We start from the raw sequence: 144,179 nt of genomic DNA, 5'->3' as shown, positions 1-144,179 counted from the left end.
TCTAGGCAGCAGGATAGCTAATGGTGTGGGGGACTAAGTTTGACCCACTTGTAAATAACTCGGTCACCCAGATATTCTATTTAGCTCAGACAGACTAGCAGTGACTCTGGTCTCCCACAACAGAGGAATGTTTAGAAGTCCAAGCCCATGACATCTTTGGGACTTCTCAGGGAAGTGGTGGTCACTCAGGTCCTACACATTTCTATCTTTTCCGGTATGTTCCCATACACAAATGACACAGACAGTATTTGTTTGATATGAAGTTTCATTGTACAACTGACTTGTAGGAATTTAGGTGTGAGCCCCAATAACCAAAACAATACACACAGTTAGAACTGAAATAGTCTGCAGGAGAGTAATACATTGGTACACAGCTATCATGGTGCCTAACAGTTTCTACTCTCCCTCTGCTTGTTCTATATATAGCACTGCATGTTAAGTTTGGAGCTTGGCTGTCTGAATCACAGGGGAGACATCATCCCTCATATCAGAGGAATGGGCTGGGATCTGGTTGTGCATCAGCAGCAAGGCAGGCAGCATCTAGATGTGATTTTCTGTTTGTAAACTCCCCCATGCGTGTCTTGGGACAAGGAAGTGAATTTAAAAGACATATGTCATTGTGATGACAAAGTTTCCCTACGCAGGAATGGCAAACCTTAACCCCTACCACATCTATCATCAACGAACCAGACGGTATCCTTGACTGGGCCACAGAGTGAATATGTTCTGGAAAACTCCAGTGCAGAAGTAGGCAAAACAGGGTGATTTGACTAATTGCCAACACCTTAGGACTGACTATTTGCTACATTAACTGATAGGAAGGGCAATGAGATTCATTTAGTGCAAAGTGCTCTGAGGCACTTAGATGTGAGCAAATGAGTATAAGTACATTCAGGGTAGGATGCACAAAGGCCTCCAGCCTGAGGCTATTGCGCAAAGTATACGTTTCACTTGCCACGCTACACTTTGACTGACTGTGGGTGTTGTGACTGCCCTGCCAGCACACTTGCCTCACAGGCCCTGCACCATACACTTTTTATTCACATTGCATGATCTGTACATGTTAGGTGGCATGACCTATGTATGTCAATGTTAGGATGTGGTATGGATGTAAACATTGTTGATGTTTGTATCTGATGGGGTCTCATGTGTGTCTTACTGGATTGGCCTGTTTAGCGTATGAATGTCCTATTTTTTGGTTAGACTGTGCAGATGTGTTTCATTGACCAGTTGCCTGTGTCCCCTCGTCAATGTTGTTGTCTGAGCAGTTTGACATTTGTGATGTAGCATTGTTAGGCAGGCACGTGAGGGACCCTGACGTATGCAGCATGTGTGTGTCGTTAGTGCTGTGTGGCTCCTATTGCTGTTTACTTAGGCTTATGTATGTGTCAGTTATGGACATTCGGCATTTAAGTGTACTGGTACCTTTGTCTTATTTCTAGGAGTAGTTGCAGATGTCATCCTCACCCCCTAATTTAGGAATGTATGTTCCAGGGTGGGGTTCCTGCCATTTGGTACTATAGCTGCCCAGAGATGAGAGGTGTTATTGTCAACTGTGGTGGCAGTTAAGTTGCAGTTGTTGTATTTGCTACTGCATTACAGGTAGGGACCTAGTTGATGGGGAATAGTTTGTGCAAAACAAGTGCCTGGATGTGGATTCAGGGTAGTGTCCTTCCCACCTGTCACTGGTTTCCCTTGGCTCTCTTGTTGTAATTACAGGATGTCCCCGTGGGACTGTAGTGGTGGCAGTATTTTGTCGTGCCCCGGCTATGGTCAGTACTGGCCATTCCCCCCTGCCGTGCCCCTTTCCCCATGCCACTTCCTATATGTGCTAAGTTACATGCATTGTGTAGTAGGTATCCCCCCCCTGCTTACAGTCCCCATTATTGCATTGTAATTCCCCATGCGACTTACCCTGCATGTGCGTAGTGTCGTGGTAGTCTGCGCTGTCCAGTCCTTGTATCCCTGTGACGATCTCCTCCGGGATGACGGCTGCGACCATCTCCTCCATGTGGTCCAGAGCCTCCTGTTGTGCTGGACTCCCCCCTCCAGTCTGCATTGCTGCCTTCCTGTTCCTGGCCATTTTCTCTTTGGTCCTACGTTTACAGTCATGCCAGCGTTTCTTACACTCGGTGACTGTCCTGCGTTCTTCAGCCACACTGTTTATCTTGTCCACAATTTCTTTCCAGATGGCCTCTCTCCTACTGAGTGGCAATTTTGAGGATATGAAAAGTTGGTGCTGGTGTTCCGTCACCTCTTTCACCAGGATTTCCTGCTCCTCTGCACTGAAGCGACACTTTCTTTTTTTCTTTAACATGTCCTGGTTCCTGTATGCTTCCTCCTGGCTGGGTCCTGGTCTGCTCTCATCCTCCTGGGGTCTGTTGGGGCATCTGGGATCCATTTTGGGTCTCCTCTCCTGTAAGTGCAGTTTTCGCGTTAAAATGTCACTCAATAGCGTGAAAAAAAACGGCGTTTTCACGATTGCGCTGTCGTAAATCGACCCACAGTGATTAGCGTCCCTTTTACGTGGGTTTCCCTTACGACAGACCGACGCTGTTTGCGTCACGAAATAATGACTCCCACCTGTTGGTTGCGCCGCCGTACGTCAAAGTATAAATTTGACGCCCGAATGGCGCATCCAAATGGCGTTAGACGGCGCAAATTTTTTTGACGCAAAACTGCGATAGCGCAGTTTTGCGTCAAAAAGTATAAATATGGGCCCTAGTCTGTTGACAGTTCTTCACTGGGAGACCAGCGGTCCCCGTGGAGTCAGTGGTGTAACAATAGTCCCCACAGCCCCTGCGGTGTGGAGGGGACCAAGCTACCTCTGGTACTGTGCATGGGTGGCGGGTCCGTGGCCTGAGAGCTCCTGAATGGATCCGGAGCATAGGGGGTGGGTGGGGCCCTCTATGTATTTTGCAGAGAAGGCCCCCAAGTTTTGTTACGGCACTGCGTGCAGTGGCATGGAGCACTGATTTCAATAGAGCCTACTTGGAGCCCTGGTGATGTGCTGACAATGGTCTCCCAGTATCTACACGGATTAGGAATAGGGCTTGTACTGCGATTTGGATTTGCGGTGTATCTATATATAGCTGTAATTTTTGCAGCAAACAAGATTATTTACCATGCCATCTGGCATATTGAAATAAGTGAAAATATAAAAATAAAACCAAGGAAAAATCGAAACAAAATCGGAAGAGCGGATATTAGAAGGAGTTTAAAAAGCTGGCTTCAGCTTCGAAAAATAATTGCGTTAGAGATGTAATGTGTATTTCATTTACAAATCAGTACTATAGTGATGTTTTATAAGGTGCTTTTGCGTACAATTAGCAAGAATTGATTTGTTAAAATGTACCTTAAACTGATGGCAAGTCATACTGAATAGGGCTGTACACTGCACAGTTACAAGCAGGGACACAGTAAACACAGTGTGCGTCCAGATACTGGCCTGTGGAAATGGTGCAAGGGACGCGGGCCCACGAGGAGCGTCACCTGGAGGCAGGGAACTCAGGCACATAACTATAATGAGGTCCTGCATCTAGACTGCTAAAGTCCAGTCACAGGCTAACGGTGTCCAGTGTTCTTAGGGAATGGATTGGGGATGGAGTCATAAGTAAGTGCTACACAGAGAGCAGCAGTGATTTTTATATTCAGCTTCAGTTGATAGGGGTGATTTAAAGGACAATAATGGGAATTCTGCCAAAGAACAACAGGATTAAAGCAGGATTGCTATCCACTCCTCCGCTTCTTCCACCTCCCATTTAAAGTGTATTCGATGCTAAATGTCGCTGTGGCGGGGACTACAACACCTGTAGCACGCGAATGTGTCGACACTGAAAGAGACAAAGTAGTCGACCAACTACCAATCACTGGGTGACCAGAAGACCACAATTGTTGTCAGTGCTTGTACTGAGAATACCATAACAGAATAGGTGCAATCTGTCACCAAAATGTACCACATCACCCTAATATGATCGAAAATTAATCATAGGTCATTGTAGGTAGACAAACTTTGTGGATACTGACAGTTTTGGAGCTTTGTTCCCATTGCATGTGTATGGAGGCCAAAATCCAACCATCAGCCCCGGGGATGGTGGAACTGCTGTCATACTTTTCTCCCCAGAAGTAGTTTATACCATGACAGAAACATGGCAAAAAACATTAAATTTGCCAGATTTCCATCCACCGGTCGGTGTACGTGGTGTCTCCACTACAATAGCAGATTTTACATCTATCAATGGAGCCCTCAGTCTGGCCCACAGATGTTGAATAAGTGCTGAACCATATCCCGGCTGAGCCCTGCACTCATAGGAAAGGTTTGTGGCACTGATAGCCAAACTAGCCATGCGACTTGCATGCTCACCTGCCATAGATTAAACCCAAGGACATAAGAAGTTTAGAAGTTTTCTGTAGCTGTACGTGTTACAGATATGTAAAATACGTTGGTCTCCTGCTGATATATCACTCTGAAATCAGAGCCATCATTTAATACTGCTCTAGTGATCCTTCTTGATTTATAGTGCACCCAAGAGGATCTTATCAAAAAGTGTATAAAAGCCATTAACCGTCTTAACTCACCTGCATGTTGCTGGGTCTGCGCGAAATAATGCTCCCCATGTAACGCAATCACTACATTTTAGTTCTTATTATCTGCAAAATGGCAGCTTTGTAGGATATGTTTCTTAGGAATATGACACCATGAATCCATTTCAGACCCTTTCCCCTCGCTAGGGAAGAATTGGCAATTGTTCACCTACAACCGAGCAGTCATGCCAATGGTTGGCACCATGGTCTGCTACATTCATTCTCTCACTGCTCACCGTGCCAGCTTGGTCCCAGGGGAAGAGGTGGCATCAGGCGACTGCAGCAGTGGGGCAGAGCCCAATGGAGACAGTAGTCATCGTGTAGAGAGCAGTTCACGCAGAAGTCCACACCAGTACCATGCAGGATGCTTGGAGCCGCTGGCAAGCAAAGTCTGCCTTCATAGTACAGTTACTCTGATGGGGCCCTGCCTTGTCTCACACAGACCAGAGCCATCACACCTGAGACCAATTATCAATCAACTGAATGCCTATAAAAATGCACAGCCACCGAAGGGCAGTGTCTCACCAGCTATCTCAGTACAGCATATCCCTCACTAGACTGTTCCTGTTGCCCTGAATAGATCCGACATTCCTCCTTTGTCTATTTTGTTGAGACATTTACTGTGTTCCAGTTCCTGCCTTATTCACCTTCCTCTGTGAGGACAATTCCCTTGATTGCTATTCCACCCTATTCCATACCCTTTCCTGCCCCATCCTGTTTTGACTAATTTCTCCTGATCCATGGAATCCATCCTTGGAGAGTCCCACCTGGCTATATCCACTCTGTTCTATTTGTGTCAAGTGATATCTTTATTCACAGGAGGAATTGGTCATAACTTGGCAGACGTTACTGCTAGGGATAGCTGTTAGATATTATTGCTGGGGACATAGGTTATCAGCAGCGGTGCATTCTGAATTCCGAGGCAGGTGGTGTGACAGTGTAGGTGAGGAATTACCAAAAAGACAGACTTCAAACTGTGCCATAAGGACTTCTACCAATTATGGAATATTCAGCTCCTTTGGTGCCACTGGTATCTGCTGCCCTACACCGGAGGAGCCCCTTACTGTCCAGTCGGATATACTAGTGACCTCTTATCCCTTAATGGAGTAGGAAGCCGACTCTTCAGATGCACTCTTGAGGGTACTTATGTCTCAACCCGGGGGCTGGGTCGCATGGGGGCAGAAAATAGGCCCGGTCAAAAAACATAAAAGTGTCTCTCCTTCATGAATCAGATAGCAACAAAAGTGGCACACATTGGCGAAGTTGCAGTTTTGAAGTTGTAAAAACATGCTGTATAAGTGCTTTGTAAAGTACAGGAGACTGCATGGATTTGTGACTGTTGCAGGCAATGTTTGTCATAGTATCAGAGAAATCAAAACTAAAACAACAGCTTAACAGACCATACAACAGGCCCCCAAACAGCCAAAACAGCCCATTGGGTATTGTCATATTGCCCTATAGGCCAGTCCATCCCTTAAAGGGGGTGTGCCATCCAACAGTGAATGCACCATTGAGACATCTGAAACCTTTTTATGTCAATGTAAGACCCTCTTGAAACAACGTTTCTGTGAGGATGGTACTTTTCCCAGCATCCAACACTTTGCCATATACTGAGTTGATCCCCCCAAGATCCAGCCTTAGCACATTTAGGGCTTCCATACAAAGTTTTCAAGAACTCTGTTCACTGCCACAGATATTCATTGGTCCAAAGAGGAAGCCTTAAATTTAAAACCTAAATGCGAGTTGACTATATCTGTTGTGGTATGATCATTTTTAACTCTTCTTTGACATTTTAACTGTAACTGTAACTAGTCAGTACATTCTCAATATTTTGGAGTATCTTTTGTTATGGTAATATTGTCTGTTCTTTCTTAACTGTTTTACATGGTGCTTTTAATTTTTAGGCCTTGCCAGAACTTACAGGGTTTAAGTCAGTGGAATTCTGTGGAGTTACATACTAAACTCCACAAGATTCCACCGAGGTCCGCAAGCTGGAAGAATTTAGCCATGTCGCACTGCTCACACTGATTCTTAGCACTGGGAAATTGTCACGCATTGTAAAATCAGCACAAACTCCACCATGCAGTGCACCAGAGGGTGCTGCTTCTGTTTGCCATTTGATTAGATTTTCTACTCGAGCAGCAGATTTTGCAACACAAACATTTGTGACCTGCTGTGACCGTCCATGTTGAGAAATCTCACCCAGAGGAGTTCTTGCGCCTAAAAATCATGCTAGGGGGTGCAAATTCTTGCTTGCACTTGCCAACTTAACGTTAGTGAGCTGCACATGAGAAAAAAGCTCTGCCATGAAGCGGTTGGTGGAGTTTTACTCGAACTCTATGCTCCAAGCGGAATGTGGAGTGAGAAAAAGTCTGAAAACTCTGCTGGTGGACCAGAATTTTTTGCCCACCCCTCATAATTTTCTGCATTACCAGCACCTCTTGCAAACCTTATCCTTGAGGCAAAGCTAGCAAATGTGGAGCAAAGGATGCCTCAGAGAATCTTTGTTTCACCTCTTTGGTTTCACTGATTTGCTGGATTTCAGTGTTTTGAAAGATTCTGTAAAGTTGACTGAGCCTTTATGTTTTCTTTTCTGCTTCAATCCTGACAGCACATTCCTCAGATATATTTATCAAAATAAAAAAAAGAAACCTGCAGAATACAGAATAGAAGCCAAACGGGTCTTCCTGAGTCTTTCACTCTTCCAGGGTCAATAGAAAATGAGTACTTTGTATCTGGGCAATAGTAATATTGGGTCATTCTCCTGTAAGATTGCAATCACTGCCCCCTTGGAATATCCTATCCTTCTGGCCCCATTGTGGTCAAGAATATTGGGCTCGCCACAAGACCCTCTTCCCCAGCTAAGTTGAGTACCTTGATCCCACACCTGATACAATTTCTGGTTGGACTCCTGAACTCGTCTCTACAGGAGAGATGCATACCGAGAGCATGGAAGCATGCTATGGTCCTGCCCTTATTAAAAAACAAACAAAAATACACCTGAATCCTTCTAAACGGTCCAACTTAAGACCTATCTCAATGTTGCCTACTCTCTCCAATGTCTTAGAGAAACATGTCAGTACTCAACTTACCACATTCGTGGAGCCCCAAGTCACTCCACATTCTTCACAGTCAGGCTTTAGAGCAGGATATAGTACGCAATCTGCCCTTCTAGGAGTCACAGAAAATCTGAGACGGCTCCTAGATACCGGTGGCATAGCAGTGCTGAATTTACTAAACCTCATTTGAAACTGTGTCACACACCATTCACATAGAAAAACTGACTCAACTGGGCCTCTAAGGGACGGCTTTTGCTTGGCTAGCCTCCTTCCTGGCAAATTGCGCCCTCCAGATCATCTTGGCTAATGCGGTGTCTAGCCCACATGCCCTGACCTCAAGAGTCCCACAGGGATCGGCACTCAGCCCCATGTTATTTAACATATACGTCTGCCCTTTAGCGAACCTGGTGGAGAGTTGCGGCCTTACCCTGTTCTCCTACGCAGACAACACACAGATCACCTTTTCCTTGTTGTCTGATCAGGCATACAACTCTCGGGATCTAAACACCTGCTTCGGTCTTCCCACTACTTGAATGAACTCCAAATCTCTTAAATTAAATGATGAAAAGACCCAGATAATGGTACTGGGTGAGAATCCCCGGTTAGGGGCTCCCAGCTCTGGCCTGCAACTTTAGGGGCTCTCTCTGAACCTACTCACAAGATGAAGAGCCTAGGCTTCTGGCTGGACTCCACCCTGTCAATCAAACCGCAAGTGGCCAAGGTAGACTCAACATGCTTTGCTGCCATGAAATGGTTTAAAAAGATCTTGTGGATACTCCCTTTCTCAGCTCAAATGACGGTTAGTCAGGCCTTTATCCTTTCAGGGATTATGGAAACATTTTGTTTCTGGGGGCAGTTAAGGCTGTTATAAGATGCTTTCAAGTGGTTCAGAACTCTGCTGCCAGGCTTCTGTTCCAATTTCAAAAACACACCTCTGCCTGGACTTCTAGGCAAGCTTCATTGGCTCCTAGTGGACAAGCAACTCCAGTTTAAGAAACTATGCTTCATGCACAAAATCAACTGGCACACTTGTCTACAGTGCCTGCAGGAGCTGGCGTTTCCCTACCAGCCCTCCTGTGCGTGGTGCTCGAGCAATCAGTCTCTCTACACCATTCCCAGAATCAAATGAACCTCAGCTGGGTGGCCGATCCTTCTCCTATCTGGGCCCCAAGCTATGGAATACTTGTCTCGAACACCTGAGAAGCAGCACATCTCTTACCACTTTACGTAAGAACCTGAAAACCTAGTTATTTTAAGGCCTCTCTTACGCTGCCCTATCTGTCGCCCAAGCACTGGGAAAACCTTTTGGGTAGACATGCGCTTTACAAGATTCTTAATAATAATTAATCATAATAATCATTACAATGCTGCTACACTGACAGCAAGCACTACACAAAAAACTGAACAGTGACAACTATGTGTGATACGTTCATGAACGAAGAGACCCATTTCTACAAATAGCATCTTCAAGAACAATGAATTAAAGGGATTTTGGGTAGGTTAGGTAGGGTTAGGTTAGATTAAATTACATTGATTATGTTAGGTTAAATTGGTTATGTTAGATTGATTAGATTATTTTACTTTGGTTTGGCAAGGTTAGATTGGGTATGTTAGGTAATACTGGTTAGTGTAAAATAGCTTGGTTTGGTAAGATTAGAAGGGTTGGCTTGGTCTGGTTTGATTGGTTGTATTGGTTAAGTTATATTAGTTTAAGTATTAGACAGGTTACTTTAGTTTGGTTTGGTCTATGTGGGTTAGATTGGATTTTATTTTACAGTATTTAAGCCACTAGGTGTTTCTTGTTACTAAAACATACAAACTTCTGCACAGGAAGGATCAAGGTATGAAAGCTGGCACGGAAGCCACAGACCTACAATGGAAAAAAGGGTGACCTGATTCAAAGTTCTTCCCATTTACTCCATAAAACACTATGGAATTGTAAAAAAAAATGGCTGGTATTTCCCCAGGGATTAACTGTTGAACAGGTTCTCGTTGCTGTATAGATTGCCTTTGTATTCAGCAAGAGTGTTCACAATGAGTGATCTCTGTTGCTCAATTTTTGGCAAATGCTCACCTGGTGATTGGCCTGCCTCTGGGGCAGGATTGAAGTGGGTGGCATTTAAAGGATTTGATTTATGTTAACTGGCATTCCTCTTAGATGCCGCTTCCCGAGTATGTCTACTTGTTCCTGGCATTGCAGATATTGCAATAATCAGTTCTCACTGAACAGTCCTTTCAACACTCTTCAGTGGGGAGGGATGTGTGGAATAAATAAAACCAAATGGCAGCAGCTCGGAGCTAACACTGTCCACAACATCAGCGCCTTTGCTGAACCTCTTCAGGTCGGATTACGTAACTAGGAGAGGATGTTTTCAAACTAGACCCTCGCCAAACAGGGTTAAATAAATGTATTTAGGATCGTTGTCTTTTGTTCTAAGATTGCATCCATAGGAAAAGTAACAAGCGTGAATGTGAAATTAACAATATTCAGACAAATGTCTTTATAGATCAGTTACTAACTTCAGAACATTCAGAGACAATGCCTTCCTGATGGAATAAAGGATGCGGATGGGCTAATCCATACTCCCTTCACGAAATGCTCCAGAGCAAGTACAGTTTTGGATCGAACCTGCACCAGTAGTTCGATTAATTAGCTGATTTGTTTATTCATACACATAAATACGGCGATCAGGTCTCTTGTTCGGCTGATTTTTTTCCTCTGAATTCAGTTTTATTAAGCATGCCCCTGATGGATTGGCTCTTGCCAGTTTTTTTGCGAATTCTCTCACAGTCAACTCGGGACACCCCAAAATTATTTCCTTCATTTTAAAAATTGTACAGATATTCCTTTTTGTGACACTTTGTCCTGATGATGGCACTGGTTAAGTTAACCTTGGGCTGAAACGTCGGCCTTTACTCATGCAATATGGACTGTTTCAGGCCTCTTTCATTGTGTAATTCATTCTGATTTACTGTCAGATCCAATTAATTGTGTTTTGTTGTTAAAGCAATGGCAGCCTATTCCTCTGTATATTTAATATCTGTATTTTTGTGTTGCTCTAATTTGTTGTATCTATTTAAAACAAAACAAAAACATTTTTGATCAATATTTATTTATGTATAGTATAACAGTTTTTCCTGTTTTTTGTTTGGTGGGCTTACTGTTTGAATTCACATGTATTTTAAATTAGTTATATAGCATCACTCTTGGTGGTTGATGCTATCCCGAGCGAACCATAGTTATTTGATCAATATCACTGCCCTGGTTCTTAGGGTTATTGCGTTGACCCCGTACATTGGCTTTATTTGTTTTTTCATAGGGTGCCAAATTATAAATGAATTAGGCTAGAGGTGTCATTGCAGGTGTCTGTAGGAGAGTAAGACTGACAAATTGCACCTACAAAATGTTTGTAATTAATAAAAAGACGTGAAGAAGAAGGTTCCAAAGTCAGTGGAACCCAGAGCATTCTGTATAGCTTAGAGCAAGACTCGGTTCCCAGCGGCGCATGGGTCAGGTGGGTTGTCTCGCTGCTCGGTTGGTGGCGGGTACACCTCGGGAGTAGCTACTGGGAGAGGTTCCTCTCTGATGCAGGCTTCAGAATAGGGAATCTTATTTTGTCTAGCTGTGAATGGAGATGGATCTGGAAGTACATGGGTACAAGTAAAGCAGTAGACACTAGGCAATGCCATGGGCAAAGGTTTTTATCTAATATGCCTTCTGACAACATGAGGAGTCTCCAATATCAGATAGGTGTCTCCGTCTCATTGGGGCACATCGTGGGTAAAAGTCCCAATATTAAACTTTTCAACACCATGAAGTCCTTTAATGAGAGAGCCAAGAGGCAGTGGCGTAACACTAGCCCCCGCGGTGCAGGGGGCCCCTCACCAGCACGCAGTCATGCACTGGCCAGCACTGTGCATTGGCGGCGAGCCCCTGGCCTGGGAGCTCCTGACTGGGTCAGAGATTGGCAGGGGGCCCTCCTCCATGTACTTAGCAAGAGGCCCCCTCGAGGTTTGTTATGCCACTGCCAAGATGGTGGTACTATATGTATCAAAAATAAAGTCTGGCCTTTAGTACTCCTGCTATCCCCAATTTGGTGGAAGCACAAGGAATAATTATGACTCCAGAGTCATCCTGTGAAAGGCCAAAGATGAACAGCTCCGCGCCCCAGGGCTTTCTTTGATACATGCAATCGCTGTATGTTTCCTGGCATGGCCTTCTTCTTAATTAAATTTCCACCCAGTGAGCTCAAGAAAAAGACCAGAATTTTTGATTTGCATTCAGGATAAACTGCTAACCGGACACAACCTTTCCGTCAGTGCAGCGCGCTTTCCAGTGTTGTACGTTGTGAACCATCAGTTGGTGGAATGGAGGCCTACCATGCTGGAGCCACACCTCAGGACTGGGTAAATTCAAGAGCTATTAGTCTGTCATTGGTAGTCGTCTCTTCACCTTGAAAATATCTGCTCAGGGGAAATGTGCATCACGGGCAATGAGCCGCTGAGCAGTTTCGGCAGTCACTGAAAGGAGAGTGAACACGCTGTGATGTATACCATTTGTTTGCATCCTCCTCCTCTTCACCTTCAAGACTGACTGGAGGAAATATTATCATGGTCACCAGAGTATGATGTTACACTGTGCAGTCCATGTCAACTCCACTTGGTATCAGGAATTATTATCCTCAATGTAGGCACTGGGCCGGGCTATCAGTCATTATTACTGAAGCATTGGGGCTTTAGCAGGGCCTGGACAAGACTTATACAATCCTCCTTCATGTCAGAGCTCCAGGTATCTATTTGCAGTAGCAGGACCACCCCAAGCACCTTTATGCTAGGAAAATAGGAGGCTGCAGAATCACTGCCAACTAACTCTGGTACTTATGTACCACATTTACAATGGAGAATGTGCTAAAGCCACAGTAATGCACTAAATAGCAGAGTGTGAGATGTATGTGTCCTTTCTGTCAAAGCAAGAGGGGGCTGTGCACGCACCCTATCTGACCGTCTTTGGCATTCAAGGTCCAAATTTAAAGATGTCACTTTGAGAGACATCTCGTCACTGCTCATCTATTTTCCTTCCCCTTAGTACCAGAGTGGCAGAAGAAAAGGAGGACCCAGAACTACAAGTTCAAATTTAGAAGGGGTTGACAAAAATTGTCACTTTCCTTATGGCGGGGCTCGGAAGGGACAATAAACATGGAATGGGCTATTACTAGAAGGACTGGAAGAAGAATACATCAACGCTACTTACAGTAAGTAGGTCTGACGCAAAACACTACAGGAGACGGTAGGGATGTTCAGAATACCACGCTGTGGGATGTGAAAGATACACACCCGAATCCCAGTGTATACCTTACAGTGGCGCACTCCATCAGAAGCTGCCAGGAAGAGCCTCCTCCCCCCTTAGGGCCTTTCGCAAGGGCACAGCAATTGGCTCACAAACACCCTTCCCAGGTCCCACCTTTACCATGTGTGGACTCACTCTCGCTCTTCCAGTGCCCTGCTAGAGAGAAGAACAAAAGGCAGGGGAGAAGAAGATCAGAAAATGGAGAGACGGGTGGCGAGAGAAATGGAAAGACGGATAAGAGAGAAGACAGAGTTCAGCGTGAAAGGAGATGGGAGAAAACTACTACATTTATTCAAGGCTCTGTGGCAACTAGTTATTTGTGGCAGAACTAGATGAAGCTATGAGACACAAAGAGATCCTATGCAGGAGCCAAATAGGCTACTTTTCAAACATATGGTAACCAAACATCACACTTTTAGTTCTAATTAATACATATGTTCACAGAGTACACTAATAGGAAATACTTGAAGGTTTGGTGACATTTCTGAGATAATTTAACTCAATCTTTCACAAAGATTTCTTCCTAAACTACTTCAAAGTGGTAAGAGGAAAGGTACATGATGCAATGAAAATAATGTATTCTCAGCATAAAAATAAACAACAGAAAGTGAGGTAGCTTCTAAATGGGACAAAGGCACAGGCATCGAAGCACCCTTAGGGCAACTCCATTGAACATCTACCTGCCTAGATGTCCCTTTAGAATAATTACCAACCACGACTGTACCACCAAAAGGCGCAACGATTAGCTACCTGCTCTGCATGGATCATCTGCTCCTTCTCTCATCAACATAACAAGGTCTGAAACAAAGCCCTGATCGATAGTGCTTCAAAATATATGAAAAAACAGAAATATCAAGGATCCTACAGAATAAATCCAAAGTATGAAGCAGCCAAACCATGTTAATGATAAACAAGGGGACCATCGAACACAGAAAAAATACCTCTGTTTCGGAGCCTAATTGAACTGATCTGGAAACATCACCCAAGCTATAAACAGCTTTGACAGTGACTACACATGTCTGACACTAGGAAATAGGACATCAGGTCTCCTGATAGCAGAAGAGAAGACACTCATATTACAATATGAGACACACTTCCCAAATAAACAGGGAAAACTCCAAACGACAGTCTCCAAATCTGCTAATGAAACAAAACAAAGCAAAAGATGCAAACCAATGAAAAAGCCAAACAGAGAACAGAATTAACTGCAACAAACTACTAAACAACTTTCATCCTGCAAAATATGTGCTCACTAAAGAATCCCAGAATATACAACAGGGGCTGTGAAACTGTAGGAGACTGGATATATCTACAGTGTGGACAGCACCTCATTGGAAATTAGATGAACTTTCTCATAGAGTGTCCCAGACATGAGGAAAGAGGAAACTACTACAATGGGGAATTGTTTTCACACAGCTGTTCTGCAGCGCTTATAAATCTGAAGATCTTTGATATAACAGTAAACCAAGAAATCATCCAAGGGATTAGTGAATGAATTGAGTGGAAAGAGAACACGCACTGCCAAACCCAGTAGGTTTGGCCTTGGCAAGCACGAATTTTGTTATTTGCAGACATGTGCAATATACAAAGAATAGAAAAAAATGATTTTTGAAAAATGCTGTGCATATATGATCAGGCAAAATGCAGTCACTCACAGTGCAAGGGAGAAAGAGGCTAAAGTGTGCTGATCTGTCCTCCAAGTTGTATTCTATAGTGGAAAGACAGCTGAACAGATCACAGCACGAGGAGGGATGACCTAAAGCACCTCTATCCATGTATATATTTATGCATTTTTTTTATTTATGTAATTTTATTACATGAAGCTAGTGAACAAATCGAGACCTGTCTCAAGCCCAGACCTAAAATAGGGCCCCGTGAATAGCTGCACACAGCCCAGTCTATTTACGGGAGCTCTCGGACCGGAAGTAGACAGCCTGATAGGGGATAGGTTGCTTGTTGGGCAGGGGTGGGACTATAGGGAGCCCACAAAATGGGTGGGGTTGGGGGTATCGGCCTATTCCGCGCCAGCAAGTCACGCTGCGCGGAAGTTGGCCGATCCGGTCGGTTGTTAGCTGGGGTGAGATTGACGTGCGGAGTTGCAGGCAAGTGCGCTCAGGCCCCCGCTGCTGCCTACTCGACAGCGGTGGGCTTGTGGAAGATTTATTTTTTATTTTTATGATGGGCTCGCATTTTTAATTTCACACGTGCGCCCAAGTAGTTGTGACGCGTGTCATGGGCGCGGGCCATGACATTGAGGCCATAAGGGCCGCCATGCACGTTTTAGGTGAGGCGGGGCACAGCGACCTCTTGCAGCCAGGCGTCTTGGAGGAGGCCTGGGTTGGGATGACGGGCGCCGTGGGGCAGCAGCAACTGCCACTTGCCTTTCCCCGGCGAAAGGCAGTAAAAAGAAGGGAAAGAAAGGACGGGGCGCGGTGCGCCCGCCCCCACTCCTTTGTTGTTGAACCAAGAGCCCCAGGGGAAGCCCCCACTGGATTTAGACACATCGGGGGTGTCCATGGCTGGGGAGGGACAGCAGGAGGCTGTGGCAGGCCCTTCAGGGCTGGTGGAAGTGGGTCAGGGGTTTTCACAGCAGGCAGTGCAGGTGACAGTGGGGCAGAACAGCCTCTTGACCTTACCCTGGCTGGGGTCACAGCAAGGTGGGTCAGATTGGGCACAGCAGATGAGAGTGGGGGCATTGCAGGACAGGACCAGGTGGGCGGCACTGCAGCAGCAGCCCTGGGGGATGCAGTTTTTTGCGCTGGAGTCAAAGATACCCGCCAGCTCACACTGTGCCACCGTGTGTCACACGAAATTGGCTCCATTCACACGGTCAACCGCTGAGGAGCGGAGAACACATGGCGGCAGGGAAAACGAGCTGGAAACTGGGCAGAGTGGATTTACAGCTTGTATATTTCTTTTGGAAGCTTTTAAAAGCTGACGTCCATTATGGGGTGTGAAAACAGCCCAGGTCTTCGGCACCAGCCTCAGCAGGTTTGTTTTTAGTAGGAGGAGGGCGCAGAAGTGCATCCTAGGTAGTTCTGGGCACAAGGCTGCGCCCTCCTCCTCACACAGTGATTTTTTTACGAAGGTTGGCGGGTCTGTGATGGGACCAGGGGAGTGAAAGATGGGACAAGGAGGGTCGGGGGGGAAGATGAGGTAAAATGAAATGTGCAAGGTGAGGGAGGGGCAAGGATTGAGTGACACTGAGGAGTGCGCAAGAGAGACAGAGAGGGGCGTGGCCTATTAGGGCCATGGACTCAAGCACAGTCATGCGAAGGTCCAAAGGAAACTGATGCAAACTGGCTGCAAGCAACTCTTTAAAGACTGCCAGAAGAGAGAAGGGCACCCCATTAGCAAACTACTAAAATAAATAAATACGCATGATCAGTGCTAGCTTATTACTAAATCCTTTTCTGTGTGTACAAATGTGCAAGGGTGTAGTTTCAGTGGGGAGTTTGGGGTGTTACACTCCCCCAAGAAATGAGTTATTTTACAACCCACATTCCACTCCCATTCCACTGACCCCAATGCCTCTCTTATGTGCCCTGCTTGTCCTATAATGTATTTTAACATTATGTGCCAGCGTACTTGTTGGAACATCTGACACTCACACCCCTCCCCCGCACCCAATCTTACTGACCAAGCTACAACCCTGCACATTTGCATCAGAGGACGGAAATGGGAGAAGAGGTCTTACAAATGGGTGGCTGTGTATAAAAGCTAGAACCTAGGAGCTTTCACAAAGGGATTTTTCTTGATGTTTCCTTTGAAGTGGAGAGGAGTCACTTGGTCAGCCAGGAAGTGGGTCTCCATGTAAAATCATGGTAGAAAGACAGATCGGGAACACTGGGTAGCAGGCGCAGAGATCACTGAGAAGGACTGAAGATGTAGTGAAGCCAGAGGGTGGCTAGGTATCCACCATGAACCACTATTGTACTTTTGTTTTCAGATGATAGGAGTAGCTTCAGAATAAAAAACACCACTGCTTTCATTGCGTGGAACTTCTCAGGTGTGTTGGGTCTGTCAAAAGCTGCAGTCATTCTTGACCTTGGGCTCATGTTTGCAGTATGCCAGAGTGAGCAGGAAAACAGATATTCTCTTACATGTATGTTCTTGTTTTCTAATTTGTTTGCCTCATTCAATGGTACTTCCCGTGTTCTTAGCTTGAAGACCTGTGAATTCTTTGCTTGCTTAACATGGCGCTTGTCCTTACCAAAATCTGGTATCCTGGTGCCTCTTGCCTTTTACCCCCTATTCCTGGGGTCTGCTCCCGGTATCATGTTCTCTCACTTCTGTAGCACAGCACAGAGAAAGACCAAGATGAGCATTGGGTAATTTGCCATGTCATCCGTGGACCCTGACATTTGCACCCTGATAGCAAATGGAAATGTCCTTCTGTCAGTGGCATGAGTAACTGCTGCTGGAAAGTGAACGCAACACCCTTGACACCAGAAAGTGCAAGGGTAAGTCACGATGTAATGGATTCCACTGATATACACTGAGGGCCTTGAACTCCACCCTGGTGCAGATATGACATGTTTCATCCCTGTTCTGAAAGGAGCTGAAGACCCATCGTTTTAAGCAACACCTTGTTGCCGGACTCTGGGATTCCCAACAACACTGGTTTTGGTCCTTATAATTACCCCATCCTTCCATTCTTTTCTTTAGCAATTCAGTAACCATTTACCCTGCTTTTTTCTCACCCCTCCCCCGTGTAACCCTCCCCTTTCCCTCTTTTGTTTTAGCCCTCACCTAGTTGTACCCAATTAGTTTTAACTCACAGTCCTTCATACTCTGTTGCTGGGTTTGCTCTACATACGTGAGATACATCTGTACAATAAGCAATAAGTAATTTAGCCTATGGGGATAACATTGATAGTGAATTTACTTAATAGTCTTTGTCCATGGCAGGTTTCTGTAATCTCACAGCAGTCCACAGTCACAGATCTCGACCTACATGATAGCTTGACTACCTGTTGTCTACAATATATTTCACAAAGCACTGGCTGTGGATTGCCCCTTGATCATGCTTGTATGGTATCTCGCTTTTCTCACTTCTCTGCTTATGCAATGGCTATTCTATTGTTGTGTTTTTTCACCACTGGAGCATTTCTGTTGTACCACGTTTCTTGACTGATTGACTTGTTTCCTTCCACCTCTGATGTGTGGGGACTACTTTTTTATTTTGCTTGCAGCACTTCATGAGAGTGCATCACCTTTCTTACTGACTTCCTATCCAATTTTAATCTTCTTATTTATTAACCCATTTTTGACAGGGCGCCAAGTGAGATTTGATAATGTGTTTGTGACAGGTCTCCCTCCAGGTAAGATGTGTTTGTGACGGTTCTTTTGAGATTTCATCATGTGTTTGCAGCAGGTGTCCATATATGATTTAATTTTGTATTTTATATTGTGCTGCATGATAAAACATAAAACATCCACATCTCTTTGTTTACAGCCTGCTCTGGCTTTTGGCCCCCCTTTTAGTCCCTTGCCTCTTTGGTTCCCACTAACTGGACTGGACCCCAACCTCCCCTTCAGTTACTGGTTTAAACTTTGTCAACTCTTTGCTTCTTGGATGCCAAGAAACTGTGCTAATGTAACTAGTCTCATGAAAGGGGCTGGCATGAATGCAATCAGCAGCCTAGACCGGATGCAGCTGAAGCTGCATTACTAGATTACACGGATGTCTTTAAGAAGGCTGTGCTTCACCCCAACAGGTGCATAACTCAGGTAAAAAACTTTTGTCTATTTGTGTCGGTAAAGCATTACTGTCTTGCATTGTAATGTATGTTCCGAGGTAGCGCCTGGTTTAGGTTAGAAGAAGGAAAGACGCTGTGCGCATGCAGTAGTTCGGCCTTTATCGGAACCAATTATCTTGCACGCCTTTAGCAATGGACATAATTAACACTACTAAGAAAGCTTGACCAATGGAATCACAAGAGATGAAGTACAACCTGAGCATCACCTGCATCAAGATGGTGATGCACACTTCATTCGAGTACCGCCAGAGCTGGCGGGAACCATAACCGAGTTAATAACAATGGAGAGATGGCACATCCTTATGTGGAAGCTGCCTTTGTTTCACTGGCCTCTATCTGCTCGAAAATAATCACCACATCAGGGGAGAGCCTGAGGTGCCCATTAGCTGGCTAGGACAGGCCACCTCCCACTCCCCAGAAGATGCTATTGGCCAGCCTCGAGAGGCATTCCACGACATGGGACATCCTGTTTGTGTGATCACTGTGCCCAGAGGCTGCTTAAGAAATGTAGTCTGTTTTGTCCAGAATAGTTAAACTGTGGAGGATGCTATTATGTCTGTCATTGCTAACAGTACCAAAACCATTTTATGAAAAGTGTTTTTATTTTTGTTTGAGTTTTATGCCAAAAACGATCTTTTTGGCAGTCACTAAATATGTTAAATATGTATTACAGGTCAGAGAAAAATGTTAGATTGGTGGTATGCTAGCACACTACTGTAGCACAAGCAACACAATGTATTCAGAGCCAACTATTCGTTAACTCTGCTTTTACAGTTTAACTTGTGAAATGATTGGAATATTTTCATGAATTGCTAACAATAAACTGAAACGGAGGCTGTATCGTCTCAGTTAATGATGTTATTGTTTCTTGTGATCTCAAGCGTGGTAGCTTTTTTACCCTTACTGAAGCATCTAAATCTTAACAATGTTTGTAATCTGTCATGACGTGTTCTTGTTTCTATCTAAATTCTTGAGCTTATTGGCAGGAGAAGCAATCAGTTAAACATACCCCTGAGTCCTGCACGTCTATGTTATCCTTGAATTCTGTTTTGTTGCTATGACAAGTTTGATGTTTTGTGCTTTTTCCTACCTTAAGGTACCATTATTCCATGGCTGTCGTTTTTCAAGATTGTTTTGATGCCTTCCCTAGCATCTCCCCTTTGTCCCATCAAGGAAACTGGATGACGATGGTGCGACAGCTAGGGAAGGTCACCCTTATCATCCTTCCTACAAGAAGGTAAAGCCAAGAAAAGCGCAACCTAAAATTAACAGATTAGCTCCATAGTGCCTACAATAAAGTGCATCAGGAAATATTCTCCCAAGCGCACATTGCACTTGGTTGATCTATTCCCAACAACAGAAGGACAACCACTCTCTGGCACTCCTTTCCTCCTTCTGATTGGAAGATTCAGAATCTTCTACTTGTCTGCAAATGGAATAAAACATGGACATTCTCTAAATATCTATTGAAATACTGTGGTTTGAAGCCTACAACTGTTCCTTTATTTCTCTTGGTGAGTTTTGCAGATCACCAGTTAAGCAATGTTCCTCCATCTCACTGTACTTAGGGCCAGATTTAATGGTTTACGGCTAGAGTACAGTCAGTCAGGGTGGCTTAATAAATATGGTCCACCACCCTTACTGGCTACCACCTCTCAAATTTAGAGATCACCGTTGGGCCTGCATTGCTCTGTACACCTTGACAGGAACCGCCGTCATGGAAGTTCCTGTCAAGGTACAAAAAGTTTGGTTTACGACCGCCAGTGGCTTTGACTGCTGTCCACCAAACTTTAACAAAGTTTTTTGTTTTCCACAAACAAACTCACAAAGTGGGAATTAGTTACTAAAAACAAATAATAATGATACCCATTCCCAGGGAGTTTTTTCCCTGGATGAGGAGGGCATTAATTGTTTTTCATAAAACCTGGTAGTGACAGATAGAAAAAAAGGAGCTCACACCTTCCACCTATGCGGGTGGTATAATGTCCTTCTTCCGACTGCCCCTAATCCATGAAGGAAACTTTCCATCAAATGAGCCAAAGGGACTCCATCAACAGAAATGTTGTAGTCCGCCTGACTGTAAATGGGGCAGGCAGACCATCAGTTTGGCAGACAAGGTAGTCCACTCCACTTGTGGTGGAGTACTCTGTCTTCTAAACTCTAAATCAAACCCGTAATCTTTCATGTGAAATCTGGGTTCAAATACTCCATGAGTGTGCTGAGGCCATGGTTATTGATTCACTAAACAACCAGGCGTAGCAGAAGTGACATCAAGCACGCTTTGAATCATAATGACATCTCAGGATTGACATATTCCACCCATTGCCACTCAGCTACATCCTCAATAGAAGACTACAATCCCTGAACAAATATCTTTCTCCACCTCAAAATGATGTTTGTTTTTATAATGTATTTGCTAGCCCAGATATTTTTTTTTGTAGTGCTGTGACTATGAGGTGGTATCCAGGTAAATGGGATTTATTTAAACCTTGAAAAGGAGGAAAAATAAGACAGAACCTGTGAAATGCATGCGTCAAGTGATCTTAGACACAAATATCACCACCTCCATAAACCCGTTTGCACATGGGTCAGAATTAAGAGTGGTGAGGCCTTTATCAAACCTGGCAACTACTGGACACGAAGTCTATAGCCCTTTTTAAAATTTGGCAGGTCTAACCTTCTAAAATTAAACAGGAGAAAAAGGTCTGGTAATTAACTGACTATGAAGATTTTGGTTTGGTAAGGACCAAAAAAGAGACACTGTATCAGGGACAAATTGACATGAGGACATGGAGACACTACCACTGGCAAAGGAGACCCCGACACTGGGACTTGGACAGTAGGACCAGGACAGGGGAAATGGGGGCACCAGAAAAGGGAGAAAATGACATTATTATTACTATTATAGTTATTATTATTATTGTCAGACTCTATTTGGGGCATGCATGGGCTAATCAACCTCAAATGTGGGGACCGAGGCTGTTTACCTCTGAAGTCCCCGGGTCCATCCTACTGTGGCTCTGCAAACTGAGCTATGTACATCTCTTTCAGCACTTGACTGTCTGTGGTAGTGTGGTGAGCAATCACAAGCCTCTCAGGGAGGTAGTGTGGGAATACTTCAAATCAAGACTAAACACTCACACAGCAGTGCAATAAATGGGTGTTTAACCCAGTGCTTTACCTTCAAGAAAAGTACTTTAATTCAGACTAGAACTAAATACTATGCATACATTATTAGCAAGAAGCAACTTAGGGGGTCATTACAACATTGGCGGTAAAAGCCGCTTACCGCCGTGCAGAAGACCGCCAAAACACCGCCGCGGAAATCCGCCACGGTCATTATGACCCAAAGGCCGGAATCCGCCAAAATTTAGACACCCACACAAGTCCGCCACACCAAAGGTCAGTGATAAACTGGCGATAACAAAACCAACACCGTCACGCCAACAGGAATACGCCCACACTAACACGACCCATGAAAATACACACACACTTACAAAACACAACCACATTGGACAATTCAAAATAAACACACCTGATACACATACACACACCACTCCCACACACTCACACCACTATAAAACACACACGCACATCACCCACAAACCCCTACGACCACAATTGTGACTGAAGGCCAGAGAGAGACACCACCATCAACAACACTAGCATCCACAGGTACTCAACATTATCACTCACATAACATTCACGCACCTCACACAACACACCTCTAAATATCACCTCACACATCACAACAAACACCACCCCACACATCACCCACACCACCCCATGGCCCCGCAAAGACACCCCAGGTTCTCTGAGAAGAAGCTCAGGGTCATGGTGGAGGAAATCATCCGGGTAGAGCCACAGCTATTCGGATCACAGGTGCAGCACACCTCCATTGCTAGGAAGATGGAGCTATGGCGCAGAATCGTAGACAGGGTCAACGGGTCCAGACATGTCCACTCCACCCACAGAAGAGGCCCACAGTGATGACAGCAGCTCTGTCCAATTGGATCTAGACGACCAGCCCGGCCCATCTGGGACCTCGGGACAGTCGGTCCCCCTCACACTGGCACAAGCCACTACAGACCTTCCCCCCTCTGGAAACACCAGCACAGCACCCACCCAGCGGGCCCATACCTCTGTCCCCAGGACACGTCAATCAGCAGTGTGTCCACCACTACAGGGAACCCAGGCTAACCTACCACCCCAACAACAACAGGGACCTAGGGGCAGTGGGCACACGGTACAGGGGACAGAGGCACAGGAACACAGGGGAACTGGGAGGGCTGCTGTGCGACAGGGGGAGGACAGGCCCAGGGAACCCACTCTCCACGAGGCCCTCTCCAACATCATGGGAGCCTACCACCATTCCCAGGAGACGATGGCAACGGTACTGGCCAAGTTTCAGGAGACCCAGCGGCTGCAGGAGGAACAGTATTTGGGATTCAGGGAGAACTCAAATCCATCAATTCCACTCTGGGCACCACTGTAGGGGTGCTGTAGGAACTCGTCAACACCAGGAGGGACACTGTGGCACAACAAGGGGCCCCTGACACTAGCCTGGATGATGAACTGCCCACCACCTCGGCCGGCGCTAGTGGACAGGAGGCACCGCCACAGGACCACCACACCAGCACCTCACCCCCTGCAGAGGGAGAACCACCCCACAAACGGTCCCTGAGATCCAGGACGAAGATAGAGAACAATGCCAAGACCCCCGCCAAGAAATGAGACCGCCCTGATTGTCATCCATTTGTCCCACCTTGTCACCCTGTCCATCCTTAAACTGCCCCAGCTCCACTTCCTATGCCCCTTTGGACAATGCACCTGTGAGACTAATAGACTGGACTCTGCCATGGACATTCCTCCACCATCACCCCTCACCATTTTACAACCCCCTCCAATATTGAGCACTTAAATAAACACCCTTAAAGCACAAAACAATCAGGAGTCTGTCTGTGATTTCAAAATAGTGTATTAGCAATTACAGTGGCAAAATGCTCTTTCAAATGTAATGTCAACCTACCTATGTCACACAGCTCAAGTCCATGAGGAAACAAAGCAGATGTCACACAGTGGGACCCACATCTGTGAAATCGTAAGGGAAAGTGACAACTCAGTGACCATAAACTGGGTGAACATGACAGACAGTAGAGAGGTAGTAGTTTTAAATTAGATGTAGCAGGCAGTGTTGTCTTCTTACCTGTGTCTCACTGGAAGTATTGCAGGATCACCGTGTTCCTGTTGTCGATGTCCTCTTCTTCTGCTTCCTCGTCTTCACTGTCCACAGGCTCCACAGCTGCCACAACACCTCCATCTGGACCATCCTCCTGCAGAAAAGGGACCTCTCGTCGCAAAGCCAAGTTGTGAAGCATACAGCAGGCCACGATGATCTGGCATACCTTCTTTGGTGAGTAGAATAGGGAACCACCAGTCATTTGCAGGCACCGGAACCTAGCCTTCAGGAGGCCGAAGGTCCGCTCTATAATCCTCCTAGTTCGCCCATGGGCCTCATTGTAGCGTTCCTCTGCCCTTGTCCTGGGATTCCTCACTGGGGTCAGTAGCCATGACAGGTTGGGTAACCAGAGTCACCTGCAAATGTCGAGGGACAACTGTTAGACACACACTAACTCATAGGGACATCCACAGACCCAGACAACTATTCCCACTGTATTGGGTCCATGTGCTCACCTAATAGCCACACCCGGTGCCTCTGGAGTTGCCCCATCACATAAAGGATGCTGCTATTCCGCAGGATGTAAGCATCATGCACTGACCAGGGAATTTTGCATTAACATGGGAGATGTACTGGTCTGCCAAACACACCATCTGCACATTCATGGAATGGTAACTCTTCCGGTTTCTGTACACCTGTTCACTCCTGCGGGGGGTACCAAGGCCACATGTGTACCATCAATGGCGCCTATGATGTTGGGGATATATCCCAGGGCATAGAAATCACCTTTCACTGTAGGCAAATCCTCCACCTGAGGGAAAACGATGTAGCTCCGCATGTGTTTCAGCAGGGCAGACAACACTCTGGACAACACGTTGGAAAACATAGGCTGGGACATCCCTGATGCTATGGCCACTGTAGTTTGAAAAGACCCACTTGCTAGGAAATGGAGTACTGACAGCACCTGCACTTGAGAGGGGATTCTTGTGGGATGGCGGATAGCTGACATCAGGTCTGGCTCCAACAGGGCACACAGTTCTAGGATTGATGCACGATCAAGCCTGTAGGTGATGATCACATGTCGCTCCTCCATTGTCGACAGGTCCACCAGCGGTCTGTACACCGGAGGATGCTGCCATCTCCTCACATGCCCCAGCGGACGGTGCCTATGGAGGAGAACAGCGAGCAGAGAGTCAACCAACTCTGAGGTACGTAAACACAGCTTACTCTGAAAATATTAGCAATTCGACATTTGCCTGTATGAGTGTTTAGGCAAGGCCTAGGTATGTTTGACGCAGTCAAAAATAATGCCATGTGGGCCCATGAAATGGCGGCTGCCTGACCTGTAAGGTGGGACAATGGAATATGAGGTAACTGCGCTGGCGTTGTACACTGTCGCGGTAGGCGGTCGAAGACCGCGGCGCAATTCTGCATTGGTTAACATTGGACCTTATGGGTCCCAGGAGCCAATGACGATGTACGCAGACGGTGACGGTACGCACCGCCGCGGACATGACTGCCATTTTCTATCTGTTCTATCACTCGATACCTGATCTTCGACAGGAGAGGACCTACACTGCACGTGCTGCTGTGACCTCAGTCTGGAAGAGACAATGGCTCGTGTGTCTGGGGAAAGGGCCCCTGCCTTCAGCACGGAGGAGTTGGAGAAACTCGTGGATGGGATCCTCCCCCAGTACACGCTACTCTACGGTCCTCCAGAAACAGGTAAGTACACTGTGAGCATGCTGTATGGGCAATGCCTGTGTGGAGTGGGGTGGATGAAAGATAGGGGGGGTGAGAATGAGGCATGCATGAAACAACGGTGAGTGCATGTGCGTCATGCCAAGGGTAGGGATGCGGGCCAATGACTGTGATGGTGCAGTTGGTAATTACTTCTCTTTTTCCCCTGTACAATTCCTGTAGGTCAGCGCCCACCAGAAGAAGGACATTTGGCGTGCCTTCGCCAAGGAAGTCCGGACCCTGGGGGTCTACCACAAACGGAGCACCCACTGCCGGAAAAGATGGGAGGACATTCGCCGCTGGAGCAAGAAGACGGCGGAGGCCCAGCTGGGGATGGCCTCCCAACGTGGGAGGGGTGCCCGTTGCACCATGACCCCCTGATGTTTAGGATCCTGGCGGTGGCGTACCCGGAGTTGGATGGGTGCTTGAGGGTATCACAGCAGCAACAAGGGGGTGAGTACACTCTCATTCTGCTGATTCAGCACGCATTGGAGGTGTCTGGGTGGGGAGGTGGGCTGTGGGTTCCCCTAGGCCAGGGCGAGTTTAGTAGTTCAGCTTCCTTCTTCAGGCAGGCCCTGTGGCACTCCACCCCACCTGTGTACAGTGCCAACTACACCTAGTCAGGCTCCTGTGACATCCATGTGTGCAGAAATTGGCCATAGCCTTGTAGGCCATGTCCCAGGTATTGAATAGTGGACTCCAAGTGTGCGGCGTAGTGCAGGGGGCTTCTGTGTCTGTCGTGTCCGCCAACGGTAGCGGTATTGCATGCACTCAACAAGTCTTTCTTCTGTCCCCCCCCCCCTTTTTGTGGTCTCCCTGTTCTTATGTGCATTAGCATCATCAGGTGGAGGAGCAGTGGCACCGGAGCAGGAGGGAGCTGCATCCCACATGGCCCTGGAGGGCGACACTACGGAGTCTGAAGTCACCAGTGGAACGGAGGGCGAGGGGAGCTCCACGACAGGGACAGGAGCTGACACCAGCAATACGGACTCCTCCTCTGATGGGATCTCCCTTGCGGTGGCGGCCCCATCTGTGCCCCCCGCATCTACAGGTACAGCCGCCACCCCTCCTACCAGCACCGCCCTCCCAGCAGCCCCTCAGCGTTTGCCCTGTGCCCGCTCACCCAGGAGGGTGGGCATCACCTTCGCCTCAGGCACCTCAGGCCCTGCCCCAGTCACCCCTGCTGCCCTCAATGAGGAGGCCATTGACCTGCTCAGGTCCCTCACTGTTGGGCAGTCTACCATCTTGAATGCCATCCAGGGTGTAGAGAGGCAGTTGCAACAGACCAATGCATACCTGGAGGGCATTCACTCTGGTCAGGCAGCCTTTCAGCAAGCTTTTTAGACTCTGGCCTCAGCACTGATGGCAGCCATTGTCCCTCTCTCTAGCCTCCCCCCTCCAACTTCCTCCACCCAGACCCACACCCCTGTACCTCAGCCTATCCCAAGCACACCATCAGACCAGCATGCACACAACTCAACACACAAGGGAAGCTCTGGCAAACATAAGCACCATACATCCCACAGGTACGCATGCAAGCATCACACACATGCAGACACACCAACATCCACTGCCTCCACTGTGTCCCCCTCCTCCTCATCTGTCTCCTCCCTCCCTGTCCCGTCTCCACTCACACCTGCATGCACTACATCCTCAGCCACTACGTCCATCACCAGCACACCCACCGCCACACCCCGCTCACGTGCAGTCACCACCCCCACTACCATTCACACATCCCCTGTGTACTCTCCCAGTGTGTCTGTGAGGCCACCTCCCAAGGTACACAAACGCAGCCACACACCCACCCAACAGCCATCCACCTCACGACAGCCTACAGCCCATGCACCTTCACCCAAAGTCACCAAACGTACACCTCCTACAACCACAACCTCTTCTTCCACTCCCAAACCCCCTCCAGCTACCCGTCCCAGTGTTCCTAAGAAACTTTTCCTGGCCAGCCTTGACCTCTTTCCCTCACCTCCCACATCCCTTCAGTCTCCAAGGGCCCGACTCTCCAGGTCCCAACCTAGCACCTCAGCCACAACATCGGCGGGACCAGCGGTGCCAGTAGTCACCGGATTATGGAGTGCACCACGCAGCAGGGCAGCCAGTGTGGCAAGGAGCCACAGCACGGACAGTCCCCCACCTGTCAACCATACAAAAGTTGGACAGTGCCCGGCGGGAGAGGTGAACAGCTGGGAGTGTGAAGACAGCTGCGACACCATCCAAGGTGGGGAAGGGGCACATTAAAACCGGCAAGTCTGGGAAGTCAGCACGGCGGACAAGACCGCCAGCAGCCCCGCTGCCCAGGAGAAGACCGCCAGCAGCAGCCCCGCTGCCCAAGACAGGACCGCCAGCAGCAGCCCCGCTGCCCAAGACAGGACTGCCAGCAGCAGCCCCGCTGCCCAAGACAGGACCGCCAGCAGCAGCCCCGCTGCCCAAGACAGGACCGCCAGCAGCAGCCCCCCTGCACAGGAGAAGACCGCCAGCAGCAGCCCCCTGCCCAAGGCAGGACCGTCAGCAGCAGCCCTGCTGCTCAAGACAGGACCGCTAGCAGCACCGCAGGCCAGGAAAAGACCGCCACCAGCTGAACCACTGCCCAAGACAGGACCGCCAGCAGCACCGCAGGCCAGGACAAGACCGCCATCAGCAGAACCGCTGCCCAGGACACCGCCGCCAGCAGCACCGCAGGCCAGGACAAGACCGCCACCAGCAGAACCGCTGCCCAGGACACTGCCACTAGCAGCACCGCAGGCCAGGACAAGACCGCCACCAGCAGAACCGCTGCCCAGGATACCGCCGCCAGCAGCACCGCAGGCCAGTGAGCACCAATGATTCCGACGCTACTGAGGCCGCCACCGGCAGGATGAAGCACTCTGGGCACAAAGCCCCCTCCAGAACCAGTGGAGAGTTACATCCACTACCTCAGTCCTTGGCAGGATGAAGCACTCTGGGCACAATGCCCCCTCCAGAACCAGTGGAGTGTTACATCCACTACCTCTGTCCTTTGCAGGATGAAGCACTCTGGGCACAAAGCCCCCTCCAGAACCAGTGGAGAGTTACATCCACTACCTCAGTCCTTGGCAGGAAGAAGCACTCTGGGCACAAAGCCCCCTCCAGAACCAGTGGAGAAAGGCATCCACTACCTCAGTCCTTGGCAGGATGAAGCACTCTGGGCACAAAGCCCCCTCCAGAACCAGTGGAGAGTTACATACACTCGAGAGACTGTGGCTTTGCAGTCCCCAGGATTGATCAGTGGGCAAACCACCCACTGTAGAGACTTGAGAGACCGTGGCTTTGCACTCCCCAGGATTGATCAGTGGGCAACCCACCCACTGTATAGACTTGAGAGACTGTGGCTTTGCACTCCCCAGGATTGAACAGTGGGCAAACCACCCACTGTATAGACTTGAGAGACTGTGGCTTTGCACTCCCCAGGATTGATCAGTGGGCAACCCACCCACTGTATAGACTTGAGAGACTGTGGCTTTGCACTCCCCAGGATTGATCAGTGGGCAAACCACCCACCGTACAGACTTGAGAGACTGTGGCTTTGCACTCCCCAGGATTGAAAAGTGGGCATGGAGCCCCCTCGTGGATCTGGCGTCGTGCACTCAACCGGCTGAGCTGCCCCCCCCCCCCCCCCCCTTCACCCTGAGGTGCCTGTTTTATTTCTATCTGATGACCCTGCAGTGTTCTCTCCGTCTTGTTCGGGTATTGAGTGTGGGCCTTGCCCATGCCTTTTGGGCCCAGTGATCCACAGACTGTGATGGTGGAATCCCTTGGACCTGTGTTCTTGGTGTATATAATTGTATATAGTATAAATGTATGTATTTGTAAATATTGTTGATTTATGTAATTGAATATATCACAATTATTCAACTCATTTCCTTTTGTTCTTGCATTCTTCCGGGGGGAGAGGGGGTTGGGGTGTGTGACTGTAATGTATCAACATGTATTAGTGTGTGTGTTGTAGTGGGTGAGGGTGGGGGTGGGGGTGGGGATGTTGCATGTGTGTGTCACAGTTTTTTCCCTCCCCCCTCCCCTGTGTCGTAGGTGCAGTACTCACCGTGGTCTTCGCCGCCGGCGTTCGTGCTCCTGGTAAAGGAGCAGGAAGATAAAGGCTGGGAGTATCTGAAGTTCCGGTTCCATGGCGTCCTGGTTCCTCGTGGGTTGTGTAGAGGTGAGCGTTTTCCCTTCGAAGTCCTGTTTCTGACGTGTTTTTGTTCGCGGTGAATCCGCCCCGGAAAAGGTGGCGGATTGGTGGGTTGTAATAGTGTGGGCGGTACATTGTCCTCTGCCTGTCTGTTGGCGGTTACCACCGCGGTGTTTGTTTGTACCGCCGTGGCGGTCGGAGTGTTAAAGTGGCTGTCTATGTTGGCGGTCGTGATTCGATTTTTTTTACCGCTGGCCTGTTGGCGGTTTTACCGCCGCTTTAACACCGACCGCCAGGGTTGTAATGACCTCCATAGTGTCTTAGGTGCTGTGGTTGGCTCCACTTCTACCTGTCCCCACATCCCCCTATTGGTCCAGGTGGCTCCCCATCTACAAATAAAGCCATAGCATGATTAGGCTCAGGTGCAGATTGTCCCCGTTGTGTCCAAATGTGCTAAATCTCTCACAGTTCAGGCTTAGCCTCAATAAGTGAGGCTTGGCAGTTCAGTCTGCAGTGTCTCTGTCATGATCAGGCAGCTGCCCTACTTGATTTACCACTTCTGCGGAGGTGTGCAAACAGAGACTCTGGCGAGGCTACTCTAAGGCTCTGGGCACCAGTGCTGCAGCAGCATCTTCAACGAGGTTCCTGTAGATAGGTGGCAGTTCTGCTAGTACGAATGGCAGTCCCTGCAAACATTGGCTCACACTTGGAACAGGTGGACAAGTGTTCTAGGTCTGTGGCAGCCCACAATGGCTGATCTTGGTGTAGTCATGCAATGTCAACATTCAGTAAGGCCACCCAAAGGCCTAATGTGACTTGGGCTGACCACACTTTTCAATGGCACAACAGCATAAGTCAAGCTGCGATCTTTTTATGAGTCAGAGAGGCAAGGTGGCACAAGTCAAGCCATGTTTTCATTTTGGTCACAGGTCAAGCTGCTCTTCTACACTTTCCACCGTGAGCCACAAATCGGACAGTCTGATACCCACCGACACTGAGGGCACAAAATTGCTCTTCTCATCCTTCTCTGGCAGATCCAATCAGCACTAGGGTCATACTGCACCCGGCTCTTCTTAGACAGTCATTCCTCCTGCAGGGCCGGCATGCTCCTGCCCTCCCTCAGCAGACAGGATGGCTTTTAGGTGCTTCTAGTCAGGTGATCAGATTCTCACAGCAAGGGAAAGGTTCAGATGATGTCCCCTCACCTCTGAGAAGCTGGTTGTCAGAGTGACATCTGCTCTGATTGCACAGCTGTCCTCTGAGTGCTCTGAAAAAAGCACTTCCTTTCTTGGTCATAGATAGTAAAAGACCTAACCGAGTTTCTAAAGGATCTTGTCTCCTCTCTCAGCCTTCAGAAATGCCAACTATACACTTCCCCTGCCTGGTCAGACAACTTCACCTCCATCGTGCACAAGGACAGGCCATTGGCACCACAAAATGGATTCTACAGGCTTCAATTACTCTGGTTCACTCAAACATACAATGCATGTACCATGAGTCTACAAACAAAAAAACAACATACACTTGGGATGTTAGTGATAGGATCTGTGAAAGAAAACAAGTCTTTCAAGTACATTTGAAGTCTTAAACGTGTACTATGGAAAATAAGCAAAAACTGCAGTATTGAAGCTCAGGGAAAGCCTCCAAAAGCTAAGGAACATGTAATGTTAGCCCCTCCCAACAGCCTCCCCACATGTATACACATTGATCACATAGACAACAGAAAGAAAGTTAATGTGAAAGAAACCAAAACTCAAGGAAGTGAGAGTTTTGCAGCTTTCTCATGACATTTAGGCAAAAAGATGTTGACACTATGATAAAGTGAGTGAGGTAAGAGAGTTCTGAATTCTCGCTAGTGAGTGCCAGTAATGAAAACAAGCTGTTCATGTCCAAAGCAAGAAGGCCTAAACACCAGTGTTCACAGGCACACAAACCTGCTGCAACCAAAAGAACATGGATGTCGATAAGGCATCAAATGAATACTAAATATCAAACATTTTACAAATCTGGGTTAGTGCACAGTCACTTTTACACAGTCATCATAGTCATCTTTACAAGAGAGGGGCAGTAGACTGCCACTCCAGTGACATAGATAGAAAAGGTATGGTCACAACTATGGATTCTCAAAACAAGGTAGGCTACCACCACAACTCTATGTACTAAACCAGGACAGGGACAATAGTCCACTTTCAGTGCAATGAGAGCACGCTTGGTGTGCCCCTCCAGCAAAGGTACAGGAACCCACTCATGTCACGGGACAGGCCTAGGTCTCCACGCATATACTAGATCACTATGAGGCTATGAAATTAGTATGAGGATAGGGCCAAAATGAAAAACTAGAATAGCAGATAAACACAGCTGGCCAGTCAGAGCAGTGAAACACACATGCATACCTTGCAGGGCACATTCCCTCCCCACAATGGTACGAGGACAGGAAGACAGGGCACTGGGACAAAGCGAAATTAACATGATGGTACAGGGCAAGCAATGAGGCATGGAAATACTGGAAAAGGCATTGAAAAAGGAGACACTGCCAGAGGCTCTGGGACAGAGAAGCACTGACAGACACTGGGATGGGGCGACACTTACAAAGGCAGCTAAACTAGGGGACACTAAGGAGGAGACAATGACCAACATAATACAGAGACTTATATTTAGTCCTCTGGATTAAATAATATCTTTTAAGCAATGGAGATACAATGGGCTTATTCAATGTATTAATGTAGTTCAAGCTCAATACAATAAAGTTATCATCCTTTGCTAAGGATTGCATGATCTTCTTTCAACATGTAATAAGAACAGCCAAAGCTAATGTTGCTGAAGGATTAGTAAAGCCTGTGCAGGGGGATGCACAGACTTCTGGATTTTAGATAAAGGCACCTGATTTAGAGTTTGGCTGATGGGTAACTGTCAAAAACGTAACGGATATCCCGTCCACCCTATTACGAGTTCCTTAGGGCAAAATGGAATCGTAATATGGCAGGCGGGATATCCGCCACTTTTGTGACGGGGTAACTCCATCCGCCAAACTCTAAATCAGGCCCTTAATTTGGTACTTTGATTTTTTTTCAAGAAGGAGGGCTCCTTACAAGGTACTTAGTAAGTCATCTATTCCTGGTGAATGTACTGTGCATAAAACACAATTTTTTTAACATTCGTATTCACTTCAGACAGTGGAAGGTGGTAACCTTGCTTTAGTTCACCTGCGGCACACTGCATTAAACAAGACAACAGTGGCGGCTTGTGGAAGGGAAAAGGGGCGGGGCGGTGCGACGCGGGGGCATAAAATAAAAGACTGGGAGCCTCTGCAGGCTCTCTTCAGCCCTATAGCACAGTCCCGGGCTGGAGAGAGCCCTGTGCGCATGTGTGTTTGGCCGGCCCAAGACGGCCGGCCAAACATACATGTGCACTGAGTGGATTTTTCTGTGCACCCCCTCTGTGCTCGTCACCCCCAGTGCCCCGCCCCTTTTAATACTTTTTAATATTAAAAGGTTTGCAGCTGCTGCTGTTGGTGGGGAGGGGGGCATAGTCCTCTGCCCTAGCGGAGGAGCCGCGCCTGTCTGACAAATGTGTCGCTTGTAGAACAGAGCAGGTCTGACTGTCAGACGAGTGATGCAAGGGGGAAGTGAAGGGACTTATATAGCCTGGATCTTATTGAGCGTTAACACATAACTTTCACATTCTCCATATATAAGACTGTTGGAAACACATGCTTACGTATACATATACATTGTTTAAATTTGGAACGGAAAAGACAAGCAGTGAGATAATTAGGTCACTCAAAAATACTCAGGTACAGACAAACTCTAGCTTAAAAGGGGCGGTGGTAGGATCCCTTTAGTATAATTGAAATAAGGACCCTGTTTCTGATTGGGTTACATTTAAAACCATGTTTTTTTAAGCTGGTGGAAAATGCATTTTTGACAACAGAAAATGTCTACCAAAGCTCGTATGTGTGCCCTGACGTAGAACAGTGCTGCGTAACACAGATGATTAACTTAAAACATACTCATCTGGGTTTCAATGACCAAAAGGGAGAACAGAAAACCATAACATGTCAACTCCAGTGCTAGGGGCGCGAGTGGAAAAAAGTTAAAAGATTCACTTATTAGGTAACTGGTATTCCCCTGCCTTCGTAGAGGAGGGCTGTAAAATATTAACTGAGATGTCACTCAGAAATAAATTAATTCACAGGGATGCAATTCAAGACTCGACAGAAGCTAAGCAACTTAGCATAGTATTAATGTATACAGGATAAAATTGTTAAACAATATTTTATGGGTAAGATGCATGAACCTTCCAAGGCGCATTACTTTATTGCAAACGTTGTAGGGATTGCTAACAAGCAAGAATCTGAAGTTATGTGAAAGTCTACTTGGGCATTTCAGACCTAATTATGACACACAAATTAATGTATTGAATTTAAAAGCACAAAATGCTTCTATTATTCTAAGACACTTGAAAGTGGTTAAAGACATCAGGCTATGTGAGTGGTAGAAGGTTAACACGAGGGGCTCACTCACTTCCATCTATTTTGGGAGGCAGGAGTACTCCAAAGAGAGGCAGCCCGAGGACTGATTATCAATCCTAATTTTACAGTGGTACCAACGAGTACCAGGGACATCGCACTTGGCAAGGGATGGACAAAACGTAGCGTCAGGCCAACAGTCCGGAGAGAGGTATTGCCATCACCTAATCACGGTTAATCGACTATGAATGGAGCTGCTCATTAAGAGGAGGATGCTATCGAACAATTTACCAGCAGACATCTCGGGTGCTGTGTGCTCCATTCTCACGCTGGACTAGACTCTCTCCTCCCAATCATGGTCCCCCTGCTTCAGGCGCTGCATGTTCATTACTCTGTTTTGTTTTTGCAGATGCTGAGTAGCTTACACAGGCCAATAACATGCGGGGTCTGTGCAGTGGGTTATTTTCTCGATTCTTGTGCCTGAAGGTGAAAGAAAAGGATTATATTCGCGGAAAAGACATGCAGTGTTGTCTATTTCCAGTTGTTGAGATTTACACGGACTCGGGCTGCGGCGTCAAGGAAGGTCGCCGTTCACTTAGGCACAGAAAACCTCCTGGACAGGGGGTAAAAGCACCCACTTCTCCTTTCTATGGATGTACTATTTCTGGCTGCTCTGTGGAAGGGAGAATATAGGAATCCACCTACAAATCAACACGTGGGCGCTGCACAAACATGTACGGTCCTTTCACATTCGTCCCACCTCCTAGTTTACACGAAAATGAAGAGCATATTTTTTCTGTCCAATATTTCTCTGTTACTGACCTGTTTCCCCCCAAAATTGGCCAAAAGTGCCAATGCAACTACCTGTGTTCCATCACTTGCTTGACGTAAATTCACTTTTCGGTGTAACATTTTTCCTGACCTTTAAAAGCCCCGGATCTGATACCACTGTCCCAAGCCACAACATATTAAAACCGTTTCTAATTAAAACGCGCTGGGATGCTTTAGCGGATTTTCCTTGCATTTTGTTTCCAGCTTTACTTATTAAATGTGTTTTTGCTGTGCTATTCTGTGATCTATGATATTCTTAATGTTGCGTCTAATTATCCAGTCTAATGCTTTACAAAATCAGAACTTGCAAGTAAATATTTTTGTGCAACCTACCGTTAGTGCATTTGAGATTGATTAGATGTTGCCTCACTTTTATTTTTCAATACTAAAAAGGTTCCAAAAACCATCGTTATTAGAGTTTTTTCTTTCATATCTAGGACAGACTGCAGACTTAATTTCAAATATTTGAAAATGATAGGATTCATCGTAACCCACTAATGTATGTTGTCTACTGATGTTGTCTGTCACTTATGTTTCTACCTGGTTGTTCTTGCTATGAACCTTCCAAGCATCGCCGAGGCTGTGCTTCGAGACAATGTGAGACAACCCCGCAAGAAATCTCTTTTTTTAAAGAGATATTTGATTAAACAGCCACAAAGGCATCCTGGATCCTAACAAGCTTAGGCACTGTAAGCGGAGAAGAGCTTGTGACTAATCTGGGTCACTAGAACGGGTCCTGATGTTTAGCTTCTGTCACAGCACAATTTAGAAACTGTCAATGCAATTCAAATTAACCCAATCACACATTAATAACTAAAAACAAACATTAAAGTGACGTCATTATTACTCACTGTAGACAGGCTAGGCCATGGAACACTTTCTCCAGTCACACTTAGTATAACCCCTCAAATAACATTAATGGCTTCGGTCAAAAGCTTAAAATATGCTCCCTCCGGATTACCTCATCGTTTGCAGCAAAGTTCAGACAGGTACAAGCTGTAGCAACAATCCCAGAAGTACACCAGGAAACCTGGGGCTGTCACCGGTTTCTAGGAGTATTCACATGCATAAAATGTTGCGAAATTGCCACCCGGTGTGATGCAAAAGGCCATTTACACACTTCACTTTTATTCTCCACATGTCAATTATTTTTATTCACATAAAGGACCTTTCTTTGCACCCTTTTCAGTACAGGTTGTTCCCTGTCCATTTATACCCCAGAAATGCACCTGCATTTGCACTTAGACTAAATTCATATGCTTTTCTAAAGGGGGTGACACGTGCATGAGATTGTGGGTTCTCGCCTTTTGCAACCCGCCTTTCCTAGAACCTACCCAAATTCCTGCCTTTTAAACTCCTTCTAAAGAAATAAGATGCTCCAAGCAGGTGGTTTTCTGTGTTCGTGATTTTGCATCTCAACAATAACATTCCACCAGTCCTGGTTCTGTGTATCAGGACTGGTCATTTATCTCTGGCAAGTGCATTTCAAGTGAACTTTAGTGACACTTTGAGGTGCAAAAACGCCTGTGAACGAAATACATTTTCTAAATATGGTGAAAAGAAGTCCTTTTCACTCTCTCGCCTCAAATCGTGAAATGATTTTCATCCTGAAAATATGAGCCACATTTCACCACTTGAACTAATGATGGTTTATTACAAATGGCATTGGGACAGTTCAAGTAAAAAACACAGGTTAGAAGAAACCAACATACAACATCATGAACACCAGGAGGTTTGGTTTGTTGCAATAAAGACTGTTTCCATGGATCAACTATATGAATATCCGGAAAATAAAAACACAGACTCATAAACGTACAATGTGAAATTAAAGAAACCTAACAATATGCCTGATTCTCTTCAGCAGCAAATATCGTGTCTAGTCACAGATACTTACATATGTAAATAGCAATATTTTCTGGGATTCATTTCTAGGAGCTCTACATGGTATGGATGTATCCATATCTCAGACCTTGCAATGTGATGGAGCAAAGGGCTGGTGTGGCTTGGAGGGCAAAGGGGCAGGGGTGCATGATAAACAAATAACACAAGGAGGCTGTAAAAGGTGACAATAGAAAAGAGAGAGCAGGGCAAAAGAACGGCTCCAGGAATTGAGAACTGAACAAGTAAACGTTGAGACAGTCATACCTTTCTCAATAAATGGCCATTAAGGCCAGTTCAAACGGGGAAAATTCCTGGTACAGCGACTGCTGGGTACTTAGTGGTTACACAGGCCTGTGAGGTTACCAGATGTGTGTATGTTATTAGAAATACCAGAATCCACTCTAGGCATTGTCTTTTACAAACCATTGTTTTCTGGTGTGTTAGTCCAATTGGTCGGATTGAAATGAACCAAAAATACAATTTCCCCAGTGCCTATGTTTGTTAAAGGGAAAGGCAGGGCATGAAATGATTTCCCTGATGAAACAGAGTAACCTGGTAACCGTATCTGAGTCAACTGAAGAGCAGATGGAAAAATGAATATTTATATTAACAAAAGGCATGATAAATCGTCTTTATGACACAATGCTCTCTCAATGTTTCAATGCCGGTGAAGTAATTTAGAATTTATTTTCCACCAAATTTTAAAACTAAAAGTTGCAAGGTTCATAATGTGGTCTGTAGTAAGGATTGCAGTTTGGAAAGCCATGGGTTGTAAAAGAATGGAGAGATGTTTTGATATGGACGCAATAGGTCATTTGAACAACTCAAAAAAGACTATGACTTTCCAAAGGTGCAATGTACAAATTTCCAGGTTAGGCATCTCAGCCCTCCATTATTCAAACCAACCACACTCCAGTCAGACCCAGACACAACTTGAAGAATGTATCTTTACGTAAGATAGAGGTAAGCTTCTGAGCCTCAGGGCTACATCGATTCTGTGTGGGGGAGAACAGGACACCAGGGCAGAGAAGATGGGAGAAAGAACCTAGCAGAATATTTACAGAAAGAGCGTGTGCAGCGATATACCACCGGGCCTGCAGTACAGCAGGAGATGCAATGAGTAGGAAAGCAGTGTTGATCCGACTCGTACATCGCTACTGGCATGGATGTGAGGAAGCAGGATCCCTAGTACACCAACTGTGGGAGGATCCAAAAATTAAGTCATAATGGCAGGTGGCCCTGAATGCACTAGGTATATGTTCACCAATGAAATACCCGGATTCCCACCAGCTGTAGTTCTGGGGCTGTCAAACACACAAACATATTCTCTGTATTCTCCCGCATGAAAACATGAGCATTAAGTACAGCGAGGCAAACCTTGACAGCATTATGATGAAAGGCCAGGCGGCCTTTTCAGAGAGATGGTTTATATAGGCTGTGGGACTTCCTGGGTACGGAGAACATTTCAATGTCACAAGAGCAGAATATGTGTGTTACATTCTTACACTTTCTATCAAATGAATTACGGAATTACCATGCGTCAGATATCTCTGGGTTTTGCGAATCCTGTAACGCAGGGGAACGGAAGGTGAATAGCAAGGCCTGAGGGAGGAATGCAGTGATGAAGCATCTTATCCCACCTTTCATGCTGTCCTCAGCACCATTCATAGTAAACTAGAGACCTGATGGCGAATGAAGTTGGGGGGATGAAATTCTGTTACATTGTGACTATGTTAGGTCACGTGAAGCCGTCCGCCAAGAAGTGGAGGTAAGCGGGTGTGTGCGTTGTTACCAAAATTCTGTAAAAACATTTAATCCATAAAGTCAGCGCTACAATTCATATTTGAGTAGACACTTGTGGTTACAACTACAAACCAACCTGAGGATTTTTTTTTCTGTTCCATAAAATAGGTAATCATAGTTAGTTCAATGCTTTGCTTTCATTCTCTCTGGCCAGAAAAAAAGCAAAGAATGACATCCCCACATTCACGAGGTTTTGCTGTAAATCATTTATGAGCACAGTCCATTAATAAATCATGCCGGAAGTAAACGGACACTCGGCATTAAATGACTTCATTCTTCTTTAATAGGACGCCGAAGTTAGCTCACTTTGCCGAAGCGCCGTGCAAAATCCGGCAGCGAGTACACGGTGCCCCAGCCCACCAGGGGGCTCATGCCGATGAAGTCATTCAGGTTCATCTTCGAGGCTGAAACATAAGGCAGAGAGCTCTTGGAAATAAGAGGGTGTGTCAAAACGGTAAATGGCGCCTTGTTCACAAAAGGTACATGTCATACATTGCATCAGTAAAGGCACACCGTTTCACAGCTGTCTTGTTTTCAACAGACACAATTTAAAGTTGGCGGTTGTAAAAATTAAGTCGCAGGATAAGGTAGGACCTGCTCAGCTTCTGCTGTACCTTTACTCAAGCCACACCTAATATGCTTTTTATTGTTAAGTGCATTATTATAGAAGTACTCAGTTCATCATCATACAAAGCTTTATTCGTTCATCAGAAAACCATCAAAGCATACAAAACAAGAAGCTCCACATACATTTACATTAATAAATACAAAAAGATTTTAAAAAACTGCATAAAATGATAGCAACAATAAAATCAATCAATCCCCGAGCCCTGGCCACTGAGCATACGTAATTTCAATTATTAAACATGATTAATTGACATTCTTTTTTAAAAGAAACGAGCACGTGTGTGCCATGCATGCGTAGTTAGCACAAATTATTAAACATGATTCATTGACAGTCTTTTTAAAACACGGGTGCGTATGTACTATGCAGCCACAAGGAACTTTCATCTGCCTGCACCACAACAGCAGAAGTATTACTTTTTAAAATCCTGAGGGCGGTAACATATTGTTGGGTACCCAGGTTCCGGCAGATAGAACGTATTCACTTACGCCGGGGAATAACGTAAGCTGTACAGAAAAACAAGAAATGTTCAACCCTCTCAGGAACTGCACCACAGACCGGGCAAATGTTCAATACAGATGGTGCCCTCCAGCTACTTTTCAAAGACATTAGTGGCAAACACCCAAAACGAAAATGAGTATACAACCTCTCAGCAAGGGGTTCAGGGATAATATCTAAAAAAAAAAAAGACTCATAACGGGGGTACCACTTAAAATCAAGAAATTAATTGGTCAACCGCCTGCGAGTTGTAGCAACAGGTGGTTGCTCCTGACATAGGCCCAAACAAGCTGATTTCTGGGATTGCATCTGGGCTCTCCTTAAACCCTGGGGATTCTCACAGAAACTCCAAAGTCCCAGGATACAGAACCAGTTTAGCACATGCTTAAACCATGGGATAGAGGCTACATTAGGTCTTTTTAAAAAAAATCAAGAAGTGAAGTTCTGTAAGTACTGAGTTCTGGAGCGGTCCATATCATTACCCAGTATAACAGAGGTTTTAAAACTTGCATCCCTAAAATCCAATTAAGATCAAGGTCAAGATAAATGGGAACCAGAGGGGTACTGCCTGCACAAGCACGTAGTGCTCTATCAAAGCTATTTTCTCTCACAGACAGTTTATAAACTTTCCAATAGCCCCACACCTCGGCACCATAGGGAGCAGCATTTTGTGCTTTTGCCAAGTAAATCTTTAGGGCAGGAGATACAGCTCTCGCACCAGTAATCTTATACAAGCACAGGATAGCACCTGACCTGTGTTGTAAAAGAAGCAAACTCCTATTTATCTGATCTTCCCACTTAAAATTGTTTGAGATCCTGACACCAAGATAATCTATGGAGCCAACCCTGTCTAAGGGAACACCGTCTACAGAAATAGTGCATCTCTTGGCTGGCCCAGGACTGAGCACCATCAATTTCATTTTGCTAACTTTCAGCTGCAGCCCGTCATCTGCACAAAAAGATGTAAACCTATTAACAAGAATCTGTAACCCTTTCGTTGTCTTACAAATAAGGAGAGAATTGTCTGCAAAAAGTAATATGGGAATTTTTTGAGCATTTAGGGTGGGGGCGTCATTCTGGCAAAAAGACAAGGCTTGAACTACCCCGTTTATATATAAAGTAAATAGTGACGGTGCCAGGACGCAACCTTGACAAACCCTCCTGCTGTATAGGGATATGGTCAGTTAATTCTCCGCATTTGCCCCATCTCACCTCAGCATAGGTACCTTTCATGGAGCCGCACTAAAAGATGAATTAAGTTCCTGGGTATACCCTCTTTATCTAATACTTCCTAAAATGTCCGTCTAGGGACCAAATCAAATGCAGACTGAAGGTCCACAAAAGCGACATACAGACTTTGTTTGGCAAGAAGTACATATTTCCAATATAATAGAATCAACCGGAAAACGTGGTCTACAGTACTAGTTTTGTATTAGTTTAGTTTTTAACTGTATGAATAAATACATTGATCAGACAAAAAGGACTATTGCTTCTTGACACATTCAATGTTTTAGCCAGTAACTACTGCCCCCGCCCAAATACCATCTTCTTGACTTTTTCAGTAGTCCTTTATGAACTACTGTTACTAATATACTTATTGAAAAAGTATCACCTCAAAGCACAATATCCAGAGAGCCTTTGGCAGTTAGGAAACTTTGGATCTGACTTAAAGTTTGCTGACTATTGTACTCCATTGCACCATCACAAACGCTATGGTGTATACTGCCCGCTAAATCCTCGATCCACCCGCCTCATTTAGAGACAGGCCGACCTTAAGTAGTCAGTTGAAAGAGCCACTGTTAGCTTCATAGACGGAATACTTCCACCGATGTCCCAATGGAGTAGGCACTTATAGAAGGAACAACATTACACTGCCCGCACTAATTAGGGTGGACAGTGTAAATGTCTATGTTTTCTTGTCCTTCACTGCAAGGAAAAAACACTTCAATGGAACAGGAAAGTAAACAATAATGACCTTCAGACCCTGGGAGATGACTGCCAGTGATTGGGGGGTTGTTTTTTTTGAAAAACAAATGAAAATTAAAAGTCAGGTGGATGGCCATCAAAACCCACAGGGGTTGTCCACAAAAATGTTAGTATACTCATAGGAACTGCTGTGAATGTGGTTCCTCTCAATGCACAGCAAAGGACGGGCAGTCATCTTAACATATGGCGTGTGGTAGGTAATGTCCTCTGCCACCCTGGCTGACTCTATGCCGCCCACCAAGCTATAAATCAGCCTCTTTATACGACCCACCTAAAACATTATAAAACCAGCCTTTAAGGCTTAATCCAAATTTCAGTACCCCCATATTCTTCAAAATATAAGCACCTTTTAAATACTGTTTAAGGTCATGAAGGATTACTGCCCTACTTCACAGGTGCTCTGCAACAACCCGGCTTTCTTCTTACAGTCGATAATCCAAGGCAGCTATGATTCTCTCAAAGCTTTCAATCTAACTGACTGTAGGGCAACCTCTGTGTTACCTCCACCAACTTCAGACAACTGGTAACTATTTACCCTGTCTGGTCAAAGGAAGTACAAGGCTTCTGTAATCCTTTAAATCTGAAAAACAGATTACCCCGGTTTGGTATCCATTCTCCAAGCTTTTCACCTAGTATCCTGAGTAAAGACATCAGCCCACACCCTCCCAATACCACAGTGCAATAACAAATGGTCATGTATCCCCAGGAACCTAGGAGTACATTCAAATTTGAATGAATCATTTTCACATTCCTCTATTTAGAACAATAATTCTATCCTTCTTCCCCATAAATGTATCTCATCTGGTGGCTCACAATTCACAAGGAGCAAACAAGGCCTGGTTCAAGCAATCCCACAAACAAATGTTATGAAGTAAAAGCTACACAACTACTAGAAATACATTAAAAAAAAATTCTTCATTTGAGTGCCTCGCTCACATATATGGCAAAAGCAGAGCCAACCAACATAAATTCTTACAAGGTTTAATAAACATTGCAAGCTAATTATGTATGTTTCTGAAAATATATTAGTACTGGCACTTCATTAATCATTTATTGAAATTATTACAGCAGGTGGTATTACTATAAACATTTAATTTGCCTCCACAAATGAAAATCAATGAATAAATGCAATTACTGTGAGACAAAGGGCATGAGGAAATTATGCTTAAGCAAGCTTTTTATCTTCATAAAATACATGGTCATTGCTCCTGTATTTTTTAAAGTTCTGCTTGGTACCTTAGTTGATTCACACTAGACTGATTTTGAGTATTTGCCAACACTAATAATTTAAAAAAAAATCTTTTGTTTATTTTATCTCAATCTGTCCGCCTATGTGTTCTAGTCTTCCTGCTGCCCTGCAGAGTGGCACATCTTTTGGAGCCTATACGGAGATATGCAGGGGTCATGAAGTATAATCTACTGAAATAATCCATTGTAGCGCGTACAAGAGTGATGATGTAAATACTGTGGAAACTGGCTAATGTCTACCTATGGTACTAACACAGGTTAGAATCAGGTACAATTCCTACCTTTCTGAAGGGTTTGAGAGGTACAGGTGAGTTAACCAATCCCAGAGGCCAATAAAAGGCACCATTAGTGAAACCAATTACCCACATATTATGATTGCAGGTTTTAAGGGATTAAGTTGAACGTGGTTCTGGGTTGTTTAGTTGGTAACTGAAGGAGACAAGATCCAGTGGTGTTGCTGGCAGCTTGTGTGTGTTCTTTCAATTTACAGTGTCAGCATAGTTGTCAATTGTAAGTTAGACTGAGAGGACTAGTTCAAGTGGGGAGAGGTAGGTGTTAGAGAGTAGATGTGCCATTGTAGAGCCCTGAGAAATGGCTGAAGTAATATGCATCACAACTGAAGTATATGGGGCTGGGGATATTCTGTCCTCTCAGGCTGAAATGAGCCTATACATTCTGAAAGCTTTTCTTTGGATGTCTGTTGATGAGACTTGTATCACATATTGTGTTAGAAGCAGTACAAAGGTCAAAGAGTGTAAAAATATGCCCACCATTTCTACACATGCTTATCTTCATAGCATGACAGATGGCAATCAAGCATCTTGGCCCGGGTACAAACCAACTTGGTAAAGGTTCCTTTTTTTAAAAGAATGTGACAGTTGTACATTAACCACTGTTCAATTGGTTTTACTAAGGACCTGCATTTAGCACTTGGTTCGTAATTTGCTTGGACTAACTGTTCTCCTCTTTGCTTTTTGACGCTGGATTTTATGTATGAAATATTGCGATTCAATGAGAAAACTCAAGCAATCCATTGAGTATAGGCTTAACAATCTTCGCTAAATTAGACAGACGCGTGTCCTTGAAGATTCTTGGAGGCAAGGAGTACGTGATGACAATATAATGATACAGAGCACAACAAGACCCTGGATATTGCTCAGTAAAAGGAGAGGGTAGAATTGCTGGAAAACACGCTTGTATCATACATGGCTTCAGAGAGCACTGTTGGTGCCATGGATCCTAGTAGTTCAACCAGTTTACTCATACTGTGCTCAGAGCATGAAGCACTAGCAGTGATGCACAGTTCACCAGAGATTGATCTCTGTTTGTCTGTTGTTGTTCAGCACATCATGGGTTATCTTTTGCAGTCATCATGCCTTTTTATAAATTCATTGGGGTCAACCACTGTTTGTTTGTTTATTTTACCAGTGTTCAGTTCATTAAAACCATTAGACAATCAATACACAAATAAAAGAGTCATGAAATACTGAAAGGCCAATTTGAAGTTAAAGTATACAACTAGATTACGGAGTATTACAGAACTGCTAGCAGACTAATTGTGTGCTCGTGCCCTTGGCTCTCGATCAGCAGGAGCTGGTTCCGTAATTTGTCCAAACATTTCACCAGCCTGCAGCCACTGCATATCAGTGGGGGTACTGCTGGGTCTTCTATTTCTGGAGTACTCCACTTGTTTCCTGTTAGAAATGGGGCTCTGGTTGGCAGTCAGTTTGCACTCTGTCTAAACAGGGACCCTCACTTTAGTAAGGGTAAGGGAGATACACACCTAGGATAACCCCTGCTCACCCCCTTGGTAGCTTGGCACAAGCAGTCAGCAGGGACGTGGAATTCCTACTGCCCGACACTCGGGACATATTGTTTGGGGTCAAGGGCAACAAGTCTTCATGCTTATTTTGTCCTTGGGACAAGCAGGTCCAACCCCTGCAGTACAAACCCTTTGGCTGCCAGTTTACAGAGAAGGGAACTGTCTACAGTTGAGGTAATGTGTGTGTCCATTTGTTAATGCTGTTCAAACTTGTATTTATGGTTCATTAATGAAAAGCCTTCATTATTAGGGTGAGTGCTGTAAATAACCGTTTTAAGGTGACACTGCACTACTGATAGTGATTCCAGTAAAAAAAAAAAGTGTACAAACATGTTTGAAAAGTTTAACAATATGAGGCTAAGTATAATGTTCCCAGAATGCTCTCTAATTAGATGCAAATGTTTGCAGAAGCTTGTAAGCAAGAGTGATGATTCTTTGCTTTCAAAATAAAATGTTCAGAAAAAAATGCAAGTAGGAAAAAAAATGTTTTGCTACTACAAACTTTTAGGTGCTTTTTCTTTGAAGCTTCATATAGTAAAAGGTGTTAATGCATGTTAGTATTTCCAAAACATATTCCTAATGGAAAATCAGAGTAACCAATTTCAACAAGATTATGAGAAGCATGAAAATATACAAGCACTGGCAAAGCCAACCGATCCGACATACTTTGTGAGTCTTTTGGTTTCATCAAGTATGTCTTGTTTTGAAATGGTTCTTATAACACTTTATTGTTGTGGGAGTTGCCAGGCCTTCACCATTGTAACAAACACTGTCAAAAAGAAAAAAAAGGCTTCGGGTCTCAAAAAGCACACATTGCCACAAGTGGCGTAGCAAAGGCCCGCAGCCCCCCTCCAGTGGGACCCCTCACAGCACAGCACCTTCCCTAGGTGAGTCTGGAGTGGGGGGGCTCCATCCTCTTTGCAGGGGGGGGCCTCCAGTTTTGTAACACCACTGATTGCCACAGTAGTTCCTGGCACTGAACAAAACTACATTGTGTGCCAATATGCTACTTGTGGAAGAGCAGAATGTGATCACTCACAGTAAAGCCAGCTGATAGATAAAGAGAGAAATAGAAGTTTAATAAAAACAAAATGTCTTTGTTAATGCCAGACCTAATTAGGGGCCCAATTCTTAAAGAAAGTCACAAAAGTGCACACCTGGTATATGTCTTTGAATGAGTGGTTTTCATGAATTCACAAGAACTTACAGAAGTAGACCAGGAAATCATACTCCTAGAAAATATTTGTGAACTGTATTTTAGCACAAGCGAATATGCATGTGTAGATTTGCTCATGTGAAAAGCGTTTACAAGTTCACTTTCCCTCCAACCACTTATTTCCCATCCATGGAACAACATCTACTTCTGCCATTGTCTGGAGTAAATGTCCAACCTTTCTCATTATGGGAAATGACGAGAGAAGAGCTGGTGAAAATTCTTAAAACATGTAAGTTAATAGGCTTGCAGACCCAAAAAGGCATTCCAGCGCTGGAACTATTGCTTACTGCTTCCTCCAGCCCAGTATACAGATCTGCAGAAGGGTGGCAGTAGAAGGAAATTGCCATAATAGGGATTGAAATTGCAAGTATTCAAGCCCTACTAGAGTAGTAGCCCTGGCATAATAAGAGAGGCTATTATCAGAGCTCTTACATAATGAGACTGCTGCCATAATTTGTCACTGCACTACATGGCACCAAAAGGACAAGTAGATTTTTTTACTGGACAAGTAGGTTTAAGAAGCAACCTGTCCCATGGACAAATAGATATTTGAAAAAAATCCACACCCCTGAGTCAGGCTTATCTCAGAGGCAATGTGTAAAGTATTTGTACCATCAGATACAGGAAGACAGCGAAAATACCACAAAAGGACTCAATACCAATTTAGAAAAATATCCAATATTTATCTGATTAAAACAAGACCAAAACAACAAAAATCCAACATACACAAGCAAAGTTATGAATTTGCAAAGATTAAACTTCAATATAGCACTTAGAAACACCGTCACACCGTCACACCGTCGTGACTGAGTCTTTCCCAACAATCCGAGGCCAATGGCCCTGGTCACAGGGTCGCACGGACCCCCAGTACCTTTTGGAAGTGAGTAAACAAGCAGGTGCACGGAGTCGGGGAAGCAAGGTGTCACTGGATCCAGTGCAGCATTGGTTCTGACACTGCAGAGCAGTGGAGAGGTCCTTGCTGCAGAGCAGTGGAGGTGAGGCGGCATCGGTGTGAAGCGTTGGTTCCTTACGCTCCAGCGGGGTCAATGTCCGGCAGGTCAAGATGCAGTGGGGCAACCTCATGGGGTCACACCACGGGGCTGCAGGCGCCGCGGCAGAATCGGGTGTCACGGATGGTGGCACGGCACTCAGGACTCACAAAGTCATGGGACGTCAGCAGGGTTGCGGAGGCGTCAGGCCTGCGATGTTAGTCGGGGTCGTCGCACTCCAACGGGAACCACAGCTTTAGTTGCAGGCATCACTGCAGGGTCAGGCAGCGGCATCAGTCCAGATGTCGTACGGCGTCGATGCACTTTGTTTTTCTTGATTTTCAACCAGTTTCCACTCCCAAGGGCCCAGAAACTGGAATAGGCACCACCTGGCGAGTTAGGGTCCACAGCAAGTGAACCCAGAGGCTGGTAGGTGAAGTCTTTGCTCTCCCTGAGACTTCATAACAGGAGGCAAGCTCAGTCCAAGCCCTTGGAGAAACTTCACAAGCAAGTTCAGTTTTTGTCTTCTCCAAGGCAGAAGCAGCAACTGCAGGCCAATCCAGCAAAGCACACACAGCGAAGGGGCAGTACCCCTCCTCTAGCTCTTCAGCCCTTTTCCTTGGCAGAGATTCCTCTTGATCCAGAAGTGTTCTAAAAATCTAGGGTTTTAGGTCCACTACTTATACCCATTTCTGCCTTTGAAGTAGGCAAATGTCAAAGGAAAGTCTCTGTTGTTGACAAGATCTTGCCTTGCCCATCCCTGACTCCAGATACACACCAGGGGGTTGGAGACTGCATTGTGTGAGGACAGGCACAGCCCTTCCAGGTGCAGGTGTCAGCTCCTCCCTCCCCATTCTAGCCCAGACACTCATTGGGATATGCAGGACACTCCGCAGCTCCCTTTGTGTCACTGTTTAGAGGGAATTCACACACAGCCCAACTGTCAGTCTGACCCAGATGTGTATTCCACAGGCAGACAGAGGCACAGAATGGTTAAGCAAGAAAATGCCCACTTTCTAAAAGTGGCATTTTCAAGTTGACAATCTAAAAATCAACTTTACCAAAAGATGGTCTTTTTTTTAAATTGTGAGTTCAGAGACCCTAAACTCCACATATCCACCTGCTCCCAATGGGTAACTACACTTATCAGGACATGTAAAACACATCAGTAGATGTCCTACCTTTAAAATACACTGCATCCTGCCCATGGGGCTACCTAGGGCCTATCTTAGGGGTGACGTTCATGTACAAAAAGGGAAGGTTTGTGCCTGGCAAGTAGGTACACTTCCCAGGTCGAATTGGTAGTTTAAAAATGCACACCCAGACACTGCAGTGGCAGGTCTGAGCATTGTTTACCGGGCTACTCGTGTGGGTGGCACAATCAGTGGCGCAGGCTCACTAGTAGCATTTGATTTACAGGCCCTGGACACCCCTGCTGCACTTTACTAGGAACTTACTAGTAAACCAAATATGTCAATCATGGAAAAGCAAATCACCAACACAATTTACATAGAAAGCACTTGCATCTTAGCACTGGTCAGCAGTGGTAAAATGCCCAGAGCACCAAATCCAGGAAAAAACAAAGTCCAGCACAGTCACAAACACAGGCAGCAGAGGCAAAAAGATAGGGGAAACCATGCCAAGGATACCAGGTCTAACACCTCCTCACTAGAAGTTATACAGCTTCTGCTTAGTCAAACAATCAACAATACTTTGCCTGACCTCAAAATGGTTGTTCACAGCAATAAACATTCTTCATTTTCAGCTTTCTTTTTGAGGTACACAGTGTGGCTGCTGCACTCCGTCACTAGTTGATTCTCCTTGTGTCTGTCCCTTGTGACCCTCAGACACAGTAGTGAGTGGACCACCCGTTGGTGCATGACTGTTTTGTCAGAGGAATCAGCACTGCCTTCACCATCCGTTCACACCCACCTATGCTCCCTGTCTTTGCTCTAGCAGCACGGGCTGCCCGGGTCTCCCCGGCATCTTTCTTTGTAGTGGGCCACCAATTGTATGAACTTCTGCCAAGCCCTTGTGATGCACTTGGTCTCATTATTCTGGCTACTCAGCAGCTTCAGGGAGCGCTAGGGAAAGCCAGGGTGACATAATCACCAGAGCTCCACGCGGAGGCCTCGGAGCTGCAGCCATTTTAGGACCAGCATTTGAACAGTCTGTCCCTTTGTACAGAACAGGATGGGTTGAATCTCAAAATAGTTTTAGCAAAAATACCTTCTGACAGAAAAACCATGTCCTAAAAATATTCGGCTGTTGGCTGTAGATTTTCAATTATTTACTCCAACGGGGTGATATTTTTGTAAGCAATATTTAAGACACAATTTTTCTCTCAGATGATATTTTGGTTGCAGTGATCTGCATAGACCAGGATCCCACAGTCATTCTCATATTTTGTTAGCAAGAGTGGAGTTTGGTTCATTTAGGTTTTGAGAACAAAACGGCAAAGAAATAAAACAAGCTCAACCAGTTCATTACTCTAAGTGCAATTGAACAGTAGTATCAATTAAAAATCAAACACATCTGATAAAAACACCTACATTTCATAGGTAATAATTTGGTCCTCATCAAAATGCATGTAAATCCTTCAGTCTTATAACTTGACCCAAGATAGTGCTCTATCGTCAGTTGAAAGTTATCCCATAAGTACAAAACAGCAGTATTATGTAAAGGACTGACAAGAGGGCACCAAGGGAATGAAATACATAAACATGTCCAGCTTGTTTAAACTGACATGCGTATACATAAACTCTTTAGAAGCAGTGAAGTAATGCCTTCATTGGCCACTGGGACTGCAAAGAAGATTGCTCTGTCTAAATCACTTAGTGGATGCATCCAGAAGAAAAAGTTACTTACATTTAGTAAAAATATTTCTAGTCGACTCATAATCTTGCAGTGCAGATTCTGAACTACCCTTCCAGGCTTCAAACTGATCTGGAAAAGCTTCTCCTTAGCAATATCTCTACAGCGCCACTATGTGGCACTATGCAGCATTATCTACAACTTTGCCTCTGGGCTTGATGACACAGTAGTACGTCAGCCACCAAATGGCATGCTGATGCCAGCTCCTGATTCTTTGTTTACGTCCCCATCGAGACACAGAGGACACAACAGCAGTGGCAAAGACGATCCATAACATGTTTGCATACCTCAGGTATCTGTGAGAATATCCACCAGAAATATTGTTACACTAAGTGAGCATTTTTTTCTTCTGATGGCTATACCTCCCAGCTAAATGCTTTCTTGATCTCTCACTGATGTAATTCTACATGACATAAAAAGGCAACGAGGGGAAATGTCTCCTGTGAACGTTTCAGGGTTTAAGTCCATCTGCAGGTGCTGCAAGCAGATGTTGGTGGACAAATGACATTTGCATGTGGTGTCTGGGACCGGAACATCACTCCAGGACTTGCAATTCCTCAGCATCCATGCACCCGAAGGTAGGTCATCAGGAAGCAGGAGACCAATTGGTTTCCGGCATAGATTTATGCAATAGCTAGCTACCTCATCTCAAGCAAGTCTTCAGTTAGGGAACGACCTCTTAATAGATCTTCCCATAAAAAAAACAAGAAGTGACATTTCTTCTTTGAGAACAAAAGTCATGCTCCTGGGAATGTTTGGAGTCTTGGCAATGTTCCCTGATGCCAGACTCTTCCTTCTCTTCCCAGATAAGAGCCTAAACAGACTCTTCCTTCTCTTCCCAAATAAGAGCCTAACATTGAAAAATATTGGAATGAAGTTTCCAGGTCCAACAGCTCACCCCATGTAGGCTGAGGCTTTCTGACTGGCTATGATGGATCTGTTTATTGGCTCATATTCTTATTGCCTTGGTAACTCCGGTGACCCCAACACTGTCCCTTAGTGAGCCCCAGTCACAAGAAGAAGATAAAGTCTGTCAAGGTGCCATCTCCCATTCAGCCCGATGTACTTACCACCCATGCAGACGGTTTGTTTTTACCATCAGAATTGTGAAATGATGAAAAAGCAGATCATTGTGAGAACAGTGCACTGTATCCTCCTGGCATCTCTTATTACGTTATATGAATGTATTATTCACTTTTAACTATCATTCAATTGTTCACTAAGCAGTCTACAGGCTAAGTTCAGTAGAGGCTCTCAACTCTAAGATGCTCCTTGATATAAACCTTCATTCAAGTTCTGATAATACAAATTCATACATCTACTCCTCGCTTGATGTGAATAAGCATTAGTACATCTTTAATTTTTCTGCAGAATATTCAATCGTATCTGCTTTGTTATCAATTAAAATTAAATTAGATTTCAGTGTAAGGTTTTGGGGGAAAAATAAATTTCTAGGTAAGCACCTATTTTACAGCACTATCTTAAAATCTTTCATGTCTTGTAGTCAATTTACTGAGACAACTATGTAGTCAATTAGAGCTTGTAAAGAAGATTATGGTAAGCTCGTAAAATAAGTTTGTTCTGTTTTGTTTAATAAAGAATTGTCGCGTTTTTAGGTCATTACAGACACTATTTCGAATTCAGGACTTCTGTGTAATAGCAAAATGATTTCACTGTTGAGGGTTTTGTTTTGCTTCCTTTGAACTAGCATACCTGAAATCAATCATTGGTGAGTGAAAGGTCAGGACTGGAGGCAGTGTCCATGAGGTTCTGGAGTAAGGCGGCCATCGCCCTACATTCCTTCTATTGTGACTATCCTGATAGCAATTTACCTGGCGTTTCGATGCAAGGATACTGTGGTGGAGGTTTTGTCCATTTACCATTGGGCGATTTCATGTGCGATCGATCAGAAGCAAAGGTTTTCAGATACACATCCGCTGGAACCACTCTCATTTTTCTAAAGAATGGAGAAAATGAACATTTTTCATTTACAATCAGGTTTGAAATTCATGTAGGACATCACAACACAAGCAACTGCAAGGGTGAGTCCAGCGCCTAAATAACAAGGTAGAGGGGCTTATGAACAGCAAGCATTTAAAACATGCATTACCAAATCAAAGATATTTCATGTGTTATATTCTAAAAGTAAAAATTGTATTGAAAATTAAGTAGTTTTATACTTGTTTTGCTATTGTAAGCGTTTGTGTGCACAACAACTGCTGAAATTTGCAAGTTATAGTTAGCTCCACAATTACACAATTTATACAGCTATTTAAAAAAACAAAATTCGCAAAATCAAATGCAGTCAATATCACTGCTCGGGTTTCTAGACGAGGGTTTGGGTCTGGAAAACCAAAATAGATGACAAAAAAAAAGTCCCTCATCCAATCAAAATTGTTTTTGTTAATTACGTGTGTAGATAGCCTCCAAACCTAGGTTCACGCACCATCTGTGGACTAATGCTCCAGCTTTCGCTAACCCTTTAAACAATTCAGACCCATCAAAGAACAAAAAAGGCACAACTACAGTGCAAATACTCCACGCATTATGATGAAACCTGGCTGCTATCAAAAGTGGTGCAGATTTGTGACAGCAGATGGCAGCTCCAAAATACTAAATGAAAGTACTGACAAATATATATATGTGTATATGTTTGTGTGTGTTTGTGCATGTGGGTGTATAATTAGGACACGATCATACAGTGAGAGAAAAGACAGAGCCTTTAGACTATAGTATCATATATTTGTTGCTTCAAGTAAGAGATTGTCCAAACTATTTGTTATGCCTTACTTGTCATCAATTTCTATTTATCCGTGTCTCTTTATAATGATCTATAAAGTTGGCACGGTGTGAGATCTGGAGATTCACTCTCTGATTTAGAGTAGGACAGTAGTGGTAGCTCCTCTGATTTCTGATGCCACTGCTAAATCTGGGGCACAATCTACCGGTGTAATTTCCTCCAGCACAGGAAGAGTACAGTAGAGTAAATTCCACCAAAAAAGAGGGTTTTACCATTACCACGCAGCTCTAAATCAGGGTATATAAGAAGTGCTGGTGCATGCATTCTTTAGGGCACTTTAAATGAGTCAAATGGGCCCTATTAGCCTATATTTATCTATATTATCAGTATATAATATATGTGGTATAATATTATATATTATATGGCACAGCTCACAGGAGCACTTGGCGCGGGGTTTGTCCAAGGCCACACTATGGCGGTCATTCTGACCCTGGCGGTCAAAGACCGCCAGGGCGGAGGACCGCGGGAGCACCGCCGACAGGCCGGCGGTGCTCCAATGGGGATTCCGACCGCGGCGGTAAAGCCGCGGTCGGACTGGCACCACTGGCGGGCTCCCGCCAGTGTACCGCCGCCCCATTGAATCCTCCAAGGCGGCGCAGCTTGCTGCGCCGCCGAGGGGATTCCGACCCCCCCTACCGCCATCCAGCGCCGGGATCCGGATGGCGGTAGGGGGGGTCGCGGGGCCCCTGGGGGCCCCTGCAGTGCCCATGCCACTGGCATGGGCATTGCAGGGGCCCCCGTAAGAGGGCCCCTACATGTATTTCACTGTCTGCTGCGCAGACAGTGAAATACGCGACGGGTGCAACTGCACCCGTCGCACAGCTTCCACTCCGCCGGCTCGATTCCGAGCCGGCTTCATCGTGGAAGCCTCTTTCCCGCTGGGCTGGCGGGCGGCCTGAAGGCGACCGCCCGCCAGCCCAGCGGGAAAGTCAGAATTACCGCCGCGGTCTTTCGACCGCGGAACGGTAACCTGACGGCGGGACTTTGGCGGGCGGCCTCCGCCGCCCGCCAAGGTCAGAATGAGGGCCTATGTGTCCAGTGCTTGCAGTTGGTGTGGCAGGAGCACTGGTCAGTTTCGCAGACCACTCACAGTGGGTTTTGAGAGATGGGTATAAGCAAACTCTAGCTAGTTGTTAAATGCTATCATTACAAAAACCAAGAAAATAATTGATAATTTTTAATGTATGGAAATCAAGGTGATCTACTAGAAGCAGTTATTGATCAATGTTATAAAAACAAGTAAAAACTGCAAAACAATTTCACTTTAAAGGGTATTAGGGCCATGATTAAACATAAAAACACTGAAATACCACAGTATGGAAAAGCGCCACAATGAACTGACACTACCTCTCACATGACACCACTCACAACATCAAGAATTGCATCAATAGTATTACCAATAGCATCACTGATGGAAAACACCACCCAGCCTTTTCACTACAGCTTGCTGCATTGGAAGTACAGTCTTTATTTTGTATATAATGTCTGTGAGGACACCTAGCTTCTTAAAGAAGTACTGCAGCTTACAAACAGCATGTAATGCCTGTCATGATGGCTAGTACCACTAGGCGTACAGCAGCTTTTCTTTCATTTAATCTAGGCAATGACGACAGATACAATTATGAGATGAGTGGTTTTACCACACCTCAATTTACCAGATGTGGTAACACTGGACCTGATTTTACAGATGAGGAAAACCACCTGAAATTCCCCCTCCATGACCATCATCGAAGATACATGGGGATTATGTAATGCTCCTCCTTGCAAGAAAAATCTTTACTTTTTTCCCCTCTCTCCCATTGACTTCCTCACTGCTGCGCATAGGAGCCACCGCACGCATTACCTACCTGCTCAGGGCGAGTGGTAAATGTGTCTGTTAAAGCCCATGGAATGGGGAATGCCATGCAGAATAGCGTCAGGTAAGTCTGGGTCTGCCCTGTTACTCCCTGCTCTGTGGGAGTTTACCTTGTAATACGATTAAATATGTGCGGAGATACTGATCAGAAATGTTACTTCCAGCCACCCAGAATCTCTGCACATACCTACTCCTAGCTTATATCAGGGCCAACGTGTATTTACAAACACAGAACAAGTGTCAGTTTGGTTGAATTTCAGCATTCATAAACAATCACTGAAATGTCAGGAGTATGTGCCTTGCTTGGAGGACTCTTGCAGCAGTTGGTGAACACCCTCAAGCTTTGGAGGTATTCACACAGCCCTTGAAGGTAGTGTCATATTGTTTAACTGCAAGTAAATTTCCTGCTGACGCAGGCAGCAATAGGTATATTTCCAGGACGGAAAAGAGCACCCAATATTCACAGAACATTTGCGTCATATTCACGAATGCAACCCTATCTAGGTGGAAACTGTTACACAGTGGTGTCCCAAGGAAATCTTCCACTGATTACAGAGTCAAGAACGTGATCTAAACATTGGAGCAAACCTACAGAAGGCAATGCCAGACTTTTCCAACTGGCCCATTGTAGATCATGTCACATAATGTCTACAAGACATCTAGCTGTTGCTAGTGGTACTGCAGGAGTATGTCTGAGAGCATATGTAGTATCTGTGAGCAGAGAGTGGTACTTGCTTTCCACTACAAGCAATCTACATAAGTTGCAGACTGTGAACTGTACCCTTTCTGCTGTGGACCCGGGGTCATTTAGATGTCTGTATTGCTGCAAAAAAACAGACAAAAACTACTTTTACGCGCACATTTCCACTACAGCCAACATAAACTGAGTGTAATTGGTGCTCATTCACATTTTGAACATGCTGTTTACGTCAGCACCCAGCCAGTGGTTTACTCTGTCCTGGTTCATAAACATTTTCTCCATCCGTGAATCAGGATTCTCAATTTGCGAACCTGTATGCACATTTTTTACACTTTGGCTCTCGAGTAAATGGAATAAAATTAAAATTAGCTGACTGGATAGAAGGGAGAATTACCCTCTGAGTGTGTTTCATTAAAAAAGAGAAAAAACAACTGAGAGCCCCTTTCCCAGAAGGTCAATCAAAATGTTATGGCCGACAACATAGAAAGCAGCTGCGAGGTTCATTAGGAGGAGTGCAGGGGTGGCTCCTATATCCTGGGTTGTTCTCAGATCATCTGAGATAGCAACAAGGGCTGCTATGGACGCAGCCTTTATACCTTATTGTAATTAGGCCATCAGCCATGCCTTGTGTCCTTTCGCCTTCTGCGTCATCACGCACCAGTCCTGCTGCCACAATGCATCTCACACTGGGAATAAGGTGTGGCCTTCCGCCGCACTCTGTGCCCGGTCATCCTTGTTCCCCTAGTTCTCCGTGAACAAGACCTTCAGGCATGACCAGCCAGACGTCGTCGAGAGTTTGAGCCATGCCCTGTCCACAGCCTTCTTACATTACATTACACCTAATTTATGAAGTGCATGGCTACCTGTAACCGGGCTTCCCAGCACTAGTGGAAAACAGTGAGACAACAGGCACAGCACATTGAGGAAAGAGGTCGTTTTTAACTGTTTCCTGAAGTACAGACAATTCTTTTCGACTCTCAGCTGGGGCGGAAGGGAATTCCACAGCCTAGGAGCTAAATATAAAAATGAAAGTCCACCACACCTGGATCTCTTTATTCTGGGTATAACTAAGAGATCTTGTCAGTGTCCCTTCTTGGAAGCTTTGGAGTGGGATCGGGGAGGGGGCGTAAATCTGTTGAGTATCAAATATTAATTTATTATATTGTTGGGGGATTTCAATAGGTGCATGCCATTTAACTTCTGCAAGAAAGTTTGGAACAGTGTAGAAAAAATAAGTATTTGATGCGTACATGTACTTCTACCTCAACTAATAAAAAGAACTTTTAAAAAACTAAGAGCTCCTGTATGCCAGATCTTAGGGCCCTATTCAGTAGACAGGATTTAATCAGTCAGTGCGGAATTTTGGGGCTCACTTTATATTTCACACAATAAACTACGCAAAGTGCCTTAAACTGAATTCTGCTACTTATGAGCAGCCAATGCAGAGTTCTAAGAGCTTCCTTCTCGGACTGTGATGTTGGAATCCCTAAAAGAATTTGGGCTGCAGCATTCTGGATAACGTGAAGTTTCCTAATCACAACCTTAAGGCTGCCTAAGTAAAGTGAGTTACCATAATCCAAGCGACATAAAATTAGCCCCTAGATCAGAATTTTTCTGGAATCCACCGGAAGCCACTTCAGTGCTCTCAGAAGACCCAGCAGGTGCCAGTAATCCTGTTGGCCTGCAAAGCCACTGACAGCTGTTTATTCAAGGTGAAAACCAGGCTATTTGCCTCTTCTCTGGGTGATGGACGGTCCGTGAATCCAGTGGGCAAGCTGATCTTTTGCCAGAGGAATAGGTTGTTACCTACCACCAACACCTCACTTTTCTCTCCATTTACTTTTTAGGCAACTGCCCACCACCTATTCTGCCACCTTCTTCAAACAGCTATTGAGTTTTATTGTTGTGGCAAAGGTGTCATGGGACAGCATAACTATCAGCTGTGTATCGTCCGCATAGGAAACCAATGAAAGCCCAAAGGCACCAGTGATGTCTGATAACGGGCAAACTTAAATGTTAAAGAGTGTAGGCCTCAATGATAAGACCTGTGGGACTCTGCATCTCAGATGTTGAGTAGTGGAGTAACATGACTCCTCACTGACTTTCTATGCAGGACAATTTGGTTGTGAAATATGTATAACTCCAAGTCCAGAAATATGCTTCTGTCCCATTAATGACTAAAGGTACAATTTAGTTTACCCATTTGAATGTTGGAAAATATTCATGGGTGAGGCTGCCATTACATACAAGTCTCCAAATATTAGACTTAATAGCAGGACCTAATTAGAGCAGGTGGTTGCAGGTGAAGCCACATACACTAATTTTTGGGGTCCCGCACTAGTTTTTCATCAGACTTTGTTCCAGAACAAGAGAATAAGAACAAGAAAAACACAAAAGGAGAAAAGAAGAAAGAGAAAGATGGAAAAATTATGACAAAGGGAGAAAGCAAAAAAAAGAAAAAGAACATGCACGAGTGAGATAAAGGGGCAGGGAGTGCCTGGTGGTGGATAAAAGTCGCACAGAGTAGAATCACATCTACGCAGTCTTGTTATTCAGCTCTCCCGATATTTGGAATTACCGGGCACAGGCTCCTGAGCAAACCTTTGGGCCACTGCCTTTATTATTTTACGAATTAAGGACTATTTTGTGAGTTACCACACGTTAAGTTGGGGTACGTAACTGGTAAGTCACAGGTTTAATTCCCCAAATACCATTCCTTCTTCTGCAGTAAATTGTGTGCCATTGAGTTGGTAATATTACTGTATGCAAATGCACTGCCACACACCTGTGCCACACTAAAGAAATCCTATGGTTATTGTTAGCATGCCACATTGAGCAGTCCCCATATATGGAAGCATATTGCACCACATTCAGGTCGGAATGCACCAGGCTGTTGGCTTGAAGGGAGTATAATGGGTAGAGGTGCCAGTCCCAATGGCAAAGGCCTAGCTAACTACAGACACAAAGGTATTTATTTTTTAAGGAGATTTGCCCAATTCCAAGTCCCTGAAGAGATGGACAGAATAAAAGGCAATGGAGAGGTCAAGTAATTGGTGTGCCGGTGTGGAAGTCAGTGCTGCTTTCGTGCCACAGCCGTACCAGAATCTGTTTTGGTATTCTAAGAGAAGGTTACTTTATTCAATAAATGTAGCTATATGTCTTGATGCTGACATTTCAATCGTTTTGCCTATAAACAGTTTGCTATTGTCTGGAAGTTAGAAGGAACCATTATTTGAAGGTCTCTTTGTTTTAGGAAGTTCTTTTGAAAACAGACCTTTATCTAAGGAGTTGTTGATAGTTCTGGCTAGCTTAGCTGCAGAGCTATTAATGAGGGTATTCGTGCATGTATGAGCAGGACATGGGTCTACAGTGATCGTGCTGGCCTACAAGCTTTTGCAGCCTTGAGTCCTGTGTGGTCAGGAGGTTAAAGTTGTGTAACTGGTGGTTGTTTTCACAATTTGTTTTATAGTAAACTGTGCAGCACTGCTTGAAGTGTGATTGAGCAATGGAGAGGGAAGCAGGGGGTTTAAAATCATATGGAGGGTTGAAGTAGTGCGGTGGTGTCAGTTATACAAGGGAAAGTCCAGAGGCGTTTCACTGTGCTGCCAAGGCATCAGGATGTCCAAAGGTAATGCCACTGCCACTTCAGGTACTGTGGTTAGAGGACCCTTTTACCTGTGAACTCTTCCAGTGGGTCTGTAATTGTGATCTACAGAACCATCATCAGCTCTCCCTGTTCAGATCTCCTGTCTCATGTTTAGGTCTTTTGACCATGGTCTACTCTTCAGGCAACAGGTCCTCTCTCTACAGGACATGGGGCAGGTTCCTCTGAAGCAAGGCAGGCATCATGTATATTGGCTCCAGGCAGCTTTCCCTGCTGCCTGCTCCTAGTTCTAATACATATTCCGTCAGAACAGCTGTGCACTGTGCACTACCTAGCTCCACGTAGTCGCTGTCTTCACTTACTAAGATTTCAATGAGAGTCGAAGGCACAATGGGTGCAGATAGGAACTGGGTAAGACTATTGGCAATAAATGCATGAAAGGAAAGAAATGAAAACTGTGATTTTGAATAACAGTGAGAGGGTTAAATAAAACACTCAACTGCTTCTGGATAATGAATTATTTCATGGTAACCCATGGCACAACTCCATGCGGTAGTCTAAACAAGTTAAGATACTTGTATGGTGCTGTGGTGCACTATCACATCATTATATAACTAGCTACACTATATGAAAAAAATTATCCACTTTTTTAAAAATTCATATTACAGCATCCAATTGATCTTATGAATTTTTTTACTCCTCTGGAAAACATGGTTTTTGATCCGGTAAGACTTTGCATGTTGGAATTTTTGGACCCAGTATACAATGTCAAAAAACCCCCAAAAATACACGTTCCAGAAAGAACCACTGGGGTCAATGAAAAGCCAAGTACAATGGACAACTATGTAAAAAGGTTAAAAATAAGTTTCACTTTGTGATTTTCAGCCTAATCTTTTGAACCAATCAAATATTTAGCAGTGAAGTGGTGAAAGTGAAAAGATTCCATGTCATGTGCAGATGTCAGAATTCAAGTGATAATTGTCAAACATTCAAACTCCTCTAAATCACTCAAGCTTGCTGAAAATGGCCTCCTATCACAGTGACAGCTCCGAGGGGCTGTAAGGCCAATGCCATAGCATCACTTGCAACCCTTTGTCACGCATTGTAGTAGCAGCAACTGAACGTGTCTGAACTGAGAAGATGAAAAGAAAACCTCATTGCTGGCACGTGCTCCCATGCAAAGCCAAAGCTTTAGTGTGTTTTCATGAGCCCCAGCCTTTCAGCTGAAATATTGTTTGTACTTGAGCCCGAGTGTCCTACAGAAGCTGGTAGCACAGCCTCAGACAGCTCTCCACTGTGGTACCTGCCTCCACAGAGCACTGTCATCAGGTCAATGTGTCCTAACGCTGATCCACGTTGTGGCTTCAGCAGCAGCGAAAACACCAGGCCCCTAAGGAGCCAGTGCTACTTCTCCCACCCACAATGCACCATCGGCTTAAAGTCCCAACGCTGTTCCCGCACCAGCTCACATCCTCTGTTGAATTGCTTCATCCTTAGCCTGCTGTACCTGCTTCCCCCTTCTACATGCTTTGCCTGCTTTTTCCCCCCTCTACCTAATAAACACTTGCTCCCAGCTTATACCCACAGCCTCTGAACCATCCTCAATCCCTCACCATTCCCCAAAGCCTCAGCCCTGAGCTCCCGCCTTTTGCCAACTCACATCCTCAGTCCACTCTCCCCTCTTGCACTGGCCACGTAGTTACAGGTGGAACTGATGAGGTATCTAGTTCTACGGAAAGAATAGGTATTTAGCAGGTGCCTTTGTAGGAATGTGCATATTCATGACAGTTGTGTAATTTGTAGGTCTTCCCAGTGACAGCGTGTGCACTGCTTGCACATGCACTCTGGCTTGCTAGATATACTGTATACAACAAGGGGCTTTGCCAATGTTTGCTATGTGGGCAGCATAAGAGGTGTGCTTATGTAAGTGTTCGGTGATTGTGCACAGTGAGATTGAATGCAGCTTGAGTGGTGCAAGTGTAGGGTAAAAGGTGTGCTGATGTGAGTTCAGGGCAAGCTACATGAGTTCAAGGTGCGAGAAGGGCCCATGTGACTGCCGGGTGACAGAAGTGCATACAGAGTGAGAGAAATGAGTGCCTGGTGGGTGGTGTGAGCAGTGTAAATGCACAATGAGTGGTGTGCCTGTGTGCGTGACCAGTGTGCCTGTGTGAGTGCAGGGTGAACGGCGAGTGAAGTCAGTGCAGGTTGAGGGGTGCGTCCCTGTGAGTTCTGGCAGACTACTGTGCCTGTGTGCAAGCCGCGTAAGCTACATGAGTGATGGATGAATGGAGTGTGTGTGTGAGTGCAGGGCGAACAGTATGCCTATGAGTGTGCAGCATGAGAGAAGGGAATGATGATGAATGGCGTGAGTGCAGGGTGAATGCTGTGCCCGTGTGAGTGACCATAGAGCCTATGTAAGTGTAGGATGGGTGATGTGCCCTTGTGAAAGTAGGGTGAGAGGAGTGAGTGCAGGGTGAGTGATGTGAGTGCAGAATGGGTGTAGTGACCATTTGAGTTTGTGTGCGGGTGAAAGTGCAGAGGCTGAAGAATGAGTGCAAGGTGACTGATATGCTTTTTTTTAGACGAGTGAAGGGTGAGTGGTGAGACTGAGGGGTGAGCAGTAAGACTGACAGGTTGAGTGGGTGTTACCTGAGTGCAAGGTGAGTGGTGTGCTAGGGTGAATGCAGGATAAGATATGTGTGCAAGGTGAACAGCGTGAGCACAAGGTGAGCGGTGTAAGCACAGTGCGATTGCAGTGAGTGCAGGGTGAGACTGCGGGGTCATAGTGATAGGTGAGTGATTGTTATCTGAGTGCAGGGTGAGTGGTGAGACTCCACATCTTCTTTGGGTGAGTATCTGCACTTATTGTTTCCCATTTAAAACACTGATCACAATAGGCACAATAAGAGCCTGGATACCCTATCAGGTGATTAGCTGCGCTTTATAAATCCTGATTGATTGAACAGTTCAGCTGCTGAAATTAGAAATAGGGCAAGTGAGTGTGCAGACGTCATTAGTCTATTGGCGCAAGGCTAGATGGATGTGCGGTTCGTGTGATGCCATCTCTCTGCTCCAGTGGTGCAAACACTTTGAAAGGATCAGTGCTCAGTCACCACTAGCTGGATGGACATTCACTGAGTGAAAAACTACCACAATGGAAGATGCAACAGCGCCGCAACACTGAGCTACAGCTCGGGACACAGAGGAATGAGCACGCGCTGGCACTGATAATGATTTCAATTATCAGACTCACGGAGGCGCAGCAGTTCCTGTAGTTAGTGTTAGTGGCCAGTCCAACTTCCGGAGCCCTGTTTCAGATCAGGAAATGGAAAGAAACATAAAGGGCCTGATTACAACTTTGGAGGAGGTGTTAATCCGTCCCAAAAGTGACAGTAAAGTGACGGATATACCACCAGCCGTATTACGAGTTCCATAGGATATAATGGACTCGTAATACGGCTGGTGGTATATCCGTCACTTTACCGTCACTTTTGGGACGGATTAACACCTCCTCCAAAGTTGTGATCAGGCCCAAAGTGTTATTGCGAGTAATGGTGTCAGAGTAGAATCAGTATCAGAATTCTTGAGCTCCTTAAAGCAATGCTGGCTAATCCAATAACAGACAAGCCGTCCTTCTGTAATGCTTCTAGCTAACGCAATGACTGGTGAGTAATCCTCACACGCTCGGGTGCAGATCTGGAAATGGATGGATGAGTAAAGAGCTAAGGCAGATAAGAGTGCCAAAGACAGACACTCTCAGAACTGTATTTGTGTTTACACCTTCTAGCGCAGTCGTAAAATCCATATATTCTCTCATTTATTTTCATAACCCTGGGATCTGAGATCTACCTAACCCAAGATCATCTTTCTTCCCTTCCTAGCCTGATTTACAGCCACTGATGAGTGACATCATTGCTCTTGTTGCAAACACTTCATATAGCCTAGCCTACCTAGGCACCTTAGGGCATTGTCGCACTCTATAAATTTATCATTCATTCATTCATTCATTCATAGCGAAGCACAGTACATGAGCTGTGATGTGCATCTCTGTAACGACAAATTAAGCAGTCATATGAAACATGCTTTGACTACTCACCTCCTAAACTGCGGCTGAAGATCAGCATCAGATTTAAAGGCCTCCTCTACGTAGGTGGTAAAGTCGCATGGAAATGGCAGCAGTGAATCAAGATCATAGACAGAGTTCCGCTCACCGCTTGAAACATGAAGCAAGATTACATGATAATCCTAGGGATAAAGGGGGTAACAGTTAACAAAAATAGGACCAGTAGTAAAGTAAATGAGGAGGCAAAAAACAAAGCAGGACAGATGTCAAAGCCTTCATTGACTGTGAAAGAAACGTAGACTGCAAGCAAACCAAACTGGTTCCAAAACTCTAAACCGCCTTGGCCTATCATAAACTCTTGAAGAATAACTCGAACAGTTTGTGGCATAATCAACACAACAAACACTGAAAGAGCCCAGAGGTGGCAACTGAATCAAAGAAATGTGCAGAAAAGTCCATCAGCAGTGGATTCCTTGGATCCAAAGTCAATGAGTGCAGAGCTTGATCACTTGTTTGAAATAATCATGGCTTTAAATTTGTTGCAGGGCGACATCCGGCCCGAGCTGGCAAAAATATGATTTTTTGTTTGTTTGCACATTTCATAAAGGGCATACAGCTTTCAGGGACTTGTGGCAGCGTGAATCATGAAGAGATGATTCTGCACCAAGGAGAGGTTACTGGGTAGATGCTTGAGATCATTTTCCATGACGTCTCGTGGTGGTCCCCTGCCACGCTGTGGGATAAGGAGCACAGTCAGCACAGATACCACATGGCACAGAAAAAAGCATCACTGGCAAAGCAGGAAAGTCTCATCTTTGGGGCTTATTAGTTTTGCCAATGCCTTTTGGCGGTGCTCTACATCATTGGCAAGAATTTTTATTGCCAATGCTGTGCAGCATGTCCAGAAGAAAAAAAAAAGGAATGATGACGGTCGCATCATTTTGTCGGTGTGCTCATTTTTTAGCAGTAGGAGGCTACAAAATCAGCCACTCAGAGGATTGTAAAGAAGCTATGCTTCACGGGAGGGACCACACAAAAAGGGAAACTTAAGACATCAAATAAGAAGCAAGCAAATGAGAAGGACAATAAAACCAACCACTAGTAAGCAATGGGAGGACTGTAGGCACTCTATACGTTAACAATAGGTTTCCTGCAACCAGACTGCTTGAGCTCTCTATCAATCAATCCAGCCACAACAGACTGCACCATTGCTGGGCTGGAAGCTAGAGAATAATGCCATCCCCGGACCTGTAGGCCCAGTTATGACAGTGGCAAAATTGAAAGGACATAAATTAGCAAATTTTGTAATTTATTATTATCTGATGGTTTTAGAAAATAATGTGTGCAAAGCCTTCAATCAGCAAAGTACACACAACCCCTCTTGCGTGCCCAGAATCTGAGTTGCAAAATTCCGTATGTGAGGAGGTCATAGTATCCCTTAACTGTGATCTATTTGCTTACACTCATTCATACACTCATACTATGTGAAACCACAAGCATATAGTGAGAAGAATGTTCTTCTCGCTGTCTTTTTTTCTATATTTATGTTGTTTTGACAACAAAATAGCCAAATATTGCACATCCTAGAGACAGCTGACATGTTTCGCTCTATTGCAATTTTGCTTTCAGCTTTATGGAGGATTCTACAATCTCAAATACTGAGCATGAAGAAGTAGCACAAGCTGTGGAGCCCAGATGTCCCCAGATCTCTGCATCACTTAGGGCTGACTAACGTGTATTTGAACACTATACCCAGAGTCCATATGCTCTTTAACAACAGATATTTATATATGGTTTGCTGTTCTACTGTTGAGGCCGGTCATTAGCCTTTAGTGCATCCCCAAGAGACAGAGTTTGGTGTTGTAGTTCCGACCACTGATCTCTACTATAAACCACTCAGTTTTGGTCCTTATTTGCTAAGGGAAGTAATGGGAGCCCTATCACGCTTTGGATGGCCTGTATTCCAGAAGAGCGGGTTGCTTATGTAGAAAGTGCATGTGGTAAATGGCAACATGTACGTAAACCGCAGAGGAGAGCATCTCCAAGTGAGCCAAGGCTCTATGAGGTTGACTTAAGAGTTGGGTATCAGCATAAATCCTAAGATTTATGAATGAACTGCTGCGTGCGCAGGAGAATCCGCATTTTCTCCATCAGTGGAATATTTTGAAAAATAAATCTTCCCATTGGATTACCTTTAGGATTTTGCATTTTCTTCAGGAATGAGAAGAATTTTATGTCACTAACAATCTCTAAAAAAAGACCGCTGCAAGAATTCTTTAACATGGGCAAAAATCCTAAATGAAATATTCAGTTACTTACTCATAAAAAGGAGCCCAATTCTTCCCATAAATATTGTAGGCTGGCAGAGTTAGGGGATGCCAGTGTTAACGGTTTATGAAAAATACAACTGAACCATTTGGCAGGTGAAGTGTAATTCGGGCGCAAATTGCGAACAGTATTGCAAATGTGCCAGTAATGTAAGTCATCGGGCACCCTTAGAAGGGGCCTCAAGTGGGGGGGGCGGGGGCGCCAGGCTCTGGCCAAATGAAGGATTATGCAGATAATATTACTTTGTTTTAAGCAGAAAAATGTTTATTGCATTTGTGAAATGGCAACAGAACTTAACTGTTATGTTTAAGTAAGTCTAGAGTTATTTACACATTGCCAACTCAATAGAAGAGTTATGAAAAAATTTGGGGAGGGCCCGATGATTTATTTTTTCCCGGGTTCGGGAGGAGACAGCATTATCAAGTTTGAAAACCACTGATCTAGAAAGAAAAGTGTAGACGGGTAATACAGCGGGGAAAGTTTAAAAGGGAAATTAATGATAGGTGAATACAGTAGAACAAAAGACAAGCTACTTCCAACTCTCTGGGTCGCATAGATCAGTCACTGAATACAAGGCAGAGGAACAATTAAAGTATAGGTAGGGGTAGTGCTGCGTTCCATGCGCCTTAACCAGAAGGGCACATGCTTGGACAGTGAAACACTGACCCCTAGTGGTAGGCTCGCGTAAATCTATTTATACAAATGGATGGCGTAGCCTTCTCGACTCTTCACTACACTAGGAACGTGAAGTACGAATATTTGACAATATGAACATCTTTCAGGGTCACCCAGTTATGATCATTTTGAACCAGTATTGTCGAAGAAAGAACCAGAATTCCTTCCTTTCATTCACAACAAGAGATGCACTGCATCGAAAGTTTGCCTTCGATACGTCCTTGAGGAATTCGAATAAAATGTCATCCTAAATGAACTGTTTCTTCGGATGACTTCACATTTTCTTGTTAACATAACACACCAAGGCCCACAGAGGCAAGGACTTTCACTGACAGCACCGAGCTAAGAGACTGCATCCACTAAGAACAGATGAGAACAGATTTAACAATTTAACTTGCATTAGATTTTTACATGACCCCATGCAGCGCCATGATTCATGTTACTGAAGCTGCTTTAATTACTATGGGTATAGCTCTGGAATATCCTTTATCAAATCTGTGCATGTAGAAAATTATGCTCTGCTTTAATGAAATCATCTGAACTACCATACCTTATAATGATTTGCAAAAGGAAAGCTCAAAACATACATGGTGTTCTTCAGACGTGAAGCAATCTCGCAGAACTACAACTGCTAATCAGCGATTGTGCTATTATGCCTTTGAGGGAACAAAATCACACCCCAAAATTTGGATACCCCAAAATTTACCTCATCCGTTTCTCCTTCAGTTTACTGGGTAGGAGACAGTGTTAGACCTTAATTCAATGAGGCAATGAGCCCCAGTGTTAAGGTACCTCCACAAACAATCAACTAACAGAGTAAACAGTTAATTAAGTAATGGGGTCCACTCGATTATGTTCTAGATCATGGGTACTCACAAACTTTTTCTCGGGGGCCAAAATTGCAGTATGGTTTGCGGCCGAGGGCCGCACTGAAGTGACAGCGGGGGGCGGGGCTTAGAGGGGGCGGGGCTTAGAGGGGGAACAACCACCCCACCCCCTTTTTCAAAACAATGCTAAACAATGCTGTATTTTGAATCCAGGTATAACTACAAACCTACAAAGGGGACATTTTGAAAAACATTTTTATTATCAGACAATAGTAATCTTAAGAGGCATGGCATGGTAATTCTTGTGAACAGGATATTCAGCACAGGCCCAATGCAGCACAGTTTTCTCTGAGTCTGGAAAATAGGTATGTCAAAGGAAGACATACTACGAACTTATTTTGCACTTCATGTCTCTTATTAGTGTTCTGTAATCTGGTATTATGTCTGAAACGGCAAGCCTTAAGAGCTGATCCAGATGTAAGTCTGTTAGCTTATTTCTGAATTTACTCTTCAAAAGTCCCATTGTGGAAAACGAACTTTCGCAAACATATGTTGACCCGAACATACAAATTATTTTCTGGGCCACTGTAAAAAGAACAGGAAATTTGTCAGAAGGCACAGTGTTCCAGAATTCTTCTGGTGCCTGCCCCAAAAAAGATGCTTCAAGAGCTGAGTTATGCTGCATGTCTATCAGCTCCATTTGTGCTTGCGGTCTTTTCACGCCAATAAGTTCAACAGCATCAAGATTTCGTGCACTCACCATCCAGGGGTTTTCAACCAGCCTGAATAGGGGGGTCAGGGTTCTGAATTGAGAAAATCGCCTTTTGATCTCCCCAGAAATTTCCTCAAGACATGCACCAAGATTTAGCGTTGGCAGCATTTCTTGTGCATTTGGAAACCTCTGAGTCACAGCCAACAGTTTTGGAAAGTGGGTGAAGTCAGCAACATCCAGTTGTTCTTTGAATAGCACAAGCTTACTTTCAAATGAGTAAATACCATTCATCATGGACCACACAAGCTGTTGTTTGCCTTGCAGCATCAAATTAAGAGCATTGAAGTGTGCAAATAGATCTGAAAGAAAATGGAGCATTAAAAGCCATTTCACATCCTTTAGTTCTGGGAATGTTTGACCTCTGCTGTTTGTAAAGTGTTCAATTTCAGGAAGCAAAGCAATGAACCGCTCCAGAACTTTCCCTTTGCTTAGCCATCGCACTTCAGTGTGCATCAAGAGGTCTGTATATTCAGCTTCAGAATCCTGCAGCATAGCCTTAAAAAGTCTATGGTTAAGGGCTTTGGCACGAATAAAATTAACAATTTTCACTGCAAGTTTTAGGACGTTATTCAGTTCTCCATGCTTTAATTTTGCACACAGAACTTCCTGATGAATAATGCAGTGGTAGTCTATTACAGGCTGTCCAGTGAGCTTCTTTTTAAGCAAAGATACAAAGCCTCTGTCATGGCCTACCATAGCAGGCGCGCCATCTGTTGTGATGCTAACAAGACTGTCCAGTGGTATGTGATGTGTTTCGAAGTAGTTGCAGATACTGTCCAGAATATCTTCTCCTCTTGTGTGCCCGTGCAGTGGTAGAAGGCACAGGAGCTCTTCTTTGGGATGAAGTGATTGGTCCAAATACCTCACCCAAACTAATAACTGGGCCACATCGCCTATATCTGTGGACTCATCCATGGCAATGCTGAAGAACGGTGACTCTCTGACAGCTTTGATCACCTGCTCCTGGATATTTTCACCCATTGCCTCTATTCTGCGTGCACAAGTGGAATCCGATAGCTGTAAGGCACCAATTTCTTTTAAAATGCTGGATTTGTTGCTATAGTTCTCAAACAAAGTTTCAGCTGCTGAAAGGAAACATTTCTTCACCAGCTCTGCCTCCGTGAATGGCTTCTTATGTTTGGCAAGCAGGTAGCATATTTTGAATGATGCTTCTGTAACAGCCTCAGATTCCTTCATTTGGCAAAGGAAGAGCTTCTGCTGGGAAAGAAGTGTTTGCTTTAACAATGCCACTTTTGCTGAACGCAGTTGTGAGTGCAATGGGAAGTTCTCACTATAACTTGCGTGTCGAGTTTTGTAGTGCCGTTCCAGGTTATATCTCTTAAGAACATTTACTTTCTCCTTGCAAAGCAAACAGTTAGCTTTCTCCTTTGGCCATTCAACAAACAAGTACTCTTCTTCCCATGCTGCCTGGAATGATCTGTGTTCACTCTGTATGGATCTGGGTCGTTTGCAAGGCTTGGTAACTGGACTGTAGGCCATTGGTCTCAGCAAGTTTGTGCAATGATTTTCAAGGGTCAGGAATCAGATTTTCCCCTCACAGCCCAAGGACCGACACCACTTCACGACCGACAACACTTCACAAGCGACCGATGGACCGACACCGCCTCACGACCAATGGACCAACACTGCGTCTCGCTACAGACCTCTGTGCACAACAGCAAAGTAATATAAAGTGATGTGTAAAAGGAAACAAAGCATACCGTGAACTAACAATTGGCAACACACATGCTGGCCTTTGCCGATTCCCAGAGGACCATGTTATAAAAAGTATTTTTTGCAATTATGCTTGCAACCTGCTAGGAATACTAGAGTGATAATGAGGCCAATTAATGGTATACGGGCCTCTTTTTAGAAACTGTTTTTTTTCAGCATGCTGGGTCACACAGCAATAGAAATCAACTGTGCGCGAAATGCCAGGGGCCAGATAAAAAAAAGTGTATTATTGTAAGACATTTTCAACAGCCCTGGCTCTAGTAGTATATTCCTACACTAATCACAAGAGCCAAATGGGAATGTTCCAGAGTATATCCGTATCCTAATCACAAGAGACATTTAATTAGATGCAGCAGCCATTTATCATCCGCACCCCTGGGAGGAGGAGTAAGCTGAAGGTGTTTGCCCATCACACAAAGTGTACCCCACTGGACACTTCACAAATGGTTTGATTTATATTGGGATTGTCATCTGATTTTTGGTAGTTTTCATGGGTGGGTGGTTTCTCTCTGGCTGTACTGGGTTGGTGGGTATGCGTTATAAAAGTAAGCATTATTGTTTAGAGATTGTACAAACAAAGGTCTAACTTGGTGCCTAAGCATTACAAGACAAAGATACAGCAGCACAGTTCTTACCCTTGCAGGGTCCGGTCTATCACACACAGCGCCATCTGCTCTCACCCCTATCGCCATCTGCACACAGCGCCATCTGCTCCCACCCCTACCCCAGTAACACACACAGCGCCATCTGCACAAAGCGCCATCTGCTCTCACCCCTACCCCAGTAACACACACAGCGCCATCTGCACACAGCGCCATCTGCTCTCACCCCTACCCCAGTAACACACACAGCGCGCACACACACAGCGCCATCTGCTCTCACCCCTACCCCAGTAACACACACTGCGCCATCTGCACACAGCGCCATCTGCTCCCACCCCTACCCCAGTAACACACACAGCGCCATCTGCTCCCATCCCTACCCCAGTAACACACACAGCGCCATCTGCACAGAGCGCCATCTGCTCTCACCCCTACCCCAGTAACACACACAGCGCGCACACACACAGCGCCATCTGCTCTCACCCCTACCCCAGTAACACACACAGCGCCATCTGCACACAGCGCCATCTGCTCTCACCCCTACCCCAGTAACACACACAGCGCGCACACACACAGCGCCATCTGCTCTCACCCCTACCCCAGTAACACACACAGCGCCATCTGCACACAGCGCCATCTGCTCTCACCCCTACCCCAGTAACACACACAGCGCGCACACACACAGCGCCATCTGCTCTCACCCCTACCCCAGTAACACACACTGCGCCATCTGCACACAGCGCCATCTGCTCCCACCCCTACCCCAGTAACACACACAGCGCCATCTGCTCCCACCCCTACCCCAGTAACACACACAGCGCCATCTGCACACAGCGCCATCTGCTCTCACCCCTACCCCAGTAACACACACAGCGCGCACACACACAGCGCCATCTGCTCTCACCCCTACCCCAGTAACACACACAGCGCCATCTGCACACAGCGCCATCTGCTCTCACCCCTACCCCAGTAACACACACAGCGCGCACACACACAGCGCCATCTGCTCTCACCCCTACCCCAGTAACACACACTGCGCCATCTGCACACAGCGCCATCTGCTCCCAACCCTACCCCAGTAACACACACAGCGCCATCTGCTCCCACCCCTACCCCAGTAATACACACAGCGCCATCTGCACACAGCGCCATCTGCTCTCACCCCTACCCCAGTAACACACACAGCGCGCACACATACAGCGCCATCTGCTCTCACCCCTACCCCAGTAACACACACAGCGCCATCTGCACACAGCGCCATCTGCTCTCACCCCTACCCCAGTAACACACACACACAGCGCACACACACAGCGCCATCTGCTCTCACGCCTACCCCAGTAACACACAGCGCGCACACACACAGCGCCATCTGCTCTCACCCCTACCCCAGTAACACACACAGCGCGCACACATACAGCGCCATCTGCTCTCACCCCTACCCCAGTAACACACACAGCGCGCACACACACAGCGCCATCTGCTCTCACCCCACCCCAGTAACACAAACACACAGCGCACACACACAGCGCAATCTGCTCACACGCCTACCCCAGTAACACACACTACATTAAAAACAAATAAATAAATAACCAAAGAGCCTTACCTGACTCAAAGCACTGTAAAGATGCCACAAATCTGGAACAGCAGGCAGGCAGGCGGGCAGCAGACGTGGAGCCGGTGACAGCAAGCAGACGACCAAAGCCCCGTAAAAGTTAGCTGCAAGCGCTGACTTTTATGGAGCTTTGGCTTCCACGATCGTCAGGGCAACGCAATAAACAATGGCCGCCGTATGTAAACATAGAGGAGGGCCGCGGGAGCATGCTCCCGCGTCCCTCCTCTATGTTTACATACGGCGGCCATTGTTTATTGCGTTTGGTGTGCGTCTCGCGGGCCGCCAAGTTAGGTCCGTGGGGCCGCTGGCGGCCCGCGGGCCGTACTTTGAGTACCGTTGTTCTAGATCAATGAAAAGTTAAAGGTTTTGTTTACAAAAAAATCAAATAAGTTGTACAAGTACAGTCAATGCCACGAATGCTATCAGGTGAAAACTTATATAGAGTATGTAAAACCAGAAATGATTCTAAGTCTCAGAGGGCAGGAAAATCATAAGAAAATTGTACAGTATCCCTAGAATAAAAGAAAATTCTTCTAGTTGACCCTTAAATCTAGCAATTTTTATGCCCAATTCCTGCATAGTAGTATAAGGAAAAATGCAAAATCATCGTGGTGTGAGCAAAAGTATAATTTCTTTAGCTAATCATAAGACAAGAATAATACACGCCATTGCCTTAACACAAAAGCACCATCCCAATTTATAACTGCATCCAACACCCTGTATGCCAATGTCATCTGGAGGTATATGAACAAACATGAAACATTTAAAGAATAAGGCCCTCATTTCGAGTTTGGCAGGTGGAAAAGGCCACCCACCAAACTCCTGCAGTCAGGTCACCGCCAGTGTGGTGTCTTTCCCGTGGCCCCTATTACGAGTTTCCCACTGGGTCAGCAGGAGGAAACAGAGTGTCTAGCCCAGCAGGAAAGAGCCCACAGCACTGATGCCAGCTCGTAATCGAGCCGGTGGCAATGCTGCGTGTGTAGGGAGCACCAGCACCTGTCGCGCTTTTCACTGTCTGCCTTGGAGACATTGAAAAGCGCAACACGGGCCCCACGGGGCCCCCAGCACCCCTTCTCTGCCAGCTTTTACACAGCGGTGCAACTGCCATGTAAAAGCCGTTGGAGAGGGGACTCATGATCCAGCAGCGATGCCCTGGGGGATTAAGACTGCTAGCACTGCCAGGCTGTTGGCCGGAGAAAAACTGGTGGTGCCGGCGGTCCGACTGTGGAGCGTTCACCGCGGTCATAATGTGGAGGCCAGACTGCCCAGCGATCCGACCGCCACCACAATTCTGACGGTCCTAAGACTTTCTCCCAGTGAATGAAACCAGTGAATAAACCAAATGGAATAGATACTTGTTGCAATCTTATATCCTCACCATAGCAAGTTCAACCCAAGCAAAGCAATTACTGCAGTGGAAATAAACAATTATGCCATCAGCTTAACTGTGTGCTCTGCAAAGTCTGTGGAGAGAGAATGTGTGTGTGGGGGGGAGGCAGCGATGCAGTGTGAGTGAACGGGATGATAGACACCTTGTTCAAAATGGACATTTATACAGATGGATGTGGTCTAGCTAAAACACACTAATAACTTCACTTCTATGCATATTAAATGTGTTTAAATTCCAATTATATTAATTCACTCTATATATATAGGATCATGTGTAAAATAGCATATTATACATTATTATTGTTGGTGCAAGTGGGAAATTGGGTTATTAGCTGTGTTGCCAGCACAAGTAATAGTTCCTCAACTATCCTTAGTGGGAACGAAACACCCCATTGCAGCTCTTGACTCTCACAGGGTAAAGAAGCAGAGCAGTATAATGCCTACTCAAGGGAGATGGTGTGGGCTAGGAATCACTAATCACTGGCACGCAATAATAGCACTCAATAAATGACTCGTCCAGCCAGTACTTTTTCTTTAGAAAATTAGTACATTTATTATACACACACTACGAAATACTATGCAGTAGTTTACAAATATAGATTGGCAGATACACCATACCATAGATGACCTTGTGTAATCACTGGTGTCTTCCTAGAGGGGTCACCCAAACATATCAAGTGAGTTTTAACAGTCATTGTGTAGTAACTATATTACTTTCACATGAAACATTGTCATAATTGTGATAAGGATACATCAATATAACATATGCAGTCATCATGAAAACCTAATAAATATTTATCAGGAATTAACTTTTTGTTTGTGCATTCTTTTATATATTTGACATTGAACTGTAGTGATTAGAATAACCCCTAGAGGGCATCACAGAAAAACAGCGTGGTGAAAAAGCATTGCAGTGTTACCATACAATCAGCCTCCAGAGGGCATAACCATGTGAAAATAGCATGGTGAAAAGCACTGCAGTATAACCATACAATCAGCCCCTAAAGGGTGTAACCACATGAAAAGAGTATGGTGAAAAGCACTGCAGTGTAATCATACAGTCAGCCCCTTGAGAGCGTAACCACATGAACAGTGCATTATACATTCTTAGGCCTTCCAGGCCTTCTAAAATGTTACCATACCCTTAGAGGACAAACTACTCCTAGTTGTAGATAAAAAGCCCCAGCCATGGGAGATCTTGGAAATGCATGTAAAAGCAGGGAAGGTGATGATTGTGGGGTCCCCCCAAGTTGGGATGAGGACCCAGAGGATGATTCAAGGAACCAGAGCACGTTGTGCATAGCAATTTGGTGGTGGTCCCATCATCCTAGGACCTGGTTCTGAGATATGGGCAAAAATGTTTTTTTTAAAGAAAAGTCCCTGCAAAGCATTCTGGAGCAAGTCTCCATACTGAAGGGAATATTATAGCAGCAGCTCTCCCGATGTGCCAGCTGTGATGAGGTTTTTTCTTTGCTTCCTTTATTTTTAGGGTGTGGCCTCGTGCCACATTTTCCACTTTTTCTTTTGGTGAGGGCCACAGATTGCCTTCCTTGGAGGGAATATGGAGAGCCTACCCCAGAAGCCCTTGCTGGTTCCCTGTGCCAGCAGCATGACTGAGTGCTGCTGCGGGAGCCGGCAGTCTTTCTTTGTATCTGCCCGTTCCATCAGACGTGTACAGTTGGGACAGCCTCCTGCTGCCATCCTGGGAACCAAGGAGGGGATCTTGGGCCCCTTCTGTTTTCCCCTGCATGCTTGTGGTGCTGGGGTCCAGGGATGGGGGTCCCGTGCCATACAATATGAATCCGCCCGGGGGATGGGGTCCCTGTGCAGGTTAGGAGCACAGAGAGGGGGCCCCATGCACGTCCTCTCAACCAACGGGGTAGATTTAGCCTTCTTGCGCTGTCCCCCGTGACCTGGGCTACCCTGGGTGAAACTGATCAAACGGCGGCAGATCCCTAGTGTTCCAAAGGATGAAAATTAGGTCAAAGGTTGTCAAACTTGAGAATACCATAACTTGGTCCTGTTGGGCTGATTTGGACGATCCTGGGCTCATTTTACTTCTGGTGATGAGCTCTTTCCAGCAGGGGTAGTTGCGACAACCTTCCTTACCTCCAAAGCAATGCTTCTGGCTCCCTGCGACAGTTCTCCTTTGTAGCTTTGTGGGTAGGCACAGAAAAGTCCAAGGCTACTCCCAGCTGGTCCTCAGGGGAGTATTAGGGGGCCCTCGGGAGACCTGATGGTGCTGTGATAATCTAGACAGAGTCCGGGGTCCTGAGTGGGGGGCCAGGGGATTCCTCCTTCCAGTTCTCCATAGCAGTCCCAGGATCCAGCAGAGCAGTGGGTAGAAAATCAACAGGAAAGAGAGCCTTCTCCTTGTGCAAGAACTTATTAAGGGGAGACAAAGGTTTCAAAAGACAGGCACCCCTAACCAATCCTGGGGTGCCACATCACCTATCCACTCCTGTCCCAACCCTCCTAAAATGGAGTCATACAGGAGCCAGTGGTTACATCAGTTCCTGGGGTCTCAGCTCCACCCCTTGCTGACATCACTGCAAGGGGTGCACCCTAGAATTTCAAAGGGGGCACCCCAATAGATTGGCTCCAGTGGTCTGGGCACTCTCCTTTGCTCAGCGGGTTTGGGCAGGCCCACCCCGGATGCAGGGTGACAGCTGGGTGATTGATACAGATCACCCCACCCAAGCCCCTTTCTCCTCAGGAGTTAGGAGTAGTAGTGCTATTTGCTCCTTTTGTGTGGGGGTGGCCATTGTTCCTACTGCTGGACAAAATGTAATTACCTGACACGGCAGGGTGATAAAAGGCATGGGCTTTGATCCTGAGCTGAACCAGGAAAACATGCAAACTCTGGATGACCCACAAGATGTAGTCATCATTTTGGAAGTTAAAAATGTGGTTTAATCACACAGGTTACACTCTAATTGAAGACGCCGATGGTCTCTGTAGGCCAAGGAGAAGGGAAACTACATTCTAAGGCAGTTCCCTCCCTATGTGTATAACGTAGTGTCACTATAGTTAAAACAGTAAAGGGCAGTGACTTTCCCTAATAGTGTAAACTACCCTCATGAGGCATATACCAGGTGAATACGTAACCCGGCAGAGCCTCCATGGCCAGGGTACCTGTGCACTGCTACCGGGCTGTGTACGAGAGTAGTCTCTCATGTGCAGCCCACATGCATGTACACATGCATGTTCACGTGTAACCTGTCAAGTGTCCCTTGCTGCATTGCAGAGGCCTAATCTGAAAACTTGGACACTGGTGGTGAACATGCGCAGTCTGTCTACCATGTGATTACCGTGAGTGACACACCCGTGGTGAGGCTCACCCAGAGTAAAAGGTCCAAAAACCTGGTGGGCAGAAAAGCAAAAAATCTGGGCGGTACTGCTGTGGCACAACCAAGTGCAACAGTGCACAAAAAAATAAACTTGAAAAACAATTTCATAGCTTGTTTGGATATTCAGCTCAGAAGAAGGGCCCAGCAGGGCCCACTCGCACCACAGCACAGAAGTTAAGGTGTGGCAGAGCAGTTACGTCATCTAAGACAGAGTGCTATACACTTGCTAATGAAATATTCCAGCGTTCGAAGATGTCTCATGTTGTAATACCCAAAGGGAAATCCGAAATACATACCTCTATGTTCAGTACCATGCTGCGGGGTTTTGGTAAAACTGAGCATTGAGTGAAAGAGTAAACGAAAAGAAAGTGTTACGCCTCACCCAAACCACCGGCTCCTCTCCACGGCATGCCTGCTGCTTCCAAATGGGGACCTGTAGAACACAAACAAGAAGAAACAATGTTGTTTCTTTTACACGAAAGCAATCAACAGTTTACAAACTGGGGCAACAACAACAATGGACGGTAAGGGTTCCAGGCAGGAAGCAGCCCATTATGTCAGGTGCATATGTGCATCTTTGTGTCTGACCCCTGCTATTTATCTTTCACCTCCCCCATCTATCTCAGATTCTCTGCATCTGTCTCTGACAATTTCTATTAATCATTTCAAACTCTGCCCCCTCTCCCTGTATCTGTCTCGCATCCTATCCTTGGCTCTCATTTCAATCTCTGCCCCTCCGTATAGCTATCTCACATCCTCAGTATCGTGACCCTCATTTTAATATCTCACCCTTTTTCAGTATCTGGTCTGATCCTCTCTATTGCTCACCCTCACTTAAAAGTCTCATCCCTCTTTGCATCTGTGCGAGAGCCTCCTAGGCACCTGTATCAAAGCTTTGCAATCTCTGGTCCTCATTTCAACCTCTGACCCTGCCTGCATATCGGTCTCCCATTTTTTGTATCTCTGACCCTCATTTTCAAACTCTGGCCCTATAGCTCAACTTGTTTCCTAACCGGTGTCCTATTGCATTGTAGGAAAGCTGTTTTACTGGTAGTTATGAATGCTCATCGTTTCGGCACCGAAAAAATATACCCGCAACCAACATGAAAAAAATATTTCAGACCATGAACAACCACATTAAAAAAATGGCTAATGTGGAACCTGAGTTTTTGGTTCAAGGTAAATAACATAAAATGTGTGCAACCTTCAGATTTATGTTTCTGAAATGTGTTTGTTTCACACATTATATGTGGCAGCCGCACATCCTTGATGGAAACATTACTTTGCTGCCAAATGTTAAACAAGGGATTACCATCATTACAGCCTGTCACTCAACCTGTACAGCCTTGTTTTGTAGAGCACCTTGCAGATGTAGTGCTGCAAAGTAAAACATACGCCCAACATTCTTTTCAATACGAGAGAGTTTTTGATGTTTCCAAGGGACAGGTACAGCACTGCTGATCTTAATGAATGTGTCTTTTGCGAACCCCTGACTCCAGTCGCGGCTCACGGTGTTAGAGGGGGCGGGGCGGCATGTGCACAGGGGGGGGAGGTGGGGATATCAATAAAATGAAGAAAAAAAAAACTTACCTGGGCTGCTGCTGCCTGGAGAACCGCGCTCCTCCGTCTCTGCTACCGTCTGCTGGCACAGGCTCCCAGCCTGCCCTGTGGCCAATCGTGACGCTGCTCAAAGCAGCATCAGGATTGGCTGGGAGTGCCCAGCCAGGGCGCTCAAAGGCAGACTGGGAGCCTGTGCAGGCTCTCTCCTGGGCTGGAGAGAGCCCTGTGCGCATGTGCTCTGAGGGGAGTGCACAGAGCACTCCCCTCTGCTCGTCACAGCCTGTGGCCCGTCCCTTTCACAAGGAAGGGATAATAAACACAGGTTAGGAGGAGACGCCCCAGCCTGATTCTGATTTGCAGCCATCCACACGCCTTCAGTGTAATCCTGCATCAGTAATTGCCATGAGACATAATTTCAGCGGCTTCCTAAGGATGGATGGCTTCCTTGCACAGTGCAGGAATCAACCACGATCCATGATTCGTCCGATCACACCGCAAATGCTGCACACATTTACCTCTGCATTTTGACCCAGACAACAATACAAGTTGTCAATGTTTTGTAAAGTTAATATTGTTTGCCTTTTGGATAACTCGTTGTCTCTTCAAACTAAACCGGACTCATTTTAAATTTATTACATCAAATCTATTGAAATGACAAAATTGTAAACGAATTGGCAAGAGTGCTAAAAACGCATCAGTTTATGGAATCTGTATCTACGTATCTGTCACAACCACTGCAGTAGGTGTGAGAAACATTTTGTTACAAAAGGAGGAGTGGTGTCACTTTCCCAACACCGCTTCACTATTAACTTGTAATAACAATTATTGCACCAATGATCACTGTGCATTAACTTACCATTTTGTTGTCATTGGAAATGAACACAGCATAAAATTCTTCCAGCGGGTAGTGGCCACAGTTTCTGATGTACTCGCAAAGCTTCCAGACATTTTCCTCACTGAAATTTCAAAGGTTTCATATTTAGAAACACAGGAAGCAACCACAACAGAAAATGATTCATCTATGCACAGTCCAGAGAATTAAGGACACAACACTCTGATGCATAGATGGACCATAGCTGGACAAGAATGTCTAACATAACTCAGCTGAATGATCAAGAATTATATATGATATTACAGATGGTGGCAGGATACATTTTGAAACAGGGTGACACAAATGAATTACGTTAACCCACAAATATTAACTGCATATGTAAGGTTGTATATATGGATTGGGTGAGACATTGGCCGTTACAACACACTGGTGCAAGTGAGTGTTGTTTAAACTAGCTGGATGTACTGGGCTACTGGACACCCTGAGGAATAATTGTTTCGCTCTGCATTGCATATAAGGGAAGGTTAACCTGGGGAAACTGCATGTGTGCCAAAATGGGCATATTGTCATACTCCTGGTCCACTTGCCTGCCTCATGTCCCCGTCCTCCTAGGGATAAATGCAGGGGCGGAGGAGCGTCCCCCCAGCAGCAGGAGTTGCAAACCTTTAAAAATAAAACAGTAATAAACCATGTTTATTATCGTTTCATTTTTAAAGGGGCAGGCCATGGGGGTGACGAACACTGAGGGGAGTGCACAGAGTACTCCCCTCAGTGTGCATGTATGTTTGGCCGGCCGTCTCAGGCGAGCCAAACACACACACGCACAAGGGCTCTCTCCAACCCGCACTGTGTTGCCAGGTTGGAGACAGCCAGCCCAGGCTCCCAGTCTGCGTTGGATCGCCCAGCCAGGGTGTTCCAGCCAATCATAACGCTGCTCTGAGCTCTGGGAGCCTGTGCCTGCAGCACGGCAGATGGCGGAGCTGCAGTCGTATGGAGGAGGTACTTTTCTTTTTAGTATATATATTTTATTTTGGTTCCCCCCGTCCCCGCCATGCCACTTTTCTGAGTCGCCAGCCGTGACTGGATAAATGTCCAGAAGGTACTGGGAGGTGAGAAATGGAAGGGAAGCCAGTTGCTAACAATATTGGCTAATAAGGGCATCTACCTCTCCCTCCACCTTGGTATTTGAAGTTTCAGTTATTGTTCTAATAGACGTTAAGCTGTACATTTTCATAATCCATATAAAGAATTGTTTCTTGCTATTTTCAGTCAATATTAATTCCAGACGGTATGTTTAGGATCTTTAATTAGAAGCAGGACAATAATTAATTTCATGAACCCATGCTGGCAGAATACGTGAACCTCTGATATCCCTGTCCAAGGGTCTCCATACCTTTTAACCCGCATCACACAGAAGCAAGAAAGAGGCAACCATCGACAACTGCGTGCACTGAACCTCGTCCTCCCATGTTTTGTGACCTGTCAGTCATCATTCAGGAACATAAACTGTTACATTTTTCAAGTGTTCCAGAGCATTGGCCAGTTAATCTCCTAATTTATAACAGCAATTGTGAGCATTTTTAAAATCTTTTGTAGTGCTGAAGAAGGTGTATGTGCTAAAATGGACCAAAATCTTTTTGAATTTACGTTGAGAAATATCTGAAACCATCATATAGCAAATTCTCCAGCACACTATAATCTGCCATTCTGTGTGTAACATACCGTGATTCAATAACCGCTGATTTATCGTTTATCCTTGCGGATACGTATACATTGTACGAGCAGCAACAAGATTTATGTTTGGGCACTTAAGTAAAAAGGTTTCTGTTAATACACGTAAAAGACTCTTTACACAAAACTCAACTTTAAATGCTTAGAGTATCAGGTCGGTCATTACCCGCATTGTCATCATGACCGCTGCAAGTGTCTAGTCCCACAACTGTTCGTATTCTCAATCCTATTAAAAATGACTTCATATTTGGCCCCACTCACATTCAATTTACATTAATAAAAAATAATCTTGATGACTAAATCTGGATGACCACTGCCTTGAAGCAAGTAGCCTCCTGAAACATGGTGATCGTTTACTTCTGGAATAAAGCAGCCAGGAGTATTTTTGTAGGATTGGAAAGAGTTGCAACCAAAGAGTAAAAACTTTTTTTAATCACACAACTAAAGATTGTTAGTGTATAATTATTATTTTACCTACTGAATTACATCAGAAACTTCATAACATTTTAATAGTGTTTTTAAACTTATGAAAAAATGTCCCAGAGAGCTCAGAGCTAATTGCAGGGAAGTCAATATACTGAGAAAGCCAAGGACAGGTGAAAATATATTCACAGGCTTGAGAGCTGCCTTACATTCAATTTGAGAATATCCTTTGGACTTGCTCACTGCGTGAGTTGTTGTTATACTACTGATTTTATTAGAAAACTATTTGTTGACTTCGAGAAACCATGCAAGCGCTCGTGACATCTACTGCCAAGTAACGTTAGGATTGAGGCAAATATAATTATGAGTAAACGTGTGACAGTGAAAGGTCAGTATTATGATAACTTTCCAATCATGAGTCAGTAGCAATGTACTTGGATAAAATTCATCTTTTTTTTTTTTAATGAATCAGTATTTCTTTCCAAAGCAAAGTTAACTGAAAATAATACAATCAGCACTCCTATTGGTTGGCTAGTTAACTATTTCACTGCTGTTTGATGCAGAGCATGTGTAGCCGAGGAGAAGGCATCAGACGTGTCTTAGTTTCTTACACACACATCAGATGAGATATGAAGTTATTCATATTAACATTGGGCAAACCACCTTTTATGTGGCACTGCAGTGCATTCTATACCAGTGCAGCTTTTATGAAGATCAGTGAAGGCCAACATTCCAGCTGGAGGGACTGTTAGCTGCTTGTTCAGGTTGCGTTGTTGGTATGTGGCTGTGTGTGGATAATGGAGAATTTGTTTGGAGTTAAATTTCAACATCACTGGCGTTAGTGCAAAAATAAAACAAGTTTGGTTAAGGAAGACCTTGATAGTACAGTATGTGTTTTGTCTTATGTACAAAAGTTGATGTGCCAAAAGACTTTTGCCTATTGTGAGGCAACCAGGGAACGGTAATTAACCACTGCTCATCCAGAGTACATTGCTATTTAGGTCGAGGGTGCAAGTGCTCTGACCTGTTATAAGTATTGTGGGCTTTTAACCACGCCCACCTCGCACCCATCAATTTAACTCATTCATGGGTTTGCCTTTCAAAAATCACTTGATGCCATTGGTAATTGCTTTACGCTTGGTTTGAGGCTGTTTTTGTCACGCCTTGCAGTCTGCCCATCTTACAAAGATTATTATACAATTGCGGATATATTTCAGAGAGGGAGAACTATTTATCTCCCCTTCGTGCTGCCTGGTGCCCATCGCGCTCACAGCGTGAACTCAATCGGCGGTATTGGAGTACTTGTCACATTGTTCACAGTTACCTTATCAGGGTCATTCCCTGTGACTCTCCCTTAAAACACTTGAAATTGGTGAATGCTATACTAAAACAGAAATCCTCAAAGTGAAAGTGGCTCTCAGGGCACAGTGGGAGATCCGATACTACAATATTCACTGCACTCTGGAAACTAGTCCCATAATGCTTTGCAAGCATTCTTTTTCAAAATATTTTTCCTCTTAACTCAGCCTGTGGTAGTCCTAGGACAATGGGGCCACCACCAAAACGTTCACAACAGCATGCTCTTTCTGTCTACATCATCTTTGGTTCATCACACTGGGTTATTGAGGACCTCAGTATAATAACCCCTCCCACCATTCAGTGTCTGTTTAACCTTTCGCATCGCTGGAACTTTTGTTTTCCAGCTGAGAGTAGGTTGTGTTTTAAAGGCCTACTTTGAAGTATTATTGCTACAGGCCAGTTAGCCCTGAGTATGTGTAATGTACTATGCCCCCTAGGGGCTAAATATATGATTGCAGTAACTGCTATTTTCATTGTGGGGTCCTATAGGGGCTGTTCTAAGTGTTGCAGTCATATCAACATATTAAACACTTCCCTGCACAGAAACTTGCCCCGTAATGCTTTGCAGAGCATTACTTTTACAAAACAGTTTTGCTCACAACTCAGCCTGTGGTGGTCCTGGGACAACGGGACCACCTTCAAAACATTGACCACAATGTGCTATTTCTGTCTACATCATCTCTTGGTCCCCACACTATGTTAGTGGGGACTACAAAATAATAAACCCTACCACCATTCATTGTCTTTCTAAGCTTTCTCATGGCTGGAACTTTTGTTTTACAACTGGGAGAAGTTATGTTTTATGGGCCTTGTTTGCAATATTGTAATAGTTCCTCCAGCCTTGAAAATGTGTAATGCACTATGCCTTCTAGGGGCTAAATATATAGTTACACTGCATTACTTTCTTCCATTCTTTTTTCATGTGGTTATGCTCTCTAAGAGATGACTGCATAGTTATAGGGCTATGTTTCTCCCAAATGCTATTTTTATTGTGGTGTCCTCTAGGGGCTGTTCTGAGCATTGCAGTAAACATACTATAATATTTGTGGCACAAAAACTCACCCCATAATGCTTTGCAGGGCATTACCTTTACAAAACATTTTTGCTCATAAATCAGCCTTTGGTGGTCCTAGGACAATGGGACCACCTTCAAAACGCTTTGTCTACATCATCTCTGGTTCCCCACACTAGGTTAGTGTGGAACCCAAAATAATAACCACTCCCACCACTCAGTGTATTTTAAGCTTTCTCATGGCTACAACATTTGTTTTACAGCTGGGAGAAGTTTTTATTTTAAATGCCTTGTTTGTAATATCATTGCAGTAGACCTTCTAGCCCTAAAATGCCTTCTAGGGGATAAGTATATGGTTACATTGCATTACTTTCCACTGTATTCTTTTCTTGGAGCTATCCCCTCTTGGGGCTAACAATATAGTTACATGGCCATGTTTCTTACAAATGATATTTTTATTTTGGTGCCCTTTAGGGGCTGCTTTGAGCATTACAGACTAATGCCAAAAGTTTATTTCTGATAAAGGTTTATATGATAATTATATATGTTTTAATAATCTCTCTTCATTACATTATGACCATAATTCAGGCATCCTTGTTTCACTATGACTGTTTGAACATGCTTGATATGTTTGGGTGACCCTTCTAGTTTATTTCTCTTGTTACTCCTCTTTGGCTGTCTTGTGTCTTTTTTGGGAGAATTATGTTAGCCAGCCAGCAACTCTGATGGCGGGGTGGTGAAAGTGGTATTCTATTGGACTTAGCATGACAGATTTACATTAGGATGCTAAATGGCAACATTTTCACTTTTTGCTGCAGATAGAGGAAGGAGGTAAATGGAAGTGCTTTAGTTATATGCAGGGCTTCTGGAATTATATGGCAGGAAAAGACAGAATTATAAGGCAGGGTTGACCAATTTATGTGAAAAGAAAAGTCTAGTTATGAATTTGCAATGCCAATAGCTCTAACTCAAGCAAATGCGAGACCTACTGCCTTTCAAAGGCGTGTTTATAAATGCATAACAACCAAAGTCGGTATCCTTTCATGCAATGTTGTGTGCATGAAAATGTGCTAGTTATTCGTCTGTGTACTACTGACATGTGCGTTACAATAAAAAATACAAATAACACATCAGATTCTAAGACAAAATTACCACCATTTTGTTTGGACTCTGTTTTAAGCATTTTAGGAAAAGTGGTTCAAATGCAAGCTGAACCAATCCTGGAAACCATGCCAAGTCAGAGTCCAAAACTTCAGTGGACAACGGGTTTAAAAAATGTTTGCATATTTCAAAATAGCATGTTACTCTGGCCTCCACCAATCTCTTCACATATGGCAGAGAGGCAGCAGTTGGCATAAACATCCCTACACACCCTGACGACGTCTAAGCTCTGCATCCCAGCTCCCACTATCAATCGATCAGTCAGGTATACTGATTTTTGGCCTGGAGCAGCCACATTTCACAGCCCTGGTCCATTTTCTCCCAAAGTCAGGGCTCTCCAGCACCTCCATCACTTGCAAACGTCAAAACCAATCTGTTGAATGACCCCCTAATAGGACAGGAGGGCACACTAATCCATTTAGCTGGGCGTATGTAAGTAAACTAGGGTTAATTTGTAACCTGTTTCTCAAAGCATTGCTGTGTCTGCTTAGGTCATTTCAGACAGGATCAACTCAAATAAATATTTCACTGCGCATAGGCCACAAAATATGTATTTCTCAATTTAAGCAAGTAATGTTGTACAGTCATGGAGACTGGTTTGATGGGCAATATCTCCCATGCCTTCTACTCCTCCTCTTGGATCCTTGTGAGATGTAGTGCTGCACATTGCTTCTGGAGTGTCTGTATTTACTACGACAGAAGGGCTCATTGTCCCTCTGTTGTCTATGCATGGGCCCGTGAAAACATGGGCCTTGTGAGAGTAATGTTACCCATACGATAGGCAATCCTTTTTGATGGCTAGTGAAAAGAGCAGCCCTGAAAAATGAAAACAGCACCTAGCCAACACAGGTCTGCAGGGTTGAGTTAGACACACATGGGACTGCATAAAGGCAGCTGCAACGTCAGAAGACTAAACAAAGTCAGGTAACTCCTGAACTCCAAGGGCATCACGTACTACAGTGAAGTAACAGACCCACTAAAATAGCAAAACAGTCGACAAAGAGAGGTCATGGAACTTCTTGCCCCAAGAACTTCCTATTCCAAGAAGCCAATAAGGATAGCACATATACAATGGAGGTCTTTTTGTAGGTGTCCCAGTACTGTATTCACTGAGGAGAAAGAAAATACATTTTCCAAATCAAAGACAAATTCAACTAGCACAGTGAAATAGCCAGTAGGTAATAGGGACCCTCCATTCTAGGAAAACATAATATGAGATGTGACCAGGTAAGAAGCACAGGCCACTGAAACTTTCTACATGTTTGCATGCTGTCCCAAAAATCCTCCACAATATTCTTAAAAACCCTGCATAAAAACTGACTTTGGCTTAAAACATCCAACCCTATACTCCCTTTTTCGTTTCAAATGCCTCTTCCTTTTCTTTCCATCCTATGCATGTCTCTGTTCATCAAGTACAGCATGTTTGCCTTGATACTTACTACTGTATTGCTACAAATTGCCCACACCTTATTTCGAAGATCACAAACTCTCCTTTAAAGGTCATACCATGCACCCTAGCAATACCTAACCTCCTGTAGCTCATATATTAATACCGCCAACCATTGCATGACATTCCCATAACCCCCTCCCCCACTAAAGATCACACTTAATTACTACTAAATGTATAATCTATACCACAGACAATGGAACAAAGACATAGAATGGTTAATGTAGAGTACAAGATTAATCCCAATAACCAACTACAACTACCAAGAAAAAACATCACTAACTCTGGCACATGAAGCAACAGGCTGCCCAGCATGAAAGCACAACAATGCCTCATCAGGGGTAGTAAATGCTGTATAATGCTATTACAACACAATGTATAACCCATACTAAAACTAATATCATAACACTTAGCAGACAAGACAGTCAACTGTAGTTCATACAGGATTCTTAATACTTAAGTGACACTTTTAAACTCACTCAAGACAAAACTGCTAAGGGTCATAACCAATCACCCTGTAGTATACCAGTTCATTGCAATAAACCACCCATCACCAACCGAACAGGCACAGAATAACTGAAGAGATCTGCCACATACTTCTGGTTAACAGAGTACTTGAACTTAGTTCAACACTTCAGGTTCTGACTAGCAATATAGTACTGCACATCTTAGCACTCAGAATGACAATCAGATTTACAAGGTCTACCCCAGCAGAACTCTCCAAAATTTCTCCCTTTAACCTATGCCTGTTCAGGACCACAAACCTTAAACAAAATATCTCAGAATGGACAACCCAGTACAGTAACCAGCAAAGTGGACTCTGAACATAAGAAATAAAACAGCAGAGGTGTTCAGAGCTGTCAGTTTGCTGAAAACCATAAACTGTCCACCTGTCTGTCACACTTTTTCATTCACTGCTAAGCATTGCGTCCCTTAACACGATAACTGCACCCCAGAGGTCCTCACGCACAATATGGAAACACTTCCGACACAGGATCAAAGCAAATTACAACATACTTCCAGTTTCATACCCTACAATGTGCTACCCATGTAGGCAAGCGCTTCAGTGCCCCACATAGGGTAGCAAGAGCTATATGAATATTGCAATACAGTCCAACAATAACAAGCTTTGGCAAAGTCAATAGTTCTGGTTTTAATGTTCTCATTCATGCAGTGTATGCACATTAAACCCCGAAGGAGCGGACAGAGAGGGCTATAGATACCTCAGTAGAGGTAAAAAGATACTTCAAACAGCCAGTAGCATTAGGTGAGAGGTGAAGATACTCCCCTGGGCTGGGTAAAGACGTGCTTGACAAAGTCTGAAGCTCTTGACTGAAAGAGGTTGGTCAAAGAAAACTGCACTGTCAAAACCCACACCAAAAAAAAGAAAAAAAACAAGATGGAGAAAATACACAGAGCTTTCGGAAAGAGTGTCCTTGTAGTACATTAGGTATCCTGGTTAGAATGGCAAAGCAATAAATAGGCGGAAGACATAGAGTGAGATTAAGAAGTGGTTTATATACTGGAAGTGTATGCTAGTTTTTTGCACAGGAACACAAAAGAGAACTACTTTTCCATGTGAGGGCAGAGAATCCATTCAAATTGCGATTGAGGAATTCAGGGATAGTGAACCTTATTTCCAACTGGTCAGTGTCCCCACTAACAAATATTACAAAGAAAAAATTTAAAGGAGGAAAATGATCTGCAACTTGAAAAAGGCAATGGGACATGGTGTTTTAATAATAAGAGTAGTGTTCAATTTATTTTCCTTGGCAGCAAGTCCTGAAGTATCTGCTATATGTGAAACCAACATTCTTCGGTTATCACCATACTCAATGTTTTGCTTAAAGAGGACTTGCATTATTTGCTCATCACAAGGTAGGTTCCTGTTCTCTGTCATGAGGGAGTATCAATGGGCTGGGCATACTTGTAGTTTTAAGTTGCGATTTTTCTTTCTGTAAATACAATGAAATAAAATCGAGCAACCTGACAACAATATGCATAGTTAGCTCTATCCTGATTCCAAAAGTGCCATAAAAAGGGAGTAAGAATTGAATTATCCATGACACCTTTACTGCAAAGTTCTTGAAATGAATACATTGAGAAAGCATGCTTTGGGGAGCAAATGAATAAGGAATACTCAAAAAAGGCAGTTATTCAACACTACAGGGAGGGGTGTTATATTTCAGCATTCATATGTACTGTCTAGGTAACTACAGGACAGGTGTTTTTGTTTTTTAAGACGAAAGGGAGCAAGGTTTGGGGGAAGAATCCCTCGACCCCTGTGCAGATGGAGCTACAACCACTCACTCCGGTTCCCTTAGTCTCTGTAACTTCTGGGGTCATTTAAACCCTATATCACAAGCAAACCACATATAAAGGGCTGAGAGACTGAGCTGGTTGATGCCGTTTGTGGCTTCTGTACGGCAGCTATTCTTTATACTGTCTCAATCCCAACAGTTTTACTGTGCCAGCTTTTATATACTGCCCAAAGGAGTCACAATTACATGACAGGAGGCATAACAGTACTCTCCAACAAGTGGGTCAATCATGTGTTTAGATGGGGTGTGGCCCAACTACCCAAGATGGTGGTTGTTTCTGTAAGGGTCTGGCTGAGCCCTGCTGATAATCAGCCCATTATCCAGCGGTTCCTTGCTCCAGGATATACCTCAGGACCCCACCACCCAGCCCATCCAAGGGCTGGAGCTGGGCTGGGGGGATCGTGGCAGCTAGAGTCCCCCTCCTCCACCATGGTCCAACATTGAGCAATGGCAGCATGGGACTGAGTCAGTCTGTGGCGGGCCAGTAAGGCCAGCGCACAGGCAGTGCAAGAGGAGCCTTTGTAGCTAAAAAGACTGATGGAGTCCTGCTTGGAGGTGATTAACTGCTACTCGATCTCCCATCCTTCCACTACTGGTTAGCTTGCTGCTCGTACCACTCTACTGGCACTTACGGGCCTCACAACACCGGTAAGCCGGTGTAAGAGGTGAGGCAGACTGTACAGTGGTGCTGCAGCAGCAGTAGCCTGGTCTCCCAAATGATGGCTTAAACCCAGATCTTTGTGACTGGGGTCAAGTGTTTGTATTTTTCAGCATTCCATCCATCACCTGTTCTTTTTGTTTGGTCTCCCGAAAGGCCACATCATCATGGCCCTCACCATGGATGTAACTAGAGGAGAGAGATGGGGGCTCCAGCTGCCAGGGTTGGGCAAGTAAACAATGGAGAAATCCTAAGGGCATGTGGTGCAGGACGGAACGTATGTGTCCATCACCATGTCTCTCCAGCACCCCCTAGCCGTAGCCCTAACTGACAGACACCACTGAGGGCAGGAAAACTGCCATCACATAGTCCTGGAGGGCCTGAGCCCAGAGATAAGACCACGCCACAAACTGGTGACTGTACAAGGTGCTGCATGGGAATCAGTGTCTCTGTTCTTTCTCAACGAGTAAAAGGGTATTGCTGCCAGGAAACACCTCGTAAGGGCTGGGAAGGAGGGTAGAGTGACCCCAAAAAAGGCACAAAATTTAGCTGCGGGCGGCTACATCAGAGCTGTACCCCATTTGAAAGCTCAGTAGGTGCAGCACAATGGTGAGGGTGAAGGAGAGGGGATCATCGACCTCACCCCAGGGGTAAATCAACAGTTTCACATGGTGGACAACAAGCGGCTCTGGTTGGGAGACCGAGTCTGGACCTATAAGACCCTGAAGGAGGAGGACACACTTTCACATCAGAGAACATACAAGCGAGCAGAATTTCCTGGGAAGCCCTAAAAGGCAGGATAGATAGAGTTGGCATAGAAGTCTCCTTACCGCGGCAAAACCTGCATATGGAGAAGGACCACACAACAGCAACGGAGTCCCAAATATCCTCCGCAGAAAATGAACTACACTGTGTTAGATTGGACTTCTTGAAATTTCAGGTAGTGATGCAGCAGTTGGAGCGACAATCCGAGGATGCGGAGGGACAGTCCAGGCGCAATAATATGCACTCGGTAGGAGTCTCTGAGGATACGAAAGGACCAGAACACTTTTTCACAGAATAGTTCAAATCCTGGGTGCCAGTGCATGAACTTCTGTCCTTCTTTAGCACACTTCAGAGACAGTGCTGAAGAGACCCGGAACTGGGTGGAGGAGCACTCCCCTTTGACCTGGCCCCAGAACTCACATCTGGCCCTTGAGTTGGATTCCTAGGGATTCTCCCCTCTCCTAAAACCAGGTGCTGAAGATGTTGCGGAAGGGCCAAATCAGTGTCTGGAAGAATCGGATCAAATAATGAGGACTCCTCAGCTTCTGAGGGCTGCAAAAAGGGGTCTGAGGCTCATCCCAAACCCGGGAGACTGACCGATGGGCACCTATGGTGGCCCCATCCCCTTTGCTATCTAGCCACAAGGATGGTTGAGCATACCCCTGAACAGAGATGCATCTTCTCCTTTGCAGAGCGGAGGGAAATCATCAAACTGAACTGTTACCAGTGATGGGCAATATAAAAGAGAACCCCACCCTCTCACAAAAAGTGGGTTGCAACATCCTGTACAAACATGTAGACAATCCACATCTGTAAATACTTCAGTTTGGGGCAGGTTAGTGGCAAGGGGTAGGGTTTTTTCTCATATATGGGACAACAGATGTCCTGGTTGTGTTGGCTTTAGCCTCCCGTTTTACACTTTTCTCCCCTTGATTACTATTATTATTGTTTTGTTTTAAAAGTTGCTTGTTAGTTGAAGCAGCTATGTTATGGGCCGACAGATGCTTCAATATCGGAAGTTTAGGGTGGGATGATGCTGGGAAACAGTTGCTGGTTCTAACCTGTTTTAGGGATGTTTGGAGTTGTTTTCCAGATTGCACTGCACAACAGCAATCCCTTAATCCAAACCTCATCACATTTGCAAATGTTAAGATAGAGAAATACTAGCAGTTCCTCTCTTGGAATGTTAATGTGCTCAATATTAAGTTTAAGATGGTGGTAGTCATTAACTATGGTAAAAAAAACTGGCCCCAGACATACTCCTTCCTCAAAAGCCTCATTTGATGGGTAACAACTGCAATTTTATGAACAGGTTTGGATATACACGAGTTTACTGTGCTGGATATATGAGGTGGGCGAGATGTGTGGCTATCCTTCTTAGGGGGTCCTTCCAATGACCCCACTGAAATCATACACAGAGAGGCTTGGGTGTTTTGTGATACTTACAGGCACACTTGAGGGTCACACCCAGTTAACTGTTTGCATTTACATATCTCCAAATCTGGCAGACTCTTCATTAATCAACCTGTCAACTCAGTCAACACACACTCACTGGAACATTGGTTGTTGGAGGAGACTTCAACACCCTCATGAACCCAGCCCTTGACATCTTCTGTGGTAAACAGATGCCCAGATCCACTCCTCTTGCAATATAAGCCCAGCAGTCTGTTGGTTTTGTGCTTCAAAACAATTACTTCATGGTCAAGGCAGATATGAAGGGAGTGAGGGAGTTAAAGATACTACCCTATAATATGTCTGATCACTCCCCGTGAAGCACCGCTATGGGGCGGGCCCACTGACAAAGGCAGGTGGGTTGTATTTCAACACATGGTGGCTTGGTGACAAGAGCTGAACCAACAAGCTCCAAGAGGGGGTGACTTCCTTTTTGCAAACCAACTTATAACCTGTTGAGTCTGCAGTTGCCATCTGGGAGGCACTTCAGATCAAAGCCTCAATAAAAGGGGCTAAAAAAATACGAAAGCAGGGCTGCTGACAAGTTAAAGATCGAGGGGCGTGGTCTGACCGCCGGGCAAGATGGCCGTCACTACGTGAGGCTCTGCCTGGCCCGGGGCCGTTTATCAGTATATTTTCCCATCTGACGGTGCTGGCGGGTGCGAGCCTAGTGCACCCTGCTAGGAGGAGCCCCTGGACTGCTCTTGGCGGCTCGGGAGCGGCGGTGCGGCCGGAGCAGCTGAGGAGAGACGGGGCGGGCCTGCTGTTGGCCGCGCCCGCGCGGGCAAGGTGCAGGGCGGACGAGCGGACGCAGAGGCCCGCGACTGCAGCCGGAGGTGTGTGCCCAGGAGCGGAGCTGTGCAGGACGCGGAGTGGGCGGGCAGACGTGGAGGCCCGTGACTGCTCCTGGAGGTGTGTGGCCGGGTGCGGAACTGCACCTGGGGGCTATTCTGCAACGCGGCCGAGTCGCGGCCCTGCGGCGCGCTCGATCACAGTGGCGCTGCCGCGGAGGAGGTACCGCTGGGCCCCGTGATCCATCTGGGGACTGGCGGCTTTAACGGGCGAGGAGGAGGCCCGAACGGAGACAAGCTGCCGTGGTGAAGCCTTCAGGGGGACACTTGAAGTTCGCAGTTGCTCTCCCTTGGCTTCTGGGGAGGTACCGCCCGGAATACTTGGGCGGAATACTTAGGCGGGCCCTCCTAGGGGCCGCTAATCGAGAACACGAGGCAGCACCCGGTTGAGGACGGTGAAGGCTGTGATCGCGGAGGCCCGAGGAGGGTGAACGAGCGGTGACTATCCGGCTGGGCAATGTGGGCCGAGCGGGCCCGAGGGAACTGGCTGATGCTCTGGTGCCCTGCTATTTGATGACCTCGGCTGTTGGTGCTGGTCCAGTGGTGAGTTCTACGCTGTCTGAGGAGGCCCCTGGATTCTGGGCTCCCTAGTGACTGGTTCTAATTACTTGGGCACGGCCGGAGGTGCGGGTGCAGAGTGGAACAATGGGCAAGGCTGATCAGCGCCAGGCCAAACTTACCTTTGAAGGGGGGAAAAAAAAGAACGCTGCTGCCAGCTCCCAGCCCTGTGAGGAGACGAACGGGGAGGATGGCACTGAGGCATCGGTGAAGTCCATGTTCTTGGACCTTAAGACCAGCCTGGCTGGCATTGACGCCAAGCTGGATCATGTAACTGAACAACTCGATCGCATCAGGGCACGTGTAGACGACCACGACTCCAGGTTTGAGGCCCTGGAGTCACGCACATCTGAGATAGAGGACGCGCGCCAGGGTGACAGGAATCAGATTGCACGAATGGAGCGAATTCTTGAAGTCATACGCAACAAGAACGAGGACTTGGAGGCAAGATCTCGCCGCAATAACATTCGCATTGTGGGGCTGCCAGAGGCGACCGAGATGGGCCGAATGGAAGACTTCATAGAGCAGATGCTATCTGATCTGTTCGCTGGTGAGCTCTCCCGGATGTTAGTGGTTGAGAGAGCTCTTAGGTCGTTGGGGCCCCGACCCCTGCCGGGGACCCCTCCACGCCCAATTATCGCGCGTCTGCTGAACTACCGTTACCGTGACGCTGTGCTTCGTTGGCAAGGGAGAGACGTCCGTTGCTTTATAAGAACTCCGAAATAAAAAATTTCCAGGACTACATTCTCAGTGTGCAGACCCAGAGGCGTGCTTTCCTGCCGGTTAAACGACTGTTGAACCAAGCGGGAGTAAGCTTTACCCTGCTATACCCCGCTAAGCTGAGGGTGCGCCACGAGGGTAAGATGCTCTACTTTGCGGATCTAAAACAGGCGACCAAATTCGCTCGGCGGTTGCCTAAGAGACGGGAGACTGCGGAGTGCCGGGGCCGTGGTGATGACGACGCCGTTCTGAGTGACAATGACTAATAAGCTCCGATCGACCTGATACTCATTGCTGGAGCCGCTTGGGTGTGTTGGCTTGCTCCTTGCCTGGATCCGTCCGCCTGATGTCTAGTAGTTGGCCCACGGGCCCCTCTTTCCCGGTGTCAGCTGGGCGGAGAGGTACCAGGCCGGTTACAGCCCCTAGGATGAGTCCTGTTATTCACTGTTTTTGTTCTCAAGGAGGGTTTTGGGGTCAAGATGGGTGGGTCACTGGTTGGGTCCGATTGGGGGGCCTGAGTGGGTGGGGGGTAGGGGGTATCTCACATATTCGTGGGGTATTGTTCCTTTTTCTTTGTATGGAAGTTTTATTTGATCCTTTGCTAAATCTATGGCAGGTGGTGACAGATCTTTGCGTGCAATGCTGGCTGATTGCTGACTGGGCTGAGGGGTGAGGAAGTGACTGTGGTTAGATGTTTGACTTGGAACGTGCTTAATGATAGAAGGAAAGCTCGACTTGTGGCTGCATATGTTAAGAGACATGCAATTGATGTCTGTATGCTTCAGGAGACGCACTTGGTGGAGTCCACAATATGCAGAATAAGAACTGGGTGGGTAGGTGAGATGCACTGCTCCACGTACTCGGGTTATTCCCGTGGATTGGCAATCCTTCTTCGTAAGGGTCTGCAGTGGCACACGAAGAAGGTCCTGGTAGACCCCAATGGCAGATACATACTGATGAGTGGTGTGCTACTAGACAAAGAGTGTCGCCTAGTTGCTATATATGGGCCGAATGTTGATGATCCAGGTTTCTTTTTGGAGCTGTGGCGTCTGGTGGAGTCGCTGGAGCCGGGTGCGGTGCTCTGGGGGGGAGATTTTAATGTAGTGTTAGATGCTAAGATGGATAGGGAGAGCTTGGCCAGGATACAGCACGTTGCGGCGGCTAAAGCCTTGGAAGGCGTGATACGAGATGGTGCGCTGGTAGACTTGTGGCAACAGCGGCACATAGAGGCGAGGGAAGGTACATGTTTGAACTATGTACACAGTAGCTGGTCTCGAATTGATCGCTGGCTAGGTACCAGGGATGTGTTGGCCTGGACTAGAGCGGTCGACCATCTCCCTCGTACGTTGTCGGATCACTCGCCGGTATGTCTGGAACTGGAGATACCGACTGAATTTGGTGGGTCGGTTATGTGGCGGCTGCCTAAGGGGGCGCTTCGAGATGCGGCCTTCCGAGAGGAATTGCGTGAGGCGATTAAACTGTATTTTGCCGAGAACCAGGGATCGGTTGAGTCCCCAGGTACTCTTTGGGAGGCATTTAAAGTTGTTATCAGAGGGGTCTGTCTCTCGAAACAGCATGGTATAGTTAAAACTCTAAGGCGAGAGATGGCTGAAATTGAGTCGCGGCTTGCTGAGTTGGAAAGGCGACTGGCATCCCACTGGTCCAGTGATGTTCTTGCGGAGATTCGTCGAGAGGTGTCGCTGTATGAGGAGATATCCCTTAGGGAGATTTGCTTCCTCGGGAGGGAGGCCCGCGCACGCCAGTATGGGGAGGGCGAAAGGGCTGGACGTACGCTGGCAGCGTTACTTCGCAAACCTTGGGCCAGTGATTATGTCTCTGAGGTCATGGATGGTGAGGGTGGGAGCGTGTCAGGATCGGGTGGAGTTATGCAGGTGTTTACTGAGTTCTACACGAGGCTTTATGCGGCTCCGGTGGGCGCTAGTGCGACTGATGCACAGGTGATCTTCGAGGATATTGCACTAGTATGGTTTGATGAGGTGCACAGGAAATACTTAGACGAACCATTCTCAGTAGAAGAGGTGGCTGCGGCCATACTTGGATTGCCGGGAGAGAAGTCTCCTGGGGTGGACGGCCTGTCCCCCGCGTTCTATAAAGAGTATGTGGATATTTTAGCTCCCCGGCTGTTGGCGGTCTATTCAGAAGCCCTGGAGACTGGGTCGCTACCGGCCTCACTCAGGGAGGCTTTGATAGTGACGATCCTGAAACCTGGAAAGGACTCGACTCAATGCGATTCGTATCGTCCGCTTTCCATGATAAATATTGACAACAAAATCCTAGCAAAAATGATCGCGGTGAGATTGCAACCTCTCCTCCCTAGATTAGTGCTACCGGATCAGTCGGGCTTTGTCCCGGGAAGGTCTACAGGCCACAACTTGCGCACCTTTTTCGCGGTGGCCGGTACACTGGCAGAGGATGATAATGCAGCAGCTGTTTTTCTGGACGCAGCTAAAGCGTTTGATTCCCTGACATGGGACTATATGTTCGCTCTGCTGGGTAGGATGGGACTTAGTGCACGCTTCCTTCGCTGGATTAAACTATTGTATACGTTGCCCACTGCTAGATTGCGCATTAATGGGAACGTGTCGGCTACGTTTCCAGTTGCGCGCGGCACGCGACAGGGATGCCCGCTGTCCCCTCTCCTTTTTGCAGCGGCGATGGAACCCTTGGTGGCCCGGCTTCGACAGAAATATAACGACAGAGGATTACAATTCCGGCAGCGTCCTATCCTGATATCTCTGTATACTGATGATATTGCATGATATGTACGGAATCCTGACCAAAATCTGGATATGCTGCTAGATGAGATCGTGTGCTTTGGTACCTATTCAGGTATTACTATTAAATGGTCTAAATCTGTGGTGTTGCCTCTGACCCCTGGGGCGTCGCGGTATGACTCTAGGTACCCTCTGGTGTGGGCAGATGGCCCGGTGCGGTACTTGGGTGTACAGCTGAGTTGCGCTGTGGAGGAGCTGTGGATGAGCTGTGGCGGGCTAACTATGGCGCTGCTCTGACGTGGCTGGAGAGGAAGGTTGAGGCCTGGCGGGCCCTTCCGTTATCATTGATAGGGCGTATTGCTATTGCAAAGATGGTGGTCCTCCCGAAGTTTTTGTACTTATTTTTGAATCTTCCTCTCCCGCTCCCGAGAGGCTACTTAAAACGTCTGCGCTCGGAGCTGATCTGTCTGGTATGGGCGGGCCGACGCGCACGCATTTCTTGGGAGAGGCTGACGCTGCTGTTTGAACTGGGTGGGCTCGCTGCGCCAGATATGGAATTATACTATCTTTGTGCTCAGGCGCATTTTGCGTATTACTGGCTGAATCCTATCCGTTATTTGCCGCACATGGCGCCTGAGAGCGACTCTGTATGGCCGGATGACCTGACTCGGGCATTCGGTAGACGTGTTCCGTCCCGGGTGCGGGGGATTGATACGGTGGCATGCACGATGCGGGCGTGGGGTATGTTGATGCGGCGGTCCGGGGTCGCAGTCCCGTTCGCTCCCTCTCTGCCAGCCATGGCGATAGCCGATGGACAGCTGTACCGTGACGGTGGAGTACGTGGGTTTCTTCGAGATGCTGGTCTGACCGAGATGAAAGATTGGATGGCGGAGGGTCGCCTGCTTGAAGTATCTGAGGTGCTGGCTGACCGCGAGTGCACGGCACTTCAGCGTATGTATGTTATCCGAGTCCGTTCTTTTATGCGAAATCGCCTGCGTGGTTCGGCAGAGGCACCTGTGGTGTTCCGTGCACTGGAGGTTCTTTGCTGTGCGCAGTCGCCTAATAGGCTGGTTACCAAATTATATAACTGTATGCAGGAGCAGAGAAATAATCTCCGAGAACCGTCTAGGCTCGCGTGGGAGGTGGACCTGGGAGTGCCCATCCCGGAGGTCCAGTGGCGCGATTGTTGTGCACATATGAGAGCGTTGACACCAAATTATAGATTTAGATTGCTGCACTTAAATTTTTTGCACAGACTATATTACACCCCAGCGTGGTTGCACTCCTTGGGGTTGCATGAGGATACGCGCTGTGTACACTGTCGGGCGCTGGGTGCTGGTTTTTTACATTTAGCATGGGAGTGTAAGGATGTTCACGCCTTCTGGGTGGCAGTTTTTAATGCAATCTCTGAAATGGTCGGAACAGAGATTCCTGCCAATCCTAGAACCGCGCTGCTTGGGTACGTGGAGGATCTTCGGGTAACGCATAAGCGCTTGGTGGGCCTGCTATTGCTGCTGGCCAAGCGTAGAGTGGCCATGTGTTGGGGGTGGGACGAGAGTGCTGCGTTGTTCTGAATGGTTAAGTGATGCTGCTTATTGTCATGATCAGCTCACGGTCTACTGGAACCTGATGCTTGAAGGGTCTAGACCCAAAGCTATTTGGGCCACATTGAATAACTTCTTAGCGGCCCAAGTCGAGTGAGTGAAATAACCGGAAAAGCCCGGACTGTGTTGTTACCCCCCTCTGTCTGTTGGCATCTACGCCAGGAAGGTGAATGATTGCTAATGCCTGGCTGTATGCCCCACCTGCCTTTTTTGTTTGTATCGGCTGTTGTCCCCTTCTTTTGCGGTAGGATAATGCCATCACATCACTACCAGAAACTGCCCTGTGGTAGTTGGTACGGATTCTGTCACCAATAATGGATTGAGTGGTTAAAAGGGTAAATTGGATTACAGCGATTAATGTGTGCCTATCTGATTTCTCCTACGCGACATGTACGCTGATATTGCAGATGATGACAATTTTCTTTTGTTATGATGCTGTGAAGGGACTGTTTTTTTGTTCTGTATGTTAATAAGATAAAATCAATTTAAAAAAAAGAAGTTAAAAATCCAAATTTATGAGCAAGAGCAGGGTTAGCTGTTCGCGAGATGGCCATATCCTTAAATATGGTGGAAGAACGTAAACATCTTAAGTTTGATGTAGGCAAAGTTTTCTTGGCTAGCTGCTCAGTAGAGGATTTACGAGTAGGGAAAGAAGTCAGGCTGGCAACACGAGACCTAGAGTTCCATATAGTTCCAGAAATACACTCATCCATACTGACCCTGCACTTCATGACTCCATAGGAAGAGGCAATGACAGTGGGGAAACTACCAGATAATTTAATGGAGGCCAAGGTTGTGATTATCCCTAAAGGGGAAGGATCCGAGAGAGTGTCCATCATATTTGCTTATTTCACCGATTAACACAAAGCTACACAAGAATGATCTCCTGGTGCACCTGCAAAAGCCGGAGTGCTCCATGATCCAGCTACTGGAGATACTGCGGAGATGTCTCTGGTCTCCACATTAATTATGCTAAATCACAATACTTTCCGATCAAGAAGTAACACCTGGAATTTCCAGCACCGTTCCAGGAGAACTTTTTACCTACTTGGCTAGCTATATTACTACAAAGGTGCAGCTGTTCTGGACTCTTAATGCTGCTGCCCTGGTGGCAAGGCTCAAATGGGAGGTGCTGGTTTGGGATTGGTTGCCCCTTTCATGTATGGGCTGAGGCGCCCTACTGAAGAAGGTGATACCCAAGTTCCTGTACATACTCCAAACTGTCCCCCACACACTGCCAGTGACTCCATCAATAACATAAACACTATACTTAATAGATTCTTTGTGGACTGGATCTCAGCCCCGGGTGTCACTGGCCAAATGCATTTCTGCTCCATATGATGGTGTTCTAGCAGTGCCAGATCTCCCCCTATACTACTGGGCCTCACAACTGGTGGTTATATTTGGGGATACTTAGGACCCAATTTACAGGCTAAAAGGAGCACTCCTACAGACATGGAACCGTGACACGATTATGTATGGCTCTACAGTTCCCAGTGGGATCCCTGGGCCTACTTGGGCACCCCTGATCTGTTGGCACAAGATGCTGAAGTTTAGGGTGGTTTAAGACAATGTCAATGGAAACTTCCTTGTGGCAGGGTACCTGGGTACCTCATATCTTAAATTTGGAAGGATTTGGGGACCTAATTGGTATCTAAAAAATGGGGAAGGGTGAGACAGCAGACACATCAAAACATTTGCCCAATTAGAGGAGGGATATACACTGCATCACTCTCAATTCTCTGTGCTACTTGCAACTTCGACATGAACTCCACATGTGCAGTCTCTTTTTAACAGCAGTGCCACAATTTAAGCCAATCAAGCCCAAGGTTGTAAGGGAGCTAATTGCCAAGAAAGGCATATCGTTCATATATAGGTTTAATAATAAATTCTCTGCCTATATAGTTCATCTATGTGTAACTTCAGTTCTTCTGTGATTACGTAATCTGATTTAGGCCTGACATGCCCATAAGCTTTAGCCATAAAGGAACAAATATGTATAAAATGTCTTCTTTTCCCGGCATCCAGCAAAATGAACCACTTGCTCTCATGAAATTCGTTCTTTGCTTGATGGGCACATTTATGACATTTTGTTTGCTTCAAATGAAGGTGATGTCTAGTGTTGCACTGTGCTTAGTTTACTCAGTCTTTGAATCAATGTATTTTATGATGCTTTGCACTCCATGTTAAAGCAGGCTTAGTCACTTAAAAGTCCTGTTGTTGGTTAATGGCTCTCTATGTGTATCGGCGTCAAGTTAAACACAAACTGGACTAAAAATTAAGTTCCATTCTCTCTGGCTCTGACGAGGATTCAGACTCTCCTGTTACATCGTGGGGGAAGCACCACTCGGTCAGTGCCTCCAAACTGTCCATGGTTCAGTGTTGTGCAGTTTGTTTACTGATTCCTTCCAGATTACCAACACTTAGGGGGTCATTCTGACCGCCGCCGCCGGCGGATGCCGCCGGCCTGGCGGGAACCGCCATAAGACCGTACCGCAGTCAAAAGCCCGCGGCGGTCATTCTGAGTTTCCCGCTGGGCTGGCGGGCGACCACCAGAAGGCCGCCCGCCCGCCCAGCGGGAAACCCCCTTCCACGAGGATGCCGGCTCCGAATGGAGCCGGCGGAGTGGAAAGGGTGCGACGGGTGCAGTTGCACCCGTCGCGATTTTCAGTGTCTGCTATGCAGACACTGAAAATCTTTGTGGGGCCCTGTTAGGGGGCCCCTGCAGTGCCCATGCCATTGGCATGGGCACTGCAGGGGCCCCCAGGGGCCCCATGACACCCGTTCCCGCCAGCAAGGTTCTGGCAGTCAAAACCGCCAGAACCAGGCTGGCGGGAAGGGGGTCGGAATCCCCATGGCGGCGCTGCCTGCAGCGCCGCCATGGAGGATTCCTCAGGCCAGGGGAAAACCGGCGGGAAACCGCTGGTTTCCCTTTTCTGACTGCGGCTTTACCGCCGCGGTCAGAATTGGCCTGGATGCACCGCCAGCCTGTTGGCGGTGCATCCGCGGTCCCCGGCCCTGGCGGTCTATGACCGCCAGGGTCGGAATGACCCCCTTAATGTTCTACGAGCATTATTTTCTATGTTTTTACTTGTATCAACTAAGACAAAGGGTTGCAAATAAATTCGGCCACTATTTCAAAAACTTACACCAAAATATATAAAGGGCTAATTTCTGGAGAGGTGTTTCTACCAGCAGGTTTGAGGTGTGTAACCTCATTAGAGTTATCTGTCTTGAAGCGGCCATTTAACTTTCTAAACTGAGAAACAAGTTATTGTTATACTACCCACCTGCTTCACCTTTGACACTGTGAAACAGAGGTATACCTAAAACTTTGTTATACAATTCAAACCAGTGATTGTCTGAAGAGTCAAAAAAGAAAAGATTTAAGGTATCCAGCCTGTATTGTAGCCTGCTGCTGAGGGCTATACAGATTGTTAAACACCCTAAACCTGAGTTTAGGCCATGATCTGAATTTAGGTCCCAGCTGCAGGTGAGGTCCTATAACAAGGGAGAGGGCTTTGAACAATATGCATAGCTGGAGGTAGGAAAGCTGTAAGGCTATTAGAACAGTCCACCCACTGATGGTAGAATGTTCTATATTAAAAATGGAGAAACAGAAAGACAAACATTGGAATGTTGGAGGAGAAGGCTTATACCAGCCACTTTTAGCCCTGAGCCACTTCATTTGTCTTCAATGGAGCGCCCAGCATTCCAGTGTTCTAATATGACAATTTAAATAGGAATCCATAATAAGCCCTAAAGTGTGCATTAGAGTGTGGGCAGATGGATCATTAGCAATGTGTGTGTGGGGGGCAAGGGGGATCAACAGTTATTGCAAACCACAAAAGACTTTACCAGACGATAGCTCAAACCTTACATCCAGAGCAATATCATTGCTACTCAGCACATTCTCCACTTGCAAACTGGCAGCTAAAAAGCCAAAAGCAAATTACCTTTGGGTCACTTATGGATGCCTCTGTCTTTATATCTAGAGCAAAATAGTCATATAAAACACAATACATTGCAAACAATTACAAATGATATAAAACTGTTTTAAAATTCGCAACCCTCATTCTTTTAGCATGTCTCTAATCCTGCAGGATTCCAAGAGACAAAGGAGAACAAACTTGTTGTTCTTCAGTGCCCTTCATAAAACCCTGTGTGATCTCTTTAGCTCACCTGTTATAGTTCTACTACTATGATTTTTTCCCATGTATCTTCTGTGGCTGCAAAGCAGATGAACAAATGTGAGAGTTTGTGGGTATTCCACATTTTTGCAAGGTACATTTCTACTGTAGATGCAAGGAGCGATTTACTCATGTCAGGAACAAGAGTAAATCTGTATCAAGAATAAGAATGGAGATGAAAACCTGAAATTGCCAGGGGGCGGGGGATGAAGGGAGTGTTTTTTCCCCCAAGGGGAAAATATTTATCCTGTGAAAAAATACAATGTTTGCAAGTGCAATTCCTGCACCTGACTACTTTCCATTAAGTGAAACATTTCAAAGCAAAGTACCCCTCTAGTGAACAGGTTATTTAAAGGAACTATTTCGTAGCACTTTATTTTTATCCATTTTGGACTGTCTCCTTTTATTTCTGTGACAGTTGTTTTAGTGAGGGAGCCAGGCATCACAATGCGAGTTATTTTAGACTCAGACTTTAGCCAGAAACTGTTATTCATCATCAAATATTCATGAAGACAGATGGTTTTCTTGGTCTATAGGGTTGAGTATTGGTGTTCCCCCATCAGAATCCTCCACCTGTTACATTGATGAATATTTGTGTTTACTCTTCTCTCTTGGAGAACAGCATACGTTTGGGAAGATCTACACCTTTTGATATTGCTAATGCGCAGATTAGGACTTTGCTAAATTCCACATGGGTGGCGGGCCACAGATATTGGGATACTTAGTTTGCAAGGTTATCAGCACCTCAGACTGGCAACACCACGGTTGCAGCACCGAGTGCTGGATTGCAAACTCAGCTGCAGACAGGTATCAGCTTTGGCCTATGAACATGAAGGTGAAAGTAACAGCACCCCTTCATAGTGATTATAAGCTTCTACTCTGGCTCTATTTGACAAGACATCCCCTCATTGAGTGTCAGAGTTCAACTAGCATTGCCTGGAACTATTTTGCATAGCCTGGAACTATTTCCTGTCCTTCCGCAACAACACCACACTCAATGACTACTACCAGTTCAGGGGTTCAGACTAGCTAGCGGTTCATCTTTGGTAGAATGGAAGGCCTGTTGGAGTCTGGGATTTTAGGCCCACTTCACACTGGTGCACAAATGGGTTCAGTGAAATTGGACACCTGGTGGACTGATTCCTTCCTAATAATTTACCACTAATGTAGGACAGTGTTGGGCTTAATTTTCAGGCTGGCAAGATGCCATAATGTGCTAAGAACTACAGACTAAATTCACGTTTTAGCTGTGTAAGGTTAATCTTTTGTCCTAAAGCCACTGGAGCACTGCCCTAAAGAACCTCAAACTGCAGCTCACCATTCACCTTACTGTGAAACGATAGGTGTGAAGACTACTGTGAGGTCAGCAAGCACATCCCATATTAGGATCTATAGGACTTCAATAATCAAGGAAATGGCAATGCTGCATTTCCTATAATACTAAAGCCCAAGAGGAGTCAAACAGGCAGTCATGCACCAAGAGTCTAAATGGAGGAGTAGCTGCTGGTACACTGAATAAAAGCCATACGACAATCAATATAGGGCAGAATATCATCCATGGTTAGTGTGATGTATTGTTCACTTTGTATTGTTTACTTTTTTTAATGAATCTTTTTATTTAACCTCTGCTCAGTACACAAATTGACAACATCGTGAACCAATATATCAACAAGGTTGAAAGAGAGAACACTGCACCACTCCTCGTCGTTTCTACTATTGCCTAACAATAATTATCGAAAGTGCACTCCATCCCACCCTGCCATCGACCTCAAGGAATTGGGGGGGGGCGGGGCTCGGGTTGGTTACTAAAGAGCCTTTGGCTCCCACCCGTCCTGTTCACTCCTTGTCATCCTTCCCTGTAAGCTGTCCATGAATTCCAAATCTTTTCATATTTCCTAAGACAGCCTCAACTTTTATAGATTACTTGCTCAGCTCGCTGGCACCAGTCCATGTCCCTCTCCCAGTCTTGGACTGCTGGGGGCCGGTTTATTCCCACAACCTTGCTATGTTCCTCTTTGCCACCCCAGTGCCCACATTAACCATGTCTTCTTGTGCCTGGGCCACACCTCCTCACCCATTACATGTAGGATAAGCCATCGGGCTTCCAGCAGCACTGTGTGTCTGATAACCCTAGTCATAATGTGTATCACCTTTTGCCAGTACTTGAATTATGGGACAGTCACATAGGGTGTGGAAAAAGGATGCCATCCCTCCACAGTCACTAACACAGAGGGCAGAGATGCATTGACCCAGCTGGTTTAATAGCGCTTGAGAGTAGTATGCCCAATGTAGTATCCTGAGCTGTATTAGTCGGAACTGGACACTTATTGCAATCTCTCTTGGACTCTGATTCACCTCTACCCGGTCATCTTCCTCGAGTGGCCCTACATCACCCTCCTAGGCTTTCCTCAGTGTATGCAGAGGGTCAGGGTAATTATTCTTTAATTTTTTATATATCACTGAAATGGCTTTGTACGGCATGGGATCTAGCAATAAGCGACCTTCCAGAGGGGCCGATTCTGGGAGTTGTTCCTCCTCCGTCACATGGCACTGTAACGCATGGCCTAGTTGTAAATATTTAAACCATTCCTCTTCCCTCATCTCATTTTCCCTTTGTAAGTCCTCAAAGGATATAAATTCCCCCCCTTCCAGGCGTCCCTGAAATATTCTTAGCAGGCTCCATTTGTGGAAGCCCCACTTCTTTTAATTGGTCATTGTCCCATAATGGGTCATATCTATGTGCTTATTCTCTCACCTCAGGAATCTGGTGGCTTCTCTCCATGCCCTCACCACTGACTGTGTATGCATCGAGAGTAGACTCTCTCGTCTCCTGACATGTAGGATTGGAAGATAGCCTCTGCTTCCTATGGCTTCCCTGTCGACTTGATATGCAGGATCCTCAGAAAGTGCGGAAACCCAATCATTAATTATGGCTGATCGAACTGCCCACTAGTAAAACTGTACATCAGGGACCCCCAACCGCGCCATCAAACACCCCCCTTTGGAGTTCGGTAAGGGAGATGCGCGAGCTACTGCCATCCCAGAGGAGCCTACGCCATTGATCTTGTGGAAGAAGTCTTTCAGCACTCAACACAGGGTATTCTGCAGGACATATAAGATACGGGGAGCGTCATAATTTTAAAGAGTAACGCTCGTCCCATCAAAGACACTGGGAGGGTTCGCCAATGAGAAACATCACCACAGAAACGCTCCAGCTGTGGAGTCAGGTTTTTCCCCAGCAATTCTTCTACGCTACGTGTTATGTGAATGCCCAAATATCTGAAGCCATCTGTCACCAATGGGGCTTCACATTTGGGTGGGAGGGCCGGCTCTCTTCCTGCTAGGGGTAAAATAACAAATTTATCCCAATTGATGTGATATCCGGAGTAGCTCCTGAATATCTGAAAAATATGGAGTATTCTGTCAATTGTGTCACAAGGGTGCATCCCATATAGTAGAATGTCATCCGCTTATAGAGAGATTGTCTCTTCCCAGCCTCCACTCCCTGGAATTCCCCATGTGAGGGGTCCTGTCTAACCCACACTGCCAACGGCTCCAGTGCTAATACGAAAATCATCGGGGACAGGGAGCAACCCTGCCTGGTGCCCTTTTGAAGAGTGAATGAACAGGATAGTGCTCCATTTACCCTTACCCTCGCTGTGACATCCTGATATAACAGCCTCACCCAGGCACAGAATTGGGGGCTAAAGCCCAGCCTGTTGAGGACTGTAAATAGGTACGGCCACTGGATGCTGTTGAATGCCATCCTTGCATCCAACAAGAACAGTACCGCGTCTAATTCATATGGTGGCTTGGTCATGTGTAGGACTCCGAAAAGGCGACAGGGATTCAGTCATTTGCCCCTGCATGGCATAAACCCAGACTGATCCGGGTGGATCACTGTAGTGATCACTTCTGCAATCTATTTGCCAAAACCTTTCTAGAACCTTGGCTTCCGGGTTTAGGAGCGAGATCGGTCGGTATGAGCTACACTCAGCTGGGGGCTTGCTTTGTTTAGGGATTACAACGATGGCAGACCCTCTCTGATCCAATGGAAGGAGGCTCGTGCACTTAGCTGTCTTGAACATTACTAGCATATATTTGGCGGCTTTTGCAGACACATTTGTACAGCTCCACGGGGAGGCTGTTAGATCCCGGCGCCTTCCCAGATTGCAGATCCCGTATTGCCCGTCCAACCTCCTCCACTGTCAAGTCAAGATCCAGAGCTGCCCTATCATCCCCAAAGTCGTGAGGGTGATGTCTCTAAGGAGTTCAACACTATCCTCTGTCAGATAGGTGGTTGTAGTGGTGTATTAGTCTTCATAACACACTGCATAGGCCTCGGCTGTGGCCTCCCCAGTAACACGTGTCTCCCCTTTCGCATCTCTTATCTCCACTACCCAGTTTCTTCCTCTGTCTCACTCATCTAGCCAGACCAAAAGCTTGCTGGCTTTGTCGCTAGTGTCGTATAGGCACTGCTGAAGAGCTAGGGTGCGAGACCATGCTGCGTCCTCTGCCAAGTCTCTGAGCTCCTGCTGTCGGAGTCAAAGCTTACGTCACTGGGCGGGGTCTGAGGTCTCACCACCAACAGTTCTGCCTCCAACTTGTCAATATTCTTCTCTAATGCCTTGCATTGTGCAAATATTTCTTTTCGCGCTCTTCCTATCAGAGCCTGGGTGTAGCCCCTCAAAAAAGTATTAAAGACCTTCCATAGGGTAGTAGTTGATTCCACTGTGCCCTCATTTTCTTGGAAATATTGTTCTGTGTGCTCTTGGGGCATATCTTGCATCTTTCAATGGCTATGGGTCTATCCTGGTGGTGCCAGAGAGCACCTCCTCCACCGGGGAGTGGTCTGAGATACCTCACTCCAGGTGGGACGCATTGTGGGAATGGCCCACGTGTGTGTGGTGAGTAAATAGATAGTCCAGCCGAGAAAAGCTGCGGTGTGGTTCTGATAGATATGTATATTGTTTCGCCATTGGGTTATGCTCTCACCCCAGAGATCTCTGAGGCCCATAGCATCTGCAAACATGCGAAGGGGGTGCTGTCTGTGTCCCCCGTGCTCAGGAGCTCAGGACATACTATCCATTTCCGGTGCCACTGTGGCATTCATGTCCCCCCCAAGGATTAGGGTACCAAACGGCATCTCAAGCAGTAGGGCACTCTGCTCTTGTAGGGTGTCTGTGTGAAGCCATGGTGGTATATAGACCGAGCATAAGTTAAGTGTATGTCCTTCCCAAGTGCCAGTTTGAGCCACAAAACGGCCTAGGGGATCATGCCATGCCTTACCTGGTGTATAAAATAATGAGGACTTAACAAGGCAGGGGTGTGGAATTTAATAAAATATCTACTTGTCCAAGGGACAAGGTGTTTCATAAATCTACCTACCTGTAAAAAATCTACTTGTCCCTTTGGTGCTATGTCGTGCGGCAACAAATTATGGCAGCAGTCTCACTATATAAGAGCTCAGGGTTAATACTTTAGTAGAGCTTGAATACTAGCTGTTTTCTTACTTTTCCACCTTTCCGCAGATCTATATACTGGGGCTGGAGGAAGCAGTAAGCAATAGTTTCAAGGTTGGAATGCCTTTGAGTCTGTGCAAACCTACTATCTTGCATGTTTTAAGGATTTTCACCAGCTTTTCTCTAATCTTTTCCCATACTGAGTAAGGCTGGAAATGTACTCCGGACAAAGGCAGAAGTAGAAGTTCTTCAAGGGTTGGAAAAAAAGTAGTTTAAGGGAAAATGAACTTGTAAACGATTAATAGATTTTTTCATGAGCAAATCTACACATGCACATTTGCTCATGCTATCACACAGTTCACAAATATTTTTTTAGGAGTACGATTTCCCGATATTCTTTTCTAAATTCTTGTGAATTCATGAAAGCCATAATTCTGCACCAATACAAAGACATATAGCATGGGTGCACTTTTGTGACTTTCTTTAAGAACTGGACCTTAGTTAGGTCTGGCGTTAACCAAGACCTTTTGTTTTTATTAAAATTCTATTTCTCCCTGTATCCATCTATCTTCTGGCTTTACTCAGATTGATAGATAATATTCTGCTCTTTCACAAAGACCATATTGGCACACAAAGTAGTTTTCCCCAGTGCCAGGAACTAATATGGCCATGTGTGCTTTTTGAGAAAAAGCTAAACTTTTTTTGCTTTTGCCAATGCTTGTTACAATGTTGAGGGTCTGACAACTCCAACAACGTTTTACAAAAGCCATGTCAAAACAAGACAACATTGACAAAACCAAAAGACTGACCACCAATTTCAGATCGGTTGGCTTTGCCAATGCCTGTTTATTTTCATGTTTCCCATAATCTTTTAGAAACTGGTTACACTAGTTTTCCATTATGAATATTTTTTTAAATACTAGCATTCATCAACACATTTTACTTGATGATGCTTAAAAAAATTGGTACCTAACATTTTGCAGTAATTTAGCAAAACATATTTTTGCTAGTTGTATTCTTTTTCTGAACATTATATTTTGAAAGCAAACTATCATCAATCTTGATTACAAGCTTCTGCAAACATTTGCATAAAATCAGAAAGCCTTCTGCGAGCATTATTCCCCGAATCATATTGTTCAACGTTTGGTGTGCAATCCGAGCTTACCACATTTTTTTAAAGTGTTTACCCTAATAATAAAGGCTTTACATTAACCCCTTAGCTGCTGGACTTTGTGTCCTTTTTTTCTAACATCCTAGGGATTCCAAGGGTACCCAGAGTTTGTGGGTTCCCCTGGAGGAGACCAAGAAATTAGCCAAAATACAATGAACATTTAGGTTTTTTTTCTGAAAAATTGGAAAAAGGGGCTGCAGAAGAAAACAAATGTTTTTTCCCTGAAAATGGCATCAACAAAGGGTTTGAGGTGCTAAAATCACCATCTTACCAGCTTCCAGGAACAGGCAGACTTGAATCAGAAAACCACATTTTTCAACACAATTTTGGCATTTTACTGGGACATACCCCTATTTTAATATTTTGTGTGCTTTCAGCCTCCTTCCAGTTAGTGACAGAAATGGGTGTGAAACCAATGCTGGACAGCGGAACATTTTTGAAAAGTAGACAAAATTCTGATTTCAGCAAGGGGTCTTTTGTGTAGACCCCTCAAGGTTTTCCTACAGGAAGTAACAGCTAAAATAAAAATATATTGAAACGGAGCTGAAAAAAACAGCCATTTTTCTCCACGTTTTACTCTGTAACTTTTTCCTGCGATGTCGAATTTTTAAAAGCAATATACCGTTGCGTCTGCTGGACTCTTCTGGTTGCGGTATAGGGCTTCTAGGTTCATCAAGAACCCTAGGTACCCAGAGTCAATAAATGAGCTGCACCTTGACATGAGTTTTCATTGTATACTGGGTTTACAGCAATTCATTTGGTGAAATATAAAGACTGAAAAATATGTATCAAGGAAACCTTTGTATTTCCAAAATGGGCACAAGATAAGGTGTTGAGAAGCAGCGGTTACTTGCACATTACTGAATTTGGGGTCCCCATACTAACATGTGAATTATAGGGCATTTCTCAAATAGACGTGTTTTTTACACACTGTCTTACATTTGGAAGGTAAAAATGTAGAGAAACACAAGGGGCAATAACACTTGTGCTATTCTGTGTTCCCCCAAGTCTCCCGATAATAATGGTACCTCACTTGTGTGGGTAGGCCTACTGCCCGCGACAGGAAACGCAACTTGGACATATCACATTTTTACATTGAAATCTGACGGGTTTTTTGGAAAGTGCCTAGCTGTGGTCTTTGGGTTCTAGCTCAGCCGGCACCTAGAGAAACCTACTAAACCTGTGCATTTTTTAAAACTAGACACCTAGAGGAATCCAGGATGGGATTACTTGAGGGGCTCTCACCTGGCAGGTTCTGTTACCCAGAATCCATTGCAAACCTCAAAATTTGGCAAAAATAAAAACTTTTCCCTCACAACTTTCTTCCACCCAGCATTCCCCCAAGTCTCCCGATAAAAAAGGTACCTCACTTGTGTGGGTAGGCCTAGTGCCCGCGACAGGAAATGCCCCAAAACTCTACGTGGACACATCAAATTTTCCCAAAGAAAACTAACCTGTTTATTTGCAAAGTGCCTAGCTGTGGTCTTCAGCCTCTAACTCAGTTTGCACCTAAGTAAACCTAGCAAACCTATACATTTTTTAAAACTAGACACCTAAGGGATCCCATGATGGGGTAACTTGTGGCGCTCTCACCAGGTTCTGTTACCCAAAATCCTTTGCAAACCTCAATACATGGCAAAAAAAACTCTTTATCCTCACATTTCGGTGATAGAAAGTTCTGGAATCTGAGAGGAGCCACACATTTCCTTCCACCCAGCATCCCGCCAAGACTCCTGATAAAAATGGTACCTCACTTGTGTGGGTAGGCCTAGTGCCACTGTCAGGAATAGATCACACAACGGTCAATGTTGGTTCTTACATGAGGCAACCGTTGACCCGGGGGGGATCCATTCTGACGCAGGCACTAGGTACAGACACTCAAGTGGGGTAGCGTTTTTATCAAGACAGGCCAACGTTCTCTGGGTTGGGCTAACCCACTATTGTCCCGCTGCACAGACTGCGCTTGCGAAGGGACAGCAGGACTGTCCTCATCACCTCCCTCATGATCACTGGAAGAGGATATATCAAATGGGACTCCTCCGACTGAAAAATCACTTCCATAGTCTGACCATTGCCCTGTCCCTCAGATGCTGTCTCAGTATCTGCTCTCTCAGTCTCTGATCCTACGTCAGAGCTTTCCTCTATAACCCCAGTTAGGGCTTGAGCAGCAGTCATCCAACAAGATGCCATCTCTGCTACTGGCTAAACTGTCGCTCTAAAACACTAGCCTATGTAGACAGAGACAAAATTGCTGGTGGGTGTGTGTGTGATACCTGCAACAGTAGAGGTCACCTTACCTTCGTTTCTTCCCTCAATCAGCATGTTCTCTCAAGACACTCAAAAAAAAAAAAAAGGACACACTATTATTTCAGCTTGTCACATACCAATCGTCACAGTCTTTAGCGCCTCTAGTGCCTAGTCCAACAATCATTATTGGTTCTCCCATTACCTCCTCCTCTGGTTCCCTCACTACCACCCAGCAAAAGTGCATTTCATCTCTCCATAGCCTCCTGCACATACATTTCATTTGTATTATAGCACAGGTAATGGCTGGCTTTACTAATCCACTCAACTATTCACATATAATACAGTTTTGATCCTTGCAGTAGGCATATAAACCTTCTTCATTACTTTATAGCATCAAAACTGTCACTAGACAAAAGTCAGATCCTTTTCTAGCAGAAACATAATCAGAAGAGTTACTTGACTTTTTTATTGGTGCCTAAAACCTACAGTTGAAACGCGTCAGTTGAAGTATATGTATTGCTTTGAAGCTGCAACTGCAAGAGAACTGGTGGCGAATACATATATATATACATATACAGGGAGTGCAGAATTATTAGGCAAATGAGTATTTTGACCACATCATCCTCTTTATGCATGTTGCCTTACTCCAAGCTGTATAGGCTCGAAAGCCTACTACCAATTAAGCATATTAGGTGATGTGCATCTCTGTAATGAGAAGGGGTGTGGTCTAATGACATCAACACCCTATATCAGGTGTGCATAATTATTAGGCAACTTCCTTTCCTTTGGCAAAATGGGTCAAAAGAAGGACTTGACAGGCTCAGAAAAGTCAAAAATAGTGAGATATCATGCAGAGGGATGCAGCACTCTTAAAATTGCAAAGCTTCTGAAGCGTGATCATCGAACAATCAAGCGTTTCATTCAAAATAGTCAACAGGGTCGCAAGAAGCGTGTGGAAAAACCAAGGCGCAAAATAACTGCCCATGAACTGAGAAAAGTCAAGCGTGCAGCAGCCACAATGCCACTTGCCACCAGTTTGCCCATATTTCAGAGCTGCAACATCACTGGAGTGCCCAAAAGCACAAGGTGTGCAATACTCAGAGACATGGCCAAGGTAAGAAAGGCTGAAAGACGACCACCACTGAACAAGACACACAAGCTGAAACGTCAAGACTGGGCCAAGAAATATCTCAAGACTGATTTTTCTAAGGTTTTATGGACTGATGAAATGAGAGTGAGTCTTGATGGGCCAGATGGATGGGCCCGTGGCTGGATTGGTAAAGGGCAGAGAGCTCCAGTCCGACTCAGACGCCAGCAAGGTGGAGGTGGAGTACTGGTTTGGGCTGGTATCATCAAAGATGAGCTTGTGGGGCCTTTTCGGGTTGAGGATGGAGTCAAGCTCAACTCCCGGTCCTACTGCCAGTTCCTGGAAGACACCTTCTTCAAGCAGTGGTACAGGAAGAAGTCTGCATCCTTCAAGAAAAACATGATTTTCATGCAGGACAATGCTCCATCACACGCGTCCAAGTACTCCACAGCGTGGCTGGCAAGAAAGGGTATAAAAGAAGGAAATCTAATGACATGGCCTCCTTGTTCACCTGATCTGAACCCCATTGAGAACCTGTGGTCCATCATCAAATGTGAGATTTACAAGGAGGGAAAACAGTACACCTCTCTGAACAGTGTCTGGGAGGCTGTGGTTGCTGCTGCACGCAATGTTGATGGTGAACAGATCAAAACACTGACAGAATCCATGGATGGCAGGCTTTTGAGTGTCCTTGCAAAGAAAGGTGGCTATATTGGTCACTGATTTGTTTTTGTTTTGTTTTTGAATGTCAGAAATGTATATTTGTGAATGTTGAGATGTTATATTGGTTTCACTGGTAATAATAAATAATTGAAATGGGTATATATATTTTTTTTGTTAAGTTGCCTAATAATTATGCACAGTAATAGTCACCTGCACACACAGATATCCCCCTAACATAGCTAAAACTAAAAACAAACTAAAAACTACTTCCAAAAATATTCAGCTTTGATATTAATGAGTTTTTCGGGTTCATTGAGAACATGGTTGTTGTTCAATAATAAAATTAATCCTCAAAAATACAACTTGCCTAATAATTCTGCACTCCCTGTATATATATATATATATGTGTGTGTAAAGAGATCACTTTTATATGTGGGTGTGGTTTTCCTGGGGGTCAATCGCAGCCCCCCAGGGAAACCACACACGTTGACAAAAGTGATCGCTCTAGATCTATCTATAAATATACATATTTATATATATATCTATATATATATATATAAATATATACACACACACACACACACACACACACATATCTAGCTAGCTATATCTATATATATATAGCTGTATGGTTTCCTTGGGGGCCATAGTGGTCCCCAGGGAACCCATACAGCTGTTAAAAAGATTATTGTCCCCACAGGGGGTCAACCTGCTCACAAGCAACCCCCTGCCAATTTAATTTTGTTTTTTTAATGATTTTTTTTAATTTACACCCCTGGGGAGGCGCGATTGCGTCCCCCAGGGGTAAACCTACCTTTAGGGGAAAAAATTGCCCCCGAGGGGCCAGCGCTTTTACCGAGTGGGGTGATCTTCCCCCCCCCACAAGTGAAATCCCTAGTGTCCAGTGGGGGTTTCCTGGCCCTCAATCGCAGAAACCCATCCAGGAGCCTCCCCTTTCGAACAAGGCCTTCCAGAATGTCGGGAAGGCCCGTTTGGGCCAATTTTCCCCACCAGAGCAGGAAGCAGCAAAAACAGATAGTGACATCAGTGCACCTCACGGTGCGCTGACGTCACAAATGGCCGGATGGGGGTGGGAGACACGGAAGATCTTTGATAAAGTAAAAAAAGCAATGAAATTCAAAATAGCTTTCTACACAATTCTGGAAATTTGAGTTTTCTGCAGCATGGATTATTTGCACTAGGAACTTGTATTTTCAAAGATCTAGCATGCACAACATTGCTGGTCCACAATTTATAATAGATGAGATTAAAGAGACTCTGCTGCCATCTACAGGCTGCCAAAAAATTTGATATATATTTCCCTTTAAACATCGGAAACTGAAGCTTTGGAAAACAAGAGGGACAGATAAAATCTTGCAGATGGCCAGATGTGGCCCACGGCTGTAGGTCGGAGACCCCTGATCTATTTTAATGCCTAAAAACAGTCTATTAATATAGAAACCTTAATTTAAACTAACTCAAACAAGTTCATACAACCATTTTACATGTCAGCACTGAAACGTGAAAAATACATTATCAGACATTCTGGGGGTCATTCCTACATTGGCGGGCGGCGGTCGCCGCCCGCCAAGCGAGAACCGCCGAATGACCGCACCGCGGTCAAAAGACCGCGGCGGCCATTCTGGCTTTCCCGCTGGGCCGGCGGGCGACCGCCAGAAGGCCGCCCACCGGCCCAGCGGGAAACCCCCTTCTACGAGGATGCCGGCTCCGAATGGAGCCGGCGGAGTCGAAGGGGTGCGACGGGTGCAGTGGCACCCGTCGCGATTTTCAGTGTCTGCTTAGCAGACACTGAAAATCTTAGTGGGGCCCTGTTAGGGGGCCCCTGCAGTGCCCATGCCAGTGGCATGGGCACTGCAGGCCCCCAGGGGCCCCACGACACCCGTTACCGCCATCCTGTTCCTGGCGGTGAAAACCGCCAGGAACAGGATGGCGGTAAGGGGGTCGGAATCCCCATGGCGGCGCTGCAAGCAGCGCCGCCATGGAGGATTCCCTGGGCCAGGGGTAAACTGGCGGGAAACCGCCGGTTGCCCTTTTCTGACCGCGGCTTTACCACCGCGGTCAGAATGGCCAAGGAAGCACCGCCAGCCTGTTGGCGGTGCTTCCGTCATTTTAGCCCTGGCGGTCGCCGACCGCCAGGGTTAGAATGACCCCCTCTGTGTGCTTTTGATTCAGCTTTGACATGTAAAAGGGGAAATCTAGAGCTAAGCACATGGCACACTTCAGGGTGGACAAATCCCTCCACTAATTTTACAAAGGTAATACCTTCACCCTTATCACCAGGCCAAAGGAGGTTTGAAAATGTCCACTTTTATGGAGACAGCATAATAGCAGCTCTCTCAATGCAAGCATATTGTTTTTCAGTTCTTGGGTCTTTTTAGAAATGCTGTTGCTGCTGCTAGATTGTTTAATCACAGGAAGGGTGTGGGTGTGGTACTCTATCTTATGACCAAAACTCCCTGCAGGGTCCCATGTTCATGGTGAAAAGATTTGTAAGTATTACCATTTGTTTGAATAATACAACAAATGCCATTTAAAAATAAGGTGAACACTATTCAAAATGCAAGAAATGTTATGTCGATTATTTGTAGAAACATTTCACTTTAGTATATTACATTGCATCTCTGTATTGAGATGCATATGTTAGAAGTGATAGTTTCTAAATACTAACTTAGAAACATACATGCCCTCCTTACTGCCCCAACAACAATACCATAGGTGAACTAAAAGGCAAGTTAATTGTCATATGTACCCTAGATGATATTATACCTGGAGAGATTTCACAGTCCATTACAATATGTGCAAGATTTTAGTACAGCACAGATCCTGAACCGATGTATGTCACGGTGCTCTCAAATGTGATGATAAAGAAATAAGACACACTGAAATAAGATAATTCTCTGGGATCACACAGTTTGGTCAAGACAGGAGGCTGGGATGACTTCCGTTTTCAAGGTTTCACATTGTACAATTTAGCCATTGCTAAATTGCACAATGTGAAACCATTGCTCTTCTCTACTTTTTTACACCAGAGGTTAATGCTTTGACTTTAATTCTTTGAGGTGCTACATCAGTACAATTTATTTACTAAATAAATACACACGTTACATTTAAAATCGATCTGAAACAATAAGCCTTCCTAAAAAGAAATTGCAAAACTAAGTTAAGGGAAGGCAGGGTACTCTATTTTAATGTTGACATCACCTGCTTCCTGACTTAACAAAGACAATGATATCACGAGAGGCTCAACACTTTCATTTAAGCTAATTACACACAAAAAAAGGTCTGGGAATGCCCATAGAGTTCAAAAGACACAGGTTCGGTGCTCAGATACTTGCATTTTCTGTGGATTTTAGATGGGCTGACAGTCAAGAACCTGCAAAGCACTGTAAATGTACTCACGTGAAAAAATCTTAGCATACCATCCCTCTCTGAGCACTTTCACACAGGGCTGCCAAGGTTTCTGACTGGCTATCTATGACAATGATATAGCTGCAGTTAGTTCATATGTGTGACAGTTCAGCCTAATGCGTGTGACATTTTGAGTGCCACCGAATGCTAGATGAATGTTTTCACTGTAAGGGTCTGAAAAAAAGTAATTAAAGTTGTTTTAACAGAGCTATGGTGATGTGGAGAATGGATAACTACTTCAGAATATCCATAATCATAATGACTCCTGTGCTTTTGGAGTGTATTTGTTCCGTAGCGGGACATAGGTAAACAGTGCAATAACACTGCCTGTAAAGAGAAACCTGCAAGGAGAAGTATTTTTGTGGCACCAATGCCAGAGCTAGCCTCCAGGAATAGCAAACTCAATGTTACATTCTATGAAGGCCCCACAAATAAAAAGTCTGACACCCTATAATAATTGGCCCTTACCTACATCTACCATATGGAACCAAAATACACGCTCTTTCCACCTCCTTAGTAACACTGCCATCGGAAGACACCTTCATTGACATGAACATAATAAATGTTTGCAGGAATTTCTTAATGACATCACCACACTCAGGTCAATGCAGACGTGGTGAGTAAGTAGGGCTTCTGATGTCCAAGTAATAAACTGAGCAGCTCCTGGTGGACACAAGATAAACAAGCATTTGCAATGCAACAGGTCTCACATTTTGCTCGAGTTACAGCTATTAGCGTTGTAAACTCCTAACACAAATGCAAAGAAAAAAAACCGCATAATTTGTGTGGCAAGAAAAGTCTGGTTAGGAGTTTACAAAGCTAATAGCTCTAACTCGAGCAAATGCAAGACCAGTTGCATTGCAAATGCTTGTTTCTATTTATGTACAGCCGTCCTTGAAAATGGCTACGGGCAAAACAGAAGGTACTTCACCCGAGACACAGTGACAGGAGAAAATGTGGGCGGCAGTGTCTGTAATCGTTTCTCCAGTAAATTTAGGGGGTCATTCTGACCCCACCGCCAACAGGCTGGCGGTGCTTCCTGGCCAATTCTGACCGCGGCGGTAAAGCCGCGGTCAGAAAAGGGAAACTAGCGGTTTCCCGCCGGTTTTCCCCTGGCCAAAGGAATCCTCCATGGCGGCGCTGCAAGCAGCGCCGCCATGGGGATTCCGACCCCCTTCCCGCCAGCATGTTCCTGGCGGTGTAAGAGGCTGGCGGGAACGGGTGTCGTGGGGCCCCTGGGGGCCCCTGCACTGCCCATGCCACTGGCATGGGCAGTGCAGGGGCCCCCTAACAGGGCCCCAGCAAGATTTTCAGTGTCTGCTTGGCAGACACTGAAAATCGCGACGGGTGCCACTGCACCCGTCGCACCCCAGCAACTCCGCCGGCTCCATTCGGAGCCGGCTTCATCGTTGCTGGGTCTTTCCCGCTGGGCCGGCGGGCGGCCTTTTGGCGGTCGCCCGCCGGCCCAGCGGGAAAGTCAGAATGACCGCTACGGTCATTTGACCGCGGTGCGGTCTTCTGGCGGTTTCCGCCCGGCGGGCGGCGCCCGCCGCCCGCCGGGGTCGGAATGACCCCCTTAGTCTGGTAGAGATTACAGAGTGAGGGATCTTTCAATATCACATCAGGCCGATCCCATTTCCCAACACAGCGTTTGAGCTGAGCTCTTCATTTCTTCAATCTTTGAGTTAATATGAGACTACGCAAGGACACAGATATAATATGACACTGTATGAAACAATTACTGATGTTTCCAGGGTATCATTAACTTGCAGGCCACTCTATCACTCATTCTGCAATGAACACATAAGACACAACGCCATTAACTGACATGCTTCCAAATATTTTTTTATAGCTTTCGGCTACTTGTAAATATTAATAAAATATGCTTTCCGTGAATCTTGCAGAATGGTGCTTGGACTATAAAAAACAGAATTGAACAACATTTATGATGCACTCATGCTTGAAGTGAATTATATTTTAGATGGCCCATCGAGGGCAACGGTTTTGATTGCAGTTCATCCATCTATGCAAAACGCTCGACTTCTGCCAAGCGAGATCACGCTGGGAAAAAAGATAAAAAGTAGTCCACAAACCTGACGGGAAACAGCGAGCCTCGCATGTTTTCAGTACTTGGTCGCTGCGCTCGAGGAGAGCTAACCACCGGAAAAGGCATAAAGTATGCATGCCTTCCACTAATGAAAGCAAGCCGATTCTAAAAGGCAAGCCCACAAACCAATGAAAGACACTGGCGTGACGTGGATGGGGCTCCGAGCCCTTTTCTAATTCCTAAAGCGTCTCGCTAGCGATATGCATGCGCAAACGCATGCGACGCAGGCTTGACCCTATAAAGGAACGCTAATGTTCTGTCTGTGACCAAATAGTGCAAGAGACCAGACTTTCATCTCAGCAGGAAGAAACAGCAACAGATTTAAACACATGCCTCATATGCTACTCTTGCATCATGTCTGCATACTCAAACATATGCATGAACGCACTTACACGCCCCCTCCCACTGCTTTATCCTCACAACTGGCTTCTCTAAGGTGGGAGTAGGTTATGGTAGGGAAAACAGACAAAAGTTCATAATAGCATTGCAAAGCAGGGCAAGAAACACACTAAATGTAAATCTTGCATAAAAACATTGATTCTGCTAGGATGTCAGTGACGGCACTACTGACCCATGCCTGAGGAATAAAACGTGAAAGGCAACTTGACCCATCAGGCACCCTGGCTGTCCATTCTGGGAAAAGCTGCCATGCAACAGTGTAAAGGAAACAATATAAAGCCAAGACAAGGCTGCTGCAAGATCAGTATCAGCATCAGTTGGTGCAATTAATCACTTTGGCAGATGAGCAATGCATTACTTGCACACAGCACTCTGCGGGGTCCTCAGTATCTGCTCATATGCAAATATCTCTCAACTCAACCACTGTAAGTGGATGACGCCCACTCTAAGGGCTTTAAACCCGCCAGTTTCTTCTTAAGACCACTCTCTTGGGAACCATGCTGCTTTGTGCGATTCAACTTCAGCTGCAAATCTGAGGCTCCAATACCGCTCTTCCAAAGACAGATTTACAGTCAGAGGTCATGGAGGAAAACATTTTTATTTCAAAAACGAATCCAAACAAAGCTAAGCAAACAAATAATGCATGCAAAATACCATTAAAAATGCCCAACATGGGGCGTGGTAACTGCCGTCAAGATGGCGGTCGCACTCTAGGAGTGCTCCGGACCCCTCCGTCATCTGCCGGCGAGAGGCCCACTGTCCCGGTGCCCCCCTGCCCGCCCGCGGACCCCCGGGTGCCGGGGCGGCCGGGGATCCAATTCCTGGCAGAAGAAGTTTCAGCTGAGCCGCGGATGGGCTCCGCTGCCAGAGGATGTCGCGGCAGGTGTTTGCACGGCCTCGTGGGCGAAGCAGCCCACTGCAGGGCCTTTGGGGCCGCAGAGTGCGGGCGCGCCTTCGGTAGGGGCGCGCCTGGAGCTGGGGCGGCCCCTCCAAACTGGTGAGTAAGCCGCGCCCGCGGAGAACAAAAGACTTAGCGATCTAGACCCCCCCAGGCCGCGGCTTGTGGTCCGTGCTGCGGCTTGGGGTGGGACGGAGCGCGGGGGGAGGATTTGGCACTTCCCCACGACCAAACACAGGATTTTGCCGGAGCCCCCCCTGAAATTTGTTGCGGCGGAGGGAGCGCTGCGGGGCCCTTGACCTGACTGGGCCTCGCTTGGTGGATTCTGAGACCGGGGACATCCAGGCGGAGAAGGAGAGCCCGAGGCCCACAGGGTGGTCGGCGCTGCGATCGGGGCCCCGGTGGTCGGCACAGCAGTGGCGGGCAAAGGAAGCGGGCCCCACAGATGTGAAGACTGCTGACGTGCTTGATGGACCGATGGTGGCAGGCTGATTGGGCTGGACAGTGGCAATAAGGAGCCTGGGCCCCCCGGGGCGGACGACAGCACAGTCGTGGCCCTGCTGGAAGGCGGCAAAGGGATGCGGGCCAGGCTGGGCCCCATGAAGGTGATGGTTGGTCGGTGAGGGGCTGGTGGCGGGAGACTGACTGGACTGCGCGCCCGGTGGGGCGCCTCTGTGAACTCTCTGGGGCGACCCGAGACCCCTGTCTCCCTTCTCTCCTGCCCCTCTGCTACCCACCCCCTCAGAGGAGATCAGGGTCATACGCAGTCGGCGGCGGCCCTTGTGGGGACTCCGGGTGTGGAGGCAGAGATCCATGGAGGAATCACGCAGACCAGGAGGGCTGGGTGGAGCCCCGGTGAGAGGTGTGTGGCAGCCAGCTCCTGGATCAGCCCGTTGAGTGGTGTAAGACCTTTGAGCCCAGAGTGGTGGACGGGTGCGCTTGGGCCATGGACCACAGCTGCGGAGTGAATGCTCGAGGGTTGAGTCGGCGCCCTTGGGGGAGAGGAGCTGTGTTCCGTCCATCGGCCCAGAGATACCCTCGGAGGCAGGAGAGTGCAGCTGGAGACCCTGTTCGGGGCTCTTTTGAGACCACATTGACGGAGGGTGGTCGGCCATAGTGGCGCTTCCCTGACCACACAACCGAGATGGGGAGAGACAAATCGGGCAAGCGGCCGCTGGCATCGCAACAGAGTATAGACCAATTTACTAAGCAAGGATTCTCTCAGGCGATGGGAGAGCCGGAGACGGAGGCTGCGGCCGGGGGAGTGAACATGATTCTTCAGACTATCCAGGCTTCGCAGTTAGCAGTGGAAGCCAAGGTCGGTGAAGTGAAGGAGGATGTGGGCCTCCTGCTTCAGGACCTGCGAAAGGCGGTAGGTCGCATCAAGGAGGTTGAGGACTGGGTCTCACAGACTAAGGACTAGATTGCGGACCTTAAAATTAGGTTCACCCAGCTGCAGACCCGTACCGGTGAACTACACCGCAGAGCTGAAGATGCAGAAAACTGCCCCAGGCGTAATAATTTGCGATGTGTGGGCTTCCCGGAGGGAGCGGAGACAATGTCTGCAATTGAATTCTTGGACCGTTGGATTCGATTGTGGGTCCCGGACCAGCGGCTCTCCCCATGGTTTGCCATAGAGCGCGCCCATAGGCCCATTAGGGCTCTGATGCCGCGGCTGCCGCCGGATGGACCCCGCCGGCTAATGATAGCACGAATGTTGAATTTCAAAGACCTGGATGTTGTCCTTCGAGAGGCTAGAGCCCAGTCAGATCTCAGCTGGGACAACCATAGGATCCTCATATTCCCGGACTATACCTGTGAGGTGCAGGCCTGGCGACGCTCGTACAAGGGAGTCAAACAGAAACTGCGAGCCATGCAGCTGACATACATGCACCTCTTTCCTGCAAGGCTGAAAGTCATGATGGACGGGAAATCCTTCTTCTTTGACTCACCGGAGGCTGCAAGGGAATGGCTCACAGAAAAGTACTGTGTGACTCGGGGGGGCCCTCCGAGCCAAGGCGCGGTCTGCCGGAGACGGGCCGGGCTGGCCCCCCGGGAGCACGGGGCCGCAGGCGCACCCGGTCTCGTCGGAGAGGGAGGAGAGGCCCTCGTCGAGACTCAACGGAGGATGTACGGCAGGACCAGGCCCCCGCTGGCGGAGTGGCTGTGCCAGATGGCCCTGAGGAGAAGAGGCCGACTCGAGATGTGGAGGGGGAGCGCCTGAGCCAATCTCCTTTGCTCTCCTGACTCTGACTCCTGGTGCTGTGAGTATTTGGGAGGGTCCGGGCAGGCGCTCCACCCCCGGAGGCGAGGTGAGGGACAGTGTTTGGCCGCATTGCAGAACTCCGACTCAAATGGAGGGGTCCACCATTCCACGTTCACTGTAGACATTCTGTATCTACTATTTGGGGCAACAGATGCTTCTGGGTTGGAAGTATGGGGAGGAGGGCAGTTGGGGGGAGTTCAGGGGTTGTTTAGCGGTTCTGTGCTAAGGTTGACTCAATGTTTCATTTTTCAGGGTTGGCTTGATAGGCATGATGGAAAGGTCTGGTGGGCGTAGGGAATGCACTGTTCTTGTTCTTTTGCCTATGTCCAAGTCTGCTAGGCGGGTATTATTAACCTCAGTTCAGTGTAGTCCCCTGGTATACTTTGGGCTGCCTGTAAGGCTACCCTTCGGGGGGCACGCAAAATACCTTCTTCGTGTGAGGGAGCTGGCGCGTAGTTAGGCAGTGTCAGTGTTGGAGGCCCAAGCGGTGCATCTGGAGGGCCGACTTGTGGAGGCCGACAATGAAGTAATCACGAGGCAGCTCATCCTGACTCAGCAGGAGATTAGGCATGCCACTCTCAAGAGAGCGAAGCATATGTGGCGAGCTTCTGTGGCCCTGGTTTATGGGTGGGGAGACAAAAATGGCAAGCTTCTGCACTTGCTGGAAACTGGCCCAATGGCGGGGAGGATCGTCCCAGAGATCATTGCTGAATCAGGGGCAGCCTCCAGGTCGCCGTGCGAGATTGCGAAGGGCTTTGCCACCTATTATGCAAGATTATATGAGGAGCGCCCCAGACCCCTGGCGGAGAGGGATGACCCCCTATTATATGAGGTGTCCTTTTCAAAGATTTCGGTGGCTGACAGACGGGACTTGGACGAACCGGTGGGTGTTGAGGTAATTGGAGCCGCCATCTCCGAGTTAGCGGCGGGTAAGACTCCAGGTCTGGATGGGTTCCCAGCTGAGCTCTATAGTAAATTTTGAGATGTACTCGCCCCACACCTGCTAGCCATGTTTGAGGAAGCAGAAAGGACTGGGGGATTCCCACCGGACCTTGACCAGGCAACTATTGTAGTAATCCCCAATCTCACTCCTTAACACAGAGATTAAGATTTTTTCTACAGTTCTGGCAGCCAGGTTGCGAAAAGTGTTGCCCTCACTAATACATTCGGACCAGTGTGGTTTCATGCTGAATAGGAGTACTCAGCTTTGTATCAGACAACTACACGTGGCGCTGGTAACCAGGCCCTCCTGGCCCCCCCCCACCACTGGCACTCCTTCTCGTGGACTTCGAGAAGGCGTTCAATGCAGTGGATTGGTCCTATCTCTGGGGGTACTGGAGAAGGCCGGGTTCGGCCCATGATTTCGGGCGTTGGTGGGGCTCCTCTACTCTAACCCTACAGCCCGAGTGCAGGTGAACGGGATGGTGTCAGATTTGTTCCCCATCCGGAGGGGGACTCGTCAGGGCTGCCCTCTCTCTCCGCTTTTATTCGCTCTAGCGATGGAGCTGCTGGTGAAGCTGGTAAGTGAGGATCCCTTGATTGATGGGTGGGCCTGGCCCACTGGGCAGGAGGATCGCATTGCACTGTACGCAGATGATGTACTGGTGTTTTTAGCTAACCCAGCTAGAAGCGGGCCGCGGGTGTTGCAACTCTTAGGCCTGTTAGCGGTTCATCGTGTCTGGTAGTAAATCCCAGTAGGTCTCTCCTGGTCCCGCTGAGCCCGGCCAGAGATAGCTATGATTGGCAACAGGGTATTCCCTTCCGCCGTAATAGCTTCCGGTATCTTGGGATACATGTGGCATTCTTGCCTAAGTTGGCGTGGTCCCTCAATGTAACACCCGTAACTCGGAGAGTCAAGGAGAACCTCCAGCGCTGGCAGTCACTCCCCCTCAACATTCTGGGCCGAATTGCGCTGTATAAAATGATGGTGCTTCCTCGGCTCCTCTACGTGCTTCAAAAATTTTCGCACCATATTCCTAGGAAGTGGTTTAGGGAGATGGAGGCAGTGGCACAGCGGTTCTAATGGCATGGTTCGCGCCCCCGGCTAGCGCTCTGTACCTGTCAAGGGGATGTTTATGAAGGAGGACTAGGAATGTCCAACCTCTAGCTATACTACTTAGCTTTGCATTTATTGGTCATCCACGACTGGTTGGGAGGGGGATGGTTGGATCCGGCATATCAGCTATAACTCTTGACGATGGGCTTCTCTGGCTTGCTTGGGAGTGTTGTGTAGCCATTTTAGCTATAGCTCCATGCACGTTAGTTTAATACACTAGGCCGCTGTGCACTTTGACCTAGATATATTTTATTTGGCTTCGCATTGTTATTCATACAATAACCAGTTTTACGGTTTTGTTTTAATTTCTTCTATCTAACTGTTTTGCTTAGCCCAGCACTGTGTTCTCAAACAAGACATTCTTGATCACTTTGTGCTTCAGTCAAGGCTACAGTTTTGTACATTGCTGGTGAACGTGGTAGAAGTTTAGTCTCCAACATACGTAGAAAATACACATCCTTACTTAGGGACATTTTCTTAGAACATTAGCTGTGTTATTATAAAAACACTTCCTAGTCCCATTACACATTAAGAGGGAGATTCCAGCCAGGAAACCACAACTGTATGCGGAATGCTTCGCTGCAGATGCTAACGCAGACTACAGGCCTTTGCTCAGGTATGAGGGTTGATGTCCTCCCGGGGGAACCTGAAGCACAGGATTAGAGCTTAACAAGCTGTGCTCAAATTATGATTTAGATAGAAAATAGTCCATCGATTCTAGTGACAATATGATAGCGTTATTCTCATGCTGCACTCTCATCGTCACCATTTTAATATTGTCATGTTGTGTTGTTCTGGTTATTGCAGCTCACGCTCCGCTATCTAAAATGCAGTTGTTTTATTAAACCAGTCTTTAAAACTCATCCTGCTTTTATTGTCATTTATATATGAGACCGAACTGTGAATGAGAGAACCGGATGCGACCTGAGTGACTACGACTTCCCTGAGAAGTATGATATGTCATGAGCTCAGCTGCCCAATCATCTCCACCTTTCAGGAGAGACGAGGCACTGCTATTTAGCGGGAGCAAAACCCGGATTTGGAGCGACAGGTGTCACCCACTGTGGGTCAGACTCAGTCTCCCACACTGTGGACGGTCTTGCTGCTCAAAATCCAGTAGTCTCATTAGAATAATGAGAGCCTACACGACAGGAGGTTGTATGGTGAACCCCTGCGGCGTAATGTTCCGGAAGTGACTCTGTGGTGTTGGCGGGGTGGAGGGCTGCACAGCGAATAAATGGGTAGTGGCGCCGCCTTACCTAGCAGATGCCGTTGTGGCAGGGATGGTGGCTTGGGGAGGTCTCAGCGCTTCGGGGATTCAATAAATGGGACCTCATAGGTATCTCCCAGCTGGGTGATGTATGGACCGGCTCCCGCATGAGATCGTTTCAGGAGCTCCAGGAACAATTTGAGCTGCATAAGTCCCAGTTTCACAAGTTTCTGCGGCTTAGACATGCATTGCAGGCACATATTCAGACAGGGACTCCCGGAATTCAGCCCCGCAGAGGCCAAAGTTATGATGGGCGCTCTAGGCAGAGGGAGAGTGTCATGCATCTACCGCTCATTAGTTAGTAACACCACCCAAACATTTGTCAAGCTCCGAGAGCGATGGAAGCAATGGGTGGGCACAATAGATGATGGAGACTGGAGGGAAGCGTTGATGGCCCCACGGTCTCTAGTTACGACCTCCCGTCTCCGAGTGGTACAGATATACTTTCTTCACACGGCATACCTCACACCTGACCAGTTGTGTAAAGCGGGTCTGCAGCCCCAAGCGGACTGTCCTCGTTGTGCAAGCCTCAACGAAGACTTCTTTCATATGGTATGGACTTGCCCTCAAATAACCTGTTATTGGAGGGCGGTGCTGGGAGAGATTTCGAGAGTTATACAGATGGAAGTTGAAGTGGCTCTATTACTAGCTCTCCTAGGGGTGCTCAATGGGGTGGGCTCCAGGAGAGCACAGCGGACATTTGTGGGGGTGGCCTGCTTGGTGGCCAAAAGAGACATTGCAGCAAACTGGAAGGCCGAGGCCGCTCCCACGATCATCAAATGTCTTCAGGGGTGGACTGGTGTGCACAGCAGGAGAAAGTGGTCTGCGAAGTACGAGGACGCCTGGCCAAATACACAAAGGTGTGGTGCAGTTGGAATGGGGCAAGATGCCTGGGTTCACCGTAGGGGGATGTGTGCAGTCTGACAAACAGGGCAGTGGTTCCTGTATGTGCATTAGTGTATCATGCGTTGGATCGATATGGTGTGCTACTTTACCTGTGCTGATTGTACCAGTGACCTATCGGACTGTTAAGCCGTTTCACATAAAACTAATAAAAATGGTTTGTCAAAAAAAAAAGGCCCATTGCAATATTTGAATTTACAAAATGGTAGAAAAGAAAAGATGTTTTCTACGCTAAAATAAATTAGGACTATGTAGCCCGGAAATGATTGCTGACATTGATGAGAACATTTCCGGCTAATTCGCCAGCAAAGCCATCGAAAATGTTAAGGAATGCAAACAAGGGACACCACAACCTCTGTTATAGGATTGGCAGGATCTAGGGTTGTGGTGACTGAGGTAAGATGGCAAGGACAGATGTCACTTGAAAGCTTAGCTCGCTTCTGGCTGCTGAACAGAGGTGGGCAGACCACTTAAGGCTTGAAACAGAAGTCTGATTTTGGCTTAGCTCAAGGTACTCTTGGACCCTCATGCCCAAAATGAGTTAAGCTTCAGTGTGGCTTCTGCATGCTACCCATGATCAACAATCATGCACTAAGAATGTTTTTTTTTTTAAATGAATAATTATTTGGTGTTAAAAAGGAGAGAAAGAGTTAGACCCTAGTGGGTGAATTTCATATTGTGAAATTAGGAAACCTTCAGCGCTTAACCAAATTGTATGATCCTTGGCAAATATTTTATTTTACAGAGCTTTCTTTTTCATTTTTTTACCACATATGAGAGCACCTTCCAATATATGAATTCAGGGTGTGCAATGTGCAAATATAATCTAATGTATTAAGCGGAAAAGCTTCTGCATGTTGAAGAAGTACATATACTTTTTCAATTTTATTACAAGACCGGAGACAAGTATTATTATGCGTTCTTTTCTTACTTTATGGAACACAGCAGCCAAGAAACTACAAATCCCAGAAACCCTGGGAAAGAAACTACAATATATCTTCATAAAGAGGGTAACCAATCATATATCGAGTACAATTATCTTGACTGAGAGCAATAAACCCTCTTTTCTTGCTGCTCGCAGTCAAGCTAAGCACTCTGCTCGCTTTATATACATTTATTTTTCATGCATCTTGTGTATATTTGGTATATGTTTAATATATAACTTTATTTGCCTTGCATTGCCTTTGATGTGAATGTCTTGCGCTTCCTTTGCATTCTATCGTGCGCACTGCCTCTCCTGAGGCATTCCACCTTTCTGCCGTTACGCTCCTCTAACGGCTGTGGTGCAGAGCTCTTTCTTCGTTGCGAGGCCTCAGGCAAGTTGGCTCTTGCTCGCCGTATTCTTCACTCGTCAGCCTTCAGGGCATCCCCTCTTGCCTCAGGGGCATTCCCAGTTCATTGACAGTCCCTCTCTGGCTCCGCCTTGACACACGCCCTCCGCCCTCAACTATTTTAACCCCTGCATGTCTGTTTTTTATCCCCACAGTTTCTTAATAGATTATTGTGGGTTTTCAATTGTTTGCTGGGTTTCTGGTTGCAATATTTGTTAAATATTTTTATTATTATGTATTATTATTTATTCTTAATAGTGGGTATTTTCCATCTTACCTCATAATGTCTGGCGATGAACAGGCCCAGTTTTTAAAAGACAATTTAAAGTCCTCTATTAAACATTCTGTGCAGCATGCCGTTTCCGTTTCCATTCTGGATATTTCCCAAAATTTAGAAGCCTCATTGTACCGAAATGGCTCCATGTTGCAGTTACCCCCCACTTTTTGCCTGATACTGATGCTGACTTGACTGAGAAGTGTGCTGGGACCCTGCTAACCAGGCCCCAGCACCAGTGTTCTTTCACCTAAAATGTACCATTGTTTCCACAATTGGCACACCCCTGGCACACAGATAAGTCCCTTGTAAAAGGTACCAGTGGTACCAAGGGCCCTGTGACCAGGGAAGGTCCCTAAGGGCTGCAGCATATGTTGTGCCACAATTAGGGACCCCTTACCGAACACATGCACACTGCCATTGCAGATTGTGTGTGTTGGTGGGGAGAAAAAGGCAAAGTCGACATGGCATCCCCCTCAGGATGACATGCACAAACAATACTGCCTGTGGCATAGGTAAGTCACCCCTCTAGCAGGCCTTACAGCCCTAAGGCAGGGTGCACTATATCACAGGTGAGGGCATAGCTGCATGAGCAATATGCCCCTACAGTGTCTAAGTCTATTCTTAGACATTGTAAGTACAGTTGTGGCCATATTAAGTATATGGTCTGGGAGGTTGTAAAAAAGTAACTCCACAGCTCCATAATGGCTACACTGAATACTGGGAAGTTTGGTATCAAACTTCTCAGAATAATAAACCCACACTGATGCCAGTGTTGGATTTATTATAAAAATGCACACAGAGGGCATCTTAGAGATGCCCCCTGTATTTTACCCAATTGTTCAGTGCAGGACTGACTGGTCTGTGCCAGCCTGCTGCTGAGAGACGGGTTTCTGTCCCCATGTGGTGAGGACCTTGGTGCTCTCTGAGGACAGAAACAAAAGCCTGCTCTGGGTGGAGGTGCTTCACACCTCCCCCCTGCAGGAGCTGTAACACCTAGCAGTGAGCCTCCAAGGCTCAGGCTTCGTGTTACAATGCCCCAGGGCACTCCAGCTAGTGGAGATGCCCGCCCCCTGGACACAGCCCCCACTTTTGGCGGCAAGTCCAGGGGAGATAGTGAGAAAAACAAGGAAGAGTCACCCACCAGTCAGGACAGCCCCTAAGGTGTCCTGAGCTGAGGTGACCCCTGCCTTTAGAAATCCTCCATCTTGATTTTAGAGGATTCCCCCAATAGGAATAAGGATGTGCCCCCCTCCCCTCAGGGAGGAGGCACAAAGAGGGTGTAGCCACCCTCAAGGACAGTAGCCATTGGCTACTGCCCTCCCAGACCTAAACACACCCCTAAATTCTGTATTTTGGGGCTCCCCAGAACCTAGGAAACTAGATTCCTGCAACCTGAAGACGAAGAAGGACTGCTGACCTGAAGCCCTGCAGAGAAGACGGAGACACCAACTGCTTTGGCCCCAGCCCTATCGGCCTGTCTCCCCACTTCGAGAAAAACTGCAACAGCGACGCGTCCCCCAGGGTCCAGCGACCTCTGAAGCCTCAGAGGACTACCCTGCATCTAAAAGGACCAGGAACTCCCGAGGACAGCAGCCCTGTTCCAAAGAAACTGCAACTTTGCAACAAAGAAGCAACTTTTAAAGACCACACATTTCCCGCCGGAAGCGTGAGACCTTCCACTCTGCACCCGACGCCCCTGGCTCGACCTGCGGAAAACCAACACTACAGGGAGGACTCCCCGGCGACTGCGAGCCCGTGAGTAGCCAGAGTTGACCCCACTGAGCCCCCAAAGCAACGCCTGCAGAGGGAATCCAGAGGCTCCCCCTGACCATGACTGCCTGCTTCAAAGAACCCGATGCCTGGTAAACACACTGCACCCGCAGCCCCCAGGACCTGAAGGATCCGACCTCCAGTGCAGGGGCGACCCCCAGGCGGCCCTCTTCCTAGCCCAGGTGGTGGCTACCCGAGGAGCCCCCCCCTTGCCTGCCTGCATCGCTGAAGAGACCCCTAGGTCTCCTATTGAAACCTATTGCGAACCTGACGCCTGTTTGCACTCTGCACCCGGCCATCCCTGTGCCGCTGAGGGTGTACTTTCTGTGCTGACTTGTGTCCCCCCCTGGTGCCCTACAAAACCCCCCTGGTCTGCCCTCCAAAGTCGCGGGTACTTACCTGCTGGCAGACTAGAACCGGGGCACCCCTATCTCCATTGGAGACTATGCCTTTTGGGCACCACTTTGACCTCTGCTCCTGACCCGCCCTGAGCTTCTGGTGTGGTAACTTTGGGGTTGCCCTGAACCCCCAACGGTGGGCTACCTTGGACCCAACTTTGAACCCTGTAAGTGCTTAACTTATCTGCAAAACTAACCAATACTTACCTCCCCCAGGAACTGTTGAATTTTGCAGTGTCCAATTTTAAAATAGCTTATTGCCATTTTTGCCAAAACTGTACATGCTATTGTGATGATTCAAAGTTCCTAAGATACCTGAGTGAAATACCTTTCATTTAAAGTATTGTTTGTAAATCTTGAACCTGTGGTTCTTAAAATAAACTAAGAAAATATATTATTCTATATAAAAACCTATTGGCCTGGAATTGTCTTTGAGTGTGTGTACCTCATTTATTGCCTGTGTGTGTACAACAAATGCTTAACACTACCCTCTGATAAGCCTACTGCTCGACCACACTACCACAAAATAGAGCATTAGAGTTATCTCTTTTTGCCACTATCTTACCTCTAAGGGGAACCCTTGGACTCTGTGCATGCTATTTCTCACTTTGAAATAGTACATACAGAGCCAACTTCCTACACTCATTATCCAAGATGCTACAGCCCTCTGATGATGTTCCTTCAAAGAGGGGAACGAAACGTGCGGCCCCCTCCCGGGTGCCTCCTAAAGGTGTTTCTACCAAGATTGGGCCTCCCACCCGAGAGGCGAATCCTTCAGGGCTCCCTTCTTCCCCTCTTAATGTTACTAACCTCAGGGATACGGACAGTGATGGGGATGACGCCTTTGACAATATTGTCAATGATGATATTTCTGATCACGGGCCTTTGGAGAAAAGGCGAAAAATGTCTCCCTCTCCAATTTCATTCCTCGCACTGGCAGATGATTTGGTGGACCACTTTGGGGAACCCATGTTCGACCCTATGTTGATCCACCATCCTAATTCCTCAGAGTGGTTCCCTTCTGAGCATGTCTCAGACTATGTTTCATTTTATTTAAGGCATGCTTTAGACAAGTCATGCAGGAATAAATTCAGGGGGATCCTGAGACCCTGTCCAATTGGGCGCAAAGGGCAATTTGCATGCTTGGCAGATGAAGGACCAAAGGCTGAAGGTCTTCTCTTTTTGGCAGGGCCGGCAGAGGAAGGAGTCGCTTTGCTGGGCGTTATACATCCCAAGGACAATACCTCAACTGAGGATCCTTCAACCAAGACTCCCAGCAAGACTTGTATCAGGGTTACAAACCCCAGTTTTATCCCCGACGTTTCATTGAAGGCTGCGGCAGGGGTTTCAAACCAAGAGCGATCAACTTGCAGGTAAGAACTTTCAGTTCTGGCCTTCCTCCCGTAGGAGGCAGACTAGCAACTTGTTTAAACGTTTGGTTGTCTCTAACGTCGGATCCCTGGGTTTTACAAACCGTCCAGGGCTACTGCATAGAATTCTACCAACGTCCCTTCCCGACCCATCTTCCTCAACCCCTTCATTTTTCAGACGACCAATTTCTGTTGGTTCAAGAGGAGGTCCAGGCTTTACTGACGAAACAAGCCATAGAAAGGGTCTCCTTCGATCCTTCAGGTTTCCTGAGCACTATATTTCTTGTTCACAAGAAAAACAACAAACATCGTCCAGTCATAAATTTAAAACTGTTCAACGATTTCGTAGTTTATCATCATTTCAAGATGGAGACTATCCTTCATCTTAGAGACCTTCTACTTCAGGGCAATTGGTTGGTTCGTCTAGACCTTCAGGACGCCTACCTCTCAGTTCCCGAGCATCTGGCTTTCAGGAAGTTCCTTCAGTTCCAGTGGGAAGATTCTTTCTTCCAATTCAAGACACTGCCTTTCGGTTTGTCTTCAGCCCCTTGGTGCTTTGCCAAAATTCTCAAACCGGTGGTTGCCTTCCTCAGGGCTCAGGGAGTCAGGCTCATAATCTATCTAGACGACTTCCTCATACTGGCCCAGGACAGGTCCTGTCTCTTGGTTCATCTACATCTTTGTTGGAATCTTTTGATAACTCTGGGTTTCCTCATCAACCCTCACAAGTCGCTCCTTATCCCTTCCCAACAATTGGAATTTCTTGCCTTTTTAGTAGATACAGTCGATTCGATTCTTCAACCACCTCAAATGAAAGTGGACTTGATAAAGAAAGAGATTTGTCACGCCTTGTCCATTTCCCCTACCTCCCTCAGGTATTTGGCTGAGTTAGGGGGCCTTCTCTCTTCCTCCATTCAGGCCATCTTTCCAGGGCCTCTACATTACAGGGCCCTTCAAAGGCTAATAATCCGTCATCTCCGACAAGGTCTTGCTTACTCAGATCCAGTCGTTCTGGATTCAGAATCCAGAGAGGAACTCCTTTGGTGGCTCAGTCACTTAGATGCCTGGAACGGGAGTACGATCTTCTCTGCCACCCCAGATCTTGTCTTAGGAGTCATATGCAAGTCTGACAGGTTGGGGCGCAAGACGTGGTCAACTCTCGACTGGGGGTTCATTGTCTGCTCAGGAGTCAACACTGCACATCCATTGTTTAGAGATGCTTGCAGATTCCTTTGCCAACCAGTCCTTTAGAAAAGAGAGGGTAAAGTGCACGGTGTTAGTCCGGATGGACAACCTGTCAGCGGTCAGGTACATAAATCATTTGGGAGGTACCAGATCCAGACCTCTGGCTATACTGGCCAAAAGCCTGTGGGAATTCTGCCTGCAGAAAAACATTTCGGTCAGGGCAGAATATCTACCCGGCCAGCTCAATGTCGTGGCCGATTGGTTTTCCAGACATATTTACGACTCAAGCGACTAGCGTCTGCATCCTTCCGTTTTCAATCATCTTTCTTCCATCTTTGGCATAATGTCGATAGACCTCTTCGCTTCCCGTCTCAACACTCAACTTCCTTCCTTTTTCAGTTGGAGACCAGATCCTTTGGCAATGGCCATGGATGCCTTCCTTCAGTCATGGCCCCCTTCCCTTCTCTACGCCCTCTGTCCCTTTCTCCTTATTGCTCGGGTCCTAGCACAAGTTTGCAGACAACAGTCATCCCTCATCTTGATCACTCCCGTTTGGCAGTCCCAACCTTGGTATCCAATCCTACTGGAACTAACCTCGGATTTTCCAGTGTTGATTCCTCCCTTTCCCGATTTACTCCTGAACCCCCAGGGTCTTCCCCATCCCCTGGTCATAGACAACGCTCTTCATCTCGTAGCCTGGAGGGTTTCGGGGCTTCCTGGAGAGCCTCAGGAATTTCGAGGGAAGCTATCCATTTTATCCAACAGTCCTGGGCTCCAGGCACAACAAAGGTCTATAAGTCGGCCTGGTTCGCCTGGTGTAGCTGGTGTTCGGACAGGGATTCAGATCCCAATTCAGCAGATCTAACCCTGGTTGTCAATTTCCTTGCCTCTTTGGCGTCCCAAGGTAAAGCTTATTGGACTGTTAATACATATAGATCTGAAATCTCTTCAGAACATATCAGAGTGGACGGAAGACCTATTGGCGAACATCCTTTAGTCTGCTGACTTTTGAAGGGAGTACATTTTGTTAAACCTCCAATTCCTAAATACAATGTTATGTGGGATGTTAATACTGTACTTCGTCTTTTTATTGCATGGCTAGATAATGCTGAATTATCGCTCAAACATTTGTTTGCTAAATTGACAATGCCTTTGTGTTTGGTATCTGTTAAATGTGTTTTTGACATAAAAGCTTTAGATGTTTCCTCCTTCCGTTATTCCTCTATGGGCGTTTATTTCCAGGTCAGTTGACGCACCAAAACTAATTTATCATCTGTGTTTTACCCCTTTTTCCCCTCGCAACCCGAGTTGTGTGTTGGTAATTGTTTAAAGTCTTACATTTCTCGAACTGCAGATCTTAGAAACGTTTCCTCCTCCCAGTTACTCATTTCTTTTCAAAAACCACATAAGCCTGTGTCTGCTCCCTCTCTGGCCCGTTGGATTAAATGGCTCATGTCCCTAGTGGGTATTTCTACCCTTTCCTTTGGTGCCCATTCGGTGAGAGGGGCTGCGGCCTCTCACGCCTTTTGGTCGGGGCTGTGTTACATGATATTCTCAGATCTGTCAAACGTTAACACTTTTAGAACATTTTATTGTAAACCTCTTGACCACCCATTGGACAATGTTATTTCATTGCTTTGAACTGGCATAATATGAGCCTCCGGTCTTGGAATAAAATTTAGATTTTCCTAGCCTTGGTGTCGAAAGGCTAGATTTTATTAAAGACACTGAGGCGAGTATAATCCCGCCGCATTTTCTTTAACCCACCCTGTTGTTTCCTTTGCAGTTTTGCTACCTTCAACCAGCTCTGCTACATCCGGCTGATTTGCATTCGGATTCGCTATGTCCCATATCGTCACATCGTGCTTCCTGGTTACCTGTTCATCCTGCTTCTTTCTTGGTGGATTCCTTTATGGATTTTCTGTTTGCCTTGTTGACTTTCTATTTGGTTTTGATTTCGCTCTCAGATTATTCTGACTGACTCAGAGGGCTTGTTGCTCTCAGTCAAGATAATTGTACTCGTACTCGATATATGATTGGTTACCCTCTTTATTACGATATGTTGTAGTTTCTTTCCCAGGATTTCTGGGATTTGTAGTTTCTTGGCTGCTGTGTTCAATAAAGTAAGAAAAGAACGCATAATAATACTCACCGCCCTGTCTTTAATAAAATCTAGCCTTTCAGACACCAAGGCTAGCAAAATCTCAATTTTTAAGAGATTACTTGCCAATAGACTCGATTCAGGCGGAAGACCAAAAATAGCTTTATTGCAGTCGTCTCCTGCCTGAAAATGCCTCTGCTTCAATAGATGTCAATGGAGAAAATTACCCAGATTTTTTTCAAAATCTCCCACTATCCTGTTCTAAAATGTTGCCATGCATGAGATTATCATATTTTTACATGAAGTTTAGAGCATCATTGAGATCTCATCTATTTTCAGGCTCGCTGAATGGTCGCTAAGTGCGCCGCCAGACCCTTGACTTGGCTCTTCCTCTTAATTTGTTGCCTCATCCACCTCTACTGCTGAGTGGTGCGGTGGGGGACCTATGGACACTAGAAGACTAAGAGAGGCGCTCGAGTCGAGAAGCCATGACCATGGAACGGGCTTGAGACTGCAGTGGTTCACCCACCTCGAGTACAAAGCAGTAAAGTCAGGAGCCCTTGCATACCATGCTATAGACCCCATTCCGACAGGAGACTCCCCGTTTATAAAGCCAAATATGGCTTTATTTTGGCTGTCTCCTGTCTGAAATGGCTTCTGCATCAACAAAAGTCGAAGGGGGAAATACATTCTTCCAATTATTTTTTAAAATCTCCCACTTTGCTCTTCTAAAATGTTAGCATGTATGCCCTTGGATGTAAGAGAAGGATATGCTCGGAAGCACTAACCACCACGGTAGGCATTGGAGACATCAAAGAAAGCTTCACTTTCGAGGACTAGAGACGGTTACTCTACTAGAGCTATTCCTCTCCGCACTTGTACAAGCTGTCTGTCAGCTGACGCCTCCTATTTTTTTTTTCAACCCGCTAAGCACTAGTACCATTTCAGTCCACGCCCCTCCTTTGTGTCTTCGGCTTGCATTTTATAATAGTCCTTCCTCTGTTTCTTTAACGTTAGTCCTTGCTTTTAGTCCGTCGTCTAGAGGCCTCACTGAAGTAAAGTAGTACGTCAGGCAAATAACGTGACAGCAAGAGAATGCCTTACCAGTAGCAGCTGGTGTAGGTGCAAGCGCTCTTAGGGGCGATGGCGATGTTGGTACCCGTAGCAGGTATGGAGAACGAGGGCAGCGATGCATTCATGGTCAGCAGAGCCTCTAGCACACATGCCCGATCCAGACCAGGCAGCCCTTGATGGTGTGAATATACGCTGCCACTAGAGGGAGCCAAATGCTCACGCAATAGCTCATGACACGGGTATCTGCAGACAGCGTGCTACACTAGTCCTTTTACTATGTTGATTGAGACGCGCGGAATAGGTTTCAGGGCGTGCAAGAAGTATCAGGCTGCTTGTTATCCTGACAGAATATGTTTTTATTTTTTAATGCATTGCAAGTACTTAAGGTGGCTTAATAGACACAGTGAGAAGGCAACGGTTGGATTTTTAGTAGTTCAAGCTCAACTAATTAAAGGTGAACGCCATTTTGAAAAAGGGTGATTTCCTTTGGGATCAAAGGGGTTGACGTGTAAACCCCCATACATGCAAACAGACCTGATTTAGACTGGAGACTCCCGAATTTTGAAGCAAAAAAAGTGCCTTTATTTTAGACGTCTCCTGCCTTGCCTTTGCTTCAGTAGAAATCAATGATGACAATTCTTACCCCGATTGTTTTTTCAAACTCTTCCCCCCCCCCCTTCCTGTTCTGAAATGTTCGCATATATGAATCCGTTATATGTTTGTTGGTCCAAGTTACTGTCTACATGACTGGGGCGGTATCAGGTTTTCTAAAACTGCCACGCTGTAAGATTCTTTACGTTATGTTATGTTGTTGTTTAATGCTGCCATGTCCTTCATTTTGTTGCTTACATGGCATGCAAGACAAAGGCTGATTAGAAGAATATTAGTTACCTGGCAGGGTTTCTGTTGTGTAGCGCCGCAGAAAAGTAGATGAAGCTGGCGTATATGATTTAGATAAGTTTAATTAGCAGACAAAATCCGGTTTCTCAACACCCTTACTCTAAATGCCTTGGAACCCAACAAAGTCACAAGGCTTACCTGTACAACATCCCAAAGTGACTTCTCAGAACATCGTTGGTTAAATAGGTAAAACAAGCACAGCAATAAGCCACATTATAACACATCCCCTTCCTCTCATAAAACCCGAACACATAGTACACCACAACCCACAAAATGCTACCGCTCACAGAGTGCTAACACAAAAGACAACGTAACATGACATTGCTACCAGACACAAGAGACAATGAACAAGACACACCAGATAGTCACTACAAACAGAAAAATGACCCCTACACAATGTACCCCCAACTAACAGGGAGGTCTGCGAGACCTCACTGCTGGTGTCATCAACTGATCGTTTCTGACAACACGAGCCCCCACAACATCTCACCAGTCACCTGTACAACTTGCTTGAAAATCTCTTTCCTTCATTATCAACCACTGAGAGCAGCTGATGGTTGATCTCTCCCCGTTTTACCTGTCCCTTTCCACCCTTCTGATACAAAGCAACTCTCCTCGAGTTCCATATCTGATCATTCTCCAACTTCATCCAATTTTGTCTCACCACCTTTACTCTGTAGGGTCCCGGAAACTTTGATAAATCTTCGTTTACTGAACCAGACATAACTTTCACCCATTCACCAACATCAATAGTGTGCCTAATTTGACTTTCCCTTGAATTCTCAACCACTCCTCAAAAGTACTTTTCCGTCAACCACGAAGGAAGTAGCTTGGTGCTGGGTTGTCTACCACGCATCAACTTAGAGGGAGTTCTACCTGTAGCAGCATTTACTGTTGTGTGATGCACCCACAATGTCTTTCGTAGCTCTCTGCACCCTGCTGGCCAACCCTGTAGTCCCCTTAATCATACAATTTATCCTCTCAACCTGACCATCCCCTCAGGGGTTATACAGAGACGTACAAACATGCTTAACCCCAATGTCAGCCAAAAACATTTGCGTTTCACTGGAGGTAAGTTGTGTGCCATTGTCAGTTATCAATTTTGAAGGTTTGCCTTCTCTCCTGAAGATTTTCCCCAGCACGGAAATAGCAGCCTACTGGTGATGCACCTTATGAAAACCACGCTAAGCCATCCTGAATTGGCATCAGCTAGGACCACCGTAAAGCTTTCATGTTCAGTCAAAAAAATCAAAGGGTCCTATAAAATTCAAACATACCTTCTTCCACACATAATACACTTCCTGTACATACTGCTGACTTTCCAACACACCCAAACCAAATCTCAACATCTTTGAATTCTTGCATTCCTCACACCTCTCTACTCATTCCGTGACCACACTCTCCATCACAGGTCACCAAAAAGTTTCTCTCAGTCTTTTGACTGTGAGTGTCTGACCTAAAAGACCTTCATGTGCCAACCATATAAGTTTGCTCCTCACCACTTTAGGCTGTACAGATCTCTAAGCTCTCATAACAAGTTTGTTCCCATGCAAGAAAAATTCTTCAGCCACCTTGTGAAAAGGTCTCACTGCATCCAGAAAGGTACTCTCTGTTCTAAAACTACCCTCGATCATATCCATTTCTGCTTTAAGTACTCCATCATCATCTATCACATTCGACGACTACTCCATTGACACACTTCCATGCAACACTTCTGTGGCATCGTTCAGACCTGGAACAACCTCCAGAGTGTCAAAGTCCTCTTCATCAGCAGCCTTGTCCAGCAGTCTCGATCAGCAATCTGCCACCCTGTTCTTCCAACCTGGTAAGTACTCTACACAACAGTCATAATCCTGTAATTTGACCGCTAGCCTAGTTCATCGCCAAGAACAGTTATTCGTGCCATATGGCCCCAATACTTTAAGTAAGAGTTTGTGATATGTTCTGAGTATAACTTTCATACCCCAACTAAAGATACAAAAGTAACTGGTTGCCCATGCAGCAGCCAGTGCCTCTTGTTCAATGATAGAATAGTTCCTCTCCGCATTAGTCAATGGACGAGATTCAAAGGAAAGGCAACAGTCTTTACTGACTTCCCATGCATTTGGGAATGCACAGCACCATTCCGTCCGTGCTGTCATCCACGGTGAGGATTGTTTTAAGATCAAACTGAAAAGGACTTCAACTATAAGCATGGGCAATATTGTCCTTAGTTTATTTAATAGCAGTTGCTTGAGCATCACCCCAAGTTAACTTCCTTCCCTTTCTCAATAATTATCTCAACGGTTTTGATTTAACTGCAAAATCCTTCACACACTTTGAGTAATACTCAACAGGTCCCGTAAAGGAAATAGTTTGAACTTGTCCACCGGCATCTCAGCATTGACTGTCTGACAACCCTCCACCCCCGGTAACCAGATTCCCTAAATATTTGATCTCCTGTGCCAAGAATTTGCATTTCTGTTTCCACAAGGTCAACCTAGCTTCAGGGATAAGAGTCAGGACCTCTCACAGTGTGTTATTGTGGGCGGGAATGCTCTCACCATAAACTAAAATGTCGTCCTGAAAGAACACCACATTGTTGATACCAGCCTATACATTGGACATCTGTCTTTGGCATATGTTCACCGCAAATGACAAGCACAGCAGCATCCTTTTAAATTGAAGACACCCTCCGTAGTAACAAATGCTTGGAGTCTGGGTGTAAGCAAATCAGATGATAGGAACTTTTCAGATCTAGCTTGGAAAGTAACTTCAATCAGACAACATAAAAATGAGCTCATTGATGTTCAGAAGAGGGAAATGGTCCATGACCCCATTCTGATTCAAACTAAGTATATCCACACAAAACCTTAATGACCCATCAGATTTCTTTGTGATTACCACCAGAGATAACCAATGTCTGGCCTCAACTGGTTTGATAACTGCGTAGTGGATCATTTGATCAGTAATGTTCTTCACCTCAGTCCTTAATGCCATGGAAACCTTCCTCATAACATGCAACAGCATCCTTTCTCATTACTTTTCTGCTGATAATTATTTGCTTCCTCCAGCTTGTTCTGAAACACTGTATTTAACCCCACATCGTTGTCAGGATACTTCAATCCGATTTCCTCAGAAGCAGAAGATAACTCCTCAGTCCCGACCCGAGCTACTCACAACAAATTTTAATCCTTCGTGCGGAGTACCCCGGAGGGGGAAAGGGGAATGGGATTGTAGAGAGACTGCCACAGAGATGATGAACGTCAGTACTCAGTCTGCCTCTTCACGTCTAAGATTGGATGCAGCACCTGCAAGAGTCACAGTTGCAATTACTAGGGACATACAACATCAGTTTTACACTTTCTACTCTTAATACTTAATTCTCTTTAATTCTATTATTTCTTCACTCACCCTGAGTTCTCTGTAGCCTTGCTTCTCTCTATGAATGATAAGCTCTTCTTAAAAATGCTTATTACTGATTCTGGAAGAACTTCTCAACCTTTTTTAGAGATTGGTTTATGTTGCTATATATATATATATAGTTGGTGATAATGCGTTCTCCAAATAAGCTGATGTTAGTTGGTTTCTACTTTACATTAGAGAGTTCAATTACGTTTATTGCATTGGTAATTCTTGCTTGTGAAAGTTTGTTTCTCCTGTCTTATTTTGACTTCTGTCAATACTTGTATTTGTAAATGCTTGTTTATTAAAGTTAGTTTCTCCTTTCTTACTTCGACATCTGTCGATAACTTGTATTTGTAAATGCTTTTTTATTAAAGTTCGTTTCTCTTTTAAACTCTACTTTGGTTTATTACCGTTGCATTTGTAAATGCTTACTTGTTAACATTCATTTCTCTGTTAAACTCGGCCTTCGTTTATAACCTTGGTATTTGTAAATACTTGCTTGTTAAAGTTTGTTTTTCTTTTGACTTTGGTATCTTAAACAGGAACCTTGTAAACATAAGGTTTATTCATACATAAAACTCTGTAGCCTTGCCAACCCTCCACTGGAACGGTCTACCATCAAACTCCTCAAATAAACCTTGACAATATTTAGCACGTTTTCTGTAAAATAGTCTTCAAGAGTAATTTTACCTCACAGGAGTTTCTGCTCTGAAGCGCGCTCTCTCTCTCCACACAGCTGATTCCTGTCAGGCCTCAGTTGAAGTGCGAAGCTTCCAGCTGGTGAGCTCGTAACCTAGCAACCAACCGATTGCAAGACTAGAACTGTAACTAACCTTCAGGACTCACGACGGCCATCTTGAATCTTCTCTTCTTGATTCTTCCCTTGAAATAAGCGCAAGATAACTCTGCAAACCTTCTTCCAGTTTGGGCTTTGCTGTCTCCACTGAGGATATCTCTTTGCTTTTCTCAAGCATTTCTATGATTTGATTTGGCAAGTTTGTGTGGTCATGACAGTACTCCCCCTCAAGGAACAGTTCTCCAATTTAGGTTTGCTTGGGTAGGTTCTATGAAAGTTTCTCACTAATCTTGAAGCATGTACATACTCGTGTGGCTCCCAGGATCGTTCCTCTGGACCATAACCTTTCCAATCAATTAGATAATAAAGCTTGCCATTACGGATTTTGGAATCTAAGATTTGATTGACCTCATACTCTTCTGCAGAGCTAATCTGGATAGGACTTGGAGGGGAGTTTTGACGTATATTTGGAGGAATGTTCTTTAACAAGGAGACATGGAAAACAGGATGTAGCTTTAGATGAGCTGGCAACCGCAATTTAACTGCCACTGGATTGATCATCTTGTCAACTTTAAATGGGCCTATAAATCGTGGCTGAAATTTGCGATTTCCTTTGAGACGTAAATGACGAGTGAATAACCAAACTTTGTCTCCTTTCAAATAAATGGGTCTCTCTCTTCTTTTTCTATCAGCCTGAGTCTTATATGAATCTTTTGCTTGAATGACGTTTTTTCTAGCCCTAACTAACGTGGTCTGCAAATCCCTCACCATCTCTTCTACTGCAGGCACTGAATCATCTTCTTTACCCAACATTAAATTAGGATGTCTACCAAGGTTCTGAAAAAAAGGGGGTGAAACCAGTGGTGGAATGAACAGCATTATTGTAAGCAAATTCAGCTGCCCACATCAAACTCAGGCCATTCCTTCTCTTGATCAAATAAATTGAGTCTTAAATACTGTTCTAACTCTTGATTCACTCTCTCTGTTTGCCCATCGGTTTCAGGATGGTAACTGGTAGAGTAACGAGAAACAATTCCTAATCTTTTACTAAAGACCTTCCAAAAGCGAGAAACAAATTGGGACCCCCTGTCTGAAAATATAATTTTTGGGATACCATGGGCGCATACTATGGGCCTGATTCTAACTTTGGAGGACGGTGTTAAACCGTCCCAAAAGTGGCGGATATACCACCTACCGTATTACGAGTTCCATAGGATATAATGGACTCGTAATACGGTAAGTGGTATATCCGCCACTTTTGGGACGGTTTAACACCGTCCTCCAAAGTTAGAATCAGGCCCTATGTGTTGTGTAAACAACTGTGCAACCTGTGGGGCTCGGGGGATTTCTTTCAAAGGAATGAAATGCGCCATTTTAGTGAAAGTGTCTACAAAAACTAGGATAGTGTTAAAACCTTGGCTAACAGGGAGGTCCACTATAAGATCCATAGTAACAGTATGCCAGGCATGGGGTGCAGTGGGCAAAGGTCTTAACAGACCTTGTGAAGCTGTTCAATTGATTTCCCTCTTTGACATTTGTCACAAGTTGACACATAGGGGGTCATTACAAGCTTGGCGGGCGGCCAATGCAGCCGCACTCCCGCGGACCCCATTACGACATCCCCGCTGGGCCGGCGGGCGCAAACCAAGTTTACGCCCGCTGGCCCAGCGGGGATGAGGCCGCAACATAGGAGCCGGCTCCTAATGGAGCCGGCGGTGTTGCGGCCGTGCAACAGGTGCAGTAGCACCCATCGCGCTTTTAACTGTCTGCTATGCAGACAGTGAAAAGCTGCCCAGGGCCCTGTTAGGGAGCCCCCAGGGGCCCCAGGACTCCCCTTACCGCCAGCCTCTTCCTGGCAGTGCAAACCACCAGAAACAGGCTGGCGGTAGGGAGGTCATAATCCCCAGGGCAGCGCTGTTTGCAGCGCTGCCCTGGCGGATTATCACCACCGGAGCTAAAACGGCGGGAAACCACCGGCCCCGGCGGTGCGACCGCGGCGGTCGTAATACGGGTCTCCGTACCGCCATCCTGTTGGCGGTACGGACGCCACATTACCCCTGGCGGTCGTCGTAATGACCCCCATAGTGTCTTATCTGAGTTTTCATTTTTGGCCACCAAAATTCTCGTTGTATCAGATTTTGAGTTTTTTTAATTGCTTTTTGTCCAGCCAATTGATCATCATGATAAGCCTGAAGAATTTTTTCTTGCAGCTCCACAGTCGGAACATACAGTGCACCTTTAAAGTATGGCAAACCATTTTTGATTTCTCTTCCTTGGCCTTCTTTGGACAACTTCAGCATTCCTTCGAATGTTAAGTTTTCTTGAATTTCTTTGGTTAAATCTTCATACAATATGGCAGATATGAACTTCTCTTGTGGAATAATCAATTCTTTTTCTGGAGGCTCTTTAACTGCACCGGTATCAATTCGAGATAGAGCATCTGCCTTCCCATTTACTTTTCCTGGTCTGAAAGTGATAATAAAATCAAAGTCTGCAAAATATAGGGACCAACGCAGTTGCCTAGCTGTTAGAGTTCAAGCTGATTTTAAAAACTGTACGTTTCGGTGGTCCGTGTAAACGGTCACTTTATGCTTAGCTCCCAAAATGTAATGCCTCCACTCACGAAAAGTTTCTTTGACTGACAATAGCTCCATATCCGCAATTGAATAATTTATCTCTGGTGGTGGTAATTTTCGAGAGAAATAGGCCACCGGTTGTAATTGACCTGTATCTTTATGACGCTGGGAAAGGATACCTCCCATGGCAACATCTGAAGCATTTCCCTCCACATAATATGGCTCATCCGGATTGGGGTGGAGCAAGATTGGAGCTGAGACGAAGGAATTCTTAAAAAAATTAAAAGCATTTTCAGCTTCTTTTGTCCACTCAAACTTCACTCCTTTCTTCAACAATCGAGTATTGGGTGTAACTGTTTGAGAAAAATTGGATATGAATCTTCGATAAAAATTAGCGAACCCCAAGAAACTCTGGATCTCTTAGAAATTGCAGGGAGAAGGCCAATGTTGCACTGTCTTTATCTTGGTAGGATCCATACTAACTCCTTCTGGTGACAAAATGAATCCTAAGAACTCAACTCGTTCTTCTACATGAAATGCACACTTCTCCAATTTTACATAGAGATGGTTTTCTTGCAACCTTGTGAGGATGGATCGAACATGAGAAATGTGCTCCTGTAGATTGTCGGAAAAGATTAAAATGTCATCTACATAAACCACAGCAATCCGGTTGAGAAATTCTCGTAATATATCATTAACGAAATGCTAGAAAGCAGTGGGAGCATTGCATAACCCATAAGGCATCACTTGATATTCAAATAATCCGTATCGAGTCCGAAAAGCGGTTTTCCATTCTTCCCCTGAAGCCACTCGTATCAAATGATATGCTCCTCACAGGTCCAATTTGGTGTAGATTCTAGCATTCTTTACTTGATCTAATAAAACTGACACTAAAGGCAGTGGGTATCGATTCTTGATGGTAACCTGATTGAGGGCTCGATAATCAATGCAAGTTCGAAGACCCCCATCCTTCATTGGTATGAAAAATATTGGGGATGACACTGGGGATTCAGAAGGACGAATAAAACCATTAGCAAGATATTGATCCAAATACTCCTTTAAATGTTGGTTCTCTGCTTCGGTCAATGCGTATATTCTGCTACATGGCAATATCGCACCTGGCTCCAGTTCAATTTTGCAGTCGTAGGGTCGATGTGGTGGCAATTTCTCAGCCTCCTTTTCATCAAAAACGGTGACTAAATCCTCATATTCTTTTGGGATTTCTGTTGTTTTTAGTGCACAGATCATTGAAGAGTGTGATGATAAACAGGCCGCTTGGGACTTGGTGGACACTTCTA

General features: G+C 45.9%; 1 protein-coding gene across 2 annotated transcripts; it reads right to left on the bottom strand.

Annotated features, from left to right (window-relative positions):
- Positions 1-36,760: 36,760 nt before the first annotated feature.
- NTAQ1 (N-terminal glutamine amidase 1) lies at positions 36,761-135,409 on the bottom strand. Of its 2 annotated transcripts, XM_069220708.1 has the most exons (7): positions 135,253-135,405; positions 110,689-110,727; positions 78,796-78,895; positions 76,762-76,812; positions 63,124-63,272; positions 51,901-52,025; positions 36,761-39,214 (listed from the first exon to the last, which is right to left on the bottom strand). In XM_069220708.1, the coding sequence occupies exons 3-7, from the start codon at positions 78,796-78,798 to the stop codon at positions 39,108-39,110; spliced, it is 435 nt and encodes a 144-aa protein (XP_069076809.1). In that variant the 5' UTR covers positions 78,799-78,895; positions 110,689-110,727; positions 135,253-135,405; the 3' UTR covers positions 36,761-39,107. The 2 variants fall into 2 exon arrangements, with proteins under 2 accessions (XP_069076809.1, XP_069076808.1); XM_069220707.1 differs by lacking the exon at positions 110,689-110,727 and having other exon boundaries at positions 135,253-135,409.
- Positions 135,410-144,179: the final 8,770 nt, after the last annotated feature.

This window comes from Pleurodeles waltl, chromosome 2_2 (genome assembly GCF_031143425.1).
Source record: "Pleurodeles waltl isolate 20211129_DDA chromosome 2_2, aPleWal1.hap1.20221129, whole genome shotgun sequence".
NCBI lineage: Eukaryota > Metazoa > Chordata > Amphibia > Caudata > Salamandridae > Pleurodeles > Pleurodeles waltl.
Note: the sequence above shows the minus strand (reverse complement) of the source record. Positions and strands in the feature narration are given on the sequence as shown.

Coding starts and splice junctions, on each gene's coding strand:
- NTAQ1 (XM_069220707.1), bottom strand. CDS start 135,347: ATGAATGCATCGCTGCCCTCGTTCTCCATACCTGCTACGGGTACCAAC. Junction 52,026..63,123: donor CTTCAGCCGCAGTTTAGGAG/GTGAGTAGTCAA, acceptor TCCATTCTTTAG/AAAAATGAGAGTGGTTCCAG. Junction 39,215..51,900: donor TCCTTGCATCGAAACGCCAG/GTAAATTGCTAT, acceptor CTTATGTTTCAG/CCTCGAAGATGAACCTGAAT.